Source organism: Mesoplodon mirus (assembly GCF_964341445.2).
Source record: "Mesoplodon mirus genome assembly, chromosome: 14".
Classification (NCBI taxonomy): Eukaryota; Metazoa; Chordata; class Mammalia; order Artiodactyla; family Ziphiidae; genus Mesoplodon; species Mesoplodon mirus.
The window spans coordinates 1,828,297-1,957,858 of record NC_138990.1 but is presented as its reverse complement, the minus strand read 5'-3'; the positions used below and the strand labels follow the sequence as shown (position 1 = coordinate 1,957,858).

The 129,562-nt window shown below is 48.3% G+C and overlaps 1 protein-coding gene across 6 annotated transcripts; it reads left to right on the top strand.

Moving 5' to 3' along the window:
- The first annotated feature begins 22,194 nt into the window (after nucleotides 1–22,194).
- On the top strand, nucleotides 22,195–128,136 carry TET3 (tet methylcytosine dioxygenase 3). 6 transcript variants are annotated; one of them, XM_082642143.1, is made up of 12 exons: nucleotides 22,195–22,468; nucleotides 23,287–24,012; nucleotides 38,629–38,685; nucleotides 76,352–78,476; nucleotides 100,245–100,335; nucleotides 107,845–107,938; nucleotides 115,885–116,093; nucleotides 117,282–117,432; nucleotides 119,966–120,055; nucleotides 120,742–120,879; nucleotides 124,428–124,764; nucleotides 125,368–128,136. In XM_082642143.1, exons 2-12 carry the CDS (start codon nucleotides 23,710–23,712, stop codon nucleotides 127,149–127,151), a joined length of 5,379 nt encoding a protein of 1,792 aa, XP_082498269.1. In that variant the 5' UTR covers nucleotides 22,195–22,468; nucleotides 23,287–23,709; the 3' UTR covers nucleotides 127,152–128,136. The 6 variants fall into 6 exon arrangements, with proteins under 6 accessions (XP_082498269.1, XP_082498270.1, XP_082498271.1 ...); XM_082642144.1 differs by lacking the exon at nucleotides 38,629–38,685; XM_082642145.1 differs by lacking the exons at nucleotides 22,195–22,468; nucleotides 23,287–24,012 and adding an exon at nucleotides 38,228–38,316.
- Nucleotides 128,137–129,562: the final 1,426 nt, after the last annotated feature.

The window sequence follows — 129,562 nt, the reverse complement described above, 5'->3', positions numbered from 1 at the left end:
GTCCCCTGCATTGGCAGGCGGATTCTTAACCACTGCGCCACCAGGGAAGCCCCTATCCTGCTTAAAACAATTTTAAAAGCTTTACTGAGATGTAATTCACATACCATACAATTCACCCATTTAAAGTGTACAATTCAGTAGTTTTTAGTATAATCATAGGGTCGTGCAACCATCACCACAATCAATTCTAGAATGTTTTCATCACCCTCAGAAGAAATGCCACACCAGCGGCTGTCACTCCCCCACAATCCCCACCCACATGCGCCCCACCCTGGGCAATCACCAGTCTACTTCCTATCTCTACTGATTGGCCTATTCTGGACATTGCATATAAATGGAATCACATAATATGTGGCCTCTTGTGACTGGCTTCTTTCACTTTAAGGTTTTCAAGCTTCATCCAAGTTGTAACACGTATCAGTACTTTATTCCTTTGTATGACTAAATATTTCGTTTTGTGAATATACCACATTTTGTTTATCTATTCATCCATTGATGCACATGTGGATTCCATTTTTTGACTATTAAGAATAACACTGCTATGAAAATTCATATACAGGTTTTTGTGTGGACGTATGTTTTCATTGCTCTTGGGTATATACCGAGGAACGGAATTTTTGGGTCAAATGATAACTCCACGTTTAACTCTTTGAGGAACTGCTAAACTTCCAGAATTCCATGTTACATTCCCTCCAGCAATGTATGCGTGTCCACTTCCTCCACAGCCTTGCCATCTATCATTTTGATTATAACCATCCTAATAGGAGTGAAGTCGTATCTCATTGTGGCTTTGATTTACATTCCCTTAATGGCTAATGATGTTGAGCAAAACTTTTCATGTGCTTATTGGTCATTTGTATATCTTCTTTGGAAAAAAATGTCTATTCAAATCCTTTGTCCATTTTTTCAATTCTGTTATTTGGCCTTTTTTTTTTTTTTTTTTTTTTTTGTGGTACACGGGCCTCCCACTGTTGTGGCCTCTCCCATTGTGGAGCACAGGCTCCGGATGCGCACGCTCAGCAGCCATGGCTCACGGGCCCAGCCGCTCCGCGGCATGTGGGATCTTCCTGGACTGGGGCACGAACCCGTGTCCCCTGCATCGGCAGGCAGACTCTCAACCACTGCGCCACCAGGGAAGCCTGTATTTTCATTTTGATAGTGTCCTTTGAAGCACAAAAGTTTTTTTATCTTGATAAAGTCAAATTTATTCTTGTCACTTATTTTGGCACCATGTCTAAGAAAGTTTTGAATAACCCAGGGTCACAAACATCTCCTATGTTTTCTTCTAAGAGTTGTATAGTTTTAGCTCTTACATTAGGTCTGTGATCCATTTTGAGTTAATTTTTGTGTAGAGTGTAAGGAAGGGATTCAACGTCATTCTTTTGCATGTGTATATCCAGTTATTCCAACACCATTTGTAGAAAAGATGAATCTTTTCTCCCATTGAATTGTCTTGGCACCATGGTGAAAATCGGTCCCACTTGTTCTTGTGTTTATTTGCTGCTTCAGGCTTTGGACAAGACCAGCGATGAACACGGGGTATTAGGTGTGTTTTGGAAACTCAATGGTTTGGGTCCTTTAGCGTTGAGGGGCCTGAATGTTTCATTCCCATTTAAGTTTCCAGGAGCCACTAATGTAGAAATCACCTGTAAACCCAGAGTAACAGCACTAGGCCCCCACCCTTCATTCATTTATTTAGTCATCAACAAATATTTGACTCTCTGCCATATGCTAGGGACCAAGGAGATAACAGTGAACACAACAGAACGCAGACCTTGTCCTCACCTCACAGAACTTGTCATCTAATGGAGAGGGTGATAGACACTGAACAAGTATTGCAGGTGTAGTGACTGTTTCAAAAGATGTGCAGGTGTACCGTGGGGTCCTGTAACAGGAGGAGCCAACATAATCTGCGATAGTCCCCCTACGAAAGTGACATCTATTCTGAATTCCGAAGAATGAGTGGGGTATTTAGGCAGAGAAAAATGCTGTGTGCCAAGGCCTTCATGTGAGAATGAGGCATTAGGCCCAGACTGTCAGAACTTGCTGAGGTTGATGAGCTTATCGTTTAAGAATATCCACCTCTCCACACTCTTCACTTAGTCTTCTAAAGTCTGAAAATCTACAAATTCAGCGTTTCTTCCTGTTTGGAAACGTTGCCTTTAGAACGTACATGTTCTCTAAGATAGTCAAAGCCATCAACAGCCTCACCTGGGTGAAATAATTTTCCATTTTCCAAATTGGTAGCTGAGCTGGTCTGGTGAGAGAGAGTACATATTTATTGAGAAGTAGTTTCGGACTCTAAGGATGGGGGTGGGGGTAGGTCCGGGTGAAGTGTTTAAGTATGGAGATTAGGTCAGCACTGGCAGGCCAGTCTGGGTGGGCTGTTCTCACTCTTGGATTAGACGGTCCCCCAGAGTCAAATAACTGGGATTAACACATTAAAACAGCTACATTTCTTTCTGGCTTACGATGTGGTAAAACCTGCTGTTCTAGAACCAGAATAATTACCTTAATGGGTTTATAACTTGGATTGAGGTGGTGAAAGTTCTCAAACTCTCAGGCTTTTAACATGAAGGGAGAAGGTGAAGTTTCAGGTGAAAGAGGCTGTTTTATATACAAATGCGAGAATCACTGGGAAAATGAAGCAAGAAAATAACATGTATTTTAAAATTGAAAGACTAACCTTCAGCCCTCACTTTAAAGAGTAGGCAGTTTAAATCTCTGGACCACTTTCTCCTTTTTTTTTTTTAGTATTTATTTATTTAGCTGTGCCGGGCGTTAGTTGCGGCACACGGGATCTTCGTTGTGGCATGCGGGATCTTTAGTTGCGGAATGCGAACTCTTAGTTGCAGCATGTGAGATCTAGTTCCCAGACCAGGGACTGAACCTGGCCCTCCACGTTGGGAGCGTGGAGTCTTAGCCACTGGACCACCAGGGAAGTCCCCACTTTCTCCTTCTTGGAACTCTTTCCTTTGTTGGTCTCTTCTGGCTTTTCCACTACTTGGTGTCTCCCTTTCTGTCTCCTTGGCCGGCTCACCTTTGATTCCTCTCCTCTGAGGTGTTGGTGTTGCCCCAGGCACCCTTGGCTCACTTCTGTATTTACCCACTCCTCTTGTTTGTGGTCTTGTATTTGTTTTCTATTGTTGCCATATCAAATCACCATAAAGGTGATTTAAAGCAGTACAGACTTATTATCTCACAGTTTTGTAGGTCAGAACTCTACCATGGGTCTCATTGGGTTAAAATCAAATTATCAACATGGCTGTGTTCCTTTCTGGAGGTTCTAGAGGAGAATTTGTTCCCTTACCTTTTTTGTCTTCTAGATGCTGCCCACATTCCTTGGCTTGTGGTCCCTTCCTCTTCAATGTTGCATCTCTGACTCTTCCATCATCACATTTCTCTCTGACCACAGCCGGGAAAGGTTCTTTGCTTTTAAGGTTCCACTTGATTACATTGGGCTCATCTGGAGAATCCAGAATACTCTCCCATTTCAAGTCTTTAGCCTTAACTACATCTGCAAAGTCCCTTTTGCCAGTAAAGTAACATTCACAGGTGCCAGGGATTAGGATGTGGACTTTTTCTGGCGTGGGGCAATCATTCTGCCTTGCACAAATCTCAAACACTGTCAAGGTGTGCACTATTAACATGGGGTGAGGACTTTTTAAAAACTTGGAGATGTTATGGAAAATGTGGATCATTTGCAATAGCGGAGAGAAGAGTACAGAGAACTCCCATAGGCCTATTGCTCATGTCATAACCAATCAGCCCAAGATCACTGGGAACAGACCTGTATTTTGACAAAAATCAGATTAATTAACTCATTGAAATGAAGGAGACCACATACCAGAGAAACTATGCATGTCTCACCAAACAGGCAAAGAGAGAGTTATAGGACTTAGGGTAAGGATAGAATTTTGGTAAAATTTAAATGAAGCAATGTTTTGATAGGCTCAGTGCAAAGCAGGAGTCAACATCTGGTCTGAACTGCACTAAGGAGAGGTTCATTTCCTTAGAAAGTGCAAAGTTAAGATAAACATGGAATGTTGTGCTCAGAAGCCCCTTATCTGAAGCTCTGAACCTGGGTTGCAAATCAAGACTGCTTCCCTGGGAATTCCCTGGCAGTCCAGTGGTTAGGACTCCACACTTCCACTGATGAGGGCATGGGTACGATTCCTGGCTGGGGAACTAAAATCCCGCATCCATGTGGTAAGGCCAAAAAAGAAAGAAAGAAAAAAAAAAGACTGCTTCCCTGTGTCAAAGTGACTTAGATCCTCCTGGCAACAGAAGGGTGATTCATTTTTACTGATAAAATTTCAAACAGCAAAGTTTCTGATGGTCTATCATTTTAGAGAACAAGGTTTCCCAGTGAGTCGGAAAGCAGTAGTCACACAAAAAAGGGGGTGGTTATGATACTTTAGCCGCAGTGTGCCCTTGGGAGGAATATTGTTTCATAGTAACTTTGTAGCTAGCCTTACCTTTGTCCTCCCAGCCTGATGAATGGCAGGGCAGCTTTTTCTTCCCCTGAGCATGAGCTAATTTTTGCTTTTTCACCCACTTCAGTTATGTACTCATAGCCAATTCTGTTTCATCTATAGCCTACCCACCATTCTCAGATGATTTTGAAGCAAATCACAGACAGAAAGATGACTTTTAAAGCTACAGCTATATTGACCTCTGGATGTCATTACCTGGACACCCCTTATGCTCAGTGTGTACAAGACAGAGTTCTCAACCCCACCCCCACCTCAGCCAGCAAAATCTGTTTCTCCTGCTTCTCCATTTACCCAGTTGACTCACTAGAAGCTTCGGAGTCATCTTTGCCCCTCCAGCTCTCACCGTCCCCTCCCTTTTCACCAAAGACTACCTCTTCACCTCTGAAGTCTCTCAAATCTTCTCTGCGCCTCACTGTGTTTCTCTAGTTGCAAGTGTAGTGGACTCGCCAGCATTCATTCACTCTACCTGGTGTGTCATGGCGCTCACAGGGCTCCCTTCTCGGTGTGGGTGGCCAAAGCCTGGAGTGGCTGGAACGCCCACTCACCGGCCAAGCCCCGGCCAAAGCCCGCCCATCACTACTACCACTAATCGTCTCTTTCCTGAGATACCTCAACTAAACCATGAATTAAAAACCTGTGGTTGCTATGCAGAAGAACGGCTTCAGGTCGGGTCTCAGGCCCCACCCCTGCCGCCAGATAGCTGCCCTCCAGCCCTTCCCGTGTGGAAGTATCCCAGCTGCCATGTTTTTGTAACTTCACCTCCCACCACTCATTCCATAAACCCACAAGACTAACCTAGGTTCCAGAATACAACCTGTGTTTCCCGCCTAACGCAACGCTTTTCTCTCCCTCCCTCTCGCCTTCTCCCCACTCTTCTTTAACTGGAAGACCCACTTATTCTGCCAGTCCTGAGCGTGCTCCTCCTCTCGTCCCTCGCCCCTCACACAAGTATCCAGGCTTTGTGCCTGGGACCCTCTGACTATTAAACTATGTCAAACTACGTATCAGACCTGAATAAAGTTGTCTGGAGGCACCTCTCCCTCCTGGGCTTTGCCATTCTCAACAGAGACCATCTTAGTCACTTAGCACAGTGCCTGACATGTATCTATTTATTGATATGTAGTGAGTGACTAACAGAGACTTGCTAAATAAATGAATGTTGTAACTGGAGTCATGATCCGCCCTTTCTGAGGTCACTGGGTGTGTGAGCTCCATATCACAATCATCAATGTATGAATTACTTTCCAAATGTTAAGCACTTTGAGGATATACAAGAAAATTATAGGTCCAGACCCCACCCTCGTGTTGTCAAAGGGAGCTGATTATTGAATGCCTACTGTGTGCCAGCCCCTCCCGAACACTGTGTAGATGTTAATCAATCCTCTCAATAATCTTATGAAGGAAGTTTAATATTCCAGTTTTTATCAGTGAGGAAACTGCAGCTCAGAGAAGTTGAGTAACTCACACATGGTCTCTCAGTAAGTGATGGAGCCAGACTTAAACCCTGGTCCATCCTGACCCCCTGCAGAGCCTGTTCTCTTCCACATCAAACTGACTTGTAAGGGGGCTTCCCTGGTGGCACAGTGGTTGGGAGTCTGCCTGCCGATGCAGGGGACGCGGGTTCATGCCCCGGTCCAGGAAGATCCCACATGCCGCGGAGCGGCTGGGCCCGTGAGCCATGGCCGCTGAGCCTGTGTGTTCGGAGCCTGTGCCCCGCAACAGGAGAGGCCACAACAGTGAGAGGCCCGCGTACCGCAAAAAAAAAAAAAAAAAAAACTGGCTTGTAAGGGAGACAAGTCTAGACTTTCAGAAAAGAGGGCAAGCAGGGCAAGCATGTATTTCTTTGGCTGCCTGTCTGGCTTTACCAGCCTGCTCTTGTTGCCTGGGTAGGAAGACCTTCTAGCTTACCAGCACTGCTGGGTGGAGGCTCCCAGGTGTATCTTTTTTTTTTTTTTTTTTTTTTGCCACACCACGCAGCTTGCAGGATCTTAGTTCCCCAACCAGGGATTGAAACTGGGCCCTTGGCAGTGAAAGCGCAGAGTCCTAACCACTGGACCCCCAGAGAATTCCCGAGGAAGGAGTTTTTCTTTTTTTCTTTTTTGGCTCCCAGGTGTATCCTAAATATACCTTTGGCCCCCTGGGGCCCTGAGCAGGCCCTGCATCTTCAAGGTGGTAAGCCCCTTCAGATGCTGGGCAGTGGGGTGTATTTGGAAGTTCAAAGGTTCTGGATTGCCTTTACAAGTGCCTTCCTATCCCACTTCCTGGACCAACCTGTCCATTGGTATCAGGTGGTTCTCCTAAAACACCTTTAATAATGTTAATATTCTCCTTTAAAAAGGTTGCTGTCTACGTGCAGAGTGGTATCCTGGATTGGATCGTGGAATAGAAAAAAGATATTAGTGGAAAAACTAGTGAAATCCAAATCAAGTCTGGAGTTTGGGTAACAGTAATGTACCAATGTCAGCTTCTTAGTTTTAACAAATGTACCATATAATGTAAGATGTTAGCACTAGGGAAAACTGGGTGAGGGATATATGGAAACTCTCCGTGCCATTTTTGAAACTCTTCTGTAAATCCAAAATTATTCCCAAATAAAAGTTCATTTTTTAAAAATGTCAGTGCCTCTTGCAAGATGATGACTAGGTTCCTTAACTGGGCTTTTGGGGTCCTCCAGCCTCATCTTCCCCTGACCCTGTGAAAGAACCCTCTGTTCCAGCTCAACAGTCCTCTGAACTCGCTGTCCTCTGAACCAAGCAGTGCTCTCCTGGTCCCCACATTTACCCTAGCCTCACCCCCTGCTGGACTGATGACAACCAAAGACTCCATCATGGCCCGAAACTGCAATGAGAAGCAAGTTCCTGTGAACCTGATGAAGCCCCAGGGCCCGTCATCTGCAAGGCTCCAGAGGGTCCACCACAGTTGTGGTGAGAATGTGACCCCCCTGCAACTGTGGCTGTCACAGAAAGTTCTCAGGGACCTGATTCTGGTAGGGATAGCTGACTCCTAGAATCTAGGCCACGTGCCCTTGACATGCCAAGTAGCTGCAAGGGAGTCTGGGAAAAACAGTATCTGAGTTCATCTTCACTGTGGGAGGTGGGCTGTACCTCCAACACAGTGGTCCTTCACACAGTGGGAGATGTTCACTACAGATGGATTTTCTAGAGCCAAAGTTTCCACTAGGGACCATCGGGCTCAGGTGACACTTGGGAAACTCCAGCTGGGTCTGGCCTGGAGGTTGCATGGTGCAGACCGTGCTCCTGTATTTGATTCACTAGGTCAGGGTCAGGGGGACTTCACCTCCTGAGGGTACCTGGGTTAAAACCCTGAAAGTGAGAAGGGCCCAAATTCACATCTTTGCGAGCAGTGATGGGAAAGGCAACACTGGGGAAGCGACCACCTGATCTGAGGCAAGAAAGCACGGGGCATCTGTGAGAAGATCCAGCGTGCAGTGTTCTCCTATCATTCCTGCAGCCACCGGGAGCGTCTGACTCCTCCTCTCACTCATCCCCAATATCCAGGCGATCATCTGAGGCTAGTAACAGCCCTCCTAATATGTCTCATATCTGTTTCATCAGCAAGCACGCTCTTCAAGAAGCCTTTGCTGACTGCCTCGCCCCCACCAGCTGGGTCAGGTGCCCGTCACTGTGTTCCTGTTGTGTGCCTTTGGCATATATCTTATTGTGGCACTTGCCACGTAGCATTAAAAGGATCTGTTTCTTCGTCTCTTTATTAGACTCAGAGTGAGTCTTATTCCTCTTTGTCTCTCCAGTGTCTGGCACATACGAGTGAGGAGCTCAATAAATATTAAACAAATGGAGAGAAGTAGGCTGAGCTTAAGAAGGGCCCCTTGGGGCTTCCCTGGTGGCGCAGTGGTTGAGAATCCGCCTGCCGATGCAGGGGACACGGGTTCGTGCCCTGGTCTGGGAAGATCCAACATGCTGTGGAGCAACTCAGCCCATGTGCCACAACTACTGAGCCTGCGCATCTGGAGCCTGTGCTCCGCAACAAGAGAGGCCACGATAGTGAGAGGCCCGCGCACCGCGATGAAGAGTGGCCCCCGCTCGCTGCAACTGGAGAAAGCCCTCGCACAGAAACAAAGACCCAACACAGCAAAAATAAATGAATGAATGAATGAATGAATAAATAAAAATAAGGGCCCCTTGGACTAAGCAATGACATGTCCCCTACGCCCTCACCCCTTATGCTCACAGCGACATGCTACATGCTTGCCAAGTCTCAGGCCAGCTCCCAGCTAGGCTCTGAGCAGCTTATCCACCTCTGGACTAGATTATGTGATTGTGTGATCCGTAGAGTAAATGGCAGAAATAGAAGATGGGCAGTGAGCCCTTGGATTCTGCTGGCAGCACCCCTGCCCCAGGTGATCCTGGGGCCCCTGGGGACCATGAGTGCCCCTTGAGGAGGGAATTGCAGAAGAAAGCAGCAGCCCCGGGGCTTGACTTGGTAAAACTGCAGCAGCAGCAGCTGTGGATTGCCCTCCTCAGACTCCTTTTACACAAGAAAGAAACTCTAAGTGACTGTCTTTGGGGATTTTTTCAATATGTACAGCTGTGGCTCTGAGGGTGTTGCAACATTCTCTCTTGCCCAATTTGGGGCCCTGCTGTAGGGCAGTTGTGTCAGATGGGTTGCAAATGGGGACCCCAGGGAATGTTACCTGGTACTAGGGACCACCTGAAGTTGACAGATGAGGAATGAGAAAAGCATGTAGGGAGAAACTGTGTCACCTTGGGCAAGTCTTGATACCTTAGGTTTCTTGCATTGAAAACAAAGATAATCTTCAAGATCCTTACAGTCTTATGTTCAAGATATTTGCCCTATGAATGTAGAAGTCACATGGAATGGATGGAAGGCTTGGGTTTGGTGTCAGACAAGCCTAGGTTCCAATCCTGGCTGCGCCACACTAGCCAGCAGAGCAACTCGGGCACCCTTAACCTCTCTGAGCTTCTATTCTTACCTCTGAAAGTGAAATAACCTCTGCACCTACTTTGCAAGGGTGTTCCAAGGATAAGAAATACTGGAGATAAACTTCTGGGCACAGAAGTAGCCGATCAAAAAATGGAGCCAGCATGCCCGTGAGGGTGGAGCGGTGGTGACAGTGGGAAAGTCCTTCACAGTCTGTCTCTGAGCTGAGCCTTGGAGGACGACGTGAGGGGTGTGGTGGCGGCAGAAGGCAAGGACCTGCAGGCAGGCGGGCAGCACGGGCCAAGGAAGGAAGAGACATGATGCGATGGTCACGGATGGATACAACGTGGTCCCAAATGGAGGGAGACAACATGACCCTAAGTGTGACGCAGGACACATGGCAACAGGTGCTACTTCCCCCTACGGGAGCTTCATGGGTCACACGGCGTTCGAGCTGGGCATTAAATGAGAGCAGGATTTCCAGAGCTTTGGGGTAAACGCCAAGAGCAAAGGCAGGGAGCTAAGCAAGAGTCCTGTGTGCCCGAGGCCGGGGAGGCCGTGAGGCTGGAGGAGGGCGGCAGTGGACGAAGAAGCCTCGAAGGTTCTCCGTAGAGCGCTCGGGGCGGCCGAGACACGCCGGGCCGGCGCCGACCCAGCGCTCCCAAAGACTCGCTGACTCTACCTGCTTCTCCGCGGCGCCTCCACGCGGGGTGCGTCCGCGAGGCCAGAGCCAGAAGGCCGGGGTCTGGAAGGAGCCTCTGAAGTCCCCGGGGCGCCCTGGCAAAGGGGCTGGCGCGGGACTTGTGCTCAGAAGGCGAAGGGCTGGGAGAGCAGGCGGGCATTCGCTGCAACTTCCTTCCCGCCTGGCTGCTGGCTGCGTGCCCTGAACTTGACCTCAGATGACCTCTGTGTTCCCGTCTTGGAAACGGTTCCATTGCCAGGAGCAGTTGAGCTCTGTCTTTGGCTTTCTTTTTCCTTCAGAGCAGGGATCTCGTCTCAGCTGAGACTGGCTCCTGCCGCCCCCCAAGGCTCCGCTCCTGCAGCAGCACCTTGCTTTCCCGCCACGGCCGCCAGCGGGGTGCCTGCTGTTAGCAACCTGCTCTCCGTGCTTCCGGTCCGCCTTCATTGTTCTTAGGACTGGTGGCTTTAAGAGCGTGAGATCACTGTATGGATACAGAACAAGGGGAGAGGTGTGAAATCCGACCCCCGCCCCGGGCCCCGGCGCCCCAGACACACAGCTAGTTAACAGCTGAGCAGAATCAACCCAGGAGCTCTGACTCGCAGGCAGATGCTCTGAGTCCTGGCTAGGAGCTGCTTAACTGTGTACTCCTCAAATTCATTAGCGCCTGGAGCTGTGGACCTTGGCTCATTTGCAAGTCTAACTTGGATTAATGTCAGTGTCTTGAAATTCTTGTGTGAAAAAGTGAATTATGTTTTGGGTATTGTCCTTGTTGACAATACCATGTTTGCATGTTTTGTGGATTGGGTTGGCATGAAAAATAATTCCAGAAATGCCTGGATTTGTCCAGTGTTGCTGATTAGTGTTGTCTTAGGAGACTAAATCCAGTATTAGCCCCAATAAGAGGAAGGATCTGCATCATTTTCTCCGTAGTCAACTGCACAAGGTGTACCCACAGCATACTTATCAAAAGAAAGAGACAGATTTCTGGTCAACATACAAGCTAGAAATTATTACTCCCAAACAGGCTGCTTTGTTCAAAAACTTTTCCAGACTTACCTTTTGAGCCAGTTTCTGGGTCCCAGTAGAGAGCCAGGTTCTGTTCACCACTCAAAGCCCCAGGTGCTGTACAGGTTGCTGGGAATACACTGGGTAGCAAGACAGACACACATGTGTACCTTACAAGGGACCTCTTCGCTTAAAAAATAAAACATCTAACCTAGGCTTGAATACCATCTAACTTGTCAGGTTTGGTTCTGAAAGATATTTCTGGCTGCTTTCTAAAATTAAGCTTCTCTTCAAAGGATGGAGAATGAATTCACTGATTGAAAATACTCAGAAAATAATGTAGCTTAGACAAAGGCAATCTCAAAAGAGGAATTACTAAGACATTTTAAGCAATGACCACATAATCTCCCAAGGAGATGATTTAGATAAGAACATTTATTTAGAAGTAGACACTCTGGGGACTTCCCTGGTGGTCCAGTGGTTAAGACTCCACACTCGCAATGCAGGGGGCCTGGGTTCGATCCCTGGTCAGGGAAATAGATCCTACGTGCCACAACTAAGACCCAGCGCAGCCAAATAAATAAATAATTTTTTTTTGTCGTTGTTGTTTTCATTTTTTAAAAAAAAGAAAAAGTAGACGTTCTGGGGTGTTTGTGTAGCATGCAAAGGCACATTTTCATGAGAACAGAGCTTTGGCTTCCAGAGGCCAGACACCTTTCAAAGCAAGATGACCTAGTGGTCTGAACCAACTCAGATCTATTGGCTGCTGTCCACTGCCCATGAGCCCTCAGGCTAGGACTGCCCCAGGCATCCACATTGGACAGCACCTGCCTACAGGATCTCCGAATCAAATCAAATTACAAGACTGACACAGCTTAGAAACAAACCTGTTTATTTGCATGGGTTCCCAAGTTGCCAAGGATATTTCATTGATCAAAGACAGTTGTTATCATCTAAGTTTCCAGGTTCTCAAAAACAGCACATTCTATATGCTTTCTATTTCACACAGCACTTTCTCATTCATCCTCTCCTTGAAGCCACGCCCCAAATCTTGCATTACATATTCCCATTTTGCAGATAGACTAAGGTGCAGTTAAATGACTCACCTAAAGCACACAGCTAGAGAGGCCACTTGGGGCTTGAAATCAGGTCCTGCAGTTCCTCCTCTGCCAGACCACAGTGGCCTAGACTCCTGGGGAAACTTGTGATGGCTCGTATAAACACATCCCAGCCTAGCTGCACATTATACCCCCACCCAAGAGTGACTAGATATTGCCAAGGGCATAACGCACTGGCCCCTGTTCAGCACGAATCTCTAAGGGTGGGGCCCAGGCAATGGCTTCTTTAAGTTCTCTAGGGTGGCTCCAGTGTGCAAAGTCAAAACCATTCTGTTAATCATTATTACTTGCTTCCTGCTCTCTCGAGAACCTGCTTTAAGGCATAAATGTTCCACTTGCATTTTCAATAATAATTTTCTATTTCTCAATTATAGGAATTATATCCATTTATTGTAGAAGTTTTAGAAGAAAGGTATAAAGAACAAAAATCATCCAGAGACCCGTTATTAATATTTGTAGGTATTCCCTTCCAATCTTTGTGCATGTTGACTTACAAATTCTTGATAATACAATATATACTGATTATTTTCTTTTGACTTCATATGGTAAATATTTTCCAATATTACCAAATATTTTTCAAAAGCACTATTTTAATATTAAGACATAAAAGATTTTTAAAGGTTTGGTCCACAACATTAATAGTGATTAACACTGGACTGCAGACTCTTCAGATTTTTCTTTTTGCTCATTTGTATACTCATTTTTCTATAATTAACTTGTGTTTGTTTAATTTTTAAATTAATGAAATTATTAGAATGGCTGCATCATGTTCTGCTGTGCTTACATCTTATGAATTAATCATTCTTTAATGTTGGACATTTAGGTTGTTGCTAATTTTGCTGTTATACATAAGCGTTCCACGAAGACCCTTGTACCTTGATTTTTGTGCACCGCTTTCCTAGAAGTGAGATTATTGAGAGGGTATAAACATTTTGAAGGTACTGACAAGCATGTGAAATTGCTTGCCAAAAGGGTATGTGAGTTTATGGTCTCATCAGTGGCATATCTTGGCAAAGAAAACCGTTAACAGTATTTGCAACACTGAGTACAGTTGATCTTTGAACAACACGGGGGTTAGGGCACTGACACTCTGGGAAGTCCAAAATCCCAGGATAATGTAGTCAGCCCTCTGTATCCCTTGTTCTGCATCCTCAGATTCGACCAACTGCAGGTGGTATAATACGGTAGTGTTTACTATTGAAAAAAATCCAGGTGCAGTGGACCTGGATTCTTCAAGAGGCAACTGTATTTTCATTTTGTGATCTGTCAGCTCGCTATGATTATGAATGAGGTTGGACTTTTTAAATCTTTTTTGGTCATTTGTATTTCTTCTTTGTGAGTGTTCACATTCTTTGCCTTTTTGTCCCCTTGTGGGTGATTTTTTCTTACATATCAACTACCTAACACTTTTCCTTTTCATTTGTTTTGCAAATATTTTCCCTGAATTTATAATTTAATCTGGGTTGTTGACATGCAGAAGGATGTAGTGATTTTATGCTTAGAAATACTTTTTGATTGCTTGATTAGGTAAATAGTTACCATTTTTCTTCTACAGGTCTCAATGAATAAATGCCTGCTAAAGTGAGAAAAAATTTTCTGGTTAAGCAGGATTTTAATGGTCTGAACTAAGAAACAGTCCATCTCCTATAGGAACCAGACTTGGAATTATCAAAACTATGATACTTTTATTGTATACGTTCCTTGAACTACCCCACCCGATACATATAAAAAAACATGTTGGTAGTTCCCACCTTTGTAGGGAAAAACATTTAAAAAGCAAACTAGATGACATAGTCTCTCACAAAAGACTGCCCACCCTCAAACTAACAAAAGCCCATTTCCACTCTGTATTCAAAAACAGGGTGGGTCTGGGCTTCCCTGGTGGCGCAGTGGTTGAGAGTCTGCCTGCCGATGCAGGGGACACGGGTTCGTGCCCCGGTCCGGGAAGATCCCACATGCCGCGGAGCGGCTGGGCCCGTGAGCCATGGCTGCTGAGCCTGCGCGTCCGGAGCCTGTAAAAAAAACAGGGTGGGTCTTAGGATGGTACTACTGGGCCTCAGGTAGAAACTTCCTCTCAGGTCAACCCCCGCACCCCCTCCGCCCACTGCCCTGGTCCCATGCCTTGGGTACAGACTCTAATCCTGAGTAGGGTTGCTCTGGCATGTAATATATGGGACATACGGACACTAAAAAATTATTTGTTGTTTCTCTGGCTTTTGAATTTAACTGGACGCTCTGTATTTTTATTTGCTAAATCTGGCAACCTTAATCCTGAGGTTTTCTTTCAGTGTTGATGTTGGAGCCCACGTCCCAGGAGTGCCCATAGACAACAGTAGGTAGACCTGGCACCTCTGGCATACCACATGAAGGCATTTACCTGCCTTCCTCCAAAGAAGGCTTCCGCAGCCAAGAGGCCCCAGAGATATTTTCAAGAAACCCTACTCACTGACTTTCCTACAGAGATCAGCATGTGCTTGTAAACCTGAGCTCTTCTCCAGGTCTCTCGGTGTGTGTGTGTGGGGGGTGCTTCCAGACTTCCTGTACTTCATTGTTCTTCTTCCTTCTTTTTCCAGCAGCTGTGAGGCTCCTCTTGGGCCTGTGGACCTGGGCAGGCCCTGCTGAGTGCTCACCACTGCTTCACTCAGGTGCCCTTAGCCCACGCACATCCCTGTTTTTTGTTTTGTTTTGTTTTTTTATAAATTTATTTATTTATTTTTGGCTGCATTGGGTCTTCGTTGCTGTGCGCGGGCTTTCTCTAGCTGCGGCGAGCGGGGGCTACTCTTCGTTGTGGTGCGTGGGCTTCTCATTGCAGTGGCTTCTCTTGTTGCAGAGCATGGGCTCTAGGAGCACGGGCTTCAGTAGCTGTGGCTCACAGGCCCTAGAGTGCAGGCTCAGTAGTTGTGGCACACAGGATTAGTTGCTCCGCGGCATGTGGGATCTTCCCGGACCAGGGCTCGAACCCGTGTCCCCTGCATTGGCAGGCAGATTCTTAACCACTGTGCCACCAGGGAAATCCCTATATCCCTGTTTGAATGGCCAGTCTTTTTGTTCACTGTGGCCTCTTTCTGCCTGAACACCCATTTTCTATCTTACAGGCTTTTGATTCACTATAAATAATTAGATTGTTTCCCGAAGGCTCGATGTTCAAATTCAAGTTTTACTGTGGTTTGAGATGGCTGAATATCAGGTGGGTGTGGGTGATGGCCTAGTCATGCCACCATTAGGACCATCCTAGAGATTGGCGAGTAGACTGAGACATAAGCTGATAATCCCCTCCCTGGTTTAGCAGATAAATAGTACAATGTTGGGAACACAGAATACCTCCCCAGGAACGAGGCTAGAGTGACCTTGAATGACTGGATCCATCAGTGCAGGTACTTCCAAGAACCTCTCTCCCAGGTCCATGGGGGACACCTGTGTCCTTTTCATCTCTAGCCTTCTTATCCCTAGCCCCTGCAGACTTCTAAAGCAGAGCTTCTCAATCTTCAGGGCACCTATGTATCACAGTGGCTGAGTGGGAAGAAAGGGGTCTCTGGTAGGGCTTCTGAAGATTTGCCCCCCTGCCCTGCACTGTTCCTGCAAATGGGACTTGACCCTCACCCATAAAAGGATATGGGGAAGGGGACCCTCAAGGATGAAAGGGGTTGATACCAAGTTCAGGTCTCAGGTGGGACAAGTAGGCCCCTGCTCAGCAGGAGATGGGATGGAAACCACATACGGAAATAAGTTATTGAGACAAACTGGTTGAAGTTGAACCGATCTTTTAGGGAGGCTCAGCTCTTTCCATGAAGCCTTTGCACTCCTCTAACTGGATTCTCAGGATTTGTAGTTCAGGAATTTCACAGTTTTTATTTTCACGTATTTTCTGTGGCTTCCTCCCCCTAACTCCTCACTTTTTTTTTTAAAAAGTTCCTTTTAAAAATGATGACCTCGTTTGAGGATTTGATGTTGAAGTTTAACCAAGAGGTAGATCTAGGATCTGAGTGCAGCCACTTTCCCCTCCTGAACCCCAGGCCCTTCTATGCGCTGCTTCCTGGGTCTCTCTGTGGGCCGGTCCCACAGGAGCCTCAAATGGAACATGTCCTTGCTGACCTCATTTAGCAAACTGCTCCTCCTCTAGGCCCCTTGGTGCTACCATCCACCCTGCTGCTCTTCCAGAAATCTCCTCCCCACCCCTCATCCAATCAGCCCCTTCCTGTTATTTGATTCCCTAAATCTCTCCAATACATACTTCTCTTTATCCCCACCACCACTGCCCTAATGGAGGCCATCATTTTTTTGTCACCTGGGTTCCTGCAACAGCCTTCCAACTGGTTTCTCTGCCTCTGTTCCAAGACCCCAGACTGAAGCTGGCACTGGACAAGATATGGTCCCCATCCACTGTGTAGTGACTGTGTAGTGACTCATTCTTATGATATGATTGGTGGGCCCAGTCTCGAGAGATCATCAAAGGCTTCCCAGAGTGCCGCCTGAGTTTAGCCAGGAAGGATGAGTGGGAGTGAGTGGCAAGAAGGCAGGAAATGCTTCTGCCACAGCTGTGCTCTTCTAGTAGTTTCTGTACTAGGCAGGCCCCTGGTGACATATACACTGAGTCCCTTCCTTTTCTGGATCCTTTTTTTATTTGCACATTACTTTCTACTGAGTTTGCTCCACTGTCACTCTCCTCTCCCACCATGCTTCCCTCAACTCAGGTTTCTTTCTACTAATCTAAATCTCTGAACATGCATAGTGGGAGGAATGACACCCATTAGAGTGGAAATCTCAAATATATGTCCCCAGGAGGGAGAAATGCTCTTGAACTGGGCAGAACTGATTGCATTAACACGTGCCTCAAACACACACACACACACATCCACCTCACACATGTGCACACATACTATTCCCTGTGTATTAATTATTAGTGCTGTTAACCAAGTATTTTTGCTTCTCCTTCCAGGCACATGGGAGCATTGCACCTATGGCATTCCCCTGCTCCCTTATGACTTGCTTTGGCCAATGAAGTCAGAACAAAAGTGATGTGTGTTACTTCCAGGTAAATGTTTTAAGAGTTAGTGCTCTATTGGCCCCACCCTCATTTCCTGCCTTCAGGGTTGAGGAGGCAACATGTCTAGTTGCAGCAGCCTGAGTCCCTAAGTGGCTATGGAAAACAGAGCTCCTGTTGGTCCCCAGTAGACATATTTCATGATGGAGAAGTAAAGTTTTGTCAAACCACTGAGACCTGGGGATTGCTTCTTACTCTAGCACAACTTAACTGATCCTGACTGATACACCCAGTCAAATCAAGGTTTGGGGGCACCAAGGCCTTTATTCCTGTTGGGTATTCAGCATCTTGAGTCTCCGAGTCAATCAAAGTTCCCATCCTCCTGTCCGGCCCCCTTAGGTTGGAAGATTTCCAGGTTATTTAATCTCTTTCCCATTATGAAGGGGACACTTGCGTGCTCCTTGTAAGTTATGTACCTATTTGATTGAACCTAAATTCAAAATGAAGTCACAGAAATAGCTATAAAACATGAAAGCATTTGCTGAGTTATCCAAAAGCATAATCTAGATACCCTACACGTGTCGCACTAACCAGGGCATGTCCAAAAGCAATGCACTAACGAATCTCCCTTTCACCAAGAGCAAAATGCCCATTTCTACCCCAAGAACAGCCCTGGCACTGGTAGGCTAATTTCAGAGGTCCTGGATTGCAGGCCTGATTCTGACACTTAGTAGTGAATGACCTTGGAAAAATTACCCCTCTGAGTCCCAGTTCCCTCATCTGTAAAACGGTTATAATAACAATAATAACTATGTCATAGAAAGAAAAGGAAAGTAACATTTGCACATTTGATGTACAAGCCACTCCGCAGACAGAAGTGGACAGGGTGTGGCAGTGCTTTGCAGAGGGAAAGCTCTATGCAAATGTAAGGTGATAATATTTTTAACCAACACGTGACCTAAGAAGAACACAACAAAAATCAACTGAGCTTCCCAATGCCTCCAGTCTTTAAAACGAAGCTCAGGTGTGGACATTGGAGTATATTTACATTTCTGCAAAAGGTCCCGTAACACAAAGCTCATTCTTCAAATAGGACAAGTTGCTTATTAGCTAACGGGAAGGAGTGGTGCCAAGGGCCTCAGAGGAGGTCGGTCACGTTCAGTCATTTGCAGGTTGGGCAAACACCCGGCAGTGGCGGCTCCACGCAGTGGCTTCCTGAAGAGCCACACGCGCGCACATCCAGTTACACTTGTGCCCTTTGCCCAGTGCGGAATGAACTTCAGTTCATCAGTGGAAGCCCTGCTTATTCCCCAGCCCCACCTCCGTCCCCATCCAGCGAAACGCCCCCTGCCAGTTCTGTAGCGCCTGCAGTCCCTCGGGCTCTTCCTTCTCGAGACGGGATTTCCCTTTCTAGTCCTCGGGGCAGCAGCGCAGCCAGGTCCTAACCTCACCGGAGCAATTGACTAGAAGGCTCGGCCCTCGGCCGCTGGGGGTGGGGCCCGCCAAGCCGATTTATAAAAGGAGCCTCCCTGGGTCCGCCTTCTCTAAGCGCCTCCGGCGTGATCTTGGCCGGCGCCTAGGTGCTGAACTTGCTTCTCGCCGGCTTCTCAAACTTGAGGGTGCAACGCCTGAAGGGCTTGTTAAAACAGAACGCTGGGCCCCACCCCCAGAGTTTCTGCTTGAGTAGGTTTAGGGTGGGGCCCGAGAGCTTGCATTTCTAACAAGTTCCCAGGTGTTGGTGACGCTGCGGACCTGGGACCACCACACTTAGTGAACCACTCACTGCCTCTGGTTTCCGGCTGCTTTCAGATAGAGAGGCTCGCTCGCCACCTCCACGCCGGTCCCAGCTGTTCTCCTGCCCTGAGCGCTGGTCCAGTAGGAATAACACGGCAGCACAGGAGGCTGCAGACCTAGGAAGGCAGGGCCTGAGGAGTTTGGAGGTTATTTTGAGGGCCCCTGAAGGGTTCGGGCAGGTAGGAAAGCAAGCAGGAATAAACCTTGGAAGCCTGTGGGCGCTTGGTGTTACTGGGATATTTCATTTATCAGGCTCTACTGACCTCGTTTCTGCATTGATCACATACTGATCGGGTGCTTAGCTTTAGAGTTAGAAAGGTGAAAAGACAGGGTCCCGGCCTTCCAAGCGCTCATAGTAACTGGGAGGGAAATGTGCAGATGATTACGGTACTGATAAGATTTTCCTAGGGCGGCAGCGTCAAGCTTCTGGGGAGGGAGAGTGTGTGGGACTCTGGAATCTCTGAAGAGCTGGAAGAGGTTTCACGAAGAACTGGCATTTATGCCAAGCCTTGCGGGATGAACGGGAATTTGGCGGTGGAAGGAGGAACTGGGAAGGGGTTTCCTTGGGCAGAAGGAACGAGTGACAAGACTGCTGAGATACAAGGCTCTGGAGGGAGACTGACAGCACATCTCGGGCCTGGGGCTGCTTTTCCCTCCTACCCCTCTGGCAGCTCCTTCTGTCTCCTTTGCTGGCCCCTTGTCAGCTGCCGTCCCTCATGAGCTGGTGTTGGCCAGGACTCTGGCCTGGCTTCCTTTTCTTCTCACTCTCCACGTCCGCTCCTAGTGAGGTCCTCCACACCTGAGGCCTCACGAGCTGCTCCCTGATGGGGCCCACAGCCCAAGCCTCACCTCCTCAGCTCCACACTCAGTTCCACGCAGATGTCCCCAGGCATCTTTCCTCCTGTACTCTGTCTTGGTGAATGGCACCAGCATCCATCTTGTTACCTAAGCCAGAGGATTTTGTGAAATGACCCTTTCATAGATAGCTGGTGAAGAGTAAACTGGCACAGTAAATTGCTGGTGCCATTCACCAAGATAGAAAACAGGAGGAAAGATGCCGTGCTCATATTCTGAGTCTACAGTTCACTAGCTGAGTGACCTTGGGCAAATTACTTAATCTACTTCCTTATCTGTAAAGTGGGTTTAAAGATAGTATGTATCTCAAAGGGTTTTTATGTGGATTAAACAATAATTGTTACTTATTAAGCACTCTGTTAAGGACTTTACTTGGATTCCTTCCGAGATGATGAGTACCTTGTCCAAGGTCACTCTGCTACCAAGTGGCAGAGCCAGGCCTGGAACCCACAGTTCCCTGACTCCTAAGCCACCCTCTTCCTTGTCACACTATCTGGAGATTGTCTATCAAATAGGGAAATACTTACAATATAATGTTAAGTAAAAAGTGGACAGCAAGCTGCATAACCAGTGCGAGTACGGCCATGTTATTATTTTAAAAAAGGAAATAATCTACAATAGAAAAGGCTAGAAGGAAATATAGCTAAAGGTTAAATGTTGTATTGGGGTTATTTTTGTCTTCTAATTTTCTATTGCCTTTGTTTTCTTTAATATACATAATTTTTACTAAAAATAAAATACTTAGAAGGTTAAACATTCATTACATAAAAAACAAAGTCCACAAACTGTTCTCATGTTTGACTGAAAACTGCGCTCTATTGGTATCTCTTCTCGGTTCTAGTCTTACTTCCCTGAACAGAAATTCTTTCCTACTCTCAAAGGCCAGAGTAGGAAGTAGGTATTGCAGCCATGTTCACCGCCCTCCCACAGCTGACAACCTGGCCACTGGAGCAGGCTGTCAAAATCAGGCCTGTGGGGAGGGAAGTTCCAGACGGAACCCGGGCTTCTCCTACCGCCTAGGGCTTTCTGGACAGCGCTACTTGAGATCAATTACTTTTTTTTCTTCTTCTTTTAAATAACCGGCCGAATGCTCTTTTTCCAGTTTTGGCTGAGTTGTTAGCTTCATCCCGGTGGCGACGCCTGCCAGATACCTGGTTCCTTGAACACCGCCCAAACTGGTCAGGCCAGTCCGCCCGTGGTTGTTTCTGCCAGGACTTGCCCGTGTTTGTGTGTGTGTGGGTGTGTGTGTGGGGGTGTGTGTGTTAGAGACCCACCCTTCTCCCCAGCAACCCAGGTAGGTGGAAGGAAGCTTCGGGGACCAGCCTGGCAGTCAGGCCCGATGGGTGGAGCTGAATTAATCTAACCTGGAATTTCAACTTGGCCTGAACAACAGGTGAGGGGAAAAACAGCAGCAGAGAGAACCGGCAGTTTGGCAACTGGGAAATATTCTTACGCCTTGCCCCTTGGCTGGAAAATAGCCCGGGGTGACTTTTCAAAGTGTCTGCACTGGGTTACAGGGCTCGGTCGCGCCACGGCCCCCTCGGCGGCTGTCCGAGCCCCTCCTGAACGCTGTCCTCCTCGGTGACCCTCCGCGACGCGCCCGTTTCCCCTCCTCTGGGAGGCAGGGCGGGGGTATCGGATTAGTCTTTGTTTTCGAAGCGAAAGAGCCGAGAGCGGCGCGGGGGAGGTTCGCGATGGTAGGGGCCCGGGGTCCGCCTGGGTAGGGCGCTCGGCCGTCACCCCCGCGAGGGTGCCTCCCGGCTGGCCCTCGGCCTCTGCTCGCGGGTATCCCCTCCTAGCCGGCCAGGCTGACTCGGTACGCAAACGCGCGATGTACCCCATTGTCCTGCCTCGGAATGAGCGAGCGAGCGGCTGCCAGGAGAGGGGGGTCAGTCGGGCCCGGAGCTCAGGACTCCCGGGGGCGCCGGGGCCGTCCCAGGCCGCTCGGCCCGCAGGGAGTGGCAGGAAGTGGGGACACCGAGGCCAGCTCCGCCGAGGGCCTAGACTGGGAGGTCCGCGTGCCCCACCCCGCGCCGCCCGCCGCGCCCGCCCGGGCTGCAGAAGCGCCGGAGGGCGGTGGCGGCCAACCGGAGGAGGGCGGCCGGGTCCCGGGAGGACCGACCGCTGGGGAGGGGAAGTACTGCAGGTGCAAAGGCGCGGCGTCCGGGCCGGGCCCTGCCCCCACCCGCTCGAGGACGGCCCGCGCCGTCCCCTCCCCCTCCGCGGAACTCCCCCCTCGCGTAGCCCCGAGCCCGGCGGAGAAGGCGGCGGCGGGGCCGGCGGGGCTCGGCGGGGCTCGGCGGGGCCGCACGTGCGCGCCCTCCCGGGCGGGGGAGTCCCCGGGCGAGCACGTGCCGCGGCGCGCGGGGGGCGGGGAGTCCCGCGGACGCCTTCATTGCTGCTGCTGCTGCCGCCGCGGCCGCCGCTGCCTCTTCCTTCCTCCTGCGCCGTCCCCTCCTCGGCCCGGGCGGGGGGCTCCGTGCGCCGATCTCGGCCGGGCCAGGCGCTCCAGGAGGCGGGCGCCCCAGGCGGCGGCGGCGGCCGCGACGGTGGTGGCGGCGGCGCGGGCCGGGAAACTTTGCCCCTTTGTGCGCTCCGCCCCGGAGGCGGCGGGCAGGTCGGTGCAGTCGGTGCCTTTCCGGCTCCGGGGTGGGGGAGGGGAGGCGTGGGGGGGGGGCCCGGCCCGCGGGGGAGGGGACGGCCCGGGGGCCGGCCGGGGGGCCGCTACTTTGTTGCGGGAGACGAGGCGGGGGTGCTGCGGATCACAGTGTAGCGGAGCCGGGCGGGGGCGGCGGGGCGGGGCGGGGGCTGCGGAGCCGCCGGAGCCGAGCGGCCGAGGCCCCAGAACAAAGGAGCCCGAGAGGCTGCGCGCGCGCGCCGGGCCTGAGCCGGAGCGCGCCCCCCTCCCAGCGCCCCCTTGTCGGAGCGGGCCGCCCTCACGGGTCCGGCCGTCGGGCGGGGAGCGCGGCTGGGCGGCCGGCGCGGGCTACCCCGGGCGCGCCCCTCTCCAGGCCGCTTCCGTGCAGGGGGCGCCCGGGCAGCCCCGCCGAGTGAAGCTCTCTGCAAACTTTATTTTGAAAGCTGTGCTCCCTTGGGGAGGGCCTAGCGACCTCCAGTTAGGGGTGTGTGGGAATTTTGGCAAAACTCTCCCAAGCCCATGGGGGTGGGGCGAAGGACAACTTTCTAAGAAATCTCACCTTGCCCACCCCGTTAAATTCGCCGTCCAGGTTTCCTTACCACCCCGTCAGGCCCTAGGCCTCCTCCCTCAGGGAGCGGGTGCTCGTGTGCCCTGCCAGAGGTTCTGGGTGGAACTTCATGAGATCAAGCCCATTCTCTTCCCCCATCTTCCCTTTTCCCAGAAGCAGGAAGAGGTAACATGTGAAAGTTGTCCCCGAGCCCCGAGTGATGCGCTTCCCCTTTCTGTCTCTTTTTCAGGCAGCGCTGCCTTCTCCATCATCCTGACCCGGGAGAAGAAATAACGGAGGAGAAACTCCTCACCCTGCCCTGCCCCCGTCACACACCTGCTGGCACACCTCATGCCTGGGTCCAGAGTGGGTGAGGGTGAAGAACCCACCCATCCAAGATGATCCCTTCTCTGGGGACTGCCGCTGGTGTCCTCCCCCAGATCCCGGGCCCCAGCAGGTGGGAGAGTGGCCCCCAGCTGAGTCCTATCAGACTGCTGCAGAGGAGGTGAAGAGGGGTTGCGAAGAGGCGCCCATCCCGGAGCCTGGAGCTACTTGCCTTCACCCTGTAGAGTTTGACTGCTTTAGGAGAGGAGGACCTGCTGGTGGCCTCTGGAGGCAGGAAGCTGGACTGTGGCTCTGTTCCAGCACCTATGCCCGCACCTCTGGCAGCGTCATGAGTCAGTTCCAGGTGCCCCTGGCAGTCCAGCCAGACCTGCCAGGCCTTTATGACTTCCCTCAGGGCCAGGTGATGGTAGGGGGCTTCCAGGGGCCTGGGCTCCCAATGGCTGGGAGTGAACCCCAACTCCGAGGGGGTGGAGATGGGCGGAAGAAACGGAAACGGTGTGGTACTTGCGAGCCCTGCCGGCGGCTAGAAAACTGCGGGGCTTGCACCAGCTGTACCAACCGCCGCACGCATCAGATCTGCAAACTGCGCAAGTGTGAGGTGCTGAAGACAAAAGGGGGGCTTCTCAAGGAGGTAAGCTGGACCTCGCGTGGCTGCTCCGTCCTGTCCTTGAGGTGCTGTGTTCACAGGGGTCTTGCTGAAGCCAGTTAAGCCCATTCCCCCGTTTTGATTCTCCTGGTCCAACGTTGAGTGGCTCCGTAAATAGGAGTGTTGCTGTCTTTGGAAGCTGTTTTAGGCTCCTTTGCCGGGCCGACAACTGATAGGAGAGGAACCGGGCTGTAGAGGGCTCTGAGCTAGAAGTCTCGTCTCTGATGTTTGCATTTGATGCAGGACAGTGATATCCAGCTTTATCTCTAGAAGTTTCTTGTCCTGCTTGAAGCCTCAGATGTGCTTCAGGGTCACACCAATGCTTGGGTGATGTGGGGAGCGATGGTGTCAGGTAAGGGCTGGAGGCTGATGGGTTTGGAAATAAAAATTTGGAGCGACAGGGTGTTTTTTATGCTGCCCTGATGGAGTGGGGTGTTTCTTTCCCTAAATCTTTTTGGGTACCATCATTTTGGGGATGATACCTGAAAGTGTTTGGGAATTTAATGAGACACCCGTGATTTGGGTTCCCCTACTAGACAGTACTTCTTGAGGTCAAGGACCATTTATCTCTGTGTTCTCAGGGCCTGGCTCAGTTCCTTGGCGTGTAGTAAGCACTCAGATACTAACTGAATGAATGAATGATGTGGTTTTGAGACACTGTCAACCCCAGGAAGGAGTACTTCCTTAATTAGGAGTCGGGAGGCAGAGAGAGGGACGGAGCTGGGAGGACAGCAGAGGAGGAGGTGGAGAGGCAGGGACCCTGCCCTGGCCACCTTCCCTTTCAGTTCTGGTGGTGGGCTGCCAGCATGAGGTTGGTGGCAGCTGTAACGGCGGAGCGTTGGCAGAGGTAGGGACGGGTGAAGCTGAGCAGCTTTGGGAGGGGCAGCGCAGCGGCCGAGGTCGCTCCAGGCAGCGGAACTGGCGCTGGACAGAGACGGAGGCCTGCACCGTCTGCGGGACTCGCCCGCTCTGCCCCTGGTGTGTCCGAGGGCTCGGACCACTCAGGTCCCCTCTCGGGGTCTGTCTTCTGCCTGGGGAGAGGCAGGGGTTGTGCTTGATGGCCTTTGAAGCCCTCTCTAGCTGGGCTGGGAACCGCTGTACTTCTGAGAGCCGGGGTACCTGTGGCTTCCACGGGCTGGCGGCTTGCACTCGGGATTTCCCTGACTGCTGAGTTCAGAGCTGCGCCGCCAGCTTGGTGGGGCTGTGGTCCCGCGGCTGGGAAGAAAGAGCCAAGTGTTTCGGTCAGGAAAGTGGGGGTCGCTGGGGTGTTTCTGCCCCGTCTCACCTTGTCTTGCCCACTCCCTGTGGAAGCTGCATATCACGGTCCAGGGACGGCGGACGGATGCTGTATTTCCCCGGTCTCAGGTTAAAGCAGACATCTGGATCACATCTGCAGCTCCCCACCCCAGCCTGGGAGACTGTGTCCAGCTCCTTTATGTTGCTGGTGTTTGGGGGAGTTGGCATCCTGCTGGCCCAGTGCTCTGTGAGTCATTTCCGAAAGAGGGGTGGGATCAGGGGTAGGCTTCACTCCTGGGCATGAGATCTCGTGTTTTGGTATAAGTACGACCTGCCTCGTCTCCCTTGTAAAGCTTGATTCCTTTGCTTGGTTCCCGGTAGGGTTTACCTCCTTCTCTTCCACCTTTCTCTCCCTCCATTCCTCTCAAACCCTGGGGGACGAAGGGGGCTGAGCTTTCTGGGCTGGAACGCATGGCTCTCGTGAACTGTGTTTAAGCTCTTCTTTCGGCAACAATGAGGCATACCTGAGTGAAAGGGGCTGGGAGTGAAGCCAGGGGCCTGTCATCCTTGTGTGTAAGCTGCTGGCCTGGGCTTCCGGTGGTCGTGGTTAAGAGACCGGGGATCTGGCTTGGCTGAGGCTTAGAGACAACCCCGCAGAGAGATGTCTGCATCCCTGTGGACCTTGCCATGGCTGGCTGCCCCTCTAGGCCCCCAGGGTCAGGAAAATGTGGCTGGTGTCCTGTGATCCCCCCCGGACAGAGGGTGCACGTGCTGATCTGTGCACCTGTGCTGTCCCATGACAGAGTTCTCCCAGTTTCTGGAGAAACAATGGAAAGGGGACAATGGCGTGAGCTTTGTCTTAAAGTTACCTTTCTTTGACTTGAAGAGCAGTACTTTGTTTTAAGGATGGGTACTTTCTACTTCTGGATGTTTAAAAGTGTGCTTCTTTTTTAATGAAATGGAGGTGTTGATAAAAATTAGATCTATTTTTTTTAAAGTCTTTACTTGGCAAAATACAAAATGGTAACTAGTGTCTGTCTCCACAATTTTTAAAAATTGGTCCTTGAAGGCTGAAGGTGTCGGAACCACTGTCCAGGCTACACTGCATTTGACGAATGTATCTCTGGCAGAGTTGACAGGCCCAAGAGGCTGTGCCTGAGTGAGGGAGACCAGGGAACCAGCCCAGCGTTTACAGCCCCAAGGGGACTGCTGAGACCTTCACTAGGTCCGAGCAGCCATGTAGCAGAGGGGACCTGTCCCAGGATTTGGGAGGTCAGGAAAGCAGGAGACCCATAGAACTTTATTTTTTTTCAAGCTGTACCTGCTGTTTATTTTTTTACTTTTTTTAATTTTTGAATTTTATTTATTTTTTTATACAGCTGGTTCTTATTAGTTATCCATTTTATACATGTTAGTGTATACATGTCAATCCCAATCTCCCAATTCATCCTCCCCCCCCCCACCCCCGCCCCAGCAGCCACTTTCCCTCCTTGGTGTCTATGTGTCCATACGTTTGTTCTCTACATCTATGAGACCCATAGAACTTTAGAACTTGGCCCCTGCTCTTCAGGTGGGACAAGACACAGCATCCCAGGAGCCTCCTGGGAATCAGACCCTCTCTTTGCAGCCGTGCTTCTCAGCGTCTCCTCTTCTGGGCACCTTTGTTTACTTCCATCCTGTCTCTACCTCCTCCAGCTTCCTTTGGGGCTTCCTCTGAGCTATCTGCTGACAGCTGCTTTGTGTCACCCTGTAAGAGGGGGAACATTATCTTGACTTTCTTGTCTTCCTTCCCTGATCCTCACTTTTTTACCCATTGCGGGTCGGTGGTGCTGCAGAGCCCATCTACTCAGAAAAGTTCAGCATTTTAGTACTAGAGGCAGCTCCCAGGGCTGGTCCTGTCCACCACAGAGGTAGGAGACTACTTACTCCTCTAGGCCCTAAAGAGAGGTAACACACCTGAAGGGGTTCATTCCTGTAACTGAGGTCTTCCTTCCTAGTTCCAGGGAGGATTTAGATCCTAGGCTGATGTCGGAGGCTGTTTGACTTCCACATTCCTTTTACCTGAGTGGTGGCTTGTAGCACAACGAATACGGCTGATTAGAAAAGCAGGATTTGGTGAGTGTGAAGATACAGAACCCGAAGTAAGGGCTGTGCCGCTGACTCTCTTGAGCATTGGTTTTTTTCGTATGTCAGATGGGTTAACCCTTCTTTGTGAGGATTAATTGAGATAAAATATGCAGAATGTCTAGCACGTGGTAGGTCATCAGCGCACGGTGACAACACATTCCTAGAACATCTGGAAAAGAATTAATCTTTAGGCATAAAAATTGTGCTTGTTAGTCTCTGAGCTTTAATTGTTTGTTAAATGTTTGTTTCAAGACATCCCTGCTTGCTCATAGAACTGTGGGGCCAGGCAAAGGGAGGGAGACATTTGCCGGCCTCTTTGCTGGGGGGAGGAGGCTGGACACCCAGGAGCAAGGAGCCGCTGGGGCCCAGGGCCTGACTGAAAAGTTGCTCATGGTGAGGGACGTATACGTCTGATAAACGGGGTAGGAGAAAACCCCTTAGTGAGAAAAACTTCCCTAGAAGTATGTATACATAAGGCTGGAAGCATGACCGAGAATGTTGCCTGTGAGACATGAAGAGAAATAGAAATATATATGGTGTGTCTAGCCCTCAGCCCGTTGGATTTAGTGGCTGAAACAAAGCTCTGTGCCAATTTTGAGACAGGATACCTCGGAATTGGGGATCTCTCAATATCAGACCCTGACCACTTCTTGCCTCACCTGCTGGTACCTCTGTCTTCCTGAGATGGGGGCTCTGAGGCGGGGTGCTGTCAGGCTGGCACCCGTTCCCACCAGCAAAGGAAGAATTGACCGGTAAAGGAGAAGTGATGAGACTCTAGAGAACGGGACCCCATCTCAGCATTTGTGAATGCAGTGAGAAGCCTGGGCGAGGAGGGGTGTTTACCACAGACTTTAGAAAATTGTTTTCAGTTGTAAACAGGTTTAACCCCATGGCTACAGACTCTACAAGGGAAGTTAGCTGGAGGGGTAAGATTGCTTTTGAAAAAGGAAATGCTGACTTAACAGTCCTAAATGGTGCCCTAAGGAAGAAGGTGGTGGGACTGGGGAAGATCTGAACCATCTCTGTGGCTGCTTGGGCTGCTGTCTGTGAGTGCAGATAGTAATAGCCCATGCCTTTTACATGGAAAGGGGTGCGGTTCAAGTGTAGTCTGACGCTTTAAGAGGAACATAAGAGAGTCCAGTGGCCAGAGTGTGCTGAGGTGGTGGAAAATGCTCAAGACAATAAAAGTCTTTTATATATTCCCAGCAAGAACATAGAAGGAAGAGACAGTCTTACAACTTTGGAGCAGAACTAGTGACAGAGAGAGAGAAGCCACTAGATCCCTGTCATGTCAGGGAGTATAAACTGGGGAGAGACCACAGCATGTGTGGATAGGAAAGGGAGCCAGCTACCCTACCTGAGTCTGAGTTATTCACTCCCTACTGCACACCTTCAGATATACTCATGGAACGATATCGTTATGGAATTCTGATGATTGGAAGAGGGCCAAAAGGCCAGAGACAGGCAGAAAGTTCCACTTTTCAAAGAGATTTTGCAAAATGTAAACCAGTGTCAGTTTTTGACAGTTCTAGAGCAGATTTTTTAAAAGGTGGTTCGTGAGATTTAGAAAGACAGTGGTGAGCTTTCAGGGTCCCTGTGGTTCTTTACAAAGAAACTCAGTCAAACCAATGGGCCTGGATTTCTGCAGATAAATGATGGTATTTCCTGCCAGCTTCGTGGACAGACCAGAGGGCCAGTTTTAATTTAAAGTCCTCCTGAAGAGGGCACAGGCATAACTGCCTTGTTCAAACTTTTTATCAACCAGTGTGGATCAGGGATTCCATGTTGGGATCACCTGGATCCCACCCCCAGGGATTCTAGTTTGATGGGTCTTGGGTGGATCTCTACTGGGCTGGGGCTCCCCAGGTGTATCTAATGTGTAGTTAAAGTGGACCTCCTCTGACACAGGTGAGAGCTGAATGATGGGCACCCACCTGGACTCTTTACTGCAAACGGCTCAGCTGAGTCTTAGGGCACCTGAATGGTTTACAGCCATACTTCCACCTTGCTAATCAGTGGACCAGCAGCATCGGCATCACCTGGGAGGTTGTTAGAAATGCAGAATCTCAGGCCTTACATCAGGATTACTGAATGAGAATCTGCACTTTAACCGCATTCCCAGGTGATTTGTATGTCCATGAGAGTTTGCGGAGCCGGGCTGTGGCACCTCTGTGAGTGGAGAAGGGGATGGGGCATGGAGAAGGGAACAGAAGTGAGTCTTGATGAACAGAGGTGAAGAGCTCCAGTTGCAGGGATTTCCCTGGCGGTCCAGTGCTTAAGACTTCGCCTTCCAGTGCAGGGGGTGCGGGTTCGATCCCTGGTCGGGGAGCTAAGATCCCACATGCCTCGTGACCAAAGACTCAAAACATAAAACAGAAGCAATATTGTAACAAATTCAATAAAGACTTTAAAAATGGTCCATATGAAAAAAAATCTTAAAAAAAAAGACGTAATGGGAATAATAATTTGATATATTATACTTAAAAAGAAAAAAGAACTCCAGCTGCCAGCAAGGGTAAGGAGGGTGATCCAACCCATTTACCTGTACGCCAGGGAGGCAAGAACATCTTGAGATTTACTTCATGTTTATTCTTGTTTTTCTGGAGTCCATTTCTTTCTAGTCTAGTGAGTTATCAATAAAATAAGCCCTTTAAGAACTTGTGTGTGTGTTCTGAGAACGGTTGGGAAAGGGTTCTCAGAAGATGTTTGCTGCTCAGCAGTCTGACTTGGGACATGGGAGCCCCACGAGGGAGTAGTAGCTGGTGGTCGTTGTGAACAGGAGGAGCCACCCATAGACCCCGGGATCTCATGGAAGGGTCTGGAGCCTTAGGAGATCAAGGGATGTGTGCCCTCTCTTCATAAGATGTAGGTAGGAGCCGGTGGATCAGTGGGTAGGTGGGTCGTGGCGGCGGTAGTAGCGGTGATGCAGACATTTAAGCTGAATGATAGAACAAGGGGGTAAGAAGATTGGGGGCAGTCTGGAGCAACGGGCCTCAGCCAAACTCAGTGGAATTTAATCAGGGTCAATCCAAAATTCTGCACTTGTTTTTAAACAAAGAAAGAAATAGCAGGTAGGAATAGCTGACACTCTAAAAGGTGTGTTGACAGCCTGTCTCTAGGAGCTCTGTCAGAGTAGTCACATGCAGGACAACTGAAAAAGATGAGTTGTTCAGCTTGGAAATGAGTAGAGGAACGCAGGCTAAGACGGGGCCTGTGTGGAAGAGGGAGTCAGTTCCTTTGTGTAGGGGAATGTGTGGAACTTTTATTAGAGGCTAGAAGTTAGCAGGTAGACTGAATCCATGTTTGTCTGTTTGTTTGTTTAACACCTTTATTGGAGTATAATTGCTTTACAATGTTAGTTTCCGCTGTATAACAAAGTGAATCAGCTATATGTATACATATATCCCCATATCCCCTCCCTCTTGCATCTCCCTTCCACCCTCCCTATCCCACCCCTCTAGGTCGTCAGAAAGCACTGAGCTGATCTCCCTGAATCCATGTTTGAAAAAAGAATTTTCTAACGTTTATAGCTGTTCCAAGACTGAAGAGCCAGCCCTGTGCCTGCATGGGTCTGAGTAGAGGCTGGATGTTCTGGCTGGGATGTTACAAGGACGTCCTCTGTCAGGTGGGGTCTTCCACACGTGGTGGTCTCTTGCTCAAACTGTGTAAAGTATAACATATTCCTTAAGACAACTACATGGCAGAAGAAACATCGCTCTTAGGCCGTAACGTTTTTGGTCAATTTCTAGACCTGATCTCAGACCTGGGTTGGAATATGGTCTGTAAACTCTCTGAAAATTTCAGCCAGGTGTGTGACTATGCAGGGGTATATTTTCTCAGGGGAGAGGGGCTGTGGTTTTCAGCAAATTCTCAAGAGTATTCATGACCTCCCAAATTTAAGAAGCATGCTCTATCTGAGCTGTCCAATATGATAGCCATTAGCCATGTGTGGCTACAAAAATTAAAATTAATTAAAATTAAATTCAGAAACTCAGGCACACTAGCTGCTTTTCAAGTGGCTTGTGTGTTAGATCTTTTATCGATAGTAGATCTTTTATCTACTGGACATGGAATTTCCCTGCGTGGTCTCTGAACCCTCACTGAAGACTGTTTCTGGGTTGGGGAAATAGCTGTCCCAGTTGGTTATTCCTGGAAGGATTCTTTGGGTTAGAATTCCTGTTCCCCCCACAAGGTCAGTGGTGAGGGGTATGGAAGGGGCAGTGCTTTCCTGGGTTCTAACCCACGGCAAAGCTTATCGCGTCGTCTTTTTCTTTCTTTCTTTCTTTTTTTTTTTTTTTTACTGAGCATGCTCTCTTTATTTATTGCTTCCCTTGAAGGCATGGGCCATGTTTTAATTATCTGCTGTGGGGAAAAACAATAGGAATGCGGTGTGGCTCCCCATCTGAAGGCACGCTCTGAAGCTGCCTGGGGGAAAGTGGCTTCTCCCACCCTCACTGGTGCCCAGCAGCCCTGGTGATCCTTGCCTGAGGGTTCTTACTCGGGCACACACCCCATCCCGTGTCAGCAGTCGCCTCTCTGCCTTGGGCCTCTCATCCTGGAGAAGGCAGTGTGGTGACAGGGTGAGTTGAAAGACCACATCATGGGTCTCAGGAGTTGTCACTAATTCCCCCTCCCTTTCCCATCACTTTATAGTTCCCTTGTGGATTGAGGGCAGGATGCTCAGGAAGAGAGAAGGTGTTGGAAAGGAATACGACCCCTTTATCTACCTTGAGCCCTGCTGCACTTTGGCTGGGAGAGTCCTTTAGGGTTGCTTTGGGCCTCTGCCTGAGTGTGTCTGTGCAGGGCCCAGGCTGCTGGCACACCTGGAGTGGACACACCCCTCTGTGGTCTTGTCTCCTGTCCTTTGCTTAAGAAATCTGATAACCTAAGTTTTTATTAGTCACTGAGGGAGGGAAAAAAAAAAGCCGTCGCCCAGTGTGGGGTAACTGGCCAGCCTTCCGGTGACCACAGGGGGTTGCCTGCTTGCTTCAGGTCGCACCAGCTCTGTTCCTGCACTGCTGGCTCCGACCTGTACATGTTCTAACTCCCTTGTGCCCTGTCTCCCCACACCCAGCCAGGGAGTTTGTGGACAGAATGCTGCACCTCCCATTGCTAGTAGAGCAGCAATTCTAGATGCTGCAAATGGAAAGGGCGCTGCAGTAGGTAGAGTCATTTGGGAGCATTTGCCGGAATGCCTGTGCCCCACAGTCCCCCACCCCATTTAATTACTGCCAGAGGAAGCCTCAGGAAGGGGTGTGGAGATGCTGGGTCAAAAACAAGTAGCAAGGTACCGGACCATAGAGTCTGTTCCCTTCTGAGCCTTGCTTGTGGGAAGGACACTGGGTGGCTTTCTCTGGTCTCATTTTGTTCTGTCTTTTTATTGATTTCTCTGCCCTTTAAGAGTAAGCTCTGGGTACCCCAGTTCCCTGGTTGATGCTGGGAATGATCCTGGAGCCCTAGAAGAGAGAGGGAATGGCATCCTCTCACCACGAGCCTGGGTCCTGACTGGTTGGTGATGCTGCAGGATGGGGTGGGGGCGTTGGGAGCCAGTGAGAGGAGAAGAGCTGGTGCTAGGAGGATGCGGAGGAGAGGCACCTTCCTGGAATGCCTCCTCGGTCCTGGGACCTCCAGTGTCCCCCGTGCCGGGGGAGGGCAGCTTCTCTCTCCGGCGTCGCTTCAGTTTCCAGAGACAGGACGTCCTCTGCTTTGACTGGTAAACCTGCAAGTTGCCTTCCCAGCCTCCTTCAGCACATCTCGCCTGGGACTGGCTGTGTGCGGGGCGCTGCGCTGAGCCTGAGCCGTTGGTAAAGGGGGGGCAGCATTTGCTCTGTCCTTAATGAGCTCAGGGGCTGGGGAGGGAGGCACGCGTGGCAACAAACTGTTACAGTTTGGTAGGGCTACAAGGGAGGGATGCCTTGAGGGCAGAGGCCAGCCTTAGTCACTGTTAGGTGAAGAGGGACCATAGTGGAAGGGAGGGGACCTGTTCTGAGAGCTTTAGCGTAGTGATACGCGAAAGATGAGGGGGGGTACTTCTAGGAGGAGGGAGGCATCTCCCCTGAAACTGAGCTGTGCAGAGATGCTACTCGAGTGCTCACGGCTGGTGGCAGTGGTGTGGAAGGATGCAGACAGACCACAGGGCACCAGCTGAGGGTGTTCATGGATCCTCAAGGTGGAAGGTAAGATGCTTTGTGTTAATTATTCTTGGAAGTCTTCCCCTGGGGCTGCCCCCAGGTTTCTAAACCACTCAGTATTCCTGTCTCACCTTCTCCATTAAGGTTCTGTGTTATTTGCTTGGATCCTGGAACACTTGGTGGTCCAAGGCTATTGAATTTGGGGTGGGGAGACCGTGATGAGGTTCATGGAATCTAAGACCTTCTTACAAGCATTTAGGATGGCTTGTGGGCTGTGGGCAGAGCCACTGCTGCTGGTCGTCAGCCTGTGGCGGGGGGGTCCGGGTGCGTTCTGTTGGTTGGTGTGGAAGTAAGCAGGTGGAGTTGCTGGCCGGCTCCGTTTTCCCTCTGACATCCCTGGGTGCCTGAGTTCAGTCTGGCTCTGTTGCATCTCCGAGGAGGAGGAGGGGGAGGGGGAGGGGGAGGGGGAGCACCTTTTCTTCCTTCGCTGCTCTTCTTTCACCTCCTTGTCTTTCTCCTCCCCGAGGTTGCCCTCGATACAGACTTCCGCTGCCAAAGCTAATTGTGAGGCCTGATCTGTGAATGAAGGCAAAGGCAGTTCCCATGACAACTGCAAAGAGTTTGAAATATAGGGGATGATGTGTGTGTGATGGGCTGCAATTACTTGGGTGGAAATTGATGTGTGGACACCGGTGACTTCAAACATAGGCTCTGAAGGTGGAGGGGATGTTGGGTTTCTTTGGCAGATCCTTTGTGTGATGGAGAGGGAAGGGCAGGTCACAGATTTCCCCCACAGTCGATTCCAAGTGCCTTCAGTGTGTGGAATGCTGGGCAAACAAAACAAAACAAAAAAACCCCCGGGGCTCTGAAGAGGCACGATTCTAGCCATTCTGGTCGGAGAGGCAGGACACACAGAGAGGCGGGTAGCAGTACCAAGTGTCAAATGAGAAACACTGGAAGTGCCGTCAGCTGGCAGAGGTCTAGGGTAACCTGAGAAGGCTTCCTGGAGGAAGTGGGGCTTGAACTGAGCTTTGGAGTCAAGCCCTGTGGGGAGTGACCTCCTTTAGGACACAGCCATGGCAAGAGAGGAGAAGTTGTCGTCTACCCCCTGCCAACTCTAGAAGAGGTAGGTCGATAAGAAAATCATAGAGCTACACAGAGCAGCACCAGCTATATTGCTACGAGTGGGGGGGGAGGCGAGAGCCCTGCTCAGTCTCCCAATTTTTCCATCTGTAGAATGGGCATCAATAATTCCTGTCTCATTGGTTTGTTTTGAGGGTTAAGTAAGATACAATACATCATGGTCCAATTATGGGGCTTGGCATGGGGTTGCTGCTTGGTTGATCCTCCTATAAACCCCCCCGAATCTATCTCTGGATGCATCCCCATTTCCTAGTCTTTATATATTTGTGTGGGTTCTGGCCTGTAGGTAACTGTGTTTCTTTTTTCTTTCCTTTTTTTTTTTTTTGCGGTACACGGGCCTCTCACTGCCGTGGCCTCTCCCGCTGCGGAGCACAGGCTCCAGATGCGTAGGCTCAGCGGCCATGGCTCACGGGCCCAGCCGCTCCGCGGCATGTGGGATCCTCCTGGACTGGGGCACGAACCCGCATCCCCTGCATCGGCAGGCGGACTCCCAACCACTGCGCCACCAGGGAAGCCCGGTAACTGTGTTTCTGAGGTTCTCTGTGTTGGGGTATTTTGTGGGTTCTGAGAGTGAGTTAATCCATTCACCTCTCCCTAGGGTGGAGGGCCGTGGCCCCACTCCTCCTGCTGGGAGTGCAGTGGGGTCTAGGGGTCATGATGAAAGGTGGGGAGGGACCTCCAGCTGCTATGCAGAGGGGTCCCAGGCACCTCTGGGTTGGTCACTGTGAAGCCCCAAGTGTAGAAAGAGGAGCAGATAGGGGAGGGGTCAGGTGTGAGGTGTGGAGAATGTCCCCGCGGGAGGCAGAGTGGCCCCGGCATGTGCCTCTGTGTCTCCTTGGAGCTGTAGCATTCCAGGTGCTTCAGAAAAGGGCAGGAGGCCAGGGTGGGATAGAGATGGTTGCAGGTGCCCTGCCTTGGGGACCACGGGCTCTGCTAGGGTGTCTGCAGGCTGCGGGGGGTGAGCCGGGACCTGTGGTTCAAGCAGAGTCAGGGTGGCTCTTGCAGCCTTGTGAGGAAGACGTGTGCTGGCTGAACAAGGCTCGGCCTCGGCTGTAGTGCAGATGGCAGGTCGTGTCCTCCCAGGAGAGCAAGTATCCCTCTGATCCCTGGGGACCTCAGAGAACAGGCCGACCAGGAGAGTGTCCTCTACATCTCAGTGCCCAGCCCCCTGCCTCTCCACCCTCCTTGTGTAGAAACTCAGCTCAGCACATTCCAGCTCTGTGCAGAGCCTAGTGAGTGGGGAAGACGGGGCCCCTGCCCACGTGGGGAAGACGGCCGTGTAAATAAATAACCGCACTTGGTAGTGACGGCTCTAGAAGAGGCCCCAGGAGGAGTGGGTGAAGCTCCTGAGCGCTAGATGAGCTGGGAAGGCAGCAGTGGCAGGTGACATTTGGATTAAGCCTTGTACCATATTAGCTTGCCAGGTGGGGGAGAGGGAAGGGAACCTAGGCAAGGAGCAGCATCGCCAAGTCTCTGAGGCATGAAAATATTACTGTTCTCAGCCCCACAGCGTAAAGGGAAGTGGTCCGGTTCAAGAGACCCTATCCCTCTTTAAGTTTCCCTGAGGTTGGCTGGGAGAGAGGGCTTACAGACCGGGAATGAGAAACACCTGCGCTGGAACTCTAGCTCGCCACTCACCAGCTGTGTGTTGATGGGCAAGTAACGTAACATCTCTAAGCCCATTTTCCCGTAAGGTTGTGTGTGGACGAAGTCCAATGAGATGCTCCCACAGCATGGCTGGCACAGGGCCTGGTACCCAGCAGGGGCTTGATAAACGGTGGCAGCCGCAGCAGCAACAGTATTGATCGTTACTGTCCAAGCACTGTTAGTTGCTCTGATGCAGCAGCAGACTGTGTGAGGGAGGGTGGGGCAGGGGCTCTGGGGACCAGGATAAAGGCGGGACTCCACTTGGCCTGGCCAAGGTAAGAGCCAAGGGGTGCAGAAGCCCGTGGCTCAGGACAGTGCTCCTTGCCCTGCCTTGTCGCCTGCCTTTCTCCCTGCCCTAGGGAGGAGCCCAGTAGGGCTGCTCTTTGCCCCCAGAGGTGAGGCAGGTGTGGGTCCTGGTGCCTTCGGGAGTCTCCTCACCAGAGCCCAGCTTTGCTGTCTCTCACGAGGCAGCTCGTCCCGTTCTGAGTACCCCCTTGGAGCTTCGGGGAGGGGGCGGTCGTTGGGCAGGTGTGGTGGAGTTGGTCGCAGAGCACGTCACTGAGGTGAGCTCTCCCACATCCTAACTAGTCCTGCAGGTCACATCTGTGAGTTGAGAAGGAGCACACAGTGAGCTCCCGCAGAAACTGAGTGGTAGCTAGCAGCACCCGCAATGTGGCAGGCACTGTGTTGCATTTTTCACAGAATCCTCACACCTTGGTCTGAGGTAGCTGCTTCTGTAAAATAGAACTGCAAAGTAGGCTAAGGGAGGTAAGGTACCACCACCAAGGTCCTGCAGCGAGATAGTGGAGCCAGGAACTGAACCAGATACATGAGTACCAGAGACCATATAAGGGTCCCCCTCCTGGAAGACAGAAGCTCTGGGGTGTTCAGCTACAGGGAGGGGATGGGGTGAAGCAGGATGTCTCCTGGGTTGCCTAGGAACTGCAGGGCTTTCCTCTCCCTGTTCTGTTCTTTCTCCTTCAGTCTCCTGGGTGTTGCAGCCTTCAAAGGCTCAGAGTCTGGGCTGCCTCCCCTCCTCAGCCTTTCCAGGGCATGGGAAGCCCTGAAGTCTGGAGGCGCCACCTCCTGTGGCCTTTCTAAAAGAGGAGGAAACGCTGAGGGTAGGGGTGGTGGTGAGGCTGTCTGGAGGGGGTGGCCTATGTTCAGACACTAGGGATGAGTGATCCTAGGTGAGGTGTTGGCGTTCGTGTGCAAGGGAGGGCGAGTCTGACTCGGTGAGGCTTGGAGCCACAGGCAGTGTTGGCTTCAAGAGGAAACCTGCTGGAGGCAGGGAGGAGCAGGACTGCGTGATGGCTGGGAGTCTGGTCTGTAGAGCCGGATAGACCTGCCTTGGAGTCCCCGTGCTGCTGTTTTCTAGCTGTGTCACCTTGGGTAAGTTACTTCCCTTGTCTTGCCTTGTTTCCTCATCTGCAAAATGGGGTAATGGTTCATACTGCCACGGCTTTATTTTTGTCTTCTAAGATTGCAGGGGCTATTGCTTTTATAGCGCCTAGCACTGTCCTAGCTGCTGCTAGGGTGAGGCAGTTTGCTGGTGTCCTAGGGCTAGAGAGTGGCCTGAGGGGGAAGCCTGCCAGCATCTGCTCGACCCCGACGCAGTCTGTCTTTGACCCTGGAGATGCAGAGGCTGCCTTGGGTATTACCTTCTGGTCCCCGACTCGGGAGTTGTTGAGGGTGTCCCGGGATCCCCAGCCTGTCGGGGAGCGGCGGCGGGCCTGGGCCACAGCCAGCTAGGCTCCGGCACCCTTGGCTGTGCCCCCGCCTCCCGGCTGGGCAGGTCCAACCCCCGGCGGCCCTGCCCCCGCTCGGCCGGCGGCGGGGATTGGCTGGCGAGCGCGCCGCCCCCTCCACACCAGCCTCGCCGGCGGCGGGGAGGGGAGCCAAGCCGGCAGCTGGCCGCCGCCGCCTCTGCAGTGCCTCCCTCCGTGCGCTCCGGCGGGGATAATGGGAGGCCCGCCGGCCGATGCACCAGAGGAGGCCGGCCGAGGTAGAGCGGGCAGGGCGGGGAGGGACGAGGCTAGACCGGACGCAGGAGGAGGGGCAGAGCCCTCCTGGATCTTGGGAGGGTGGAAAAAGGAGAAATGAAAACAAAAACACTCTGGAGGGCGAATGAGCCCGTCCACCGCGCGTCTGGGTGGCAGCTGGAGGCAGGAAGATGGTCCCTGCTGTCCTTTCTCTCCGAGGCCCCTGCCTCCCCGTCTCCCCCGTTCCCTGCAGCGGTGCTGGGGGTGCGGCGGAAGGACTTTGCCGCTTTCCTGGTGTCAGCCTGGCTCATCGGTCTCTCCGGCTTCTTTTGCAGGTGGAAATAAAGGCTGGTGAAGGAGCCGGGCCGTGGGGGCAAGGGGCTGCTGTCAAGGTACCGTGCGTGTGTGTGTGTGTGTGCGTGTGTGTGCGCGTGCGGTAGGGGTGAAGTGTTTGATGGGATTGGCTACAAATAAAGGGTCTCCTCTGGTGATCCCTTAATCTCCCACTGTGTGTGTAGCAGCAGCTGAGGGGGAGGGGCGGCGGGGGTGTGGGCGGCCAATGAATTCTCAGGCCTGTGTGGGTTTTGTTTGGATTCTTTTTGCTTTCTCAGCTGGATGGTTTGGGTGCAGTTGGGATTGGGTTTGTTGAACTGGTTTTTTTTTTTTTTTTTTTAAGACATGCAACCCACTCCCACCCTTGCCTCTGGAAATCTCTCGAGAATGCCCCTGCCACTGTTGGTTTGCATCCAACCTGCAGAAATCCCGGGCGGGGGGTGGGGGGGGGGGAGAGGTTGAGGGGGAGGGGGAATTGTGCTCCTGAGTCTGAAGCTGATAGGGTGTCATTAGTCATGCTGCTATCACCATGGAGATGGCTGGAGGAGAGGAGGTGGTGGGGGTGAGGATATTTTGGGTAGGGTGGGGGCTGATGCAACATCATGACTGGGAATCCTGCAGGCGGTCCGCTGCTGTTACTCTGTGCAGCTTGGTGTCTGGGGGGCTGGAAGGGAATGTTACCAGGTGCGTGGGAAGTGGAGAAGGGGGCACTGAGCTTCTCCGTGTGGTTGTCTCAGGGCCAGGGCTGGGGTATTTGGGGCAGGGCAGAGTCTGTGGAATATAAGCCATTACGAGGAAACACAGATGTTCCTCCCTGGTTGGCAGGGACCAGGATCAGTAGGTTTCCTTGGGCTTTGCCCTGTTTTCAGGGCTGGGGATCCGCCGTGAGTTTGGGATTACTCAGCAGTATCCTCTGCTGGCCCAGGGTGGAGAAAACAGAGCAAGAGGCAGCTCAGTGTGGCTGCCTCTCACGTCAAGAGAAGAGAGGCTGGGGAAGGAGTGTAGGGACAGGTAGGCGGGGCAGGACTGCATGAGACTTCTCGGAGGAGGGAGCCCGTTCCTGCCCTTGCCTCAGGTCGTCTTCTCCGTCAGCCCCTGGAGCCTGTGAGGAGCTGGGGGAATCTGGTTGCTTGGGTAGCAGGTGGGTGAGCTGCTCATGTCCCCAGATGCTCTGAGATCTTTCTCCCTGGAAGTCCTCCTCTAGCTTCCTGGGAAAACTGCGGGAAGCTCCCTGGAGGCGCTGGAAGTGCCACCCTCACTGCCTGGGTGGGGACGCTGTCAGGGAGGGGCTCTGCTTTCCCAGAGGGGATGGGGGCTACTGGGTGAGGCTGCGGGGTGCATCAGGAGCCGGGGTGGTTCCCTGGCTTCCTCCCAAAGGAACTTACAGCAAGGAAGTACTTGGGGGAGGGCAAGAATTTTGCTTCTGGGAGAAGGACAAGAGCCAGGTGGCAGTGGCTCCCCTGGGGAGCTGGGCAAGCCGTGCTGAGGATGGTAGTGGTGGGTGACCACTGGGGACAAGTCCGCGGTAGGCCCCTGAGGCAAGTAGAGGGGGTTGATCCTGGCGATGCTGTGCGTGGGAAGGAGAGAGCTGTGAGCTCACTCCACACGCCGTCTCCGGTGAAACCCCCAGGTGTCACCTCCACTTCCGCCTCTGGCGGCCCACTGCTGTAATCACCTGTGTGCTGTTGAGGGCTGTGGACACGGAGATCATGGAGTACACCTGTTCTGCCCCCCACCCTGGGGAAAGCAGGACGAGGGGACGAGGACGGGTAGGCTCAGGGAAGCGGCAGCTCCGTCCCTCCCTCTGTGTCTTTGGCCTGTGTCTGTGTCTGTCAGCCAGAGCTTCTCTCTTTGCTGGGAGGAAGCACTGCTGGCAGGTTTGTTTGCTCCGGAAAGCACCCCCTCCTGCCTAACGGTGGCTTCTCCTCAGGTCTTTCCACGTGTGTTCTCCATTCCTCCCTGCCTGCGTTCCGCTGTCCCTGCCGTCCTGCTGGAAGCTCCCAGCTTAACACCACCACCCTCAGTGTTGTGGGCACGGAGCAGGGCTGCCTGGGAAAACAGAGGACACCCTTCACACATATCTTCCTCCTTCCCCCTTCTCAGAGTGGGGCCTGAGCTGGCAGCTTTTTAAACTTATTTATTTATTTATTTTTAAAAATGTATTTATTTTGGCTGCGTCAGGTCTTAGTTGCGGCACGCGGGATCTTCGTTGTGGCATGTGGGATCTTTCGTTGCCGTGCGCGGGCTCTCTAGTTGTGACATGCAGGCCCTAGAGCTCACGGGCCCTAGAGCGCGGGCTTAGTTGCCCCGCAGCATGTGGGATCACAGTTCCTGCGTCCCCTGCATTGGAAGGTGGATTGTTGACCGCTGGACCACCAGGGAAGTCCCTGGTGGCGTTTTTAAAGCTCTGAGGTGTTTGTGCTCGTTGTCACTGTTAAGTTGTCTGTTGGAAAAGCCTCGCTTCCTCTCGGTCCGGCTTGCCACTGCCAGCAGGCACTTGGATCTGAGCCCCTGTTCCTGGTGCCACCTTCCCCCCAGATAGTTTTCTTAGGCGGCCAGTTGAGTGTGGTGTCCCACATACCCTGGTGGAGCAGTTTTGCTAGATCCTCTTCCGTCAGGAGGTGGTGGTGTAGGAAGATGTGTGTGGCGTGTGAGCTCATTCAGAGCAGGCAAAGACTCTGGGACACAGGACAAAGGGGTCTCCCAGTCTGTGTTCCCACAGGATGGGCACAGGGTCACAGGATGGGTAAGGCCGCTGGGTGAAGGGTATCCAGCAACCAGTGGCAACGTGCGCATCTACTGTGTGCTGCGTCCTGCCAGGGTTTCAAGAATATTCATGATGTCGGGTGTGCGTCGTGCCTAGCACAGGCATAGAGTTGAGGTTGATGAACGCGCGTGGTCGTTTTCTGTCTAGTGTGTTACGTGTCGACCCACGATACCCCCAGGAACACGCCATAGCGTACGCCGTTGCCACTGACTCCCTCTTCGCAGCCCGGACAGGAGTGAGTGCCCAGTGCCGGGAGCACCAGGCTGCCCCGCTCTCGGGCTCCCACACCGCTGCCATGCTCTGCCCCATGGGAACCCTCCGCTGGCCGAGGAAGTGTGGAAGCGATTTGGGAACTGGGCCCAGGATCTCTGCCTTCTGTCTCTCCTGTGGACCCCTGCGCCTTTTGTCACGGATCTGTGCTCCTCCACGTTCCGCACACCGTGGGTCGCTCCTACGAGTTCTTTCTCGCCTGCTCTTCCCACTCTCCAGCCCTCTGTGTGGGCCCAGCGGGAAGTCTTTTCTCTCTGAGGTACATTTACAAGCAGTAGTGAACTTGGGGAGATATGGAAGCAGGTGAGCATATCAAACGCCGGTAGGAAAGGAACCAACCAAGAGGACTTTGGAGTTGAGTTTGAGAATGGAAAGAGAGGGCTTCACCATGCACAGTAAGCGGTAGAGTTAGAGTCCCAGAGCTCAGCTCCACCTCCTTGGTGACCCCAGCCATTTTTTACTGTTGTGGGACAGCGGGAAGACTTTGTAGTACAGATCGGTGAGTGAGCCCAAGAGACAGCCTTCCTGCCCACCACGGTGCAGGCCCCGGAGCTACCTGCAGGGGTCACTGTGATGGCTCCTTAGCCCCCTTGCTGGGCTGGCTGAGGAGGGACCTAGGTGCTGGGCTCCCTCCAGCTGTAGATGGACGTTTCTGCTAGAAACCATCATTGTGGTCTTGCCAAGTCTCCTCCCATGCCCCCGAGGCTGTAGCACGTAGTTTGGCTGGCTGGGGATGGGGGCAGGGAGTATAGGGAAGCCTTGGTTAGGCTCAGCTTTTGGGTATCTTGTCTTTCCCACCCTGACCTCCTGGGTTTTGGGCCTCGTTTTCTCTCCTACTCTGGCATCTGGCAGTCAGCTGAGGACTCCCCCTTGTTACCAGCCTGTCTGGAGCTTCTGAGGAGGAGATAGCTTCCTTATGGATTAGTTTAGGAAGCCGCTGGGCAAATAGAGATGGAGTGGCTGAGACAATTAAAATCCACAGATTATCATGCTATCCAGACCTGTGATCCTATTCCCATTCACTTTATCTCCCTTTCTTCCTCCCTTTGTCTTTCTGCATTTACTGAGTGTTTACCATGTTCCAGGTCTAGTACTAGGTCCTGAAAAGTAAGAGAAATCATTATGATTTGATATTCACAATATCACTAGAAGTAAGAGACATGGACCAAATTGCCTAAAACTGTAACACTGGGTGCGAAAGCCATCACTGGCAACTGTTGCTGTTGTTTTTAAGTACAGTAAGTGCTTCTGATCTTTGTGTTGGGGTTGTGAACCGGCACGTGGCAGACCAAGCCTCTCACCCCCGGCCAGCCCTGCTCTTTACATCTGCTTTCATCGTCGACTTAGTGGACCTCAAAGGACTTTGAAGGAAGATCAACATGCCAACCGTGTATTCAATAAGTTAGTGTTTCCAGGATCTGGCGATTATAGATTAGGATGGTGGGGTCAGAAATGGACCAGCGGAGACGATAGCTTAATTTTTTTTTTTTTTTTTTTTTTTTTTTTGCGGTATGCGGGCCTCTCACTGTTATGGCCTCTCCCGTTGCGGAGCACAGGCTCCAGACGCGCAGGCTCAGCGGCCATGGCTCACGGGCTCCGCGGCATGTGGGATCTTCCCGGACTGGGGCACGAACCTGCGTCCCCTGCATCGGCAGGCGGACTCTCAACCACTGTGCCACCAGGGAAGCCCCTGTTTGTTTTTTATTTTTTAAATTTATTTTTATTTCTTTGGCTGCATTGGGTCTTCATTGCTGCATGCGGGCTTCCTCTAGTTGAGGCGAGCGGGGGCCACTCTTCGTTGCGGTGCGCGGGCTTCTCATTGCGGGGGCTTCTCTTTGTTGCAGAGCACAGGCTCTAGGCGGGTGTGCTTCAGTAGTAGTGGCTCATGGGCTCCAGAGCGCAGGCTCGGTAGTTGTGGCGCACGGGTTTAGTTGCTCTGCGGCATGTGGGATCCTCCAGGACCAGGGATCGAACCCGTGTTCCCTGCATTGGCAGGCGGATTCTTAACCACTGCGCCACCAGGGAAGTCCTGATAGCTTAATTTTGAAACGAAGGTGTTGGCTTTAGATGTGTTGGGTTTGAGATTCAGGAAAGGCTGGAAGAAAATACTGTGCCTGGGCAGTTTACCTTGAACCTGAAATTGTCTTCTACTCATTTGAAGTGTGTGGGTCCTGGAGCCCTTACTGCTTTAGGAGCGCCCATGAGGCCACTGGCTGGGAAGAGGAGGATGAGAAGTGCAGTTGTCCAGTTTCTCTTCCTGTCTGATCCCAACTCTCCTACTCGTGGGTTCGTTCATTAGCCATGCGGCAGTCCCTGGACTTTAGTCTCCTCTGTAAAATGAAGCGGTTGCCTCCACGGTTAGTTTTTCTCAAACTAAAAGGGGGGAAGGACCTTTTTCCCAATTCCCAAAATATTGCAGACCAAAACAGGTCCTACTTTGTACAACGAGTTGGCAGCTCTAGCCATGTGTGGCTCCCCTCAGGAGTTCAGCACCATCTAGACCAATCTGTTAGCCATCGGACGAGGTGGTCCAGCGAATGTACACTTGGACGGAGCAGCAGGTTCAACTTGCAGTGCTGGTTTCTGAAGGCTTATTCTTGGTTCCTGTGTTTATATTGTGGTGAACTGGTGATAAACAGTTCATGGGCCGTTCCCTGAACAGCATTACTTTAGAACTTTGCTTCCGGGGGAGCAGAAGGTCTCTGCTTTGACCCCCGTCTTCCATAGTCTCAGTCTTGGGGACCGAGCCGCCACGTGGAAGAGTAGAGATCTTGCTGCCCCCGAATCCTCTTGGAATACCCCAAAGATTTCACTTGCATCTCAGCCTCTGTAGATCAGGATGCCTCCTGTCTGCCCGTTTATATCCACAAGTGTCAGGTTCTCATGGTGGATCGTCAGAACCCGTGGGGCAGGACTGTGTGTGTGTGTGTGTGTGTGTGTGTGTGTGTGTGCGCGCGCGCGCGCTGCATGACTTAGAGGAAGAGAACAGTTAAGGCTGAGGCCAGGCCCCTGTAGTTGCCAGAGTGAACTTGGGCCCTGCCAGACACTAAAGCTCCATTGCCTTGGGCAGGGTACCTTGACTTCTGAGCTTTCTCCATTTGGCGTCTTGAACAAGTTCAGGCTGGGTGAAGAGGGTGCTGCCTGACGGTACCAGGCTCTGCTGGACCCAGAGCCAGGAGACCGTGCCTTCCCAGTTGGGATCCTTGTTGCCCTGCACCAGAACTCTGGTGGGGGAATACAGAAATGGGTTTTCAGTGGGGTGCTGGAGGCTGTGCTCAAGAGATGCCTACCCTCTTTTTCCTGGCACTGCAGATGCCTTTCTCTTCTCCACCTGTGCTCTCCATCCTAACATGCTCTTCACGGCCTCAGCCCGTCCCCATTCTCACCCCTCGTGCTTTGAGCTCAGCCCTAAGTAGACTGAGCAGAGAGAGGGCCTCCAAGCGCACTGCTTTGCAGGGCATGGGTCAGAGTTATCTAGGAGCTTGTAAAAATGCTGCAGGGCTGCCAGGCCGAGATAGCCATCTGTTGGGGTCACACCTGTGGGTTCCTGTCACATAACTAGGTAGAATGGATGCAGGATGACTGGGTGTGGGAGCCCCAGAGGTGAGTGTTGGAACCTCTCAGCAGGTGGGTTGCGTGGCGTCCCCTTTTCACTGCCCCTACCGCGTGTCCCTGAGCCAGGTCCTACCTGATGACTGAGCTATGTACACTGACCTCTGCCCTTTTTTCCACTGTTACTTCTCCTCGGTTCCTGTTTTCCAGCTGTGGGTTCCCAGTGGTGTCATTTGGACCCTGGATAGTAGTTAGGGCTTAGTTCTGGGGTTGTGTGGTTGAAGTGGTATATGCCTTGGGGCTGTATTGACAAGTGATCTGGAGCAGTCTGAACACCCCGCTGGGAGCCAGAGCCCAGGGTTCGGTGTCCAAGCCCCGGGAAGCCCCTCCCCCTTACTTTCCAGAGGCTGCCTCCTCCATGTGGGGGGCATTGCTCCTCACTGGGTCTCTGCTGAGGTCTGGGGAAGCGGCGTGTGGAGGAAGACCCGGGCGGGTGGCAGCGCACTTCAGCCCTAAATACCTGCTCTCCTCCACAGCCTCCACCAGGACGCGCGGGGGCCACGCTTCAGCTTGCCTCCAGAGCTGCCAGCGGCCGGGCCCTCTGGTTCAACTAGTTCAGTGCGTATTAGAATCGTCTGTGGAGCTTTTGAAAAAGAAAATATCAATGTCTAGGCCTCAGACCCAGAGAATCTGATGTAATTGGTCTGGGGTGGAGCCCAGGCCCCAGCATTTTTCAAAGCTCCGCAGGTGATTTAAATGTGCACTCAAGGTGGAGAGCCACTGCTCTCATTCATTTTGGCTTTCCCCGTGTCTCCTATATCCCTGGCTTGTCCTGGAATTTTTTTTCTCATCTATTGATAATTATAGTGAAGATCTTTCCAGATGCTGTATTTATTAAGACGACGAGACACGTCAGGCAGAACACTGGATTGAATGTTCTGTTCCATGAAACTGATCCATAAGTTCATATTAAAACCAGAATTTAAGAGGGCAATTCTGTAGCTGATGACGGAAACTCAGTGTTCTCCTCTCAGCTTTTAATTTTAAAAAACTTTTATTGGAGGGTAGCACACCCACAATTAAAGCACATACCGTGTACAGCTTGGTGAGTTTTCACAAAGCAACTACACCTGTGTCACCAGCACCTGGATCCGGAAATGAGTACCCTCACCCCGTGCCCTTGTTCAGAATTTCTGAGGCATTTGGGCAAAGTAGGTGAAGCTTTGCTTAGTATAGCAGTGTTTGCTTGCTTTGGGCCTGGAGGGCTTCAGCTGGGCCTCTCTCAGGAGCACCTTTACATGCCCGTGTGGGTGTTCCTGACACGGAGTGGATTTCGAGGCGACAGGGCGCGAGGCAGAGGAGTCCTGCAGGCCCCTCCCCGGTGCCGCCCTCTGTTCTGTACGCCCTTTGCTTCCTTTTCCACCTTGGCCTTTAGGCCTGCCAGTCCTCAATCTTGGCTAAATCCAGAAGGCTGTAACATTTTTTGGCTTTTTAATCTCTTTTTTGATTATATAGATACTGTTCCTTGGAAAAATTAGAAAATAGAAATAAATAGAAGGGAAGAAATTTGTCCACAACTCACAACCGGTTTAACCATTTTTAACTGGAATATCCCTCTGCACTCGGTTCTGTGCACACTGGTTGCTGTTCCGTGTTCTTTATAAAAATGGAGTCATGCTGCATTATAGCCCACTTTTCCCTACATAATAACTTACTGCAGCGCTATCTGTTGAGCACTTACCATGTGTGTGTCTCATGGGGCAAAGTTTTCATAGTTCTCTCTCTCGTAGTTCTCATGACAGCTCCAAGTCAGATGGTGGTAGCCCCACCTTTCAGATAAGAAAACTGGGATTCAGGACAGTAGTATGACCAAGGGCCCATGTTTCATAAGGGGGTGGAGCTGGAATCGAGGCCAGGGATGTCTTCTTAACAGGGTTTGAAGATAAAAGATATTTCTCCTTCACCTACTGATAAGGTGAACTGTGTTAATACGATTCTTAATACTGAACTATCTTTGAATTCCTTGAATGTACCATGGTGGGTAATGGGGAATTTTTTTAAACATGCTGTTTTGATTTGATTTATTAATGTGGGAGTTTAGCATCTATATTTGTGAGTGAGGTTGATCTATAATTTTCATTTTGTGTTTTTATTGTCAGATGTTGGTATTAGAGTAATGGTAACTCCATATAATGCACTGTGAAACTTTTATTCTTTCTTTATGCTCTGGAACAGTTTAAATAGTCATTTTATTCCTTAAGGATTTGGGGAAAAAAATCTGCTGATGAAACTTTCTGAGCCTGGTACCTTTTTTGATGGATGGGTCTTTGCAGCTTTCAGATGTTTTTCCCCCTGTGGCTGTTGGTACAAAACATTTACTTTGCCTTTTCCATGAGCTCTGTTTTCAGATTTATTATTGATAGCATAATGCATATATGGTGATTGGTTTTCAATTTCCTCAGTATCTGTGACTTTTTCACTTTCTTAATTTCTAATGTATATTAATTTTGTCTCTTTTCCTTCCTTAGCTTTGCCAGTTTTATGTGATATAAAAGCAGATTTGTCAGTTGTGCTTTCTGTTTTCTAAAGCATTAATTTCTGCTTTAGTCTTTATTAATTGTCTTTTTCTTAGGTTTATTTGGTATGTACTTTTTCTTTTTCTTTCTTTAAAATATTTATTTATTTATTTATTTATTTATTTATTTGGTTGCACCGGGTCTTAGTTGCAGCTCGCCAGCTCCTTAGTTGCGGCATTTGGGCTCCTTAGTTGTGGCATGCGATCTCTTAGTTGCAGCATGCATGTGGTATCTGGTTCCCTGACAAGGGATCAAACCCGGGCCCCCTGCATTGGGAGCACAGAGTCTTATCCACTGTGCCACCAGGGGAGTCCCCGGTATGTGCTTTTTCTAGATTCTCAGTTGGATCCTTAGGACACTCTATTTTTTCTATCTTTGTCTGCTTTTTTCTTCTTTGATCACAAACACATTTAAAAATATGACTTTTTCTCTAAGTTATACTGTGGCCTCCTTCTCCAGGTTTTGATATTTTATGTCTGTTGGAGTTCTTGGGGAGATGCCGATGACTTATCCAACCTGAAAATACCACGTCCTGATGTAGCCTGACTCCCTTCCTCCTAACACAGGCCTAGTAGAGAATCCCTGTATGTGGAAAAATGCCAAGGCCAGACAATGCAGTGCCTGCTTACTTTTGGGGGCTTTGTCTCCAAACCCCTAGGAAGGGACCTAGTAAGAGCTTACCAGCTTAGCAGACGGGACCTGTGGAAAACTTTTTTTTAAAACCTAATAAGCAAAATCGATTTGAATTGCTAGGACCAGAGCATATCCTAAGCCCAAACTGAAGTTTTAATAGTATTTAGAAAAGCCTCACACATTAGCACGAGAGAAAATGAAGCTAGAAGCTAAGGATAGAGAGAAAGAAACGTTTCACCTAGAGCTCATGGCCTAGCTGAGCTGGCCTAGGCTGCAGGTTCAAGTCTTGCTCCCTGTTCTTTTATGCACCTCTAGAAGCTGTGGCCCAGTTGGTGTCCTTGAGGCTGTGAATAATGTCCTAAGATGGAGAGGACAGTAGAAGACAAGTGAGGGATCCATAGTGCTAGGAGAAACAGGGTGGGCATCTCTCTCCTCCTGTGCTCCGCTGAAAATCCATTTCTGTGTTCCCTCCTAGAACTCGGGGTGCTGGCAACAGTGGTTCCAATTAGGAAGACAGAGTCTCCTAATTGGAGCCTGGTGTGGTGGGGGGAGGCCTCTGTAGCCAGCCTGAACTTGTTCAAGCCAGCAGAGAAGGACTTGGCCCAGGGGTCACACTAAGGGGAGACAGTGCAGCACCTTGGTGGGTAGAGTTTCTCACCCTTTATCTTGACTCCCTAGAGGACACTAAAGGCCAGGGGGAGGGTATGGGCAGGGGACAGAGAAGGGATGAACTTCGAGTTCAACCTAGAGACCGATGACAAAATTATTATTATTTCTTTTTCTTTTTTTCTCCAAAATGGAAAAGAAATTTTTGGACTTTAAGTAAAAGTAGTACAAGCCCATTTAAAGAAATAAAATAGTATCAAAGTATGTAAACTGAAAACTGAAAATCCCTGCACCTTCTCCATCCCAGTATAATCTCTATTAACAATCCAAAATGAGTACATGACCCCAAAATGAGCACATGAACGTAATGCCTTTCCTGCAGTAATGTGTTCATACCATACCTTTTTGGGGGTAATCTTTTTTTTTTTTTTTAAATACAGTATATTTTATTTGTTTTTAAAATTTTTATTGGAGGATAGTTGATTTAAAATGTTAGTTTCTGGGCTTCCCTGGTGGCGCAGTGGTTGAGAGTCCGCCTGCCGATGCAGGGGACACGGGTTCGTGCCCCGGTCTGGGAAGATCCCACATGCCGCAGAGCGGCTGGGCCCGTGAGACATGGCCGCTGAGCCTGTGCGTCCGGAGCCTGTGCTCCGCAACGGGAGAGGCCACAACAGTGAGAGGCCCGCGTACCGCAAAAAAAGAAAAAAAAAAATGTTAGTTTCTGCTGTACAGCAAAGTGAATCAGTTATACATATCGGGCAATCTTTTATTTGCTCATAATATGTTGAGGCTGTCTTTCAGTGTTGGTACACTTATCTTAGCCTTCTAAATGGCTGTGGAGTCTTTCATTTTATGGGTTAATTGTAATTAATTGTTTCCTATTGATGGACACTTATAGTTACAATTTCTTGCAATTATAAATGATGTAGTAGTTTACATATTTGTACATATATTTGGGGGTTATTTGTTCAGGTGTTTGTATAGGACAAAATCATATGAATGGAGTTTTAATTGACACCACCAAATTACCCTCCAAAATGTAATTTGATAATAGCTATCAAATTTGCTCTCCTACTAACACTGAACGAGGAATTACCAGTTTTTAATTTTTGCCAATTTGGTAGGTGAAAGAAGATATATCATATTAGTTTATTTAATTAGTGAACTTGAGAATGTTTTATGTATTTATTTATTTTGGCTGCACTATGCGGCTTGCGGGATCTTACTTCCCTGACCAGGGATTGAACCCAGGCCACCACAGTGAAAGTGCCGAGTCTTAACCACTGGACCGCCAGGGAATTCCTGAGAGTGTTTTAAATGTTAACCATTTTGCACTTATTCTGTGTATTACCTGTTATATCCATTACCTACTTGAAATTAGATTGTCTTTTTATTGATCCATTGAAGTTCTTAATATATTACCAGCATTAACCTCTATTATATTTTGAAAAAAAATTTGGCTTCTCATTTGTCTTTCACTGTGTCTGTCAAATGGAATTTGATTTTTGTACAATTGGAATTCATCAGTATTTTGGCATCCAAGTTTTTACTTTTTTTTAGAAGAGAACCATGCAACTCTTTGTTTTTTAAGTTAATTAGTTAATTAATTAATTTTTGTCCGCGGCGGGTCCTCATTGCTGTCCGTGGGCTTTCTCTAGTTGCGGCCAGCGGGGGCTACTCTTCGTTGCGGTGTGCGGGCTTCTCATTGCGGTGGCTTCTCTTGTTGTGGAGCACGGGCTTTAGGCGCACGGGCTCAGTAGTTGTGGCGCACGGGCTCTAGAGCGCAGACTCAGTAGTTGTGGTGCACAGGCTTAGTTCTTCCACGGCATGTGGGATCTTCCTGGACCAGGGATCGAACCCATGTCCCTGCATTGGCAGGTGGATTCTTAACCACTGCACCACCAGGGAAGTCCCAAGTTTTTACTTTATAGTATAGTCTTATTTTACATATTTAGATCTCTTTAAGCTGAGATTTATTTTTGTATATGGTATAAGATAAGGATTGATTTTTCCCAAATAGAAAGACTGTTATCTCCAGTCTGTTTATTAAATATTTATAGTTTCCCAAATGGTTTATAATTCTACCTTATTTATTTATTTTATAAATACCCATATATTCATGAGCAAATGTTTTAGGGCCTCTCTTCAGTTCCATTGAATTATTTGTCTGATTCTGTGTCCATATTTCATTGTTTTAATTACTGCAATTTTTATGTAACAATTCGGTTTAAACAAAAACAAACTCATTTTTTTCCACAACATTTCTTTGGCTTTTCTTTTGCCAAACAATTTCCTTTTCCAAATAGGCTTACAAACAATTTGTCAAGTTCTGTGAAAAATGTTGGGATGTTTCAGTTGGGATCACAATGGAGTTTATGGATTACTTGGGGGAGAATGGACGGCTTTGTAATGCATCTTCCTCTCCAGGGAATAGGAAGTGTATCTGTTTATTCTAGTCTTTTTGTGTGCATCACAGTTTTTCAAAGTTTCCTTCATATGGTCTTATACATTTCTCACTAAGCTTATTCCTTGGATACTGTAGATTCTGTTGTTGTCTTTGCCTGTATACTTTCTAGCCAGCTATTGCAGGTGTATTAGAAATGCTCTGGTTTTTGTCGCCTCCTCTGGGATGGCCGAGCAGCCCCTTGTTCCCTCACTCCCCGAACGCACTGTCTGTACCAATGCAGTGATACTTCAGTGCCTGGTATGAATTCCTCGTGGTGAGGTGCTCATCTTGCTCAATTTCGTTCCCCAGTACCTGGCACAAAGCCTGGCATGCAGTAAATCCTTTTAATAAATGCTGTGGAATCAAATTGATGACAGAGACAATGAGCTTCACCTCCTCAAAGTGTGACAGCCTAGGCCAACGTGAGGAGCAGAATCTAAAGCAGCCCTGGCAGCCAAGCCTGGGAGCTGTGAGGCGGGTAACAGAGATGGGGCACCTGCCCTGTCCCCACAGTGAAAAGAAGGTCCTGGGCCATTTTCCCACAGGCTGATACCAGGGAGGAGCCCTCTGAACCCATACCTCATAATTACCCTGGGGCCGACGCCCACTGGTCATTAACCCTCATTAGCACTAAGTAGTAGGGAGAGCTGCCCTCGTGGTTTCCAGACACCTGAAGACAGCATAACACAAACGTATCTGCAACTGTTCTTTGGGGGATGAGGATTCATCAAGGCTGGAAGCAGAGCTTGTAAGACCACTGGTGAACTTGGCTCCGCGTCTGTGTGGCTGGTCTCCTTTCTCAAATGTAGTGTCTTCTCTCTACTGTTCTCCTCCAGAGTCTATGACCGCACCCCCCTACCCCCAGGATTTCTAGGTGAAGTCTATTCCTATCAATGTGCTAATCCTTCTCATTGTGTTTTCATTTTAAGTTTTTACTTGTAATTGGGGAACGGAAGGCACAGTTTCTTGGTGGAGCTGTCCAGTGCAAGCCACTCTGCATCGCTGCCCTGCCGGTCTTACCATAGCCACAGGTCCCTGATTGCTGCTGCCTAGGAAGGCTGGACCCACCAGGACCCATGAATGAGGGACCCCTCATCCCTGGGGCATGGGGTCTACAGACCTGGAGACACGAGAATCCCCGCTGCCGTTAAGCAGAGGTTGGGATTTCTGCCTCTTGGCCTGTGTGAAAAGAAGGTGAGGCCAAGCCACATGAGAGCCTTCCCGGCACCACCCTCTAACCTGTGCCTTGCACCAGGCAGAAAATAAACTCCAAGCAGCCAGCAAAAAAAAAAAAAAAAAAAAAAAAAAAAAGGTGTGGGGGAGGGAATCACCTTGGCTCGTGCATGTAAAAGAAATAGCGATTACAGGTGGGCTGTGAGCCACTTCCCAGCCACTCTGTACCGTTGTGCATCTGGTTCAGTGTGTCACCGCCTTGCATTTGACTGCAGCAGTGAATGGTTCCCATTTAGCCTGTGGTCTGTGCTTGCCCTCTCCTTCAATGCTCAGGGCGGCAGAGGAGAGATAGAAATTCTTTCTCTGGCTCTTCTGCTAGTTCATTTAAAGCCCTGGAAACGGTGGAACCCAGGGCACACCCATGAGGCCAAGGAGGAGGTGGGAGCACTGCTCTGGGCCGCCTCCCCCTCCGAGTCTTACTCCTTATTCCAGTGCCCAGCTGGGGTGGAGGAGGTCACCATGGGCCCTGCTGGGGCCATGACGAGTCCTCCAGCTCCTTGTGGCAGCCCCAGCTGCATCTCTGCCAGCTCCGGAGGAGCTGCCTTCTCAGGGTGCTGAGCAGAAACTCTTGACAGATGGGCCTCCGTGAACCCATGGAGTTGGTCCAAGTGCTTCTCCCAGAGCAGAGTGCATTCTGGCAGTTACACTGCAACGTGGGGCTGCTCAGGGCTTTGGCTCACCTGTTGGAGAAAGCCTTTTCCTAGTCCTGACCCATACCTGCTTGTCGCCCTCTTCCACGAGCAGAGGCACTGACCCCTGATAGGTGGAGCCTGCGTGTGCACGTGGTGGGTGGAAAGAGATGTTCCCTGCCAACCAGTAAGACCCTCAGTTCACCCAGTTTCTGAACTAGCTGGGACTTCCTGCTTTTCTGCACTCAGCCTCACTCCCATAGGGTTATTGGAGGGGGATTCTCAAAGGGTAGTTTGAGGACCACTGTGTCTGAATCCCCTCCATAGACACACAGGGTTGCTATCTGGGGGTGGGACCTGGGAATCTGCATCTGCGGCCAGCTTCCTACAGGTGATTCCTCTGTCCACAGGAGTTTGAAAACCTGCCAGTCTGTGGAGAAATGTAAAAGGGGCTCTGCTTATTTGGGGCTGCCAGTGCTTGGTGAGGACAGAAAAGACATGCCTTTAAGTGCTCTGATGGCTTGTGGAAAGGCATTATGCAAACACTTGTGAAAAACCAAGAGAGACGAAGTGTAAAAGCTATTAAATTTCAGATAAGATCAAACTCTAGGAAATAGTTAACTTTTTTGTTGCTTATTACAAAGAATTCAAGTTCATTGTAGAAAAATCAGGAAGTTCAGGTATGCAAATAGAGAAAATAAAACATCTGTGACTTTACCACTCAGAACTCCTGTTAATATTTTTATAGCTTTTAAAATTTTATAATCTTTTTATAACAGTCATATTTTTTAAAATTTAAAAGTCTTTATTGATTTTTACCTCCGATTATAAAAATAATGCATGTTTATTATAAGCTGTTTTTAAAAATAAATTTATTTATTTTTGGCTGCGTTGGGTCTTTGTTGCTGTGCACGGGCTTTCTCTAGTTGCGTCGAGCGGGGGCTACTCTTCGTTGCAGTGCATGGGCTTCTCATTGCGGTGGCTTCTCTTGTTGCGGAGCAGGGGCTCTAGGTGCTCGGGTTTCAGTAGTTGTGGCATGTGGGCTCAGTAGTTGTGGCTCGTGGGCTCTAGAGTGCAGGCTCAGTAGTTGTGGCGCTCGGGCTTAGTTGCTCCTCGGCATGTGGTATCTTCCTAGACCACGGGTCGAACTCGGGTCCCCTGCCTTGGCAGGCAGATTCTTAAACACTGCACCACCAGAGGAGCCCTAAGCTATTTTTAATTGGTATAAAAATTGGTGTAAAATGTTTTGATTTGCAAAATTTTTATTGCTATATTTAGTTGTGATCTGCACTTCTTTGTGAATATATTCTGTTTTGCTTTGCCTGTTTTTCCTTTGTGTAAATTTTCTTATGAATTCACAAGAGAGCTTTATATGTGTGTTAGTGGTATTAATGCTTTGTTGTACCTTGGCAAATATTACAAATGTCTTTTAATTTTTTAATGTTTTTGTTTTACTTTGCCAAACTTTTTTTTTTACATGTTTGTATGATTAAATCTAGTTCTAGTAGTTTATCAGGTTTTTTTGTTTTTGGTTTTTCCAAAAAGAACAGGCACTGCTTTTGCATATTTTAAGAGGAATTGGACAAGATCAGACAGATATAGGCCAGACCTGTGCTTCTCACATTTTAATGTTCATCCAAATCACCTGGAAATTTCTGTACAATACATTTTCTGCTTCAGCAGGTCTGGAGTGGGGCCTGAGATTCTGCATTTCTAACAGGCTCTCAGTGATGTTGCTGCTGATGTTCATTGAACCACACTTTATTAATTATTTATTTGGCCCTGCTGCAAGGTTTGTAGGATCTTAGTTCCCTGACCAGGGACTGAACCCAGGCCTCGGCAGTGAAAGCGCAGAGTCCTAACCACTGGACCGCCAGGGAATTCCCTGGACCATACTTTAAGTAGTAAGGGCCAGAAGCTTCCAAACCTGGCTGATCACAGAGGTACTTAAGGAGCATTTTAAAACACTGCGTCTTCTGGGCCTTCTCCTGGAGATGTCGGGCTGTGGCCACATCTGGCTGGGTGATTTAGAGACAGTGCCTTGACCCGTCTGAGCCCTTGGAGTTCTTGTCTATAAAATAGATAGTGCTTACCTCACAGGGATGTGGGATAATTAAAGAATAAGAAAGATCAAAGAGGGAGGAGATATGGGGTATATGTATATGTACAGCTGATTCACTTTGTTATAAAGCAGAAACTAACACACCATTGGAAAGCAATTATACTCCAATAGAGATGTTAAAAAAAGAAAAAAGAATAAGAAAGATCAGCATTTTTTATGAGCTAGAAAAATAATGTAATAAACAACTACCAGGCCTGGTACCTTTTTTCGAGGGTAGCTCTCTGACAAATTTCTACTTGTTTCCCGATTAGTATTTTTAATATTCCCACCTCTTTCCTAGAAAATCATTCTTTCATTCATGTTTTCAAACTTTTTAGTAAAGTACTTCATTTCTTAATCACTGATGATGGTTATATTCTTTTTACATTTCTAATGTAAATTTTTATGTTTTCTTTTAAAAATGATCAACAGGGCTTCCCTGGTGGCGCAGTGGTTGAGAGTCCGCCTGCCGATGCAGGGGACACGGGTTCGTGCCCCGGTTTGGGAAGATCCCACATGCCGCGGAGCGGCTGGGTCCGTGCGCCATGGCCGCTGAGCCTGCGCATCCGGAGCCTGTGCTCCGCAACGGGAGAGGCCACAGCAGTGAGAAGCCCGCGTACCGCAAAAAAAAAAAAAAAAAAAAAAAAAAAAAAAGATCAACAGAAGTTTGCTTATTTTATTGGCCTTTTGGTGGACCATCTATTAGATTCATTTATAAATACCACTACATTTTGTTTTCTAATCAGCTGTTTCTGTCTTTACTGATTTCTCTTTCCTGCCTTTTATTTAGTTCTTATTTTCTAGCTTCTTGGATCGAAACCTTTGTTTTCCTTCTTACTTAACAAAAGTATTATAGAAACATGAATTTTTCTCCGTTAATAACTGTTGTTTTCATTGGTATTAATTAATCTTCAAATCTGTGATTGTGCCCTTTTTCCCACAGAAACAACTCTATTTTTATATTCATATCAGATTATATATTAATGATGTTTAAAGTACATGCTTACCATAACACGTACAACTAGCATAAACAGATTGGAAATAAATGTAACTGTGATTTTGAGTTTTCTGTTTCCTCTTGACCCTGGAGTTATTTAGGAGACTTGAGATTTCCAGATGTTGTGTTCTTTTTGGCCAGAGAGGGCCAAAGGCTGCCCTCCCGGGGCTGTACTGCTTGTCAGCTCAGGCTGTGATTCTGTGCTCCACATGAGCCTGTGTGTTCTCTTGGAGCTTGTGCGTGTTGTGTGTGTTGCTAAAGCTTCAGGTTAGCCCTCTGGGGTGTGCTCTTTGCACGTGGGGAGTGGAGTAGCCCACATCCTGAGGCTGTCCGATTCTCCCGACAGCCAGCCTGACACCGCCCAGGTGTCCTCTTCCTTACTTGCCTTCTGCTCTGCAGTTCTCATCCAGTGCCTGGGGTGGCGTGTGGGGCTCACTGTCCTTCAGCGGTGGGGAGAACTTGGGGTCTGGTGGCGGGGCAGGACTTGGTCAGAGACCCTGAGTTCTAGAGCCTTCCTCCTGCTGCCGAGAAGCCGTGCTCACCCTGTTTCCTCTTCCTCGTCTGTAAGATGCGGATAATGTTACCTTTTCACAGAAACTGGAAGAGTCTTAGAGATCATCTAGTAACATAACTCTTCTAAAAAATATTTCGGGGCTTCCCTGGTGGCGCAGTGGTTAAGAATCCGCCTGCCAATGCAAGGGACACGGGTTTGAGCCCTGGTCCAGGAAGATCCCACATGCCCCGGAGCAACTAAGCCTGTGTGCCACAACTACTGAGCCTGTGCTCTAGAGCCCGCAAGCCACAAGTAGTGAGCCCGTGTGCCACAACTGCTGAAGCCCGTGCACCTAGAGCGTGTGCTCCACAAGAGAAGCCGCCACAATGAGAAGCCCACGCACCGCGACAAAGAGTAACCCTCTCTCACCGCAACTAGAGAAAGCCCGCGCTCAGCAATGAAGACCCAATGCAGCCAAAAATAAGTTAAAAAAAAAAAATTCGATTTTGGCACAATTTCAGAGTTTTAGAAAAGTTGCAAGAATAGTACAAAGAATTCTCTTCACTCAGATTCCCAAATGTTAACATTTTGCTACGTTTGCTGTATTCTTTTCTACCTCTTTCTCTATAATTTTTATTTGAACGATTTGAAAGTAAGTAGCAAATGCGACACACTTTACTTCTAAGTACCTGAGTGTGGATTTTCTAAAATCACATAACTAACCAAAGTGCAATGATCAAAATCAGGAAATTAACATAGGTGCAGCACCAATGTAGACTTAATCTTGTGAACACTAATAATACTAATCTGCAGACCTCATTCAAATTTTGCCAATCGTCACTACCTCTTTTGTAGGGGGAAATACCCCAGATCACACATATTCACTGGTCAGGTTTTTTTAGTCTCCTTTTATCTGGAGCAGAATCTCAGTTTTTCCTGACTTTTTTTTTTTTTTTTTTTTTTTTAAAGCAAGTGAGAAATCTTTGATGCCCAAATAGTTAAAATGACTTGTCCAGGACTTACTGTCAGACAGTCTTAGAAGAGCTGGGGCTAGGAATCTGGTCTCTCTGCTCAAGTGCTCCTGGTCACAGGCCCCTCCAGCTCAGGTTATCACTTAACTCCTAGGACTTTCTCATTTGCCAGCTCCCCAGGCAGAGAGGTGGCACGGGGCCCAGTTCTCCAGGGAACTGCCTTCTGCACTTCCCTTTGCCCCTCTATCTGCAATGCCAGACCACAGCACCCCTCTCCACCCCTTCCCTAGCTGGTTTGGTGTTGGCCAGGGATCATGGCCAGAGGTGGTGAGAGAGAGGCACTTTAAAACTGGTCCAGCCAGCATTACCTGAGGACAAGTTACTTAACCTCCTATGCGTCAGTTTTCTCTTGTGTAAAATAAGGGGTTATGAGGATGAAAAAGGTAAAGCTCTTAGAACATACCTGGACAGTAGAAAGTGTTATATATATGTTAGCATTTGTCCAGCCTCTGAGTCAAGTAGAAAAAAATCCCCAAATATCTGAATAATTCACACTAAAATGCTCTGATAACTGAAGCCAAATAAAAATATGCGTCTCATTTTATACAAACAGAAAAACTGGTCCAGCCACTGCCACTGCCACTCCCTTTTGTGAAAAGGGCTGAAGAGCAAGGATCTCCCTGCCTTGGGTGGGGCATGGCTGCTTTCTGAGGAGTGACACCTGCGCTGGAGGTCTGGGATTAACCCCCTTGGCAATTTTGGGGTTAGTGGCCAGACAGCCAAAAGTGGGAGCCTTGGATACGTCCCAAGGCTTGGCCAGAGCTAGCAGGTCACCAGGCCCCAGGTCCTTCTGTGGAGGTTCTGGAGTGGTCATTTGCATTACAAGGGGGACATGGAGCAGATAGTTATCTTGCAGTGGCAGCGCCCTCTTGTATTGTGGGTATTAAAAACATGATTCATGGGCTTCCCTGGTGGCGCAGTGGTTGGGAGTCCGCCTGCCAATGCAGGGGACACGGGTTCGTGCCCCGGTCCAGGAAGATCCCACATGCCGTGGAGTGGCTGGGCTCGTGAGCCATGGCCGCTGAGCCTGCGCGTCCGGAGCCTGTGCTCCTCAACGGGAGAGGCCGCAACAGTGAGAGGCCCGCGTACCGCAAAACAAAACAAAACAAAAACTTAGCTTTTTAAGGGCATGCTAATTGCTTAATACATATTCTCTCTTATTATAATTTTACTGAATCTCTTGCAAACTTCTCCCCCGCCCTTTTTAAAAATAATAAGGACCTTTTGAACCATCCTACATTTCTTGTCTGACTTATCTTTGACTCTGTTCAGCTGCTCAGCAGGTTTTATGTCAATGGTTCTTGGTTTGGGGGACCTTGGCCTATGCATTTTCAGAGCTCATCTCTTCCTCAACCCAGAGCTCATGGCCACACCAGCTTGCTTGCCGTTCCTCTCAGAAGTTATAACCCTGCTGTCCTAAGGGGTCTTTCCCTTCAAAACTTGGCAGTGGAGTGGGAGGTGGTCTCCCCATCTTGACCACCACCATTTTCCCTGAGATAAGGCCTCTTGTTTTCACTTTCATTTGTAACCCAGTGGGGAAGTAAGAGGAGTGATGAACGCTCATGTGAGGGAGGTACTAAGAAGAGATTTTTACAAGATTCCTGTCATTCCTCCATCCTTTTCCCTCCACCTTGGGGGTGGGCTCACCAGCTCAGCTCTCCCCTCCTGGAGCAAGTATTCATTTTCTGCTTTTGTCTTAAAGCTGCTTACAGAGATAGAAATGAAGGTTTTCTCTAAAGGTTTTTTTAAATTTCAGTTTTATTGAGATTTAATTCACATAACATACAATTTCTCCATTTAAAGTGTACAATTCAGTGGTTTTAGTATATTCATATATTCACAGAGTTGTTCAACTGTCAGCACTACCTATTTAAGAACATTTCTGTCATCCCCAAAAGAAACTTTATGCACTAGCATTCACGCCCTTTTTGTTTCCCCCAATCACCACAGTCTTAGGCAACCACTAATGTTTTTGTCTCTATGAATTTGACGAATTTGGACATTGTTTTTGTTTTTTTTTTTAATTTTGGCTATGCTGGGTCTTCGTTGCAGTGTGCAGGCTCTTCGTTGAGGGCTACTCTCTAGTTGTGGCACGCAGGCTTCTCTAGTTGTGGCGCACAGGCTCTAGAGCACATGGGCTCAGCAGTTGTGGTGTGCAGGCTTCTTTCTAGTTGCGGCACAGGGGTTTAGTTGCCCCGCGGCATGTGCGATCTTAGTTCCCCGACCAGGGATTGAACCTGTGTCCCCTGCATTGGAAGGCGGATTCTTAACCACTGGACCACCAGGGAAGTCCCTAGACATTTCATGTAAGTGGAATCATATAATATGTGGCCTTTTGTGTCTGGCTTCTTTCCTTTAACATAATGTTTTCAGGGTTCGTCCATGTTGTACCATGTATCAGTACTTCATTCCTTCTAATGGCTGCATAATATTCCTCCCCACGGGCAGACTAGAGACATACCTTCTAAGTTGTCACCCAAACGAGATGAAACCCTTGTGGTAATGTGAGTGAAATCCTACCGTTCTTATCAAGGTTGTTACATATACAGCCTTTGGGGCTGTTAGAATCCATCCATTTAGCGGACCAGAGCCCTGACTTAGTGTCCAGTATTCCATCCCTGTCCTCAGAGGAATCACAAGCCCAAATAGAGGTGGGAGGAGGAGGAAAGAAACTACCCTGACAGTATGTGTCATGGGAACGTAGCAAAATGTGAGAGAACTAGATATTCAACATCAGGGGCTGTACATGTGCTATATATGTACCAGGGAAAGCAGTAAAATTATTAGGAATGAAATTCTGGAAGAAGAGTTAACGCTATGGGAAAATACTTAGGATACAGTAGGGAAGAAGTTGTCATTTAAAAAGACCCAAATATACTCAGTGACCCCAATTTTGTGCACGTTGCATAGGAGAAAAAAGGTGCCAGATGTAAACTATGGTCATCTCTGGGAAGTAGGAGTTTCTTGTTTTGTTTTGTTTTGTTTTGAATTTCTTGTTTTTATCTCTTCGTTTAAAAAAAATAAATTTATTTATTTATTTTTGGCTGCACTGGGTCTTCATTGCTGTGCGCGGGCTTTCTCTAGTTGCGGCAAGCAGGGGCTACTCTTCGTTGTGGTGTGCGGGCTTCTCATTGTGGTGGCTTCTCGTTGTGGAGCACAGGCTCTAGGCATGCGGCCTTCAGCAGTTGTGGCACACGGGCCCCGTAGGTGTGGCTCGTGGGCTCAGTAGTTGTGGCTCACGGGCTCTAGAGCACAGGCTCAGTAGTTGTGGTGCATGGGCTTAGTTGCTCCACAGCATGTGGGATCTTCCCGGACCAGGGATGGAACCCATGTTCCCTGCCTTGGCAGGCAGATTCTTAACCACTGCGCCACCAGGGAGGTCCCTCCCTCTTCCTTTTTCACTTTTCAGTGACAGAAGTTTCTTTTCTTCCATCTCTCTCAGTATCTTCTACAGCTGTTCTTTACTGTCCTTATCATTCTATTATGATCTTTCTGTATTCTCTTGGGTCATCTACCAGGGTTTTCCCTGGCTCTATAATGAGTTGTAGTGTGCCTTTGATATTCTATCAGTAATTACACAAAGGGCAGCTTCACTTAGAGATAAGCTTACAGTTAATATCAGTTTTCATTGCTTTCATCACATACTCAAAGTCACAGAGTACATGACAGATTTATACCGCTACACACATTTTAGAGATAGTGGTGCATGTTCTGCCCTGAAGGAACTTACCTTTGAATGGAACCCAAGACAAATCCAAACATCTAAAAACTCTGTCCATGAGGCAGGGACTGCTCGGTCACTGCTGTATCCCCAGTGCCTAAAACTGACACTCAGAGAGTAAGTGCTCAGTACATATCTGGAGGAATAAATAAATGAATGCATAACTTTATATATTCATATATGAAATGTATGATTGTTAAAATGTGCTGATAGCATCTGCAGGTGAAATTTCATAATTCTTTGGGGCTACTATAGCTATTTTCACTTTAAAAACCCTACTTTCCCTCTTTTATCATTTGCATGCATGGTTTTACATAGTTCATACAGTATGGTGTTTACTTCCCACTTTACCCAATATTTTCCTTGGTGTTCATAATTTTGGGGTTTCATGAGTGTATAATATTCCACTGAGTTGTATCATAACTCATGTATTTACTAAACTGTTCCCCTCATCCTGAGTTTTCAATTTTCACTAAAGTGTAGAAAATATTTTTTGAAGTGCAAATTTATAAACTTAGGTTCCCAGGGCAGCACTATGAGATGCAAAGATCTTTATTGCCCTTGATACATTTATCTGTCTATATATTTGCTTATGTACTTGTTTATTTCTGTCATTTATGTCAAAAGACAAGATTGAATTAGTGAATTAGTGGGCACCCTGGCCTGGGAGTTGGGGGATGTGGACTCAAGGCTCAGTGGATTGAATATGATTCTGAGGGTGGTGTGCTGGGGCAAAAGCAGAGGTGGGTTGGCCAGTCAAGGAGCCTCCCACGATTGATTGTCCCTGTGAGAGATAAGTAAGGAGAGAAGTGAAAGAAGGCAGATCTGGAATACTGTCCAGAGGAGCAGTTGACAGGACCAGGGTGTGCTTGCATAGGGAAACAAAGAGGAGGACCTCAAAGGTGACCGAAGGTTTGAGCCAGGATACCCAAGAGGATGACTCTTTACATGAATTTTAAGAAAGGAAAGTCCAGAGGAAGAGTTGCTGGAAAAGGGGAACAGGTGCTGAATTAGGTTTTAAGTGTGTTGGACTTAAGTTGCACCCGAGTGGAAACATGTGCTGGTTGGAGAGGAGGTCAGGAGCTTGAGGAGCAGCCCAGGAGAAAGGAAGCTTTTGGGTTATTGGTGCAGGCTGAGCAGTGGAACCTCGGGTGTAGGTGAGGTTTCCAGGAGGGCTGAGAGGGTGAGGGCGGAAGGGTGGAGAGCGGCTCTGTGGAGGGGACAAAGGAGGACCAGGATCCAGCAGCGTCACAGAAACCTAGGGAGGGAGGTGTGGGGGTGGGTGGGCGAATGGGGTCTGCCGCAGAGAGGGAGGGGGATTCCTACCGACTTCCTCATCACCCCTGACCTCAGGGAGGAGAAAATGGATGAGGAAAGGCTGGGGTTCCTGTTTCCCTTTTTCCCCAACACTGAAGACGGGACTTGCAGATGGACATGTACAAGAACCCAGGTTACTGGCATCCTTCCGTTATCTGGGCTGACAGACCAGCAGTGACTGCAGATAACAAGACTTTACACTGAGATGTATTGTGTGATTTTTTTCCAGGGGTTTAGGATAAATAGAACTTGTTGGCAACTCCCCAATTTCCTGCCTTCTGGCTTCCCTAAATGTCAGCTTCCCCCTTTTTCCATTTCCTAGCCCACTATGTGAAGACCGTCTTAGGACTGGCCTCCACCAGCCTCCTCTGTCAAAAGTTACTTTTCCTACAGATTTTTGGGTGTTGGCTTAAAGGTTCATTTCTTTGAATGAGAACAACGTAAGTCCTCTCGAGTCTTTGAGAAAGGACTGGATGGGGGCACACTCACTCGGCAGGGGTTCACACAGGAGGCTGAAGTCCGTAGTTGCTGAGACTCTCCTGCAAATGCGGGAGCTCATTCTCTGAAAGACCAGAACCCTGGCAGCTAGGAGGCCATGGGCATCCACTGTCGGCCCCATGTTAGATTTAGCCTTTGCCGCTCACCCATTTCCAGCCTTTGGAGTATGTGAGTTAACCTCTCCATGCCTCAGTTGCTCCTCCACTAAAATGGGGGTTGGGTTGTTGGAAGACTTGAAAAGGTTCTGTTTGAACATGAAAGTGCTTTCTTAAGGCAGAGGATGGTACCCAGCAGCCAGAACTGTTAGCTGTTCTCTCATCATTGTCCTCTAGCGCTGGTCCTTTTGACACACCGGAACTGCCAGTAGGTTTTATGGGGTTTGGGGCACCTTTAGGGAGAGTGCATGGAGCTGTTAGTCAAGGATTGGCTCTCTGTCAGTGGACTGTGATGTTGGCAAAGTCTCTCACTTCCTTAGCTTTTCAGACTTTGGGGGTAGGAGGTGGGTGGTAAGAACTGAGTACGAGCAGCTGGGTGGGTGGAGCCGGGGGCTTGTGCGGCCTGGGTGGGGACCGGTGGGGGCTTTTCTGGCTGTGGGACACGCACTGCGTGGCTTGGGCGATGGTCTCGGTGGCTGTGGTGCTGTGGGGGGGGGGGAGTGTGCAGGGTGTGTGGGGTGTGTGTGTGTGCTAGGGAAGACGGGCCGTCGCGCTGTCTGGCTGAGGGGCCGCCTCTGCATCCTGACCTGGTTCTCTGGTTCTCGTGCGCTGGCGGCCTCCGAGGCAGCTGCCGCTCCTTTCGCCAGGCCTCAGATGTGGTCAGCTCCATTTCCTCCCGCTGGCCTCGGGCTGGGCTGCTGCTTGAGGCAGGGGCTCCCGTCTGGAGAGCCGGCTGGGCTCGGCTTCACCCCGCCCCTGCCGGGGTCGGCCTGGTAGGGCTGTGCTGGGCACAGTGACTTACCGAGGACTTCTGATGGGTGGGGAATCTCAGGCTTGGCACCCCGCCTCAGCCAGACCCAGTCTCCCTCCCAGAGGGCTGCTCCGCTGTGTGTGTGTGTAACAGAAATAGCAAGAGGAAAATGCACCCACGGATTCCTCTCCGTGAGGCTCCCCTCCGGTCTTTGTTCAGAGGCCCGCATAGTTTGTGCAGGGTTTTCGGGTGTGTTGTAGGTACTCTATTCTTAAGCTTTCCCCGCTAAGTAAAAATGTAATACCTACAATAAATTCTGGAGACTGTGAACACGAGAATATACCCATTCTCTGCTACCCGGAGATGAGCACTGTTAACATTTCTGCATAATTCCTCTTGTTGTTTTGTTTGTGTGCACAGACATGCATTGTTAACAGAATTGGATTCTTAAATTGGGCAATAATTCAAATCCTGTTTTTTTCCACTTCGAGTAGTGTAAACACTTCCCCTGTCCTAAAAACCCTCAGAAAGCATCTATTTATAAGTACATTCTTGAGTTTCTCTTTTTTATTGAAGACATTTCCCTGTGTTTTTATTCTTTATCATTTTAAGTAGCCGTGTATCTACTGATGGAATATTATATATTATAATTTTTCTTATGTATTATTTGAAACATATACTTGACGTAGTGTTTCATGTATGTTAAACATACTGCAATATAAAGCATAATAATAAACAGATGTAAACTCCCTACCTACATTCACAGCTAGGATGTTGCTAACGTCAGTGAAACTCCCTGGTGTTTCCCCAACCCGGTCCCCCTTCTGCACCTCCAGAGGCAACCACTACCTTAACTTCTGTGTTTATCATTCCCTTGCTTTTTAAAAAAGGTTTAATTACATATGTTTGTATTCTTACACAATACTTTTATATATGCTTTTTTTGGAGCTTTTTAGAATTGGTCAACTATATACAGTCTTTTGAGGCTTGCTTTTTTTTTTTTACTCAGTGTAGTTTCTGAGATTCATGTTCCTATGGTTCATTCATTTGCACTGTTGTATGATATTCCATTGTCCATTCTGTGGTTGGTAAGCACTTAGAATATTTCCACAATTTGGTTTTTATGAGTAATGCTGCTGTGAACATTTGTGTACACATTTCCTGATGCACATATGCAACCTGTCTCTAGGACCAGAACCATAGTGTATGTGCATGTTTACCATTAAAAGATAGCACCACAGACCTTTCCAAAATGGTTGTTTTGCCCTCTGCCAGTGGTTCATAAGAAAAAGTTCCTGCTAAATCCCACTAGCACTTGGTATCAAACTAAAATACCCTTTCTTGGTGCTTGTACCTGGTACTGTTGTAAGTGTTCCTCATATGTTAATTTGTTTAAGCCTCATGACCACCTGTGAAGTTAGGTACCATTATTTTTTTTTTAATAAATTTATTTTATTTATTTATTTATTTATGGCTGTGCTGGGTCTTTGATGCTGTGCGCGGCCTTTCTCTAGTTGTGGTGAGCAGGGTCTACTCTTCGTTGCAGCGTGCGGGCTTCTCACTGCGGTGGCTTCTCTCGCTGTGGAGCATGGGCTGTAGGCATGAGGGCTTCAGTAGTTACAGCACGTGGGCTCAGTAGTTGTGGCTTGAGGGCTCCAGAGCACAGGCTCAGTAGTTGTGGCACACGGGCTTAGTTGATCCGTGGCATGTGGGAACTTCCTGGACCAGGGCTCAAACCCGTGTCCCCTGCATTGGCAGGCAGATTCTCAACCACTGCGCCACCAAGGAAGCCCTAGGTACCATTATTAATCCTCGATTTACAGATGAGGAAACAGAGGCATAGAGAGGTCAACTTTTAACCCCAGATATACAGATTAAAAAACGAAGAGCAGAGAGGTTAATTAACTTGTTCAAGGTCACACAGCTAGTAAGTAAGTGGTGGCGGCAAGGTTTGCACTAAACATACTTGCTCTTAAATTCTCTGTAATGGATATACAATGGACTCTCACAGCTGTCTTATTTTATATTTCTGTTTACTAATGAAGTTGAGTATTTTTTTTACTTATGTGTATTCCGCATTCTCTTTTCATGAAGAGAAACATTTTAAAACCATTCACCTATTGTTGGGGCACTTAGGTTATTTGTAATTCTTTACTACGAATGCTTCAGGGAAAATGCTTGGCACATATAATTTTAATATTTCCTCTGTTGTCTTATTTATTTTGTTTGCATTTCCTTAAGTGAGATTAAGAGCGGTTAAAAATGTCTGCTCTTTCGGGGCTTCCCTGGTGGCGCAGTGGTTGGGAGTCCGCCTGCCGATGCAGGGGACACGGGTTCGTGCCCCGGTCCGGGAAGATCCCACGTGCCGCGGAGCGGCTGGGCCCGTGAGCCATGGCCGCTGAGCCTGCGCGTCCGGAGCCTGTGCTCCGCAACGGGAGAGACCACAACAGTGAGAGGCCCGCGTACTGAAAACAAACAAACAAACAAACAAAAATGTCTGCTCTCTTGGATTGCTATCTGACGCTCTGTCCTCATCTGTGGAGGCAAGCCTCTACCTTCTAGGAGTCTATGATGACTGGAGGAGGTTAACGAGTATGCAGTGATGAGCATGGTACTCGGCCGCTCATAAGAATACTGCATCATAGTTGCGCAGAGCCTTTTCCTAGTCGCTTCTCTTCTTTTCCTTTCTTCCCCGAAACCACATTACTTACTCTTAGATCCGGGGCGTGAACAGTCACAGTCCTGTGCTTCTGCTGGACGTGATGGCCTCAGGGAATTAGGCCTTGCTTCAGCTTCTACCTGAGCCTCACCCCAACCATTGAGAGATCTGCTGTATCTGTTCATTTTGTAGTAGGAAAAAAGTTAGATTTTAAAATACGTTATTGGTGTGTACCTAGTAACCACATGAAACAGTACCTCCCGCCACCTCACACAAGGACACCCACTGCTACACATGACAGTCTCTAGAAGTTAGGTATAACTTTCTGAGATTTGCCATCTACAGAGGGAGCTCAGATGTGGAGAGTGTAGACAAGGGACTGGGTTAGCCAACGTGTGTACACACACACACACACACACTCTCTCTCTCACATTCACTCCTGCAAAAATAAGCTGTACATCCTCTGAAAGGGTTCCCCTAAAAAGGTCTCTTTCCCTACTTATAGATTTGCATCATCAATAAATCCCAGGAGGGGAGAATTCTCTAAAGAGATGAATAATTGATCAACTCTAGACAGAAAATGCCCTAAATACAACCCCTGTGCTACTGGGGGGCGGGGTGGGGCCATCCATTTGGGGGAGGGAAGGAAGGAATTGGTTTTAAGCGGAGGTGGCTGCTGAGCTCCAGGGCTGGGGAAAAGGATGGAGCTGGAAGGCAGCCGTTGAACAGCTGCTGGAGTAGCAGAGGGGCTGAGGTGGTGGTGCGGGCAGCAGGGAAAGTGCGGGGTTGGGGTTTGCTGGCCAGCTGGCTGGAGAGCAGCCACTCTTATCCTGGAGTCCCATGAGAATTCATTCTTGGCGATCCCTCTGTAGAGGATGTGCCGCAGACCGGCCCTGCCCCCTGGCCACTGGCCTTTGTGGAGCCTGCCTGCAGGCTTACTCATCCTGGCTAGGAACACCTTCTTGGACATGTTTCTTCCGACACGGTGTATAAGTGCTGAACAGCAGGACAGACCCTGGGACCCTGCCTCTTATAATAGCCCCTTTCCCAGAGGCCCTACACAGGGTGGTGAATGAGGACTTCGATCTCTCACTGGAGCGGCCTTTATCTTCCGCCTTCCTTCCATTTCCCTTTCGTAGAGGACTGCTGATCTGGTTTCATGTGTTGGCATTCTGCGAGTCAGGAAGGACTCGGAAAACCTGGTGTCAGTTCCACGCCTCTCATTGTGTTATGGATAAAATGAGGTGCTTGGGGGTGGAGTTCCACACTTCTGCAGCCTTGCCTGACATCCAGGGGGCTCTGGAGCCCCTGGGGTGGGGAGGCAGGCTGTTGCTGTTGTTGGATATCTGAGGGACCAGCCGTGGGGGTGGGGAGCATAGAAAGGAGCAGCCTATAGAGGAGGAGGGATGTGGGACCTTGGGAGTCCTGACCAAGCAGGCTACAGGGACGAATCCCAGAAGGGCTCCTGGGCCCCTGGAGGAAGACCTGGAGTCTTCTGCAGGTGGCGCTGCTGTACATACATGCCAACCCCTCCTGAAGTAGGTGAGGGGTTAGGTCTCTTGGCTGTAGGAGGGCATCTCCTCGGCCTGTCTTCCAGTGACAAACCCCTGCTGCCCACCGCTTGGTGAGGGGAGCATACCCCCAGCCTGTCCACACCAAGCCTGGGACGGGCTGGAGCTTTCCTAGTGAAAGCAGAGAAGAGACCTGGTAAGACTGGGTGTGCGGGTCCCAGTGAGGGCAGGGCGGGGTTCTGTGCCTGGAAGGGGGCTCTGAGAACGGGCAGCACCGACCCCTGTGGTGGGCCTCTCTGTGGAGGCAGAGGGGGTGCAGGCCGTCCACGATCAGTTGCTGATGGCACTGGCAGCTTTGCAGACCTCTGCATGTGTGCACCGTGACAGGCGCCTTAGCGGAGGAGGACTACGAACTCTGCCCGGAGCTCCAGCTGGCCGCCTCCCACAGTCCAGGGGTGGAGAGGCTTGTGCCAGCTCGGTCCCAGGAGGAAGAAGCAGCCGACCATTCTGAACACATGCTGAGCCCTCTGTCAGACTCTGAAGATGTGGTGGAAGCCTTGTGCCTTAGGAGTTTTTATAGTGTAACTGGTCATCCTCTCTTAGAAAAGGATCCCCAGCAGAAGGTGGCTGTATGTGGTGGCTGTGTAGGATCTGGTTTAGACCTGTGGTGAGGAGGACTGGTCCAGGAGGACTTTATCAGGAGGGGGTTGATTTTGTTCCTTGTCTCACCCCCTACATCTAATTGTTTGCTTCCATAATCACACTTCATTCCCATCTCTCTGCTGTTGCCTTAGTTCAGGACCTTATTATCACTGGTCTGGACAGCGGCCTTAGTCTCCTAACTGGTCTTCACGCCACCAGCCTTGAAGTCTGCAGTCCGTGCTCTGAGAAGTCATTTGAGCGCCACTCCTGAAACGTGAATTTGTTCCTGTGTGTTCACGCTACGAGCCACACGTCTGCCCTCCCCACGCTTCACGCTCAGGATGTGCCCAGCAGCTCAGCCTTCCCCTGGCCTGCCAGGCCTTCTCATGATTCTGTGCCTTTGCCTCTGTGAGACCCTCCATCTAGAATTCCTCCTCCTTCCCCTCCTCCAAAATACCTACCCATCTTCCAAGGCTCGTCCTGAAGGTCTCTTCAAGGTGAAACCTTTCTTGACAGACACGTCCACCTTCCCAGAGAGAAGTGGCCCCTGTGCCCCAGGCCCTGGATGGACTGCTCTCATGGCACCAGTATGCTCCAGGGCATTTGTTTGTTTATGGGTCTGTCTCTTGCCTTTTGCTTTATAAACTTCTTGATGCTCATGAAATATACAGTCTGGTCTGTTGTAGGGTAAGAAACCACCACAAAATTTAGTGGCATGAAACAGCTATCATTTTATTACGTTCATTGAGCCTTTGGCCCTAGAAGTCAGGAAGGAAATAGTGTGGGTAGCTGGTGTCAGCTTCTTGATGTGTAGGGCCTCAGCTGGGAAGTCTCAAAAGCTAGAGGTAACTTGACAGCTGGGCTGGAATCCTTGCAGAGCTCCTTCACTCACTTGTTTGGCAGGTTGATGCCCACCGTTGCCTGGCACCTCAGCTGAAAAGGTCCGCGGACACCTTCACGTGGCCTTTCCACATGGCCTGTGTTTCCTCACAGTGTGGTAGCTGGGCGCCAGGAGTGCGTGTCCCCAAGAATCAGGCAGAAGCTGTATTATCTTTTATATCTAGCTTTGAAAATCATGACAATGGCACTTTGACCCTTGTGACAAGCTCACCCTGATTTAAAGGGAGGGAACGTAGACCCCACCTCTCCATGGGAGAAGTGCATGTGGGTGGAGGGGTTGTGGTGTCCATCTTTGGAAAGTAAACTCTGCCACACCTGCCAAGTACTGGGTGCGTGCAGATGGCACTCTTATTAAATGCTGAAGGCTGAGCAAGGGTGGCGTATGAGCAAGTGTTGTGAAGTTGGCGCTGGGAGTCTCGAGGGAGGGATGTGATCCACAGCAGATCGTAGGGTGGAGAAAAGCCTGTGGGGGGCTGGGGAGCTCCTGTCAAGTTGGACACTTAAAAAGTGTGTACGCACACCGAGGTCCCAATTAGGAGGGCAGGAAGGGAAAGGGAGGAGATGGAACAGAGAGGCGCTCACGTTTAGGATTGTTTGGACCTGGTGACTGGGCACATTGGAAGGACGTGGAGGATGTCGGGGTTGGGGACACTCGTGGGAATAGGAGTCAGGGACGGAGCTGTTGGAGGTGGGACGGGGAGTTCGGTCCGTTTTAGACAGGCTGCTCTCAGTGGGCCTGTAGCGTGTTCCAGGGGCTGGAGGCAGCTGGAGAGCAAACTTCAAGGAGCACCCTCAGAGCGGTGCTTGCTGCAGCCCAGAGGGGAGTGAGAAGTAAGGGATATAAAGTGTGGAGGGCTTTGGGGTTGGGGCACGTCTGGCTGCGACTTTGCAAAGAGCGCCTGGACTAGCCTCCGTCCTCCGCCGGCTTTGTCCTGCGCCTTGCCAGTAATCGTCAAATAACTGCTCGGTTTCCTTTTCAACACCCCCTGCTTGTTAGGGGGACAGGATTTCAGTGGATTTTTTAGTATCTCTCAGTATTAAAACTTTTCTAAATTGAGCCTGAGTCTTCTCTTCTTCCACTTCTTGGGGCCACTTGAAACAAGTTTAATTTTTTTCCCAGATGTTTACAGATCTTGAGTTTTGTCTCCTTCAGAACCAAAAGGGACCTGTTCCTCTTATGGTTTGAACTATCCTGCTTCCTTTTTCGCCAGAGGGAGGCCTGTGTTCAGGTAGGGACTGGCCAGGCAGAGCAGGGCCGTTGCTGTCTGTACTGCAGGTCCTGTTCCGGTCAGTTCCTATCTGTGTGTGTCCAACTGCAGATGGGTTGGGACCTGTTAGTAGACTGTGAAATCAACTTAGATTGTTGCAACCTGCAAGAAAGAGGGAGGGAGGGATTTGTGTTATCTAGTAAGGGGAAATACTATTTTACAAACTTGTCACATATATAAGAATATAATGGATCACAGTGTAAAATGTATTTCTTACTGTGGTTTGTAGTAAAAAAAAGTTTGAAGAAACCTTGAGTAATACGACCTTTTGAAGCTGCCAAATCACATCATATTGAGCATACCATCAGTAAGTCGTTTTTTTCCCCTAATTTCTGGCTGTGTTGGGTCTTCGTTGCTACACATGGGCTTTTTCTAGTTGTGGTGAGCAGGGGCTACTCTTTGTTGCAGTGCGCGAACGTCTCATTGTGGTGGCTTCTCGTTGTGGAGCACGGGCTCTAGGCGCGCGGGCTTCAGTAGCTGTGGCTCGTGGGCTCTAGAGCGCAGGCTTAGTAGTTGTGGCGCTCAGGCTTAGTTGCTCTGTGGCATGTGGGATCTTCCCAGACCAGGGCTCGAACCCGTGTCCCCTGCATTGGCAGGCGGATTCTTAACCACCGTGCCACCAGGGAAGTCCCCCATCAGTAAGTCTCTTATGCCTCCTGAGTTCTAAGACATTGTCGTGCGCACCCGCTGCCATTGTTATGTGCTTCCTCCATCTTTAGTTTGCACAGATGTGGCTTAGGACCCTCTTTACCCTGGTAGATCTTTTTCTCTCCTGCCTACTGACCTTTTGGCACCTGGTCCTATCACTTAACATAGTTTTATCCCTCCTGTTTTCAACATCTCTCCATTTAATAAGTGTGCCTTCACTATCATTATTAATAAAAATGTTGAACAGGACAGTTCCGAGGACAGAGCCCTGTGGCAGGCCACTACAGACCCCCCCCCCCGCAGTTGATATACCACTCTTACTTTGAGCGTGGCATGGCCATTCAGCCATTGATGAGCCAGCCCATTCAGCCTGTCATTTTCCATAGCTGTCCCTCAAAGGGGTCACAGCCAGCCTTGTAGAACTTCAGTGTCTGCAACCTGATTCGCAAACACAGGGCCTTGGCAAGTAATACAAATGAATAAAGTGATAATTAATTCAGGCAATTAATAAATAATCATTGAACCGGACTCCTTGAGGTCCCTTTAGTCACCCACTCAGGACTCTTACATGGACTGAACTCACCCAGTGTTCTGAAAGTTGGGGATGACACTTGCTCTTTTCTCACCTGTTGTTGGCACCTTCTCCTGATGGCAGGTTTCTTCCAGGATCACAGGCAGGTGTGAGGAATGTGTCAGTGGGATCCCTTGGCTGGGAAAACTGGAATTTAGAGTTTCTTAAAGTCTCCCACCCGGCTTGGTTTCACTTTCCTCTTATCTGTATCTACTCTTCCTTTTCTTTTCTCTTTGGTCTGAAGAGCATTTTCCTTCCCAGGGAATTCACAGGCACAAGAGCGGGTGTAGCCCTTCCTTGTTCTTCTTATTCACACACCAAAAATAACTTTAAAAAATCCTTTTAGGGCTTCCCTGGTGGTGCAGTGGTTGAGAGTCCGCCTGCAGATGCAGGGGACACGGGTTCGTGCCCCAGTCCGGGAAGATCCCACATGCCGCGGAGCAGCTGGGCCCGTGAGCCATGGCCGCTGAGCCTGTGCATCCGGAGCCTGTGCTCCGCAACGGGAGAGGCCACAGCAGTGAGAGGCCCGCTTACCGCAGGAAAAAAAAAAAAAAAGAAAAAGTCCTTTCAGTTGTCTTGACCATTTGGGGAAGCCTCAGCTCATGCAGCATTAGTCTTCCTGACACTGTTTTTGTAAATCCATGCTACTCTCTCGTGTTTCTTCTTGTTTATGCATGCGTCTTCTGTCTTTTATACATAAACATGTAAACATGTAAAATTTGATCACTTCAGATTTTGTAGCCTTTGCAGCCACGTTAGTTTAGGTTTTGAAGAAGGAAGGAAGGGAGAACTGGGTGATCAGCCACATTCCCGGAGGAAAGGTGTTTGTTCCTAGTTTCTAGTTCTGAAAGACAGTAGTCTTCCACCAGCGTCAGGGAGAGGCTGGCGTATTCCATGGCCTGTGGGGCAGACAGACGGTGGACTGGGCGGGAGGCACAGAAGTCGTTACGACTGGACTCTTGTCTTGAAGGAACTACCATCTGGTGGGGGGAGGCAGCTGCTTGGCAGGTGATAAGTGCTAACAGAGGCATGTTTAAGGTGCCGTGGGAGCCTAGGGGAAGGAGCATCGGTCAGTCTGCGAACCAGGTCTGAGAGGAGGTGACATTGAGCTGATGCTTGAGGGATAAGCCAAAGAGACCTCACAGAGGCTGGGAAGGGCATTCCAGGCGATGAGAACTGCATGTGCAAAGCTCAGAAAAGCATGTTGGAAAAGCATGAGGGTCCTTAGTGGCCAGAATTGGGTCAGTGATGAGAATGAGATGGGAACCACAGGCTGGGGCCTCTGCTTATCTCCCAGAGGCCTGTCCCAAATCCCAGCTCCCCGCCACCGCTTTGGAGCCCATGATGGCCATGTTTGACAATCTGGGGACAAGTATCATTTAACCATCTGTTTAACATACTGTATGTTCTACCTGAGGGACTAATTTATTTTTTACAGGTCTTTTTAAAAAATTTATTTGTTTTGTTTATTTATTATTGGCTGCATTGGGTCTTTGTTGCTGCACGCGGGCTTTTTCTGGTTGTGGCCAGGGGGGCTACTCTTTGTTGTGGTGCGCGGGCTTCTCATCGCGGTGGCTTTTCTTGTTGCGGAGCATGGGCTCTAGGCGCGCGGGTTTCAGTAGTTGTGGCTCGCGGGCTCTAGAGTGCAGGCTCAGTAGTTGTGGCACACGGGCTTAGTTGCTCCGCGGCATGTGGGATCTTTCCAGACCAGGGATCAAACCCACGTCTGCTGCATTGGCAGGTGTATTCTTAACCACTGCGCCACCAGGGAAGTCCCCTAATTTCTCTTTTAACTTTTTATTTTGATAGAATTTAAAAACTTATAGAAAAGATTAAAGAAGAGTACCTGGGACTCCCGTATACCCAAATTGTTTACATTTTGCCATATTTGCTTTATCATTTTCTCTATGTGTATATATTTTTATATATGCATATACTTTTTTTCTGAACCATTTGAGATTAAGTTGGAGATACCCTTTATCCTTAAATACTTCAGTGTGTATGTGTTCTAAGGACAAGGACATTCTTGTACATAACCGGAGTATAGTCATCCACATCCAGAACACAGAGATCGATATGATCTTATAAACATCCATATTCAAGTTTCATCAGTTGTCTCAATGATGTACTTTATAGCTATTTCCCCCCACTCCAAGATCTAACCCATGAGCATGCATTTTGCTGTCTCTTTAGTCTTGTGTCAGCTGGGAGAGACGTTTGTTTTTCTTGTCTTTGAAATTTTTGGAGAGAAGAATCCAGATGTTTTCTAGCATACCCTTTAGTTTCAGTTTATCTGACGTTTCCTATGATTAGATTTAAGGTTATATGTTCTGGCTGCACGTCTGTGTGAGTGATGTTATAGCCTCCTTCTCAATGTTACCATATCAAGAGACACATGATGTTGGTTTTATCCCAATATTGGTGATGATGATAACTTTGATCATTTGGTAAAGGTGGTGTCAGCCAGATTTATTTCTCCACTATAAAGTTGCTATTGTATTTAAGTAAGTTTTGAAGAGATTTTTTTTTTGTTTTGTTGTTTTGTTTTTTTGCGGTACGCGGGCCTCTCACTGCTGTGGCCTCTCCCGTTGCGGAGCACAGGCTCCGGACGTGCAGGCTCAGCGGCCATGGCTCACGGGCCCAGCTGCTCCGCGGCATGTGGGATCTTTCCAGACTGGGGCACAAACCCGTGTCCCCTGCATCGTCAGGCGGACTCTCAACCACTGCGCCACCAGGGAAGCCCTGAAGAGATGTTTTGAGGCCATGTATATATCCTGTGCTTCATCAAGCTTTCACCTGCTATTCATAGCATCCACTGATGAGTTTCTAAATCCTTCTATATCCTTCTCTATTTTTCATTGGCATTCTGCTGTAAGGAAGAGCTTTCCTTTCCGGTGGGATGAATTCTTGCAAACTCAGGTCTGCCTCGTATTACCTTTTAACTTGCTGGACTGGACTCTGGGCCCACTTCCTCTTGTGCTCTCCCCCGTCTGTGTGCTTTGGGTGGACATCAGATGAATAATGGTGGTTCCTGGGAAGCCTGGATCTTCTTCCAAGCAGCACCTCACTTGTCATTGGCGTGACTGGCTTGGCGTGGGGCTAAACACATGCTGTATTGGATGATCAGCGTTTCCTCAGGCCTGGGGCTGGGGTGGGAATGTTGTCTTGTCAGCTCTCTGAGTCCAGCCTGAGTTTAAGCAAGGACAGTAATGGGCAGAGAAAAGAAGTGTGGGTTCCTTCCCCTGAGCAGCCATGACTGATTCCTTGTCCAGGCTGAATTCGTTAGTCAGAGCTGCTCGTTCCCCGCCGGTTCACACACGGACTTCGCACCTCTGGTGCATTGTTATATGGATGCTTGGTTAGCTTTCTTCTCCTCCTGACAAAAAACAAAGGTTCTGGTGTCACTTTGGTTGTTGTGAGTTAAAGACCTCTTTGTGTGTCCTCAACAAATGCTTGGTTTCCGGGGAGTTTCACGGTGTGATCAATGTGAGGCTCAAAAAGGGTCTGAGCAGCATTCAGAATTTTGCGTCAGGATCTCTTAAAGACCTGCTTTCTGTTTCCGCGGAGCCGCCAGCTGAGAAATGAGGTGTCAGAAGAGGAGCTGGGGCTCAGGCTCTGTCAGAGACAGGGAGGGTTTGCAAGGAAAGCAGGGCTAGTTGTGCCTCTCCGTGGTGTGGCGCAGGCCAGTGCTTTTCAAATACTGTGGCTCATCTTTTCCCCTTTTGTTCCTCCTCCTTTCTCTCTCTTCAGACAGGCTCAGAGCTCAGCCCAGTTGATGGACCTGTTCCAGGTCAGATGGACTCAGGGCCAGTGTACGATGGGGACTCACGGCAGCTAAGCGCCTCAGGGGCGCCAGTCAATGGTGCTAGAGAACCTGCTGGACCCAGTTTGCTGGGCACTGGGGGTCCTTGGCGAGCAGAGCAGAAGCCCGACTGGGACGTGACCCCAGGACCAGCTCACACTGCTCGCCTGGAAGATGCCCACGATCTGGTGGCCTTTTCGGCTGTGGCCGAAGCTGTGTCCTCTTATGGAGCCCTCAGCACCCGGCTCTATGAAACCTTCAACCGTGAGATGAGTCGCGAAGCTGGGAACAACAGCAGGGGACCCCGGTCAGGGCCCGAGAGCTGCTCTGCTGGCAGCGAAGACCTTGACACGCTGCAGGCGGCCCTGGCCCTTGCCCGGCATGGCATGAAACCACCCAACTGCAACTGCGATGGCCCGGAGTGCCCTGACTACCTCGAGTGGCTGGAGGGGAAGATCAAGTCTGTGGTCGTGGAGGGACGGGAGGAGCGGCCCAGGCTCCCAGGGGCTCTGCCTTCCGGTGAGGCTGGTCTTCTGGCGCCAGTCACCAGGCCACTCCTCAGCTCCGAGGCCCCTCATATAGCCCCTCCCCCGGAGGGCCTGCCCCTGTCCCAGAGCGCCCTGAGCATCGCCAAGGAGAAGAACATCAGCCTGCAGACCGCCATCGCCATCGAGGCGCTCACACAGCTCTCCTCTGCCCTCCCCCAGCCGCCTCACGCCACCTCCCAGGCTTCCTGCCCCCTTCCTGAGGCCTTGTCCCCTCCTCCTGCCCCTTTCAGATCTCCCCAGGCCTACCTCCGGGCTCCCTCGTGGCCTGTGGCCCCTCCTGAAGAGCACCCACCCTTTGCTCCTGATAGCCCTGCCTTCCCTGCAGCAACTCCTAGGACAGAGTTTCCCGAAGCCTGGGGCACGGACACCCCACCAGCAACTCCCCGGAGCTCTTGGCCCATGCCCCGCCCAAGCCCTGATCCCATGGCTGAACTGGAGCAGCTGTTGGGCAGCGCCAGTGATTACATCCAGTCGGTATTCAAGCGGCCCGAGGCCCTGCCCAGCAAGCCCAAGGTCAAGGTTGAGGTACCCTCTTCCTCCCCATCCCCCATTCTCCAAAGGGAGGCCCCCACACCGTCCTCAGAGCCCGATTCCCACCAGAAGGCCCAGACGGCCCTGCAGCAGCACCTCCACCATAAGCGCAGTCTCTTCCTGGAACAGGCCCACGATGCCTCCCTCCCCCCTCCCTCGGAGCCTCCTCCCGGCTGGTGGGCACCACCCAGCTCACCTGCCTCACGGCCATCCGACAGACCACCCAAGGAGAAGAAAAGGAAGCCCCTGGCACCAGCTGGAGGTCTCGTGGGAACAGACAAAGCTGGCCCTGGGATCAAGCCCAGTGTCCGGAAGTCCATGCACATCAAGAAGTCCAGGCCACGGGAAGCACAGCCCCTCTTCCCACCTGTGCGGCAGATCATCCTGGAAGGGCTGAGGTCCCCAGCCTCTGAGGACGTGCAGGCACATCCACCCGCCCCCGTTCCTGCCTCACAGGGCTCCGCTGTCCCCCTGCCCCCAGAACCTTCTCTTGCGCTATTTGCACCTAGTCCCTCCGGGGACAGCCTGCTGGCCCCTACTCAGGAAATGAGGTCTCCCAGCCCCATGGCAGCCCTGCAGCCAGGCTCCGCTGGCCCTCTTCCCCCTGCCGATGACAAGCTGGAAGAGCTCATCCGGCAGTTTGAGGCTGAATTTGGGGATAACTTTGGGCTTCCTGGCCCCCAGTCTGTGCCCATTCAGGACCCCGAGAACCAGCCAACCTGTCTCCCAGCCCCCGAGAGCCCTTTTGCTACCCGCTCTCCCAAGCAAATCAAGATCGAATCTTCAGGGGCTGTGACTGTGCTCTCAACCACCTGCTTCCATTCAGAGGAGGGAGGCCAGGAGGCCACACCCACCAAGGCCGAGAACCCACTCACACCCACCCTCAGTGGCTTCCTGGAGTCACCTCTTAAGTACCTGGACACACCCACCAAGAGTCTGCTGGACACACCTGCCAAGAGAGCCCAGGCCGAGTTCCCCACCTGTGACTGCGTAGGTAAGTCCTCCCGGGTGTCAGGGAAGGGCAAGGGGATGTGGCCTGGCGGGCTTGGACTTCTAGGCACTGTCTTCTATCTGGACACCACACCAGGGCCTATGGACACAGAAGTGAGCTCCAGGCTAGTGGAGAAGACACTGAAGGAAGCTGATGGTGATGCCGTGTGGTGTACTGTGTGTCAGTGGAGGTGCTTTGTCGTACAGATTGTGGTGAAGGCGTCGTGGAAGCCTTCCTGTGGGAGGTGGCGCTTGTGCTGAGGCCGGTAGGGCTGTCGGGTAGAAAGAAGACATGCTGGGACGAGAGAACAGCCTGGGCAACAGCTTGGTGGCTGTGACGGGGTAGTCCTTACTTAGAGGGCTTTTGCTCTGGGGGAGCGAAAGGGGAGGAGTCTGTGTGGGGTTGAGCAAAAGGTGGCTAGAGAGGCAGGCAGGGGCCAGATCTCGCGGGGCCCAGCGAGCCACAGTCGGGAGTTTGACTTGATCTCTGGTAATACATCGTGAGCTCCTGAGGGTTTTAAAGCAAGTGACAACCAGTCGTCACCTTGTGCTTCTGAAAGACTATTCCGGCTTGTGGTGGGGAGGAAAGGTTGGCGGGGGAGCCTGTAAGAAAGGTACTGTTGTGAGCCAGGCAAGAAATAACAGGGGCCTGTACTGAAAGAGGAGGTGGGCAGAGGCTGCAGAGTGAGTGGCCTCTGAGGAGGGGGGCTGTGGGGATGCAGACCGCTCCGGTCTCCGCCTCGGTGGGAGGGGGGCACTGAGAGCACGCAGGTGGAGAAGTGGTGAGTTCTGTTCGGACCGACTGAGTTTGAAGGGGCTGAGAGATTGGAGATCGGGCTCTGAGTTACGGGTTTGGATGTAGTTAGCATTCAGGTGACGGTTGAAGCCATGGTGTGGGTAAGAGCACTGAGGAATTGGGTTTGTTTCTGAGCCTTGACTTCTGGAACAGAAGTAGAGCCCCGGGCCTCCGAGGACTGCTCCAGGGGATGTCGGCCGTCTCCAGGGAGGTCATGGAAGCCTCAGGAAACTCCAGGTCCACTCTCAGCTGTGGTCCTCCGCTACTTACCAAGCATTCCATAAAAGATGTGTGTGTTTCAGATGTGGGCAAAAAACACGTTGATGCTGATGATGAGCATGTTGAGTTCTTGTGATTTATACACAGATAGGTCTTATGAAAAGCCTGTCTTCTCTGCTTGTTTAAATACACTAATATCTGGTCAGTTGTGTGATTTGTTGGGATGTTGTATCCCAGTTAGTAAGGAGAAGCTGGGCTGTCGTCTCCACTCCAGCTACCCCAGAATCCTGGGGTACAAGACAGTGGGGCCAATGACAACGGATCACTTGGGGAACAAGGAAAAGTTGGCCCCAGTGCTTCTGTCTGGGGTGAGTAGGTGTGCAGCATCCTGCCAAAGGCTCACAGACGTGCTCTGAGATTGTGGTTTCCACCGAGGGCCGACCCTGTTTATTACCGGGTTTAATAATGACGTGACTTTGAGTGCCCCTTACTTCCCACCATTTGGGAGAGACTTGTTCTGATCATAGGAATTGGGGCCCCACTTTCTCTCTTTGGGTTTTTATGTGTCTGGCCTATCTTCCTGTGTTTAGGGCCTCATTTGCTCTTTCTCCCCGTCCTGGGTAGGAAATATTCTTTTCTAGGGCTGAGGACATAGTTGATCCATACTAAATATTTTAATTGTGGAATTCAATTATATAGACATTATGTTTGGTCAAGCTAGTTTTTTTTTTATTTGAATTTTAATCCCATCACTTCCTCATGCCTAAAATGAAAGTGCTAACAGTACCCTTTCACCAGGGTTCATCTGAGGATTAAATTAGTTAATATGTATAAAGCCCTTAGGACTGTTACTGGCATGTAGGAAGAACTATAAGAGTGCTTAGCTGTTACCAAGCCTGTCACGTGCAAAAAAGCAAGAAAAAGGTGTAAAAACATATGTATTATGAAGGAAGAAAAGTGTCGGCTGTTACTTTATTCATCAGTCATTTATTGTTTACCTAGCCCAGTCCTAGTGACCAATAAGATAAAAATTAAGAGAAACGGTTCATCTTTGAAGGACTTTGTGGTTTGCTTGAAGAGACAACACAAACAATGAAATACCCAGTCGCCCAATCAGCAGGTATCTGCCAGGTGTCTGTGCTGTCATACGGAAGTGGTTGAACTGTCAGAGTGCTCTGAAATACCAGGCTTGGTTGTCATCATGGAGGGTAATGCTTTACTTAGGAAGCTATTCAGAGCTGGGTTTTGAAAACTGTAATGAACACAGATGGGGAGAGGTGAGTAGGTAGCCACTCCAGACTGAGGAATTTATGAGCACCGTGTAGGAGCAGACATGAGCAAGTCGCAGGAGGTAAGGCCACTAGCACACAGTGGACCCAAACCCTCAGTGTTCTCCTGCATTCCTTAGGCCAGAGGAGCCCCCTAGCAGAGGGGACAAGTCTCAGCTAGTGAGCAAAAGAACAGGCAGTAGACTGTCAGCATCAGAGAAACCCAGTGTGGCAATGCTGGCAACCTGTTGCCTTGGCAGGCAGGTGGATGGCAGGAGCAGTGGGCAAGAGGTGAGGGCAGCCACCACCACCAACCACTTGTTGCTCCCATTTGTATTTTATTTATATGTAATACAGATAAAGTATTTGTATGCTATCTAATGCTAAACAAAGAATTAGAAGCAAACCCACCTTGTGTTGTTAAATGTTAAATTATGGGAAAACGCTGAAGTGAAAACAGCAGACACAGAGAATTTAAGTGATCAGCTCACCTAGGTTAAAAAAAATAGAGAGGGCTTCCCTGGTGGTGCAGTGGTTGAGAGTCCGCCTTCCGATGCAGGGGACGTGGGTTCGTGCCCCAGTCTGGGAAGATCCCACATGCCGCGGAGCGGCTGGGCCCATGAGCCATGGCCACTGGGCCTGCACGTCCGGAGCCTGTGCTCCACAACAGGAGAGGCCACAGCAGTGAGAGGCCCATGTACCACAAAAAACAAACAAACGAAAAAAATAGAGAAAAGACTAGAAGGAAATATATCACCAGTGGTTGTATCACTGTTCAGACTGTGGGTGACTTTTCCCTCATTACGTTTTCTGAACTTTGTCTAATGTCATATGTATTTTATAATCAAGAAATGTTTTTGAAAGCACCTCCTCCTAGAAGTAGCACAGAAGCGTGAAGAGTGATCATCTTGTGGCAGGAGATCACTTAGGAAGCTACTGAGAATACCAATGACGACCACAACAATAGTCACAGTGGTGGAATATGAAACCCTTGCCCTATTCCAGGCACTGTACCAAGTGCTTTGTACTCACTGCCTCATGTAATCCTCTGTAACATCCCTATGAGGCAGGTACTGTCAGTCGTTCCATGTGAGTGATGAAGAAAGCAAAATTAGATTCAGTGATTTACCCAAGTCATAGAGCTAGCGGATGGTAGAAGTGAGATGTGAACCTAGGCAGCTGGACCACCATGTCATACTGTGATTAAAATTGTTTAGCTGAGAAATGAGTCCAACTAAAACAGCGGTATCAGGAGTGAAGAGGGCCAAAGAAGAAAGCTTTCACTTGGAAGCAGTTTCTGGAGGCGTTGAGGTTGTGTTAGGGAAAGCCTCCACGTCTGGACAGGTGCTTTCATCAGCTGGTTTAGTGAACTTGTCTTTGTGAACTCAGGCTCAGGCAGGACAAGGGTTAGGAAAGAAGCTTGTTCACTCTGGGATTAATGTTAGCTGGGAACCATCTCATATTCCAGAAACTCAGCCCCTCAACAGTGGTAGATAGAAAGGTGCAGATTGTAGGTCACTATAATGAAGAATTTTCCATAGAGGCGACAATGAAATTTGGAGATGCCATTAAGCACTCATAGCAGGCGATTTAAGTATGGAAACAACTTTATAAAAACATGGAAAGGTCTTATAGCAAAAGAAACCTAATATTCAAGCTCCATGGTGATTTTTGGCAAATAAGCAATTTTGGCCAATGTGGGCATCACCAGGTAACCAAAAACTGCCAAACACCAAGAGCATTGTCTTACACTTGTATGAAGATTACAGGTTTTCTGAAGGTATGGATGGAATTCATATCTACTTGTTCTCTGAATCTTGAAATACTAGAATTAAAGGTACGCCTTGAGGCTTCAAAGAAATAAATTTAAAAGACATGAAAGGAAATGCTATACTCCAAAAGGTAGTATGATACGTACAGGCTTGAGAAAACATAGCACGAGTTGAAGTTGTGCATTGAATTTATTGGGAGAAGAGAATATTGATGCATTCCTAATCTGTAGGGGCACACATTGGAGATTCCCCTAACCACCACTTAACCTTCCTGTAACACTCCTGTCAGACGCAGGATGATGAACTGCAGTGCCTGTTGGCTAAGCCCTTTATGTACTTTATCTGTTCTCAGAAATGGGGACATTCACAGGGAGAGCCAGCTTAGGACAGGGAAAGAGTCCAGATGATGTTTTAGTGGGAAGAGCATCCTTTGAGATCATCTGCTCATCATTTTATAGATAAGGAAACAGGTCTGTGTTAACTTTCAAGTCTTGTCCTGATGTCTCTGAGGAGCAGTCCACAGGTAGCTAGAGACATTTAACCACAGCAAAAGCAAGAAACTGAGACAGATTTTAGAGGTCGTTTTCATAGGAATGCTGTATTTTTATCCAGTTGATCATCCTGCCCTAAAGAAGTAGCCAAAGGTGAATACAAGAAAAACATCTCCTTTGCCTGAAGCATGGTAAAAGTTTGGGTGAGGGAGGGATGTTGCCCAGCAGACGTGGCTGATAGTAGCACCCACTGGGTGACTTCAGTATGAGCCACAGTTCTGAATAGGGAGACACAGAGACTGACCTCTGTTTACAGTAAAGTCTGTTTCCTATAGTTTTTATGAGAATGTATTTCCCCCCTTTGTATGCAGTTTGAGATGAATAGGAACTTCATGTCTTTTAAATATTTTTTTGGCAATAGAGTATTTGTATACCAGTATAAAGTGGGGAATAAGACTCTGGGTAGGAGTGTATCAGAAAGAACCTCCTGAATGAAGCGATGTCTTATGTGAGCTTTAAAGGATAAGCAGAAGTTTAATAGATTAACAGGGAGAAAGTAGAGTGTTCTAGGCAAAGGGACATGAAGATTATAGAGATGAAAAATACATGAAAAACCACATGCAGATGAGAAAACATGGAGAATTACAAGTAGTTCTGGTATGCCTGGTGTGTTAGATGAAAGACTGGGAGTGGCTGGAGAGTTTCAGGGGATGAGAGGATGATACCAAAGGCAGAGGGTTTGCAAGCACAGGCAAGAAAGTATGTGTGCCTGAAGTAAGAATGGCATTAAGTGGGAGGAAGGAGAGGAGGAGTGGATAAAAGAAAGAATGAGAGGAAGAATTAACTGGTTCAGTGACCTGTTGAACGTAGGAGTAAAGAAGCAGTCACAGATGACTCCCGAGGTTCCAGGTGGGATGATTGGGTGGATGGTGGTGCCATTCACCAAGAGTTGAAATACTGGCAGGGAAGCAAGTTTGGGTATGTGACTTAGAGACGTCTGGGGGACCAGCAGGTGTGCATCCCGTTGGGTCTGTGAATCGGAGGTTCTTCAGCAAACTGATGGTAGTTGAAGTCTCAGTTATAGACATTTCACCAGGCTGACTATGTAGATCAAGAATGGAGGATACTATCTCTTAGGGTAGAGAATCTCACACAGGAGGCCATGAGGGAAGTATGGAAGAGGTGTGGGAAGGAACTGAGGAGAGGATAGGTTAGAACAAAGAGAGAGCTTGGGAGGGCCGACAACACCGCTACTGAAGACGGGTCAGTATTCAATGCCGTACGTGATTTGTTACTATATGCATACGCGTCTTTTCAGTTAAATCCCAGGTTCCTTAAGAACAGGGACTCACTGTTGTGTTTCTAAAGCATCTAAACTGGTGTTGGTCATCTGGTGGTACTCTACATATGTTTTGGTCAACTGGTCAGCCTTATTCTACCTCCACATTAAATTCTACAAAGACGTCAGATAGGTTTGGGCATGATCTCCTTACCTTTCATCTTTGTCATCAGTGAGTGTGCCCATTTTTTTAAATTTTATTTATTTATTTTTGGCTGCGTTGGGACTTTGTTGCTGCTTGCAGGCTTTCTCTAGTTGGGGCGAGTGGGGGCCACTCTTCATTGCAGTGGGCAGGCTTCTCATTGTGGTGGTTTCTCTTGTTGCAGAGCACAGGCTCTAGGCACGCGGGCTTCAGTAGATGTGGTGTGCGGGCTCAGTAGTTGTGGTGCGCGGGCTCAGTAGTTGTGGCGCGCGGGCTCTAGAGCACAGGCTCAGTAGTTGTGGCACACGGGCTTAGTTGCTCAGTGGCATGTGGGATCTTCCTGGACCAGGGCTTGAACCTGTGTCCCCTGCATTGGCAGGCGGATTCTTAACCACTATGCCACCGGGGAAGCCCGAGTGTGCCCATTGTTATGAATGTCTTTCTTCTACCAGCAGACCCAGCATGCTGCCCATGAACTCACAGGCAGATGACCTGAGATTTTAGTTTTAAAAAAGTTCACCTGGCACACCTGATCCAGGGTGGGGCCCAACCATCTACCTGCCCACGGTGTGGATTTGTGATTGCCAGGAGGCAAAGTTCTAGCAGTCAGTTATTGACTTTCATGCAAGTGGAATTAGTTATATAAACTTAAGGTGTTTGGCTTTACGTCCACTAAAATTACATCAGGAAACTGGAGCATTATATAGGAAAAAGAAGATGGGTACAGTACAACCTTTGTGTGATTTTGACATCTACGCATTAATTGTACACCAGTTATCAACCGTCTCTTTTTATCAATGTCATAAAGAAAAGAAATGCCTCAGACTGTATCTATACCTGGCTGTGAGCTTCCCCACTGGGAAAGTGTGGGTGCCCTGGTCTCTGTGTAGAGAGGTGGTAGAGAAGGTGGAAGGTTCATTTAGAAATTAAGGGCCCCTCTCTCTGCTAGGTAGTAATGAGTAGCTTCTTGTGTTTAATATCTCTTGCCGATAGAGCACAAAGGATACACTTCATTCTCTCACCAGCCTAGTGCAAAAGTGGAACAGATCATATTTTTCCATTTTGAGTATAAAATTAAGTGCACAGGGAAAAAAAAAAAGCACCTAGAGCCACATAACCAGCATTTCCTCAAAAATTGGATCTTGTTCTCCCGAGCTCTACCCCAGAGCTTTCTACTATGTATTTTAGGAAAAAAACGTCACTTCCCTCACTGCTCGAAGAGAGACATAAAAGGGATTTTACTTTAGGACGAGTTGAGCCATTTCCTTGCCCTGTCACTTAACCTCTGTGGAAAAGGAAGAAATAGCACACTGGGGACTAAAAGGAAAAATGATGACTTAACAGTAAGATAGCAAAACACTCCTGTTCTGAAACCTGGTGAAAGGGACCAAGACAAACGAAAATGTAAGAGGAAATTTCATCAACTGAAATTTGAAAATGGCCCCAGTCTTAAAGTATGAATTCCAAGTGCTGTCTGCCAGCTAAAAGATCAATTTGAATTGAAAAAAATGATGACATGAGGTATATACAACTCCCAGGGTTAGGAAAAACAATAGTGGAGGCTCAAAAGGACTCCCCGACTTGGAGAGATGGGCTGGAGACCACCCATCTAGAAAGCATGCACTTTGGAAAGTCTCCTTTTCCTGCTCTTCTCCAACTTCTGATGGGGTTAAGGTCTGGGGTGAGGATGGTTGGCTGGAGAAGACGAGAAGCCATCTTAGGAGCCAACTTTGTAGCCAAGGGCCGACAGCACCAAACAAAGGCCATTGTGTAGAGAAAAATATTTGCTGAACCACCCAACAAAAATTCTGCAAACCACGGGGCTTTAGTTTAACTTGATGTCTTGTCGGAGTGACCAGCCCACTCCCATATGAGGAGATAAACCAAAATCTTAGCATCAGGACAGAGCACAGCCCAAGCCTCCACACAGAAACATACATACAGATCGAGAGGCATTGGCCCCAAAAAACAGAGGGCATAGAGATGACATTTCCCAGCTGCAGCTGTCCACAGCCAGCCCCAGATCCTCGTAGGCCGCTGAACTTTTGAACTAATCATTGAAACCTCTACAACATCTAATTCTCGAAGCTTAATTTCTAAGGGAAGAATTTGAGTAGTATCCAGGTAAATACAGAAGAATAGGGAGATTCTACGCATTCTGCTTTTGGACAAATGAGTCTAGACCAGTGGCTTTCAACTGAGTGCCGTTTTACCCCTCTTCACCCCAGGAGACATTTGGCAATGTCTGAGGACATTTTTGGTTATCACACCAGTGTGGTTCTACTGGCATCTAGTGGACAGAGGCCAGGGATGCTGTTAAACATTCTACAATGCACAGGACGCCCCCCCCCCCCCGCCCCAATAAAGAATTATCTAGTCCAAAGTGTCAATAGTGCCAAGGAGGAGAAAGCCAGGAGATAAACTCCATTGAAAGACCAGTTAACAAGCAAACAAACAAAAAATTCAACGTGCAACCCATTCAGTTTCTGTGGGGAAAAGTAGAGGGATTAAATATAATATTCAAGTGAAGACTTACATTAGGAAATACAAGAAGAGTTTGAACAACTAATTTATACCTTCAAGAAAGTTGACTAAAATGTTCATTGTGAAACCAGAAATGAAAGATGAAGTCCTAGATTAAAGTGACAAAGAAGTCACAAGAGGTATGGATTAAACTGCGGAAGTGTGCCGTTTCACAAAGCACTTACAGTGTACTAGAAGCTGCAAAAAGCAGAATCGGAGTTACAGAAAAAGCCAATCAGTGAGGAAGAAAGACCGGCTTGAAAGTCCGCTCCAAAGTAGAAGAAGAAAGTAGAAATCAACATAGTCAGCGTGGAGACAAGGGACACAGAAGAGAGGCAGGAGGATCCTCCACAGATTCATCCTGTCGGGAAAGTTGGGAACATTTGCTGGTGTTTCCAGCAAAGATCATGAAACAAATTGAACACAGGCAAGAGTCAAAGATAAAATAGAAGATGTTTTTTAAATGAGAGAAAATGAATAAAAATGGACAAATAATGATCTGGATGAACTTCAAGATGAATTCCAAGGTTGAAGAATTCCCTACAAATAAATTAACCAAAAATTAAGTTGGCCGTACATACTTGGTTTTTTAAACTTTTTTTTTTTTTTTTTTTTTACCATTTAAGGTATACTTTTCAAAAACATTCTCTTAGGGACTTCCCTGGTGGTCCAGTGGGTAAGACTCCGAGCTCCCACTGCAGGGGCCCGGGTTCAGTCCCTGGTTGGGAAGCTGGATCTCGCATGCATGCCGCAACGAAGATCCCACATGTTGCTGCAGCTAAGACCTGGTGCAGCCTAAATAAATAAATAAAACTTTAAAAAAGATTTTAAAAACTTTTTTTTTTTTTTTTTGCGGTACGCGGGCCTCTCACTGCCGCGGCCTCCCCCATTGCGGAGCACAGGCTCCGGACCCGCAGGCTCAGCGGCCATGGCTCACGGGCCCAGCCGCTCCGCGGCATGTGGGATCCTCCCGGACCGGGGCACGAACCCGTATCCCCTGCATCGGCAGGCAGACTCCCAACCACTGCGCCACCAGGGAAGCCCTAAAAAACATTTTTAATGTTTAATTTTTTAAAAACATTCTCTTAATTGAAACACATATAGGAAGGTATATAAATTGTAAGCATACCTCGGATATTGTGGGTTCGGTTCCAGACCACTGCAATAAAGTGAGTATCACATTAAAGCGAGTCCCATGGAATTTTTGGTTTCCCAGTGCTTGTAAAATTTATGTTTGCACTCTACTGTAGTCTGTTAGGGGTATAATAGCACTATATCTAAAAAAAACCCACATACCTTAATTTAAATACTTTATTGCTAAAAAATGCTATCATCTGAGCCTTCAGTGAGTTGTAGTCTTTTTTGCAAGAGTAACATCAAAGATCGCAGATTACCATAACAAATATAATAATAATGAAAACGTTTGAGATATTGTGAGAATTACCAAAACCTGACACAGAGACACAAAGGGAAGCAAATGTTGTTGGAAATGTTGCACTGATGGACTTGCTTAGCGCAGCTTTGTCAGAAACCTTCAATTTGTAAAAGACACAGTACCTGCAAAGCACAATAAAATGAGGTATGCCTGTACAGTTTTACAAAAAGCAGGTGCTTGTGTAACCACATCTAGATCAAGAAACAGAACTTTACCATCACATCAGAAACCTCCCTGTGCCCCCACCCAGTCACTTACACCTGACTCCCTAAAGCAAAGTATGGCCTGCAGACCAAGTCTGGCTAACATCTGTGAGCTAAAAACAAGTTTTTTATGTTTTTAAATTGTTTTTAAAAATCAAAAGAAGAATAGTATTTCATGACTCATGAAAATTATATGATGTTCAGATTTCATCGTCCATGAAGTTTTAGTGAAACACAATCACCCTCGTTTGTTTATGTACTGTCTATGGCTGCTTTTGCTCTACATTAGCAAAGATGAATAGTTGCCACAGACACTGCATTCCCTGCAAAGCCTTAAATGTTTGTCGTCTGGCCCTTAACATAAAAAGTCTACTGACTCCTGTCCTAAGGTAAGTACTGTTCTACTTTCTAACCACATTGATCAGTTTGGGCTGTTCTTGAACTTCACATGTATGTATTTTATATTCTGGCTTCTTCTGTTTAGTGTTGTATTTGTGAGGTTCATCTGTGTTGTGTAGCAATATTTGTAACTCATGCATTCTCACTGCTATATAGTATTCCATTTTATAATACGAATATACCACCATTTATCCATTAGATTGTCGATGGTCTTTTGGATTGTTTCCAATTTGGGGTTATTATGAATCATGCTGCTATAAGACAGTCTTATATACATCCCTTGGTACATGTATGTACACACTTATATACTTCTATTGGGTGTATACCTAGGACTGAAATTGTATGTGTTCAGCTTTTAGTAGGTACTGCCCGTTTTCCAAAGTGGTTGTAGCCGTTTAAACTCCCACCAGCAGTACTCCACATCTAAACCAGCAAATGGTATCAAAAGGCTTTCTGCCATTGTGGTAGGTATATCATCACCTCTCATTGTGGCTTTAATTTACCTTTCCCTGATGACTAATATATGTCCTCTTTTGTAGAGTTCAAACCATTTGCCCATTTCTCTGTTATGTTTCTGTCTTTTCCTTATTGATCAGTAATGTGAGTTCTTTGTTGGATGTATGGATTGCAGTTCTCGGGATATTGAGATTAAATGTTTGGCTTAAGAATTCTGTGCCCAGTAAAGTTGCCATTTATGTGTAAAGTCTTCATAAAAACATTTCTAAATATATTAGAACTCAAATTTTCTGGAGATGAATCAAACAAGTAACAGATCGGGGAAGCTGTACTGTGAAGGGGCTGGCAGTGAACGCTAAATGTATTATTTTTCTGAAACAAAAGGTAATGTATTTATTTATACTAGAACTTTGTTTTATATTAAATATCTCTTTTATAATGGGGGGGTGAAATACGTTCACAAGGATACCAACAAAAAGCAGGAGGTAAAGTGAAGGAAGAGGTGTGAGAAATTGGATAAGGGTGCTGACTTCTTTCTTTCCCACAGTACCATGAGCATTACTCAAAGCGTACTATGGATTGGTGGGGCAGGGGGAAGTAAAAGAAAACACAAAATCTAGTTTAAAAGATAGGAAAGAAAACAAGGAAACATAAACATGGAAAATGTAAAATGACAGAAGGCCATGTATATGTTACAGTAATAAGTATAAATAGGGTAAACTCATCTACTGGATTTGATGAATAGCACTAAGAACGTTAATAAACCTCATTTTACTTTGGGAAAACAGAAGCATATATTTGTCACTGATTCAGAGCATATACTATATTCTATAGAACCTTACCCCAACCTTGCAAAGTATTGTCACCTGTCTGGCACTGTAACTAACTACAAGCCCATTGCCACACTAAAGATATATATATAAAAAGGGGATATATATATATGTAATGATATATATCCTCATATATATGTAAATATATATACAAATTAGGAGAATTAAATTTGGGAATGTCTACTAGCTTTATAACTAAGCATATTAGGCTGTAAGTCCAGTTTCTTCCCATAGAATATCTTCTCCCCCATACAGACATCTAATCAAGGAAAGGGAAACGCGTGTATATGTGTATATATATGTGTTATATAATCAGGGAAAGGAATGTAATTAAGAAAAACAAGACTTCTAAACAGCTACTTGGGATGCCTTGTAAACTGCAAAAGGGAGAGAATGACTTTGGTATTGCTCGGCACTTGGAGCTGTGTCTGCCCTTTGTGTGTTAGTGGCCTTCCCAGAGGAACTTGACCATCTATTACAATTTTCAGGTTAGCTTGGTTTTGGAGCTTCATATCTTTTCCCCTAGCTGCTAGGATAGAGTTGCCAAGATTTTCTTCTGAAAAGCTCCTTTCTCTGCCTTTAACTGTAAATTTTGAGTTTTTCTGATTTGGGACAGAAGGTAATCCCCCAAAACTACATTAGATTCTAGTTCCAGTGTGACACCCTACAGTCAATCCATTCCTGTGACTTTTCTCCAGACAGTAGAAACTAGAAAAGAGCCCAGAAGTTCTGGCATATTCCTATGTTCTATTTTCCATATAGGCTGTAGTATTCTAGCACCTGTAAAGAGCTTTCAGACCACTACTTCCAACACCCATATTCTTACATTCTCTCTCCCTACCCAAACCTTGGTCTCTTTCCCTCCCCCACTTCACATACATCCTTCTATAATCCTCTCTGTCTTATGGTTCAAAATAGTGCATATTTGGAGCAAGGATTTGGAAAAGGATGAAAACATTTAAGCATGGATAGGTTGAGGACTGTGCTAGGTACCTTACGTATCATCTAATCCTCAACAGATCTAAAATAGAGAAACATTACTTTCACTGCCCTAAAGCTCATAAGGGCTGTGTAACTTGGTCACAATCATACAATTTGTTTGGCAGAGCCTAGACAGCAGCTACATACTGAGTTCATATTATACGCCAAATACTGCACTTGGCCCTTTATGTATTTTACACAAGAAGGTGTGAGGATTAGAGAGGCTGGGAAGATAACTCATCACAGTTGCCCAGGTCTCTGTAAAATCTGTGTTCATTCTGCTGTGACATGGTAACAATAAAAATGTGATACGTGCTCTGATATTTTTGTTGTATGAAAGGTGCTCTGGGAGTCCAGAGGGAAAAGGAGAAGTCCAGTAGGGTTTCACAGAAAAGGTGGCATTTAAACTAGGCCTTATGACATGAGTTTTTCCAAAGAAGGAAAGAAATGAAGGCACTGTGGTCAATGAGAAAACGTGTTTCAAGACACAGGAGTATTGCATGACTGTGTAAAAGGAGCTGTGGTAGCTGTCGCAGGATGCAAGGCTGGGCAGTGTGCAGAGATGGCTCCTCGGGGGCCTTATGGACTGTGTTCTGGAGTTTGGGTTCTGTCTTCTGTCTAGCATGGAGTCATCAGTGGGAACTGGTCTGATCAGATTTCTGTTTTGGAAGTATAACTGGTGGTATTAGGTAGGATGACCTCAGAGGGCTGAGACCAGTTAGGAGACCATGACAGTAATACAAGGGGGATGAAGAATCTCCATGAGCAGAAACCATAAGTGATAGACAACTTGCATCAGTGCATCTACTGGGCTGCACATACCACTGCCAACCTTTTGTTTGTTTGTTTTAAACCAGGAATACAACTGAACTCATTCTCACAACATTGGTCTTACTCTTAGCCTTATTCTTAGTGTGGGTAATGACATATACACCTTTATGCTTGCATATATGTATGTGTATATACTAATGTATATGTGATTGTGTGTGTATACTAACTATAGCATGTTACACATGCTATACTGAAATTTGCTTGTTTCCCCACTTAAAATATCTTGGAGGTTATATTTTGGTCAGTAAATCCGAAGCTGCCTAACTCCTTTTGATAGCTGCTTAGTATTCCATTATATGGATGTGCTATAATGTATTTATAATACATAATGTATTATGGACATTTAAGTTTCTGATATTTTGCCATTAAAAATGATGCAGTGAGGGACTTCCCTGGTGGCGCAGTGGTTAAGAATCCGCCTGCCGATGCAGGGGACACGGGTTTGAGCCCTGGTCCAGGAAGATCCCACGTGCCGAGGAGCAACTAAGCCCACGCGCCACAACTACTGAGCCCGCGTGCCACAACTACTGAAGCCCGCGCGCCTAGTGCCCGTGCTCCGCAACAAAGAGAAGCCACTGCAATGAGAAGCCTGCACACCGTAACAAAGAGTAGCCCCCGCTCGATGCAACTAGAGAAAGCCCGTGCACAGCAAGGAAGACCTAACACAGCCAAAAATAAATAAATAAATTTATTTTTAAAAAGATGCAGTGAGTATTCTTGTATATACAATATCACTTTGTACATATGCAAGTATATCCAAATTCCTAAAAATAAATTCTTAGAAGAATTTGACATTCTTTGAAATTACTGAGTCAAACAGATTGGGCATTTGTAATTTTAGTATATTGCTAAATTACTTTCCATACTGCCTGTTTTCCTGTACCCTCACCAACAGGAGGAATTATCAGACTTTGATAGTGACTCATCTGAAAGGTAAAACTGGTACTTTATTGTACCTTTACATATGTTTGACCCATTTTCATTCCCTTTCAAAGAACCAATTTTATCTTCTTTTCATTTATCTCTTGTATTATTGACCTTATTTAGCTGTAGGAGTTCTTGATCTGTTAAAGAAAGCAGTGTTTGTCTGGTGTGAGTTCCAGATATTTCTCCCCAGTATTTGCCTTTTGGCTTGACTTTTGGTAGTTATTACTATACATTTTTCTTTAGGTATATTTATGAGAGTTTTTGGTGTGTGTGTGTTGGCTTCAGAATTTCATGTTATACTTAGAGAAGACCTTCCCACTTCTATGATTATTTTTAAAAACTCATCCATTGTTTTTCTTCTAGAACTTGTACAGTTTAATTTTTTGTATTTAAATCTTTCAACCACTTGGAATGTATTTTGGGGTAAGTTATTAAGTGTGGAGCAAATTTTTTCCTCAGTTGTTCCAACACCATGCATTGAAAAATTAATCTTTCCCCATTGACTGGAAATGCTATAAGGTGTCTTCTTATATATGGGTCTTACCTACCCAACTAGACCATACACTTTTTAAAGCCCCAATTAGTTTTGTCCTTTCTCGCTTTCCCCATAAAACTGAGCATGATGTTCTGCATAGAACAGGTATGACATTAATTTTTTACCTTTTAAAAATTGTGAACTCTGTATATAGGCAAGTACACAAAGCATTCATGTACAGTTTAATGAAAATTTATAAAATGAACACCTGTGTAACCATCACCTAAATCAAAAAGTAGGCCCTTTCCAGTTCCCCAGAAGTCCCCTGTATACCTTTCCCAATCGCATTCCTCTCCCGTCCCCCAGAGGCGACCACTCTCTTGACTTGTGACAATGATTTCCTTGTATTTCTTTAAGATTGAGCTGTATGAAATTGCCATTTTTTGTAGGCAAAAAATCTTTTTTTTAATATTTTATATTTCAATTTAATATTTTTACCACCTATGTATGGATCTCTAAACAGTATAGTTTGGTCGAACCTGGTTTTGAATATTATTTAGATATAATCTCTACTGTATTCTGTGCTGTGCTTCTTTCACTAACTATGGTGGTGTAGTATTGAACCATGTTGTTGCAGTTTGTCAATTCTCATTGCTGGATAAATGCCATTATATGATTCTACTGTGTTTTATTTGTCCATTCCACTGTTGCTGGATTATGGGTTGTTTCCCATCTTGACTACTGCAAATATGTTGCTCTGAAAATCCTTGTACATTTTTTGATGCATGTGGCCAAGATTTCCTCTAGGACAGGATCAGCAAATTAGGGCCCCCTGCATAGTTTCTTGTTTTTGCTTGTTTGTTTTATTAACTTTTTATTTTTTACTATGAAGTAATTTTACATTTATAGAGGAGTTGCAGAGGTGGCACAGAGAGTCCCTGTATGCCCTTTATCCAGCATCCCATAATATAAACGTCTTACATAATTATGGTGCATTTAAAACAAAGACATTAATGTTGTCACAATACTATTAACTATGGACTCTTTGGATTTCGTCAGTTTTTCCACTAAGGTCCTTTTTCTGTTATAGGACCCATTGCAGGATAACACATCGCGTTTAGTTGTATGTCTCCCTAGACATGAAACAAATTTACCCACTGTAGTACAGTATTTGTGTAAAGTTCTTTTTGTTTGTAGCCTTATACTATCCAGTCAATATAGTATTTTCCAGAGTTACTATTACATAGTCTTTTGAGTCTCATTTCTTTCACTTAGAAAAATTCATTTAAAAATCATCCATGTTGTTGTGTGAATCAATAGTTTTTTTTAATTGTGGTGAACTTCACATAGCATAAAATTTATTTTTAACATCTTTATTGGAGTATAATTGCTTTACAATGTTGTTTTAGTTTCTGCTCTGTAACGAAGTGAATCAGCTATATATATAGCTGTATATATATATACAGCTATATATCTAGCTGTATACAGCTATATATCCCCATATCTCCTCCCTCTTGTGTCTCCCTCCCACCCTCCCTATCCCTTCCCTCTAGGTGGTCACAAAGTACTGAGCTGATCTCCCTGTGCTATGTGGCTGCTTCCCACTAGCTAGCTATTTTACATTTGGTAGTGTATATATGTCCATGCCATTCTCTCACTTCGTCCCAGCTTACCCTTCCCCCTCCCTGTGTCCTCAAGTCCATTCTGTAGTAGGTCTGCATCTTTATTCCTGTCCTACCCCTGGGTTCTTCAGAACCTTTTTTTTTTAGATTCCGTATATATGTGTTAGCATATGGTACTTGTTTTTCTGAGTCGTCGTGTTTTTATTGCCATTTTTTTCTAGGTATTTTTTTATTTCCTCTTTGATTTCTTCAGTGATTTCTTGGTTATTTAGTAGTGTATTGTTTAGCCTTCACGTGTTTTTATTTTTTACAGTTTTTTTTTCCTGTAAGTGATATCTAGTGTCATAGTGTTGTGGTCGGAAGATACTTGATACAATTTCAATTTTCTTAAATTTACTGAGGCTTGATTGTGACCCAAGATATGATCTATCCTGGAGAATGTTCCATGTGCACTTGAGAAGAAAGTGTATTCTTGTTGTTTTTGGATGGAATGTCCTATAAATATCAGATAAATCCATTTCGTCTAATGTGTCATTTAAAGCTTGTGTTTCCTTATTCATTTTCATTTTGGATGATCTGTCCATTGGTGAAAGTGGGGTGTTAAAGTCCCATACTATTATTGTGTTACTGTCGATTTCCCCTTTTATGGCTGTTAGCATTTGCCTTATGTATTGAGGTGCTCCTATGCTGGGTGCATAAACACTTAAAATTGTTATATCTTCTTCTTGGATTGGTCCCTTGATCATTATGTAGTGTCCTTCTTTGTCTCTTGTAATAGTCTTTATTTTAAAGTCTATTTTGTCTGATATGAGAATTGCTACTCCAGCTTTCTTTTGGTTTTCATTTGCATGGAGTATCTTTTTCCATCCCCTCACTTTCAGTCTGTATGTGTCCCTAGGTCTGAAGTGGGTCTCTTGTAGACAGCATATATATGGGTCTTGTTCTTGTATCCATTCAGCTAGTCTGTGTCTTTTGTTGGAGCATTTAATCCATTTACATTTAAGGTAATTCTTGATATATATGTTCCTATTACCATTTTCTTAATTGGTTTGTTTTGTTTTTGTAGGTCTTTTCCTTCTCTTGTGTTTCCTGCCTAGAGAAGTTCCTTTAGCGTTTGTTGGAAAGCTGGTTTGGTGGTGCTGAATTCTCTTAACTTTTGCTTGTCTGTAAGGGTTTTACTTTCTCTGTCAAATCTGAATGAGATCCTTACTGGCTAGAGTAATCTTGGTTGTAGGTTTTTCCCTTTCATCACTTTAAATATGTCCTGCCACTCCCTTCTGGCTTGCAGAGTTTCTGCTGAAAGATCAGCTGTTAACCTTACGGGGATTCCCTTGCATGTTATTTGTTGCTTTTAATATTTTTGCTGGTTTTAGTATTTTTCTTTGTATTTAATTTTTGTTAAATTAAGTAACTTTGTTTTTAGTTTTTGATTAATATGTGTCTTGGCGTGTTTCTCCTTGGATTTATCTTGTATGGGACTCTCTGTGCTTCTTGGACTTGATTGACTATTTCCTTTCCCCTATTAGGGAAGTTTTCAACTATAATCTCTTCAAATATTTTCTCAGTCCCTTTCTTTTTCTCTTCCTCTTCTGGGACCCCTATAATTCGAATGTTGGTGCATTTAATGTTGTCCCAGAGGTCTCAGAGACGGTCCTCAATTCTTTTTTCCTTATTTTGCTCTGTGGTAGTTATTTCCACTATTTTATCTTCCAGGTCACTTACCTGTTTTTCTGCCTCAGTTATTCTGCTATTGATTCCTTCTAGAGAATTTTAAATTTCATTTATTGTGTTGTTCATCATTGTTTGTTTGCTTTTTAGTTCTCCTAGCTCCTTGTTAAATGTTTCTTGTATTTTCTTCATTCTATTTCCAAGATTTTGGATCATCTTTACTATCATTACTCTGAATTCTTTCAGGTAGACTGCCTATTTCCTCTTCATTTGTTGGGTCTGGTGGGTTTTTACCTTGCTCCTTGACCTGCATATTTCTCTGTCTTCTCATTTTTTTTAACTTACTGTGTTTGGGGTCTCCTCTTCGCAGGCTGAAAGTTTGTAGTTCCCGTTGTTTTTGGTGTCTGCCCCTAGTGAGTGAGGTTTGGTCAGTGGTTTGTGTAGGCTTCCTGGTAGTGGGGACTGGTGCCTGTGTTCTGGTGGGTGGGGCTATGTCCTGTGGTGCGTTTTGGGGTGTCTGTGACGTTAGTATGATTTTAGGCAGCCTCTCTGCTAATGGTTGGGGTTGTGTTCCTGTCTTGCTAGTTGTTAGGTATGGGGCGTCCAGCACTGGAGCTTGCTGGCCGTTGGGTGGAGCAGGGTCTTAGTGTTGAGATGGAGATCTTTGGGAGAGCTCTCACCAATTGATATTACATGGGGCCGGGAGGTCTCTGGTGGACCAATGTCCTAGACTCGGCTCTCCCACCTCGGCGGCTCAGGCCTGGCACCCAGCTGGAGCACCAAGACCCTGTCAGCCACACGGCTCAGAAGAAAAGGAAGAAGAAAAAAGGAAGAAAAATAAATTAATAAAATGATAAAACGAAAAAATAAATAATGAAAATAAAAGAAGAGAGCAACCACCAATGATAACAAGCACTAAAAACTAAACTAAAATAAATATAAAAATCAGAAACAAATCAGTTGCAAACAGCAATCCCCAAGTCTACTGTTGCTCCCAAAGTCCACTGCCTCAATTTTAGGGACATTCATTGTCTGTTCATGTATTCCACAGATGCAGGGTTCATCAAGTTGATTGTGGAGATTTAATCCGCTGCTCCTTGGGCTGCTGGGAGAGATTTCCCTTTCTCTTCTTTGTTCACATAGCTTCTGGGGTTCAGCTTTGGTTTTGGCCCACCTCTGTGTGTAGGTCACCCTCAGGCATCTGTTCCCGGCCAGACAGGACGGGGTTAAAGTAGCGGCTGATTAGCGCACTCTTGCTCACTCAGGTCAGGGGGAGGGAGGGGTACAGTAGTCATAACTGGAATGCAGGGCGAGCCTCCAGCGGCAGAGACCGGCGTGACATTGCAACGGCCTGAGGTGCATCGTCTGTTCTCCCAGGGAAGCTGTCCCTGTATCTCGGGACCCTGGCAGTGGCGGGCTGCACAGGCTCCCAGGAGGGGAGGTGTGGAGAGTGACCTGCGCTCGCACACGGGCTTCTTGGTGGCGGCAGCAGCAGCCCCAGCGTCCCACGCCCGTCTCTGGGGTCCGCGCTTTCAGCCGCGCCTCGCGCCCGTCTCTGGAGCTCCTTTAAGCAGCGCTCTGAATCCCCTCTCCTCGCGCACCAGGAAACAAAGAGGCAAGAAAAAGTCTCTTGCCTCTTCGGCAGCTCCAGACTTTTCCCTGGACTCCCTCCCGGCCGGCCGTGGCGCACTAACTCCCTTCAGGCTGTGTTCACGCCGCCAGCGCTCTGACTGAAGCCCGAGCCTCAGCTCCCAGCCCCTCCCGCCCCGGTCGGTGAGGAGACAAGCCTCTCGGGCTGGTGAGTGGCGGTCGGCTCCGATCCTCTGTGCGGGAATCTCTCCACTTTGCCCTCCGCACCCCTGTGGCTGCGCTCTCCTCCGCGGCTCCGAAGGTTTCCCCTTCCACCACCCGCAGTCTCCGCCCGCGAAGGGGCTCCTAGTGTGTGGACACCTTTCCTCCTTCACGGCTCCCTCCCACTGGTGCAGGTCCCATCCCTATCCTTTTCTCTCTGTTTATTCTTTTTTCTTTTGCCCTACCCAGGTACGTGGGGAGTTTCTTGCCTTTTGGGAGGTCTGAGGTCTTCTGCCAGCGTTCAGTAGTTGTTCTGTAGGGGTTGTTCCACGTGTAGATGTATTTCTGATGTATTTGTTGGGAGGAAAGTGATCTCCATGTCTTACTCCTCTGCCATCTTGAAGGTCCCCCCCACAAATTAATCATTTTAAAGTGTACAATTCACTGACATTTAGTACATTCACAGTATTGTGAAATAATCACCTCTATCTAGTTCCAAAACGCTTTCATCCTTCTAAAATAAAATCCTGTACCCATTAAGTAGTAACTCTCCATATTCCTCCCTCCTCCCAGCCTCTGGCAACCATCATTCTGCTTTCTGTTTCTATGGCTTTACCTATCCTGGATTATTTCGTATGAATGGAATCACGCAATATACGTGATATTTTGTGTCTGACTTTTTCACTTCTTGTAATGTTTTGAAGGTTCGTCCACTTTGTAGCAGGTATCAGTACTTCATTCCTTTCTCTTTTTTTAATTGTGGTAAAACATACTTAATATAAAATTTGCCATTTTAACCATTATTTAGTGTATAGTTTAGTGGCATTAATTACGTTCACAATATTGTGCAACCATCACCACTATCTATTTCTAAAACTGTTTCAACACTAAACAGAAATTCTACCTATTAAGTAATAAGTCCCCATTCCCCACTCCTCCCAGCTGTTGGTAACCTCTAATCTAATTTTTACCTCTATGAATTTACCTATTCTAGATATATCCTGTAAGTGGAATCATACAATATTTGTCCTCTTGTGTCTGGCTTATTTCACTTAGCCTAACATTTTCCAGGTTCATCCATGTTATAGCACATATCAGAATAAATCCTTTTTATGGTTGAATAATATTCTGCTGTATGGATATACCACATTTTGTTCATCTGTTGATGGACACTTGTGTTGTTTTCGCCGTTTGGCTCTTGTAATAATGCTGCAATGAACACTGCATACAGGTGTTGTTTGAGTCCTTGTATTCAGCTTGTTTGGGTCTGTACCTAGGAGTGGAGTGATTTGCCGACCTCTGGTCTAGATTATGTATAATGATAAACTAAATTCCAGAGTGGTTAAGCCTCAGTCTTGATAGTGCATAGTTTTATCAGATTTTTAGATTTTTGCCAATTTCATCTGTGTGTAATGGTGTTTCATTGTGATTTTAATTTGTATTTCCTGATTTCTAATGGGGGTGAACATGTTTCCACATGTTTATAAGGCATTGAGTTTCCTGTTTTGTACTATGCCATTAATTTTCCTATTGATGATTTGCCTTCCTAAATTAATATTGATGAATTGATATCTCCAAATAATGTTTACTTTGTATTTCTGCAGAACAAATAGTGGAGAAAGATGAAGGTCCGTATTATACTCATCTGGGATCTGGCCCCACGGTAGCCTCCATCCGGGAACTCATGGAGGAGCGGTGAGTGATGCACAGATGTCCAAGGAGAAATGAGCAAGTTGTTAATAGAATATGGATTTTAAGCACCTCTCGTTTTCATTGCCTTATACTAGACAGCCTACAGAAAGGAATCCCTGATACACAGACTGAAAAGCTGAATGTGGGATTTTCACCCCCAGTGCCCCGGGTTTCTTTCTGTCTATAGGTCTGCCCTTTACAGATCCCCATAACCCCCTTTTATCTCACTCTTTCTTGAAATATTTTTTATTAAAGAAATGGGGTTAAATGGTTGTATGTCCTGTAGAGTTTCCCATGGTCTGAAGTTTGCTGCTACCTTTCCTGTGGTATTGTTTAACAGGTTCTTCTGCCCTGTGTCGGGTAAATTGGTTAGATCTAAAGGCTTGATCAGAATCAGACTGTTTCTTTCTTTCAAAACTACTTCCTAGGTAGTGTTTTGTACCACCAGTAGGAGAAATGTATGCCTTGTCTTTGGCCAGTGGGCACCTATTCACATTGTCTCCTGAGTCCTTTTTTTTTTTTTTTTTTTTTTTTTTCTTTTTGCGGTATGCGGGCCTCTCACTGTTGTGGCCTCTCCCGTTGCGGAGCACAGGCTCCGGACGCGCAGGCCCAGCGGCCATGGCTCACGGGCCCAGCTGCTCCGCGGCATATGGGATCCTCCCAGACCGGGGCACGAACCCGTATCCCCTGCATCGGCAGGCGGACTCTCAACCACTGCGCCACCAGGGAGGCCCCTGAGTCCTTTTGACATGATCCTAGGAGTTCTTGATTTCTCGTATTTTTATTGGGGGAAGAAATATTTAGAAAACAGACTCTGGGTGCTGGGGGTGCTCATTTTTCTAGGCCATTTCAGTAGAAAGAGCCAAGATGTATGTGTAGGTTTTTTATTTTTGCTATTGTTTAGTGATTAAATACATACACTGAGTTTATATACACTTCCAATTCGAACTCAAGACTATAGGGCTTTTACAGAACAGCTCTGTTTTGCTTTTTTAAGCAGTTTTGTACAGATAGAAACTTTAAGATCTATGTACGTGTCCACAGTAGATATTAAATACTGTGAGTTCCAGTGTGTAGAGAGGTAAAAAATTGCTTGGTGATTGAGAGCATATGGACACTGGAGCTGGACTAAGGTCCAGTCCTGGCCCTTCCACTTACTGATGAGTTCTTTGGTAAGTTGCTTTACTTCTCTGTGACTCGGTTTTCTTATCTGCAAAATGGAGAAAATAAAAGTACCTACATTGGAGGAGAGTTATGAGGATAAACTGAATTGATGTCTGGGAAGCACTTACTGCTTACTAGTAAATATTACATACAGGGTGTCTACATCATATCTGCATTTACTGACTGCATTTTTACAACAAACATTAGTATTTTAATAGTAAAGGCGTAAATTATGTAAGACATAAACATGTTTGCTCATACGTATATATAGACATACAGATGTGTGGAAGGCTGGGGGCTGAGAATTGTAGCTTAGAATTTCTACAAATTTGGGGACCAGGTTTTGTCTGACCAGGGTAACTAATACTGTCATTAATATAGCAGGGAACATGATTTTGAACTAAATAACTGTAGTGATATCCCCGAATGAATAAAAGGTAAGATGGATGGGGCACAGTGATCTGCTGTAAACACTCTTAATTATCGTGTACCATCTGGAAACATTTATGTTCATAGTAGCCCATCAGAAAAGCATTTGATCCAAGACCCAATCTGTAAATTCAAGACTGATTGAAAGAGCACCTCTGAGTCCATAAGAATCATCAAAAAGTCTGCAAATAACAAATGTTGACAAGGATGTAGAGGAAAGGGAGCCCTAGTACATTGTTGGTGAGAATGAAACATTTAAAACAGTGTGTGGGTTATTCATGCACGCCTGCATGCGCCCCATGTGTATGTGTTACAGCTTTGAGATTGGAGCGGGCATTATTTTGGCCAGCGATTTTTTTTTTAACATCTTTATTGGAGTATAATTGCTTTACAGTGGTGTGTTAGTTTCTGCTGTATAACAAGGTGAATCAGTTATACATATACATATGTCCCCATATCTCCTTCCTCTTGCATCTCCCTCCCTCCCACCCTCCCTATCCCAGCCCTCTAGGTGGTCACAAAGCACCGAGCTGATCTCCCTCTGCTATGCGGCTGCTTCCCACTAGCTATCTATTTTACATTTGGTAGTGTATATATGTCCATGCCACTCTCTCACTTTGTCCCAGCTTACCCTTCCCCCTCCCCGTGTCCTCAAGTCCATTCTCTAGTAGGTCTGCGTCTTTATTCCCATCCTGCCCCTAGGTTCTTCATGACCTTTTTTTTTTTTTTTTTAGATTCCATATGTATGTGTTAGCATATGGTATTTGTTTTTCTCTTTCTGACTTACTTCACTCTGTATGACAGACTCTAGGTCCATCCACCTCACTACAAATAACTCAATTTTGTTTCTTTTTATGGCTGAGTAATATTCCATTGTATATATGTGCCACATCTTCTTTATCCATTCATCTGTGGATGGACGCTTAGGTTGCTTCCATGTCCTGGCTATTGTAAATAGAGCTGCAATGAACATTTTGGTACATGACTCTTTTTGAATTATGGTTTTCTCAGGGTATATGCCCAGTAGTGGGATTGCTGGCTCATATGGTCGTTCTATTTGTAGTTTTTTAAGGAATCTCCATACTGTTCTCCATAGTGGCTGTATCAATTTACATTCCCACCAACAGTGCAAGAGGGTGGGTTCCCTTTTCTCCACACCCTCTCCAGCATTTATGGTTTGTAGATTTTTTGATGATGGCCATTCTGACTAGTTTGAGGTGATACCTCATTGTAGTTTTGGTTTGTATTTCTCTAATGATTAATGATGTTGAGCATTCTTTTTGGCCAGCGATTTTTGTGAGGAGTCTTGACACTATTGTTTACAGGTTGAGGGCTGCAGGGGAGTCAAATGTACAAGTTTGATCTGGGACAGTTTTTATGTGTGTTTGTTTTTTGGTAACGATTTTGCAAGATTGCTAGACAGCTCTCTCAATAACTTTTAGTTATAGAAGAGTATGTTTTGAAACAAGGATTAAGAGATAATGATAAAGTTGAGATTTGTCCTTTTTTTTTTTTTGTCATTGCTTTAAAAATAACAGCCAAGTGTAGATTCTTCAGAAACTGATCCAAGGGAGGAATTCCTCTCAAGACCAGGAATACTTGTGTTTTTCCTCAGCAACTGGTTTATTTTTATCTTAAGGGCCTTGTAAATCATGGAACAGATTGTGTTTCCATCTTTATGTTGGCTGCTAGTAAGCTTAGAGCCAGATTTGTGTATCCTCATTAGGAGGAACGTAATTTCTCATCTTTGGCCTGTGGGAGCCTATTCAGGTTCACTCCTGAGTCCTTCTGACATGACCCTAAGGAGTCTTCATTAGCTTCCTTGATTTCTCATGTGATGAAATGTTCTAGGCTCATCTCTTAAGAATATGCACAAGATCCCACCGTTTGCATTTTGCATAACAACATCATGTCTGTCTGTTTCCCCCTTTACTCTGATTTCATCACCTGTTATTTTTATCACATAGACATCTTTTTAAGCTCCTTCTGGAACAGGAGGGGAATGAATGATTGCTGAAAATCACCTGGAAGGGGGTCTAGTTTGTGAATGACCCAGGCCGTCTCTTTCTCTAGACTTCCCGCCCAACCCTTACTCTGCAGGACCACTCCGCTGCCAGGAGTTGGCCAAGGCAAGGAGGGAAGAAAACTGAAATCCAGGGGATGTTGGTGCTTTTAGTTTATCTGGGAAAGACTGTGAAAGGAGGAGGCTGAAAGCAAGTCCTAAAATATTATCAGATTTGTTAATGGGTTCCATACCTCCTGGGTACCCAGGTCCTTGTTGTCATAGATAATTGGAGTCAGGTGTTCAAACCCATATCTGAGAATGGCCTGCTGCACAGGGCCACACATGTCCTCGAACTGGAAAGGGGATTCTCTGCAGCCTAGGAGTTCATTAAATGTTCATTCTAGGAATGAAAGCACCAGCACCATGCCAGCAAATCCTCTGAGTTTGGGGGAACTGGTCTCATTAATGTGTGATAGAGGTAACCCTGAAGAATCACAACTTTAGATCAGCGGTTATCAAGCTTGAGCATGCTTCAGGTCTCTGGAGGACTTGTGAAAGTACAGATCGCTGGGCCCCACCCCAGAGTTTCTGACCCAGCAGGTCTGGGATGGGACCTGAGAGTCTGCATTCCTCCCAAGTTTCCAGGGGATGCTGGTCCCAGCACCACCTTTGAGAACCACTGGCTAAGACAATCAAGTTACCCTTTAGAATAAGGTTTCTGCCTACCCTTCCAGGCCTAGTTTAGGGTCTAGGAGTTCACCTATATGAACGCCTCTTAATGATAGGCCAGACAGTAAGACATTTAAGAAAAAAGAACTAAATCCAGAGTTGGTTGGTTGTCTTTAAACACAGAGACAGTTCTGGTTAAAAAGAAAAAAAATTCTAACTGATCAGACAGTGCTTGGCCCTTTTATTTGCTCTCAAATGTGAAGTTCACTACAGGAAGCATTTCTCACAAGGATGGGACGGTGGGGAAGGTCTTGGTCAGAAAGCCTAGTCTGTGTCCTCAGCTCACCCTCCTGTGGGGAACACGACATCCTGTCCATTCCAGTGAGAACAGTATGGTCACCTCAGGTTGTTCTTCCCACAGCGACCCCAGGACACACTGAGTGTCCAGGCTCTGCGCTCCTGATAGATGCTTGTGGAGCTGAAAGTTTTCCAGGAACCAAACAAAAGCAGCACTATCTGGTCTTTTCCTCTTGAGCCAGACCATGCTATATAAACTCCCCAGAGTCCTGTCTCCAAACACATTCTATAAGGGACTAACATAGCCTTAGAATTTTAATGTGGCAGTTATCAGCTTTTCACCTCATTCCTGAGGTCTTGAGTGAAATAGAGAACATTGAACTCAGAGAAACCTTAGATCATCATTTTTTTTGTTTTTGTTTTGTTTTTTGGGTTTTTTTTTTTTTTGTGTGGTACACAGGCTTCTCACTGTTGTGGCCTCTCTCGTTGCGGAGCACAGGCTCCGGACGCACAGGCTCAGCAGCCATGGCTCACGGGCCCAGCCACTCCACGGCATGCGGGATCCTCCCGGACCGGGGCACAAATCCGTGTCCCCTGCATCGGCAGGCGGACTCTCAACCACTGTGCCACCAGGGAAGCCCAGAAGCATTTTTTTTAATATTTGTTTTCTTTTCCAATTACAAAAATAAAACATGTCTATAAAAGGCTGTTTTTAAAAAGTCTAGAGTGAATAAAGCTCTCATAATTATCCTTCTTAGAAGAAAATTTTTTTTTAAAGTTTGACGCTTACGTTACTATTTTTTCTAAGCATTTACGAAGATACACATATGTATATAGAGAAATTTTGAACAAAATGGGATCAAGCATACTATCCCCATGTTTGTAGCTATTACCCCTCACCCCACTTAATTTCTTTCGTGTCAGTACATACAATTCTGTAGAATCCTTTTTGACAACTATGTGGTTTTCCATTGCATGGACATTTATTTTATTATGTTTTATTTAGCCAGTCCTATACTGGATATTTAAGTTCTTTCTAAATTTTCTCTTGTTGATGCAACAATGAATATCTTGTTCCTAAATCTTGGTGTATTTGTACAGTTATGTCTGAGGTAGAGATTCCTAGAAGCAGAGTGGATGAGATAAAGAATTATGTGTAACTATATATGTATTTATATAAAGAATATGTAAAACAAAATATGTAGTAGCTGTGATAACATTATCCTCTATTAAATAGTATATTAAAATAATATGCTATGACCAAATTGGATTTATTACAAAATATAAGGATTGTTTGCTTTAGACAGTCTGTTAAAATAGCATACCTTGTTAATTGACCAAAGGAGAAAAACCATTCAATCATCCATGTCCTTAGTTGCTAAAAACGTATTTGATAAAATTGATCGATTCTTGATTAAAAATCCTTAGGACAAGGACTTCCCTGGTGGTGTAGTGGTTAAGAATCCGCCTGCCATTGCAGGGGACATGGGTTCTAGCCCTGGTCCGGGAAGATCCCACATGCCGCGGAGTAACTAAGCCCGTGCACGACTACTGAGCCACGTGCCACAACTACTGAAACCCGCATGCCTAGAGCCCGTGCTCCGCAACAAGAGAAGCCACCGCAACGAGAAGCCCGTGCACCGCAACAAAGAGTAGTTCCCGCTCACCGCAACTAGAGAAAGCCCGCGCGCAGCAACGAAGACCCAATGCAGGAAAAAAAAAAAAATCCTTAGAACAGGAAACCCTTAGCAGAGCCCTTCAAAGTAAGGGAGTCTCTATCTCTATCCCAAAGTCAGCGAGCTTCATGCCCAGGGATGAGTAGTTAGAAACATTTCCAGTAAAGTCAAGAAATAAGCAAAGATGCCTGCTAGTGCTTTGGAAGGGGCTGGCGAGTACAGACAGACACGAGATGGAAGTAGAGGCATGGAAAGTGGAAAGGAGGAGGTGGCCAATAACCAGTACTTGCAGATGATACAATATTGTACTTGAAACTACAAAGCTATTAAAAATCAGACAATTCAGCAAGATGGATGTTTACAGTATTAAGAATAATTAATATTTATTGGGCTCTTCCCTCATGCCAGGAACTTCAGAGTACTTTAATGCACTCCCTGTGGATTATCTCATTTGATCTTTTCCCAAGCCTAGGAGACGGGAACCATTTTTATATCCATTTTACAGATGAGGAAACTGAGGCTTAGAGAGGTTCAGTCATTTGGGCATGGTCCTGTAACAAGAAAGGGCTGTGCTGGCACTCAAGCCCCAGCTCTCTGACCTCCAAGGCTGCACTTTAACCGCCATTGCCCCCAGGTAGCTGTGTGGCCTTGGGCAGGTCAGTTCAGCTCTGGGGGCCACAGTTTCATCACCTCTGAATGTGGTGAATCCCTGAGTGTGTGCACACATGTATGGGCCAGGGCAGGGGTGTGTGCAGGAACCAGACGTGTTTACTGTCCAAGGGAATCTCAGAGCCAGTTTGTACTGGGTTTGTACTGGGTAGGGTCGCTTCCCCCGGCCTCAGCTAGCCGTCCTCATCTGTTCAAATGTCAGTTGGGGATTTTGTTGAAAGAGAATAATAAGGGTTTCCCCATTTGTTTTCTTTTGTCTATTGCACTTTACTGAATTTATAAATAACTAACTCTGCTAACAGGGCTGGATACAAATGCCTGTGTTGAGCCTTGGGTTTGAGTGCTCAGAGGTAATAATCAGAGACCTTCTGCCCTGGAACAGAGCGGAGCCAGGTGGACCAGAGGCCCTGGGAGTCTGTAAGTGGAGCTGTGTCCCCAGAGGCTTTCACACGGAATAAACATTTAAATCTTTCTCCTCCTTCTCTACTGCCCCACACTAACTAGAAACCTTAGCTGAAACGCACCGAGGCTTGCCTTCCTGCCGAGACGTGCTCTCCTTGGGGCTTCAGCTGTGCTGATGGTGCCTTCTATCTCCCTCTCCAGGTACGGAGAGAAGGGGAAAGCCATCCGGATCGAGAAGGTCATCTACACGGGCAAGGAAGGGAAGAGCTCACGTGGCTGTCCCATCGCAAAGTGGGTACGTGTCGAAGCCCCACAGCCCAAGCTGGGCCGGGGAGTGGAGGGTAGACACGTGCGCCGTCCGGGGAGCTGTGAGCCAGCATCTGGTGCTGGTTAGGGGCATCTCCCCCCCGCCTCGGCTGTGCGTCCTCACTCTGTTTAAATGCCAGCCTCTGAGGTCCACGGCTGGCCTTGGAACGGCTCTGGTCATACTCTCAGCTCATACTGCCCCTGTGGTTCAGGGCTGCAGAGGGAGGGAGGAGAAGCAGAAGCTGGAGACGTCATCTTGCTCAAGGCTGAGCCCCACCACAGTCCCTGTGACTCCTCTGCCCGCTTTGTGTGCCCTGGAGCTGCAGGTGTTCCTGTCTCCTGTCCACAAGAACTAAGCCTCTGACTTAGCCTCTGACAAGAGCTGACCCTCTCAGGGTCAGGGACAGCATTGCATCTGTTTTACTTCTGAGCCACTGTTTCCTATAAGGCAGCCTGTGTGTCTTGGCAGAGGGGATGTCAATGACTCAGACCCCAGTTTCACCCAAAGTTTTCTGACCTTGCCCTTCCAGGCCTCATAGAGCACTTTATTTTATTTTTATTTTTATATTTTTTTACATCTTTATTGGAGTGTAATTGCTTTACAATGGTGTGTTAGTTTCTGCTTTATAACAAAGTGAATCAGTTATATATATACATCTGTTCCCATATCTCTTCCCTCTTGCGTTTCCCTCCCTCCCACCCTCCCTATCCCACCCCTCCAGGCGGTCACAAAGCACCGAGCTGATCTCCCCCTGTGCTATGAGGCTGCTTCCCACTAGCTATCTATTTTACGTTTGGCAGTGTATATGTGTCCATGCCACTCTCTCGCTTTGTCACAGCTTACCCTTCCCCCTCCCCATATCCTCAAGTCCATTCTCAAGTAGGTCTGTGTCTTTATTCCTGTTTTACCCCTAGGTTCTTCATGACTTTTTTTTTCTCTTAAATTCCATGTATATGTGTTAGCATACGGTATCTGTCTTTCTCTTTCTGACTTACTTCACTCTGTATGACAGACTCTAGGTCCATCCACCTCATTACAAATAGCTCAATTTCATTTCTTTTTATGGCTGAGTAATATTCCATTGTATATATGTGCCACATCTTTATCCATAGAGCACTTTAGAACCACTGTGGAACCAGTGCCCAGAGCAGCAGCAAGGTTATCAGGTAGCTATTTGCTCAGTGCTTGGTAGGGAGAGTATACATGGAAAATGGAAAGCTCCATCCCTGTGTTCAAACTGCTTATGATGTAGAGACACAGGAAGTAAGATCATGGAGACTTGAATATTCGAGCTTTAACACTGAGAGGCAGACTTGGTGCTGTAGAGTTCAGGGGCAAAAGGGACATGACTGGCAGGAGGAGTGTTCAGGCTGGGTTTCCCAGAGAAGGTGGATATACGTGGGGCTATATTAAATGGGCCAGGAGAAGCTGGGTTTCCCAGAGAAGGTGGATATGCGTGGGGCCATATTAAATGGGCCAGGAGAAGGTAGCAGCATTCCTGGTGAGGAAAGTCATGTTGGCAAAGGCAAAAAGGCTGGGTGAACATACACACGGCTCACTTTGAGTGAGGGATGGTGGTAAGATGACCTTTGTCATCCTCTGTCCGTCTGCGCACATGCCTGTTTTTATCTGGTCTGTACCCCATGCCTTTGCACCTTTATGTTTAACGAAAATAAAAGGTGTCTGAACCTGAACTACCACATATCTATTTGTAGCAATTATCAGACAGTAGTGAAGAATTATCTGGAAAAATCTGAAATACTTAAGAGTATTCACAGGTATGTAGAAGCATGTTGTCCCCACCCTTATGAACGGTGGTCATTACAGTGGGAGGTTGACTATGTCTGCGGCTGATCAGGGTGGGTGTTATCCCCCAAGAGAACCTATTAGAGAAATGGCATTGTCCCTCTCTCCTGCTAATTCAGGCAGTTGTTGAGGAATTCCAAAGTCTTGGGCAAGAAACTGAAGATCCTTGGGGCGTAGGTAGAGATAGGGACTTCTCAGCTTCAGAAACAGCACCTTAAAGAAAGGACACACCTGGCTGTGTGGATGGTGTTGAGGATGAGAACATGCATTTCCAGTCCCCGGACACCCATGGTCAAGCTTTAGCTCTTGACCAGCGCTTGTATGTCTCTGCTGAGAGCTGGGGAGGGAGTTGCCCAGGTAAAGCGTGAGATCAGTTTCTGGGGCTGTGAGAGGAGAGCAGAATGATGGGGCCGGGGGAGGAGCTTGGTCCTCCAGGGTCTGTGGACAGATGCCCAGAGCAGGACACATGTAGCACAAGTGCTTTGTCCAAAGGTTGGAATAACTGTGGGTATCACCAAGTCCGGTGGGGGATGCCAGCTTTGAAAGAAAAGCTCAGATAGAAGGGAATACATAGTGACAGAGAGGTGAGGAAATTCTGTATCTGATGAGTGCAGATAAAAGGAGAGAGGAAAAAATTTTTTTATGAGAAGAGTGGTAGGTCATAGAACTGTTACAGCAGCAAGAGAAAGGCCGTGCTGAGTTGTGGTGTTTTTTTCTTTTCCTTCTTTTATAACCATCTCTCACAATGTGGTGGACTTCTCTTATTTTTTGCCTACACAGCCACCAAATACCCTATGTATTTTGGTTGTAGAGCTCATCTAGAGCTCCACCTCCTTGGAAGTTAGAGAAGAGGCAGGTATTCCCTTTCTCTGCCCCCCACCCCCGAGCAAGTGACCCACAAATGCTAAGAAGGACAGATTACCCTTGGTGGCAGCATGGCATCAAGAGCTCAGGAAGTGGTCCGTGACCCCGGGGGAGTGGTAGCATCCAGCTGCCTGTGGTGGACAGTGCCTTCTGTGGCTCTCCCCACTTCCCCTGTCCCATGTCTAGAGCCTGGGTTTTCTTTCCAACTGGGGTTCATGTCTGTGTTTGCAGCCTGAACCCCCAACCAATACCTTCATTACAAGCAGTGTACCTGACAAGTTCTAGACTTAACCGGCTAGGATCTTGGGGGACAAAGCTGAGGTGCATCATGGATGCCCAGCAAATGTGTGTTGAGAGAATGATCTAAGAAAGCAGTGGGGACTACCCAGAGAGCCTGCTGGTAGTCTCTGATTTTAAGGTGGCCTGTACAAAGTATGGAAGTCACCAAGCATGGGAGTAAGGGAGTGACCCATGAAGCATTCCAAAGGCTCAGAATAAACAGAGGCATGCCAGAAGCAAACACTGCAGACGGGAAAAATGGGCTTTTGGTAGAAGAATCATGGAGATGCTGCTTCGCCAGCCTGTAAAGGTAACAGATCAGAAGGCAGATATTTGAAGACCCTTCAGCGGCATGGTAGAGTAGACTTACTGGGGAACCCCAGTGGTTGGAACTAAGTACCAAGGGTGAGAGTTATGGGGGAATAGCTTTGAGTTTCTGCCTGGTGCTGTTCTAGGTTCAGTGCTCAGGGAATTCCTGCCCAGAATCTAGGTGGTTTGTTTACAATCCTGTGATGGCATGTGAACAGTCTGTGTTGCTGTGCTCGAGTGTGGGTTTGTTCACACCTTACGTTGGCCTTTGACTTTTGCACTTTGTGTATTTCACCCTGCTGGGTTCCTTCATAGAGTGTGGATAGGGAGCTCCGCTTTGTTATAGCTTTTCTGAGTGTACCCAAAGGCCTGTGAGGGTGCCACAGGGCTGTCTGCTCATGCCTAGTCACCTTTATGTGTTTGTCACTCGGGAAACCCAAAGGGCGTGACCTCAATCTCAACTTTGACAGGTCGGGTGTCTCTGTGTGCTCTGAACGTGTGTTGCACATGAGTGTAATTAGTCAATGCACTGCCCGGGCAATGAGCGGAGGTTGACAATAGTGTCTCAGAAACCCTAGTACCTACGATGTGTGCAGATGCCCATGAAATGCCCGGCTCAGTCTGCAGTAGGCCAGTCACACAGGGATATGATTAATGGCACGTTCGTATATTTACTAAGCCACAAAAACAATTTTATAAATAATGATGTAATCGATGTTTCCACAAAGGGTAAGGATGGTGGGCACCATTATTGCTGTGGCTCAAAACAGGAACTCTTGGCCCAGTTATATGTTTTGTTTAGCATACAAGGTGTCCTTTAAATTTTTGAAGCAAATTCTGATACATGCTGCGTCATGGATGAAACTTAAGGACATTATGCTAAGCGAAATAAAGCCAGTTATTAAAGGACAAATGCTGTATGATTCCACTTCTATGAGGCACCCAGAGTAGTCAGGTTAATAGAGTCAGAAAGCCAGATGGTTGTTACCATGGGCTGTGGGCAGGGCAGAATGGAGAGTTAGTGTTAAATGGGTGTAGAGTTTCTGTCTGGGAAAATAAAAAGTTCTGGAGATGGAAAAAGTTCTGGTGATAGTTTGCACAACAACCTGAATATACTTAATGCTACTGAACTGTACACTTAAAATGCTAAATTTTAAGTTACGTATATTTTACTACAATTTTAAAAATTGAATTTGTGGCCTGCCGATGCAGGGGACATGGGTTCGCGCCCCGGTCCGGTAAGATCCCACATGCCACTGAGCGCCTGAGCCCGTGAGCCATGGCCACTGAGCCTGTGCGTCCACAGCCTGTGCTCCGCAGCGGCAGAGGCCACAACAGTGAGAGGCCCGCGTACCACACACACACACACACACACACACACACACACACACACACAAATTGAATTTGGTGTTCCTGTGTTTAAAAGGAGAGATTTCATGTGAAAATCTGGATTTCTGTTTTCTTCTTGCAAAACTGGAAGAGGTAGGTACACTCGGCTGGAGTTCCCACCAGGCAGTGGTCGATGCAGAGAGGTCTGGCTTCCTCCCCTCCCCCGCAGCTCTTTAGCTGTACATCCCGCCTGCTTTCCTTATTGGCATTTCCTGCCCGGTGCCTCTCTCAGCGTCTCCCTGCACTGACATACTCATGACCAAGTCTGTCTCCAGCCCAGACATCTCCTGACCTCCACACCCATTCTGTTGGGGCTGCTTAGAATAGCCACTCCAGTGTTCCAGAGTGCCTCTGGCCTCAGCATGCTCCCTGCTAACCTGCCAGGAAACACTGCCCACACTCACCCACTTTTCTGCACCACAAAACGTGGAAGTGATTTAAGACTTTTCCCTGTCCCTCAGCTCCTATAGTCAGGTGGTCCCAAAGTCCCCTTTCTCCTAAAGGTCTCTAGAATCCATGCCTTTTCCTGTTTCATTCCCCATTGTTCTAGTTCCGACTTCATCTGTTTTGCTTGTGTTACGTCAGTGGTCTCCCCATTTCACCCCTCTCCCGACTATCTGCGCCCCTTTCTGAAGCATGTAGCTATGTATATAAGTGAGCCCCCTGCTTATAGTCCTTTGTAGAAGCCCCGCCTCGAGTCCTTGTCCCTCCTCCTGTCACTCAGAGCCCTTCCCAGTCTCCCCTCTTCACAGGTCCCCACATCTTATCTAGTCACAAAGTTCCCTGGGATTGTGGGGGGAGATTCAGCCACTTCATCCCCCACTCCTGGACCCTTTGCCTTGACACATCTTTGTGTGAGCCAGGACGGTGTTTAGGGAATGAGTGAGGAGGAGAGCAGTGCCCAAGCCCCGTGCTTTTTTTTTTTTTAAACAGCCTTATTGAGATATAATTCACATACCATACAATTCACTCATTTAAAGTATATAGTTCAGTGGGTTTTGGTATTATTAATTTTTTAAAATTGTGTTAAAATATACATAACATAAAATTTGGCATTTAACCATTTTTAAGTGTACAATTCAGTGGCATCAATTACATTCACATTGTTATGCAACCATCACCACAGTCTATTTCCAAAACGTTTTCATCATCCCATGCTGAAACTCTATACCCATTAAACAATAACTCCCCAAACCCTCTCTCTCCGCCATCCCAGCCCGTGGTAACCAGCATTCTACTTTCTGTTTCTATGAATTTAACACGTACAGGTACCTCATGTAAGTGGAATCATACAGTGTTTGTCCTTTTGTGTCTGGCTCGCTTCACTTAGCATAGTGTTCTCAGGGTTCACTCATGATGTAGCATGAGTCACACCTTCGTTCCTGTTTAAGGTTGAGTAATATTCCATTGAGTGGACGTGCCACATTTTGTTCATCCATTCGTCAGTTGACGGACATTTGGGCTATTTCCACCTTTTGGCTATTGCTAGGTAATGCTGCTCTGGCCATGGGGGTACAAGTACCTGTCCAAATCCCTATTCTCAATTCCCTTGGCTGTATTCTTAGTTTTGCCTGGTTATATTTGTTTAAACTTTTGAGGAACTACCAAAAACTGTTTTCCACAGCATCAAGGCCCTTGTTTTTTAACTAAAAACATACAGATATGCACCGTTTTCTCTGCAGATGTTTTAGGACAACATAAAAATCTCTGAATATATTTTGGCTTATAATTTTATCTATGTTTTGGGCTGGCCAAAAGGTTCATTCGGCTTTTTCGGTCAGTTGGCTCTAATAGCATTTAGTTGTCTTTAACTTCATTCGAAACAACTGGATTGTATTGTGACAGCTGTCATATCAGAGTGCATTAAAAAAAAAAACTTATCAAAATTGGTGAATTCTTGTGTAGACATTTTAATATTGAAGATGGAAGGAAAAAAAGCAACATTTTGGCATATTATGCTTTATTATTTCAAGAAAGGTAAAAACACAAAAAAGATTTGTGCAGTGTATGGAGAAGGCGGTGTGACTGATCAAATGTGTCAAAAGTGGCTTGTGAAGTTTCATGCAGGAGATTTCTTGCTGGACAATGCTCCACAGTTGGGTAGACATGTTGAAGTTGATAGCGAATCAAACTGAGATATTAATTGAGAACAATCAACATTACACCACGCGGGAGATAGCTGACTTACTCAGAATATCCAAATCAAGCGTTGAAAATCATTTGCACCAGCTTTGTTATGTGCATCGCTTTGATGTTTGGATCCCATAAGTTAAGCAAGAAACACCTTCTTGACCGTATCCACGTGCGATTCTCTACTCAAACTTAATGAAAACATTCTGTTTTTAAAACAAATTGTGACGGGCGATGAAAAGTGGATACTGTACAATAATGTGGAATGGAAGAGATTGTGGGGCAAGCGAAATGAACCACCACCAACCACACCAAAGGCCGGTCTTCATCCAAGGAAGGTGATGTTGTGTATGTGGTGGGATTGGAAGGGAGTCCTCTATTATGAGCTCCTTCCAGAAAACCAAAGGATTAATTCCAACAAGTAGTGCTCCCAATTAGACCGACTGAAAGCAGCACTTGACGAAAAGCGTCCAGAATTAGTTAACAAAAAATGCATAATCTTCCATCAGCGTAATGAAAGACCGCATGTTTCTTTGATGACCAGGCAAAAACTGTTAACAGCTTGGCTGGGAAGTTCTGACTCATCTGCCATATTCACCAGACATTGCACCTTTGGATTTCCATTTATTTAGGTCTTTACAAAATTCTCTTAATGGAAACAAATTCAATTCCCTGGAAGACTGTAAGAGGCACCTGGAACAGTTCTTTGCTCAAAAAGAAAAAGTTTCAGCAAGATGGAATTATGAAGTTGCCTGAAAAATGGCAGAAGGTAGTGGAACAAAAGGGTGAATACGTGGTTCAGTAAAGTGCTTGGTGAAAATAAAAAAATGTATTTAATTTTTACTTAAAACCCGAAGGAACTTTTTGGCCAACTCGATATTCTTATCCCTAAGTCTATATACATCACCAATGACTCAGGTTTTGTAGTAATTGTTTTTTTTTTAATTTTGCTATTTAATGTTTTTCTTTCCCTAATTATAATGGTCCTTTAGCCTGTGTGGTTGCTGTCGCCAAGGTGTGACGCCCCTGGTACACTGCCCTAAAGATCTGCACCCCCAGGTCTGTTGGGCAGCGGTGAGGGTGTGTGGCATCCATGCAGAGGAGCATGGGTGCCCGGCTCCTGTGATTCACAGCACCCCCGCCCCACCTCCCTGCAGGTGATCCGCAGGCACACGCTGGAAGAGAAGCTGCTCTGCCTGGTGCGGCACCGGGCGGGCCACCACTGCCAGAATGCCGTGATCGTCATCCTCATCCTGGCCTGGGAGGGCATCCCCCGAAGCCTCGGAGACACCCTGTACCAGGAGCTCACCGATACCCTCCGGAAGTACGGGAACCCCACCAGCCGGAGATGTGGCCTCAACGATGAGTATGTGGGCGGTCCCAGTGGGCGGTCCCAGTGGGCAGGGCTGGGGCAGTGGGGTCAGGGCCCCGTGTGTCCTGCAGAGTTAGGACTGTGGTGGAAAGAATGCTTACCTACGGACCTGGCCTGGGGTCTGGCCCTGGCTGGGGAGGGTCTCGTGACTCAGCTTAGCTTTGCTTTCCACCCCAGATTGACTCTGAGGCTCTAATAGTGGTAGCAAGTGTGGAAAAGTGTGAGTGCCCCGCTGATATAAGGCATCAGTGGTACTCACAAGACCTACCCTGATAGGGTCCCCTCCCCCATTTTTTAAATTAAGATATTTTTACTTACAATAAAATTCATCCTTTGAGGTGTACAGTTTGAAGAATTTGACAGATGTTTACAGTCATGTAGCCACTGCCACAATCAAGATATAGAAGAGTTCCATCACCCCCCAGACCCCGCCGTGCCCCTTTATAGCCAGGCGCTTCTCCCCACCCCTGGCAAACACAAGTCCTGTTTCCTGTCCCTGTAGGGTTGCCTTTACAAGAATGTCATATGAATGGAACCATGCAGCATGTAGCCTCCTGAGTCTTGCTTCTTTCCCTGAGCACAGTGTTTCTGAGTTTCATCTATGGATGTGTGTATCAGTAGCTCATTACTTTTCACCACTGAGCAGTATTCCACTGTGTGGGTGTGTCACAATTTGTTTATTCATGCCCCAGCTGGAGGGCATTTGGGTTGTTTCTGGATTTTATTAAGTGTTGAATGGTAAAGTCAGTGTTCATTTGTTTAAAGGCCTGTCAGCCCCTGGGCCTGCAAGAAGCAGGCATGTTCAAACTCTGTGGTTCACATTCCCGTTAGTGTGGTCTGTGTTGGAGCTGGTCAAGGTAGTAGAGTTAAGGCAAAGTGTAAGCGTTATTGGGTTTTTGATTAGATCCTTCCCAGCCATCTCAAGCAACCCGTGTGCTTCTCCCCGCAGCAGACTCTCAGACTTCAGGCTCAGGGGTGGGAGCCAAACAGGCTGCTCGGAGCTGATTCTCTGCCCACAAGGGTGGAGATTTGGGAAAGGAGTTGAGGGCAGGGAAGGATGTCATGGCCGTCACTGGGAGGCCAGTGGATGCCAGGCCTCAACAGGGCCTCCCCCCGAGGGAGGGGGAAAATTCCAGAACTAAAAATGTGCCTCGTATGCCTAACGTGTGATATATGTTGCAGCCGTACCTGCGCTTGCCAAGGCAAAGACCCAAATACCTGTGGTGCCTCCTTCTCCTTCGGTTGCTCCTGGAGCATGTACTTCAACGGCTGCAAATATGCTCGGAGCAAGACTCCTCGCAAGTTCCGCCTCGCGGGGGACAACCCCAAAGAGGTGAGCACAGCCCCGCAGGGAGCATGGGACCCTCCCACTCACCCTGTGCCACCTACTGCCTTTAATAGTCCCGGTGGGACTTAGGATTAGCACACTGTGACTCAGATCTGTAGAAAATGGAACTTCCTTTCTTTTTTTTAAACTGACCTTATCTTGCAGTGAAATAAGGTATGTGGGGTGGAGTGTGGAGGGATACGATGAGTGAAAAATTAGACTCACCAATTACGGGTACCTCAGACTTGCAGTTTAGACAAGTCTCTTGAAGGTAAATGTTCAGATTCCTCACTGGAACTTGACCCTCGTAGAGGGTTATTTCTCCCCTCCATTCTTCTCAAGACATCTTTCTGGGTGTGAGGTGTGGCACCTTCTGGCCGCTGCTGGCTGTCCCGAGGTGTCCCTCTTCCTGCCTGGCTGCTGGGCCCACATCTCTGTGCACTTGTCCAGTTGTCCAGGCCCTTGGTGTCTCCTTGGGGGCCTGGCACGGTCCTCGGGCACTGGACTAGCATCCACCTGCTATGGCCACTAGGCCTGAGGCCTCCTCCCCAACCCCATGACAGCAGGACAAGGGGCCTCAGGGTCTCCTCTGCAGGCCGAGCTTAGGCTGGGAACCAGAAGCGGCAGGTCAGGTAGCCTCCCACTCGGCCACTTCTCTGGTGCCCTAGTTGTGAGGGCCATCCCAAGGGGGTCTCCACTTGGAGTCCAAATGCAAAGCAGGCATAGGCCCGAGTGGTCTCTCTGTCATGTCTCCTCCAGCCTCCCTGCCTTCTGCCTCTGCTAGTGTGAGCCGGGTGCTGGATCCAGGCAATACCTTGGTCCCAGCCTCTACCTTCCAAACCTCTCCAAGCTCCTTTCACCAGAAGGGCTTCCCCATTTTCCAGGGGACAGGGACTCTCCTGGGGCACATTATTTTTATACCACATGTAAATTTCTATGCTCAGACTTCCAAGCTTTGCTTTTCAGAAATAAAAGGAAGCATGTCCAAATTTAGAACCCCTTTTTTCCCCTCAAAGCCCAGCTTTCTATTACACGACCTAGTCTAAGAGTCTGATTTGACACTAGACTTTTACTTATGGCAGTGCCTGGCCTCCCCCAGAAGCAGCAAATGCAGTTGCTTCAATGAATGGAGGAGTCCCAGTGCCACCAGGAACTAGGAATTACCGTGGATGGAAATAATTGCTTTAATTTCTCACAAATACTTTCCCTGTTCCGTCAGCTACCATTTCCTGTGCACTTACTAAGTGCGGGGTACTCTGCCCAGCACCTCCCAGCTGTCTCAGTTAATCTCATGACAGCCTGAGGATCTAGGCCCTGTTACTGCTCCCTTTACACGTGAGGCACACGGCTTGCCCAGGGCCATGTGACAGTGATGACGAAGTCAGCATTTAAACCCTGGCCTGTGTTTCCCCAGAGCTCACAAGCCTCACCCCCGTGTTGTGCTGGCTTCAGGCCCACTGTGCTGGTGGCAGCGTCTGGAAGGCAGCCGGGGAGTGCAGTGAGTCTGGCTGGCAGCTCCGGCCGCCCTGCTGGACAGACAGCTGAACCACTGGTCCCACCCTTCCATTTCTAATCCTGTGAGTTTGGTACCTTCTTTCTGCCCTCCTCCTCTTCTTTCTTCTCCATAAACTCTTCATGCCTGTGCTCAAGGCTGGCTAGGAGCCCCCATAGCCCAACTTGTTACCCTCAGAGAGCCAGAGAGAGGCTGCAGACACCTTAAACTCTCTGCCAGTCTGGGGACGGCTGCTTTGCCGAGGGCAGCACTATCCAGTGGAACTTCCTGTGATGATGGAAATGTTCTCTGTAGAAAACACAGCCATGGGAGCCACATGTAGCCACTGAACATTTGAAATGTGGCTAGTGCAGTGGAGGGGCTGAATTTTTTTTAATTTTTAAATTCAAAAAAATTAAACTTTTTAATTTAAAAAAAATTTTTATTTAATTTTCATTAAAATGAATTTATATTTCAGTAGCCACACGTGGCTTGTGACTAAACACACGAGATGGTGCGGGTCTAAAGGACAGCACGTTGCGGTCTGGCCGTGGACCTGGCTGGTGATGGGCGCTGGGCCTGGCTGGCTGTGGGGTCTCTAGCACGGGCCTCACCCCCCTCTCCCTGCCTTTATTTACGTGTCTGGACCACTGCGAGAAGCACCCACGCCTGCCGCTCGTGCTTGTACATGCCTGCCACCCCGCACCTCTGCCCTAGGGTGTTGAGCGAGTGCTTAGCGGGAGCAGGAACCTGTTCTAGGTGTTCTGAGCAGCACCGGGGCGGGAGCCTGGCAGAGCAGGTGCTTAGTAGTCAGGGCAACCAGACCCTCAGGCAGTGTCTTCCCTGGTGCGCTTCAGCGTCTCCAGCATTAAAACAGACCTGGCACCCCTCCCACAGGGAACACCGTAAAGGTACCTGATGGCACCTTACTCCCTACCTTCCCACTGGCAACCCGGCAGTGGTTCTAGAATGGAGGTCAGTTTCCAGTGTGCAGAGTTTGCCAGGCAGGGCTGCTCGGGAGGTGTGTGACTGTTCTCCTGTCCACAGGAAGAAGTGCTCCGGAACAGTTTCCAGGACCTGGCCACCGAAGTTGCTCCCCTGTATAAGCGTCTGGCCCCCCAGGCCTACCAGAACCAGGTACTGGGTCTTGGGCTGTTCCGTGCCCACATGTCACCCACGTCTCTGCCCAGGCTCCCTGAAGTGGGGGGACAGCGGAGTGGGCTCCTTACAGGAAAAGCCCAGCCAGAGCTAGAGCAGCGATCTTTGTTAAGGTCTTTGTTAAGACCCCTTGTTTACGCCAAGCTAACCACATCCCAGGCTGTCTCTCCTGTATCCTTGCTCTTTGCCTCTCTCCCCTTAATAATCCTCCCCCTCCTCTGCTCTGGTTTCTACCGGGGAGGCTTGAGTTTCTCTCACCTGTCACTTCTGCACCCCATAGACGAGGTGAGAGGGGCTTCAGCCAGAAAACCTCCCTCCTACAGCCCAAGTACAGGATGGCTGTGGTCCTTAACCCCTTAGAGGGGCTTCAGCCAGAAAACCTCCCTCCTACAGCCCAAGTACAGGATGGCTGTGGTCCTTAACCCCTTAGAGGGGCTTCAGCCAGAAAACCTCCCTCCTACAGCCCAAGTACAGGATGGCTGTGGTCCTTAACCCCTTAGAGGGGCTTCAGCCAGAAAGCCTCCCTCCTACAGCCCAAGTACAGGATGGCTGTGGTCCTTAACCTCCTTCCTCCCTCCTTCCCTCTAAGACCTGGCCTCCCCCATGCCGAATCAGGGCCACTCACCTCAGGTCACTCGAGCAGCTGTCCTTGGCCATCCACACAGGTGACCAACGAGGAAATAGCGATTGACTGCCGCCTGGGGCTGAAGGAAGGACGGCCCTTCTCCGGGGTCACGGCCTGCATGGACTTCTGTGCCCACGCCCACAAGGACCAGCATAACCTCTACAACGGGTGCACGGTGGTAAGGAAGCCTGCAGCCTGTCACAGCCCCACCTGAGAGACGGTCCTGGGAGGGCGCACACCTGTTCTCCGCAGATAGGTGGGCTCAAGGCAGGGAGGGACCCTGCCAGACGACCTGCTCCTGCCCACTTCTCTGGGAAATGCAGGGGCGAGGCTGGCTTGGGTGCTGCAGAATGCAGCCTCTTGGGCACCCAGTGTCTCCCAGTTCTCTAAAGTGTGGCTCCAGGTCTCTCTCAGCACTAGGATTTAAGTCCAAACAGCCTTTTGATTCGTTCATTGAGCGAATGTTTATTGTGCCTCAGGTACTGCTCTAGATGCCGGGGAATAAACTGGACAGGGTGCTGCCCCCAAATGTGATAGAACGTCCAGTAGCGAGGAGGGCTGTGAGCAGCAGGTGAAGTAGGCGAAGGGCTGAACCGACAGCAGAGGCTGTGTCACACGGCACGGAGAGAGGCCTGTGTGAGGAGGGGCACCTGAGCACAGACGCGGAAGGAACGGGCTGACTGCGTGAGGCGGGGGTGCTCCAGGCAGAAGGAGCAGCACAGGCAGAGGCTCAGAGGAGTGAGATGAGAGGGGCAGGGGCAGGGGTGAGGTCACAGGGAGCGCGGGAGGCCGGGAGGGCTGTGGCTTGTGCTCTAAGTGTGATGGGAAGCCCTAAGGTCTCATTGATAAAGTCAGAGGCACTCTCCTGCTCCTGCAGATGGAGAATAAAGTATGTTGGGGTACGGGTGGGTGGGGGAGAATCAGAGCAAGCAGGCCAGGTAGGAGGCTGGGACACGTGTCCAGGCCAGAGGTGACAGGGCTTGGGCAGGAGTGAGGGTGGGGCGTGGGCAGTAATTGGACAGGCTGTGGGTTGATCTTGAAGACGTAGGTGAGAGTAGTTGCTGATGGGGTGGACCTAGGATGTGCGAGTTGCTTGAGCAACGAGGCAAGTGTTGGTGTTGACTGAGATGTAGCATATCAGGAGAGACCAGTTTTGGGGTGAAACTCAATAATTCTCTTTTGAGATGCCTGCTAGATGTCCAGGTGGAGATGTAGAGTAGGCAGGGGAGAGGGAGGGTCTGGAGAAGTGAATTTGAGACTGGAGAGCGCTGAGTTCATAGTTAGGGCCACGAGCCTGGGTGCAGGCGCCCAAAGAGTGAGTGCAGACGGAAAAGAGAGGAGGTGTGGGCTTGGCGGGGGGCACCCTGGAAGGGGTGATGTGGCTGTCTTCTCTGCTTTTTAACTAGGTCCTAGGAGACAGGGCTCCCAGGGGGGCTGTGGAAGAGGCAAGGGCACGGGCATATTCAACTGAAAGGGGGCTCCCAGAGTCGGTGTAGCTTGTGTCCCCAAGGGGATGAACGGCCCAACCCGAGGATTTCATTTCTCCACCTTGACCTCCTTCCCCAGGTCCAAGACTGAGAAGCAAGATGGGGCGGGCTTCTGTCTACACTGTGCTGTGAGGGTCTCCAGCTGAAATACAGAGAGAGAAGGGGGGCCCTCCAGGATTAGGAGAGGGGCAGGGAGGGGGACGGGGCACCGAGAGACAGGAGCACAGGGAGGCTACTTGGGTCCCAGAGCTTCCGGAGTTTGCAGTGAAGAATAAGTGTTTTCCAAAACTGAATAATATTTTTTGTTCTAATTAAACAGTTATTTGTTGTAAAAAATAATTTTAATAATACGAGAAAGTATAAAGTAAAAATGCCTGAAATCTCATAGCTAACCTGTGTTAGCATCGTGATGACCATCCATTTCAGACACCTGAATGTATGTGTGTGTGCACAGCTGTATACATTTTACACATTATGTGTATGTGCTGTTCCATGATCTTGCTTTTCTTAACTCAAGAATACGTGGTGGACAACTTGCTGGTCAGTGGATATAGGCAGCATGTTCTAAGGCTGTGTGTGTGGCTGTGCCACCACTTATCGACCAGTCTCCTATGGATGGCAGTCAGTGCTTTCGTACTCCTCTGTAAACCACAGGGAGGGCGTCCTCAGCACAGCTTTGTGCAGTGGCCCCAGGATAAGGACACTTACAGCCTTGGAGTGCTCGTTTGGCAGCTCACTGGGCAGCAGTAGGGTTTGTCAGGAGGCAGAGAGGGGAGAGAATAGCCCAGAGCTTTACTGGGGATTTCGTAGAACGGAATGGGCAAGGTAGGATAAGTAAGCTGAATAAGTTGAGGATGGATAGTTTGAATAATTTCTGCAGGCTCTGGGCTATAGAGGTGGTCCCTAGTTGTCAATACCTAGCCCTGGGGTGATTTAAGGCAGAGAGAATATCTGCTTGGTGTGTGAGAGTTTTATAAAGGAGATGGTTGGGGGCGGGGACTCTGGGTTGGTTGGTTTGTGTATCAGAGTTGCACTGGCAGGGGATCATTTGCTATCTATAGGAATCAGCTCGTCTTAGGGGAGGGACAGTCCCTCCAGGATCAAGGCCCCAAATGCCACAACATCAGGAATACAGAAAATAAAATATAGTCAATATAAGAGCAAAACGTAAATGAGAAAAAAATCAAACCTTATTAGTAATCAGAGAAACACATACCAACGACGAGATACATTCTGATAACAGGCAAAAGTTTTAAAGAAATTAATAGCAAAAGTATCAGCAAAAGTGTAGGAAAATTGAAACTCACTCTGCTAGTGTAAGTGAAACACTGACGATAATCATTTTGGAGCGCAGTTCGGCAATATGTGGCAGTTCTGCCTTACGGCGTTTATTCTAAGGAATTAAGTATCTTAGAAAATTCAGTGAAAAGGATAAAAGTATTATTTATGATAGGGAAACAGGTTTAAATGGTCATGAGGGATGAGTTAAATTAACACATTATTACAGTGGAATAATATTGTGTGGCTCTTAAATCATATTGGGGAAGCATATTTAACATGTAAGAAAATACCCTGTGTTAAGAAAAAAAAGTTATTCTAAAACTGTGCATAATATAAATGATCCTATTTAATTATTAAAAAGTGAGTGTGTTCTTAATAACATTAAAGTCTAAAAAAAAAAAAAAGTAAGTGTGTATATGACCAAGTATACACAAGGGTTATTTCTACTTGGTGGGATTATGGAGATAATTTTTATGTCCTTTGTGTTGGCCTAAATCTTCTACAACCAGCACATATAATTTTCAACTTTAAGGGCCAAAGGCGGCTGAGTGTTGAAGGCAGGGAGGATCGTGGTGGGAGGTCCGAGGCCCGTGTGGTGACACGTAACGGCAGTGACGGCAGTGGAGGGCAGAACACGGCCCCCGGTCGTGACCTGGCCCCTTTCTGGCCGTGTGACCCTGAGCCGGTCATCTTACCCCCTCCCCCCCAGAGCCTTGTTAGACAAAGTGAACGGATGTGCTTTGAAAACTGTCGAGCAGACTCTAAACGCTGGTGATACCGTTACTCTATAAAGCAAGACAGATGCGCTTTTTAGATGCTCCGGAAAGTAATAGTGGGTAGCTGGGGCTGGGCCGGTGTGGGGAGGGGGCGGCCTTGTGTGCGGGATGCTGAGCCCCTCCCGCTCGGCGTCTGGCTACGCCAGCCCCAGGCACCCTCCCCGTCTCTGTGTTTGGGGCAGGTCTGCACCCTGACCAAGGAAGACAATCGCTGCGTGGGCAAGATCCCCGAGGACGAGCAGCTGCACGTACTGCCCTTGTACAAGATGGCCAGCACGGACGAGTTCGGCAGTGAGGAGAACCAGAGCGCCAAGGTGGGCAGCGGGGCCATCCAGGTGCTCACCGCCTTTCCCCGCGAGGTCCGGCGCCTGCCCGAGCCCGCCAAGTCCTGCCGCCAGCGGCAGCTGGAGGCCCGGAAGGCGGCAGCCGAGAAGAAGAAGGTTCAGAAGGAGAAACTGAGCACCCCTGAGAAGATCAAGCAGGAGGCCCTGGAGCTGGCTGGCATCCCCGCCGACCCAGGTGTGTGGGGACAGGGTGCCCGGCGGGGGTGGCGCGGGCACTGTTGGGTGGGGGGCCCTGGACGGCTCCCTTACCGCCGCCCTACCTGCTTCGAGGTAGGATTCCGTACAGAAAAGTCCTGGGGTCTCTCAGCCACCGGACCATCGATTATCTTAATGTTGTCAGTCAGCGCCATAGCTGCAGCAGCCCCGGGAAACCAGGCCAGATGGGAGGCCCCCGGGAGCCGAACGAAGGAGGTCTCCCTGTCCTCCCAGCGGGCAGCCGGGCGTCCCCCCGGCTCACCCGCTCTCCTCGCTGCGGAAGGTACCGAGGCGGCGGGCGTGTGGTCTGCAGCAGGGTTTTCGGGAGTGGGGCGGCCCTCGGCCCTGCAGTGAGGCCGGGTGGAGTTCGCTAGAGTCGGGAAGAATGACAACGCCGGAGCCCTGGGCTCTGCCGGCTGCTCTTCTGGGGCTTCGAGGGGCCGGGCCGCGCCGCGCCGCACCGGGAGCAAGTCCAGCCTCGCTCGTCTCGCCCGCCCAGCAGAGGAAACCTCTTGGCAACAGGGAGCGTCCGTCTCTGTGCGTCTCTGTGCTTCTTCTCTGTCTTGCCTCCTGTCTTCCTCAGGCCTGTCTCTGAAGGGCGGATTGTCCCGGCAAAGCCTGAAGCCCTCCCTCAAGGTGGAGCCCCAGAACCACTTCAGCTCCTTCAAGTACAGCGGCAACGCGGTGGTGGAGAGCTACTCGGTGCTGGGCAGCTGCCGGCCCTCCGACCCGTACAGCGTGAACAGCGTGTACTCGTACCACTCCTACTATGCACAGCCCGGCCTGGCCTCCGTCAACGGCTTCCACTCCAAGTACGCGCTTCCGTCACTGGGCTACTATGGCTTTCCATCCACTAACCCCGTCTTCCCCTCGCAGTTCCTGGGTCCTGGCACCAGCAGTTTTGAGAAGAAGCCAGACCTCCACGCTCTGCACAACAGCCTGAGCCCAGCCTACGGTGGTGCTGAGTTTGCCGAGCTGCCTGGCCAGGCTGTTCCCACAGACACCCACCACCCTGCTCCACAGCACCAGCAGCCTGCTTACCCAGGCCCCAAGGAGTATCTGCTTCCCAGGGTCCCCCAGATCCACCCAGTGTCCAGGGACCCCGCTCCCTTTGTACAGAGCTCCAGTTGCTACAACAGATCCATCAAGCAAGAGCCAGTAGATCCGCTGGTCCACGCCGAATCTGGACCCAGAGAGCCCGGCAAGTTGGGCAAAATGCCTTTGCCCGAGGCGTCTCAGAACGGGGGACCCAATCACCTATGGGGACAGTACTCAGGAGGCCCAAGCGTGTCCCCCAAGAGGACTAACAGCGTGGGTGGCAGCTGGGGTGTGTTCCCTCCTGCGGAGAGCCCTGCCGTCGTCCCCGATAAGCTCGGTTCTTTCGGGGCTGGCTGCCTGACCCCTTCCCACTTCCCAGATGGCCAGCATCAGTGGGGGTTATTCCCTGGCGAGGGACAGCAGCCAGCCCCGCAGCCTGGAGGACGGCTGCGGGCCAAGCCGTGGAGCCACTGCAAGTTTGGGAACGGCACCTCGGCCTTGGCTGGGCCCAGCCTAAGTGAGAAGCCATGGGCGGTAGGAGCCGGGGATTTCAACTCTGCCCTGAAAGGTGGTCCCAGATTCCAAGACAAGCTGTGGAGCCCCCTGAAAGGGGAGGAGGGAAGGATTCCAACCCCGGGGGTGAGCCAGCTGGACAAAGCCTGGCAGTCCTTTGGCATGCCCCTGGGCCCCACTGAGAAGCTGTTTGGGGCCCTGAAGACCGAGGAGAAGCTGTGGGATCCCTTCAGCCTGGAGGAGGGGACGGCGGAGGAGCCCCCCGGCAAGGGCACGGCCAAGGAGGAGAGGGGCGGCGGGGGCGGCGGCGCTGCTGGGGCCGAGGAGGCAGAGGAGGAGCTGTGGTCCGACAGTGAACACAACTTCCTGGACGAGAACATCGGCGGCGTGGCCGTGGCCCCCGCTCACGGCTCCATACTCATCGAGTGTGCCCGGCGGGAGCTGCACGCCACCACGCCCCTCAAGAAGCCCAACCGCTGCCACCCCACCCGCATTTCGCTGGTCTTCTACCAGCACAAGAACCTCAACCAGCCCAATCACGGGCTGGCCCTCTGGGAGGCCAAGATGAAGCAGCTGGCCGAGAGGGCGCGGGCGAGACAGGAGGAGGCCGCCCGGCTGGGCCTGGGCCAGCAGGAGGCCAAGCTGTATGGGAGGAAGCGCAAGTGGGGGGGTGCCGTGGTCCCCGAGCCCCAGCATAAGGAAAAGAAGGGGCTTGTCCCCACCCGGCAGGCGCTGGCCGTGCCCACGGACTCAGCAGTCACCGTGTCCTCGTACGCCTACACGAAGGTCACGGGCCCCTACAGCCGCTGGATCTAGGTGCCAGGGTGCCAGGGAGCCAGCGTACCTCAGCGTCGGGCCAGGCCCGAGCTGCCTCTGTGGTGCTTTCGCCCTCACACCTGGGGGCGGGTTGGGGGTGCAGAAGTCTTTTTATCTATATATACATATATAGATACGCATATATATGTATTTATGGTCCAAACCTCAGAACTGACCCGCCCCTCCCTTCCCCCCAATTCCCCAGCACTTTGAAGAAGAAACTACGGCTGTCGGGTGATTTTTTCGTGATCTTAATATTTATATCTCCACGTTGGTTTTTTTCCTCCCTTGTTTGGGGGGGCCTTTTATTTTCTCTTGTTTTTAAAACTCTATCCTTGTATATCACAATAATGGAAAGAAAGTTTATAGTGTCCTTTCACAAAGGAGTAGTTTTAAATTCCATTTAAAATGTGTATTTATTGGATTTTTTTAAAAGTGACAATTGTAATGGTAAAGGATCGGCAGGAAAGGCCAGAAGCGCTCATTCCTGCCCAGTCGTGCTGGGCCTGGTGAGCCTGGCCCCCTTGGGAGCTGACAAGGTTCTCTCAGCCATCGGCCCCTCATGAGCCAAGTGCAGGTTGTAGCCACCCACTGCATCCCTCCTGACAGACATGCCTTCCCTTCAGGCGGGGGGAGCCCTCAGGACAGCTTCTGTCCTCTCCGGTAGGATGGGGGAATCTGTAGAAAAACAGCTGGGGTCCCTTGTCCAGTCACCGGCTTGGAGTCGGGGATGGGGGCAGGTGCACCTCAGGCCAGGCACCTGAGATGCCGGCATAGATTTCCCCAGAAACCAGGTTGGAAGTAGACAGCTTCAAGCTTGCTAGTCTCCACACTGAATCCTCTCTGTCCCTTAGCTATCAAGTCACGTGATACCGTGGTCCCCTCGGCAGCACCTCGGGATGGAGCTGGAATCGAGAGGTTCTCAGGAGCCTTTTCCACCGAGCTGACTAGCCAACGAATACTGGCTGAAGGAATTTGTCTTAGTGGCAGTTTAAAAAAAAAAAAAAAAAAAATGCCCCAAAGTCTGTGCTGATACCGAAAAGGGCTACTGTATCTTTAAGAGCAGGACGTTGAACCCAAGCTGTGAAAAGGCAGTGGTGCTGCAGTATTGTGCTGCGTCTGCAGGAGCTCCACACAGCAGTGTGACAGCGGCAACGCATCTCCGTATCCCTGGATTTCACATTGGACAGTGGTGCATGCCTCATACCTGAGCCCACCCCCTCCATGCTCTCAGCTGGGGGGTGGGCCTACACTTAATGGTTTTAAAATGCAAGCGTCAAACATGTTCAGCAGGTAGCTATGATTTTCCTCCCTCATTGGTGCCATTTCTCTATTTGGTCATTTTCTCCTTTCCTTCCTCCCCTCTCCACCCACTTGAACATGCCCGTTCTAAAATTCTGGTGCATTCATTCAGTTCTTTGAAATGAGAATGTGGTGCTTAATTTTTTCAACATTGTTGAGAGAGGTTGGGCCTGACAGGCGGAAGCAACATGCGTTGACAGCAAGTCAGACTTCCTGGAGTGTCTGTTTTTCCTGTGGTATTAGCAGAAATTATATCCAGCTACCCATGTGGATGTGTGTGGTGAGTGGGAGGCTTCCTAAGGACACAGAGGGGACTGTGGCCCCACAGTGACAGCCAAGCCCTGAGATAGACATCGGATATTTATTGAGCAGTTTTATTCAGATGTGGGTCTTCATAAAATGAATTTAACAATCAGATGATTATGCTAAAAGCAAGTTCCTGAGCTTCCAGGTGCCTTGTGTAAGAGCTGAGAACTGACCCGCCGGGTGTTTACTGTAACTGTTCCAGAAGCACTGGCGGAGAGTCGCTGTGAGATGTCCTGAGCATTTATGTGGTCTGGTTTTAACTGTAAATAGTGAAAAAAAAATTTTTTTAAGCACTTTTGCCTAGATTTAAACAGCAACTTGAAAAAAAAGTATGTTTTAACATGTAATTGTGGGAGAAATTGTAAATAGTAGCTGAATATTTAACGTGCTTTGTCTATCCTTCACTTTTACCATATTCTGTAAAGTTGCATTTATTTTACAGGACAAAAATGAACTATTATTGCTTTTGAAATAAATACCCAAGAGCTTATCAGGATTTCGAATTATTCAGAACTCAGATTTATAGGAAAACCTCTGACCTTCAGTTTGACAAGCTAAAGGAAGCAGAGTCTTTAATGAGCATGCTGATTTTCTAGTTTTGAGGAAAAGTTGGGTCCTTTAAATGCTATTTTGCTTATCGCATCAGTACTTTTATGCAGGTCTCATTTGACTCCGTGCTTAGGTAGATGCGGGGGTGCCTTGAAAACTTCATTTTAAATTATCTTAAGCAAGAAATACAATATTTTACAAAACATTTGGAGAATGTGACCGTCTGTATGACCCGGGAAAGCCCCAGGTTGGCT

Coding starts and splice junctions, on each gene's coding strand:
- TET3 (XM_082642143.1), top strand. CDS start 23,710: ATGAGTCAGTTCCAGGTGCCCCTGGCAGTCCAGCCAGACCTGCCAGGC. Junction 24,013..38,628: donor AAGGGGGGCTTCTCAAGGAG/GTAAGCTGGACC, acceptor CTTCTTTTGCAG/GTGGAAATAAAGGCTGGTGA. Junction 38,686..76,351: donor GGCAAGGGGCTGCTGTCAAG/GTACCGTGCGTG, acceptor CTCTCTCTTCAG/ACAGGCTCAGAGCTCAGCCC.